Source organism: Amaranthus tricolor, chromosome 15, assembly GCF_026212465.1.
Source record: "Amaranthus tricolor cultivar Red isolate AtriRed21 chromosome 15, ASM2621246v1, whole genome shotgun sequence".
Classification (NCBI taxonomy): Eukaryota; Viridiplantae; Streptophyta; class Magnoliopsida; order Caryophyllales; family Amaranthaceae; genus Amaranthus; species Amaranthus tricolor.
Window position 1 is genome coordinate 2,683,610 of NC_080061.1, and position 120,869 is coordinate 2,804,478.

The following is a 120,869-nucleotide window of genomic DNA, read 5'->3' on the forward strand; positions in this document are numbered from 1 at the left end:
TAAATAGGTCATTTAAATAGAAAAATATGATGTATTGATATGTGGTGTTTGAGCTGGAACAAGCTCATCTGTGGGGCCATATAACCTTAATGGTTTTCTGAACATGATGCATGTCAAATTGTTAATTATTTATGGTCATGTCTATTTCATGAGGTGTTCTCTTATCAATGATCATGACTTATTTGGAAGTCCATGAACAAAGAGACAACACCAGTGAAACCTCTTATTGATCAATGCCCATCAAAATTAATGGTGTAGATGAGAAACATTGGAGTAATTTCCAATTTATGGGCAAACCTACCTCAATAAGGTTACTCTATAACATGTAAATTATCAATGGATTTTTAACATTGTTGTATAAAACAATATTGTATCATCATGAATATTGGTGTCATAATATATTATTTTTGTAAGAGCCATAAATTTGGCTAACAAATAAAATTTTATAATCCTTTGAGGAGATAGTCTTACAATAAGAAAATCTTTATTATGCTGACCTAATTTATCTTTATAATACTAAAATGATCATTTATTATTTTAAAAAGATAAATTATAATTTTAGAGTGATTACTCATAGTTTTACAATGATCACTTACAATTTTAAAGTGATTACGTTTTAAAGTGATTATATATAAATAATTAAAGTGATTGATTATATATACCCTTTTTCATGGTAAAACCCTAGTCTTATACAAGACTTGTTGTTGGAATATAAATTGGGTTTTTTCAAGTGATCAAATTGGGTTCACGTAATGATTTGACCCAAAATAGTTTGGATCCAAGTCATTTAACATTTGAATATCGATCAATATATTCACTAATGAGCAAACTTTGTTGAGAATTTGTCACAATGAGACAAGTTAAAATAAAAAGTTTATTTTTTTAAAAAAATACATGTTTTAAATGGTAAATTTAATTGTAATTTAAGTTAACAATATGGTAAATTTAAATCTTCTGGGTATGTGAGTCATTTTTTTTTAAAACTTCTTTTGAACTATAGGTTAGATGTAGACTTAGTTTAACTTTCCATTTTTTGGGGGGGTTTGTCTAATTTTATTGTATGTATTGGACAAGATGCATAGTTGGATTCAAGTTCTATGTAATCAGGTACGAGTTGTAGCATAGAAAAAAATAATGTTAATCTTGGCTTCGGTTACAGGTGACCATTTGTAGGTTAATTGTACGATTTTACGGTACCATTCGTCTATATGTCTGAGCGTAATGTCAGGTATGTTTGCTGTTAGTAACAGTGAACAAAGAAGCTGGTAAAAAAAAGTCAAAATCCTTTGTTTGTTATTACTAACATCGAACAAAAGGGAAACAATAACAACGAACAAACACGATTTCATGTTTTTGTCCTTTCAATGTTACGACATTGTCTCATTTTGATCGGTGTTAGTAACAGAAAACAAAGAATTTTGACTTTTTTTTACCAGCTTCTTTGTTCGTTATTAGTAGTAGCAACCAAGCCTTGACTTTACGTTTAGACTCAAAAACACTTATTTTGAGAATTAAAATTTTTTGAAACTTACTTTATTTTTTTTTTCAAAACAGCTTATTTTATTCAATTTTTCTAAATTTTGAGCCAAGGATGAGAAAGAGAAAATAGATTAAGTATGGACCTAGTTGGGTCAAAATCAAGGAAAATTTGAAACACGTAAGCAAAAAAATATAAAAAATTCATATAACAGCAAATTTTGCAAAATAATTCCCAAGATAAACAGTTTTTTCCCAAAGTTGTATTTTGGGGCTGTTCGCTGTTAGTAACATTGAACAAAGACTGGAGGTCAACAAAAGTCAAAGAGTTTATTCTCTGTTACTAATAGCGAACGAAGACTTTAACTATTTTTTACCTTCAGTCTTTGTTCGCTGTTAGTATCAGCGAACATATGCAAGCTAAAAACAGCATATCCCCTTGTTCGCTTTGCTTTTTTTGAACAGACCCTTTACTTTTTTTGAATCCTCCACCTTTGTTCGCTGTTACTATGTGCGAACAGTTCCAAACCTCAAATTTGGGAAAAAACTGCTTATCTTGAAAAATAGTTTTAAAAGTTGATTATAATATGATTTTTTTATATATATTTTTGTTTATTTGTTTCAAATTTTCAAAATCAAGAACAGTAAATACTCATATTAGGAAAATTTGAAAAAAGTAAGATAAATAAACAACTTAATTCCAAAAATAAGGTTCGTGAAAACTTATTTCCCAAAATTTGAAAACTTTTTTTTTAAGTCGCTGTTACTAACAGCGACTTTGGGGTTTTTATTTTTCTTTTTTTTTCCTCTTTCGCTGTTACTAACAGCGACTTATCCAAACCAGTGGTTTGGATGTACGGACGCTTATTTTGAGAAATAAGTTTTCACGGATCTTATTTTGGGACATAAGTTGTTAAAATGTCTTAATTTTTTCAAATCCTCTCATATTAGTGGGTCTAAAATACTACTTGATCCATTTGTTATTTTATAGAGACATAGGCCCAAGCCCTTTGACCCCAGCCCATTTCATTTTACATGGGGACATTATATATTTTTTAAAATATTGTAAGTAGGTATTAAGAATAATGTAAGTAAATATTTAAGATATTGAAAATAGACATTAAAGATACGATAAGTAGCCATTAAGAATAATATAAGTAGGCATAAAGAATACGGTAAGTAGGCATTAATATTTAATGGGTTGGGCTTGAGATACGTCTTTCAAAGAGACGGTCTCTCAAGAGACTAGCTGAATCTTAATAGCTCGTTTTGTATGAGACTGTCATACCATGACACGGACTCATATAATTAGTCAATTTCTCTAATTAATCATTTTAAAATTATAAGTGACACACTAAATTTACAACATTCGGCTCAACAAAAATAATCTCACCATAATATTGATTTTCTTAAGTGACACACGGACTGTCATACCATAATTTTTGATTAAGATTTACACAAATTTTTAAATAGGACGGTTTTATGATGGCACTATCTTTATGAGACCGAGTCATGCACATTTAATCTTTTAAAGTGAACAATTTAAGAATTAGATTAATTATATGAGCTCGTCTTATGGTAAGACGGTTTCATACAAAATGAACAGGGAAAATTAAGATGATGTTTTATGTCAAGCCCAATTCAAGTAAAGTATGCGAAGGCCACTTTCATCAGTCCACCACAAATCTCATAACCTCAGAAAATTTGAAATCAATAATCAAATTTAGATCAAAAGGTCAAAAAATAAGTTTGGAGTACATTTATTTTAAAAAATAAGCGCCTCTCAATCCGATGTTAAGATTTGGATATGTTCAACAACAAACCATTACTAAGGATGAGTAAAAAAAGTCAGCTAAAGAATCGTTCGCCGTTATTAACAATGAGTCATTACTTAAGCTGAGTTAACAAAATTCAATCAAGTAATTGGCCGCTCTTACTAACAGGGGCGATTAAGTTGACTTTTGTTGACTTTTTAACTATTGTTAAGTTTTAATGTTAATGGCCCGTGTTTAGTAACAGTGGGCGATTGCTGAGCTAACTTTCTTTGAATCAGCTTTAGTAATGGCCCGCTGTTAATAGTAACAAATAAAAACCAACCCTTAATGTTAGGCTGGAGGCGCTTATTTTTTAATCAAGCTTATTTACAAAAAATAGCTTATTTATTTCTAATTTTCCGTTCCTCACAAGAACCGATCACGTGCCACTCTTAAAAACTATACTAGCAGTCGCAGAGCAACCAATTCACTCCTTCATTAAATTTCTCCACGTGTCGAAGCACGTGATATACACCCTCCTTCTGCCGTGCCGGCTAATACTCTTCCCGTATCATCCTTTCTACTTTTCCTACTGGAAGCGAACATTTCAAACTTTTCTTGCTCAATAAACTGCCAGCCTTAACTCATAATCTTCGAATCTCTCTCTCGATTCTTTCTGTCTCCTCTCCCTTAAGATCCTCCATTTTCAAATTTCCAAGTTTTGGCTGTTTCTCTCCAATGATTACTTACGATATCGAATATTTTCGAAACTTTTGTGCGGAGTAGAGAGGTTTTGGTAGCGAATTTGTGTGAATGAGATATTGTTGGTTGTAGTGATCGAGGACGACGAAAATGTTGGAGGATCAAGTCGCTTACTTACTTCAAAGATATTTAGGGAATTATGTCAAAGGTCTTAGCAAAGAAGCTCTCAAAATTAGTGTTTGGAATGGTTTGATCATTTCTACTCCTTTTTTTTTTTATATTTTTATTTTTGTTAAAATTTTGATGATATTTGCACATTTGTTGAGATTAAAGTTTAATTACAGTGTTTATTGTTTAATTCTAATGGTTTTGGAAATTATGGAGGCCGCGATATTCTAATTTTTGTTTGTTTTTAGGTACTGAAATAATTTGATTGCGCATTGAATTAAAGTTTCAATTATGATGTTTATTGTTTAATTCTAATGGTTTTGGAAGTTTACGGAGTGTGATACTAATTATGGACTTGTTTTTGGGTACTGAAATGAATTCGCTTGTTTGCGTGAGTTTTGGACATTGTGTAAAGCTTCGGCAACACTAGAGGAGTTCGCATTGATTGATAGTTTGATGTTAAAGAGTGTTGCCTTATTTTCTGCGCAGTGCGCTTTTGTGAATTTCGAATTTGTCTAATGGCCTAAATTTAATCTGTTTTGGCTGGCAGCGGTTGTAGTAAATTAGGTGGTCCTTGGCTGTGCAATCAAATTTTCTCTGTTTTGATAATGGAAATTAATTTTGGGGAGGTTGGGATTATTTGTCCCAAATTGATGAAGTAAAGGTGTTTGCCATATTGTTTTGGATGATATTACATTGGCTTATGAAACGTGTGCACCTCATGTTTCTTCGTACGAGTAGCAATAAGTTTAACCCAATTTAACATGATATCAGAGCCGAAGGTTGTTAAATAAATGGTAATTCTATAAAGAATGACGTTCCTTCCCTAATTGATTACTCCTATAAGCAAACTTGACGAAGATTCACATGTGAGGGAGGTATTGAGATACTTTGTCCCAATCGATGAATTAAAAATAGAATGTACATTTTATAAGTCATTGAAATCCTTCCTCCCATTGCCATATGGTTTGGGATGATATTTCCTTAGCTTATGAAGTGTGCGTACCTCATGTTTTTCCGATTATATGCTAGCATTGGCAATAAGTCCAACTCAATTTAACAATTTGAGTATTGTTCAAGTTTTGGTGAGGAGGAGATAACTTTGAATTGTTAAATTGGTGTATCGATTGAAAACTTGCTGTGACAATTTAAGGGTGCTTTTGTTCTTGTTAATGATGACATTTTTCTATACAAATATATTGCTATTTGCTATCTGTATTTATGAAAAATTTAAACATAATGCTCTCAAAATTTATTTTCGTTATCATATTTGCAAGTAGATGAATTTTGACTGTATTTGTGAACTTAAATGATTTGGGTGTGGTTGTTATGGTTAGTTTCTCTTTCTAATATTAGGAATATGATTCTGTAACAACTTCAAACTCAAACACTATCAAACCTCTAATTTTGGTGTAGGCCTGTGTGTTCTGCGAAGGTTCGTTCCGTGAAGTAGGAATGTTATGTGGTGATAAACATCTCATGTAAGAGCATATTTTATAGTGAGATTCTTATGGTATACTTATTGTAGAACAACTTATCAAGAGTTAAGACTTGCAGAATTTCTCTTGTAGGATTAGCCGGTTTTTTGGGTTGATGATAAGTGGGAACCACGTTGGCTTGCGGTGATATATATATATATATATATATATATATATATATATTTATATATATATATATATATATTTTATATATATTTATATATATATATATATATATATATATATATATATATATATATATATATATATATATATATATATTCCGCCCCCAAAAATGATAGTTTTTCTGATCCCTTCCTAGCTTCCGCCTATACAAGGTAAAGGTCTAACAAAAAGCTTCTGCATCTGATGGATATCCCTTTACCGTAAATTTTCGAGAATGGAGATATTTTGGTGGATGTCATTGCAGCTTCTATGATGACTGATGAGAGTTGAGAGACATGAGTGGTGGTCAAGCATAGCCGATTTATCGAAAAATGTGATTCTATGTCGTATGGCTTAGAATAGTAGAATAGTAGCTTAGAGGACTTGAATTGTTAAAGGAGGAAAAAAATTTTCTTTTGGTTCGTACGATGATTTAAAGAAAATAGCAACATGAAAATTTCTTGTTGGGGTGGTGTATTTAAATGGAGACTTGTTGATTTTGTGGAGAAGAGTTGTACGTGGTGGCTTGAAGTCTTAATACTTATGTCTTTTTAATATAGATTGATGGCTCCACCTATAAATTTCAAAATACTCCGTTTGTTCGTTTACCTACTTTCACTTTTCATTGTCTCTAAATAAAGATATGCTTGAATATACTATGTAAGATTGAGTATGTCTGGATTAAATGAAGAGATGTGATAATGCCACTAAGGTTTAAAGGAAAATTTAACATCATAACTACACTACTATATGTGTAATAATGGGCTTTCAGTTTTCAGAAGAGGTTAACATATGTTTAAGGATGATTGTACATATTCTAAATGCTAAAATTCGAAATAAAGACATGAAAAGGTCAGACAAACATAGAGAAATTTGCTTATGTTAGCTCAGTCATGTGTAGAGAAGACCGAAAAATGTCACTTATAAAAGTGAAAAGTTGAGAGTTTTTAGGAATTTAGAAGGGAAAGAAGTAGATCAAAAATGATTTGGATAACAAGATTGAATAATGACATAAAGATTTGCTATTTTCCGGAGCATATGACAATATGTAAGAATGAACGAAGGAGAATAATATAAGAAGATGATCATTGATTTTTCTTAGTTGTAATTTAGCATAAGATAGGTCAAATGAAGTCTAATCTTTGTAAGTAACAATTGCTCACGTTGATTTGTTTTGGTTCATGTAAGCGGCTCCATATTGTTGGGATTCAGGTGTTGTTTGTTTGCACATAAATTCCACAAGAATTTTAAATTCGTAGGAAGCTGATAATTTGGATATTGTTTGTTTGACAAAATATACGATAACCTTGCGAATTTAGAATTCCTAAGATGTGTAACTTCCTATACTTCATAGGAATTAACTTACCATACCCACCCCATGGTTTTTTTGGAATTCCTATGGTATTGAAAATTCATTTTGTCAATCAAAAAAATTTCCCGAATTCCTAGGAACTTGACAAATTTTAGGTATTTAACAAAGGAAATTAATTCCTAGGAACTAACAATCCCCATGGGAGTTTACTTCATGTGTCAAACAAAAGACCTCTAAGACTTTCACATCGTTTTATTATTGCCTTTTTGCTTAATATTTGTTTACATAGTTTAGTTTGGCCATTTCCATTTATTTTAGGGATCTTGCCTTTGTCTATTATATCTTTTCTTGGATCAAGCTCATTTTTAGCTCTCTTATGTCTTTCTTTACTCGTCTTTTCACACTTTAAAATAAATCTAATAGGAGAGGGCTTCCACCATAATTCTTTCGGACTTACATTATGTTAACTGCTAAGCAAACAAACTACAAGGATTAAAGAGAATTTTAAACCTCATAACAAGGGAGACACTTTTTAGAATCTATATTGTAAACTCTTTGCATATGAAGTGTCACGAGCGAAGTGGCATTTGAAAGCAGGTCAATATGTGATACATAGCATTATCATATAAGGATTTGGAAATGCAACTTTGTGTTGTAAGAGCATGTGATATGTCATACATGCATTAGTATTGGTCATGTATATGGCGTGAATAGAGATGGTGGGACTCGGATTCGAGTCTCGAAAAAATATCCAAATTCAGATTTATGGATCCAGGAGACCCATTTTAATTTTAAAAAATATGAAAATATTATATATATTCCAAGACTTTCATAGTGAATGAATTTAAAGGGAAGAAATCACTAGTAATTTGGCACCTTAGCATGAGGAGATGATTACATGCTCTATTATATGTTTATGTAAGATTGGGCAACACATGATGCAAGGAATTTACAACGTTTAAGTCTTGGAATTGGCTTATGCACCATGATGCACTAGAAACAATTATTTACGGAATTTTCTGGTTTTATGCATCTAAATATCTCTTGGAAATGAAAATTTAACTTGCGTGATTTCTAAAATACACAGTCGATTGGCTAAGAGTTGGAGTAGATACCCACTACTGCCACATGAAATGTCCTACTAGGCGGCAACACTTCATGATTATTCGTTGCCTTTCATGAAGTTCTCTGCTCGGCATCACATACGTGCACTTATTGTGTAACTTCCCTTTTCTCTTCATAATGTCATCTTATCCTCATCTTTAGGGTCTAAGTTTGATATAATTAGGTTGTTTGGCTTAAAAAAGTCAGTAATGTGTACAAGGAGGTGAAAAGTTCTACTTGGATTGGCATGGTTTTGTGAGGATTAAACCTTGGGACTTCTAAAGTTGACTCACATGATTATTGTCTCTTTTCTTATCTCTTTCATGCTGAGATTTATTTCCAGCTCTCATTGGTTTAATGGGAGAGTTAATTATTGAGTTTTTATATTTTGAACTCTTGCTTTGCACTTGTGATTGTTTTGTGAATGTATGACCTTCATGATGGCTTCTTTGCATGCTGATTTTTTATTTGTATTGTCTGCTATGTCAATTGTCATTTTTTGTTAGGTCATGGGGTTTATGAATTTGTAAATTTTAACAGGTGATGTAGAGTTAACTAACATGCAACTAAAGCCTGAGGCACTCAATGCTTTAAAATTGCCAATCAAAGTAAAGGCTGGATTTCTTGGATCTGTCAAACTCAAGGTTGGTAATTTTTATATGCCACAGCTGTAGGATGGAAACATTCTGGTAAATTTTTAATTTTGAAGCTGAAGCGATGTTATATGAATCATTACAAAGTGTTTTTTCATTATTTCCCTGTTGGTATGCTTTGCTCCATTGGTTAGAATAGCCTGAGGCACTATAAGATCTTCCCTGTTAATTCAAAGGGATGGTTATTCTATTCATTTTCTAATTACAAGAAATTGAGAGATTCTTTCTACATGCTATATTATTAATTTAGAAGTTTCATACGGACCAACTCATCAGTGAGTTCATTTATGGGCCTGCTCAATATGCTGTCAAAGTTTAGTTAATGATGATTTTTTTAGTGAATTGGATGAATCGCAATGTTCTTATGTATAAGTTTTTGGCTAAAAGAAATTGTCAAGTGATGTGAGTTTATATTTTGGATGCATTTCCTTTTTAAGAGTCTAGAATGTTGTATCCTTACTTTATATTTTGTTTCATATTCAATATGCTTATTTTCCTTAAATTTATTTGAAATTCAATCAGTTGTGGTATAGATGGAGTTTTATTATTGCCTATGGACTATGGGGTTTTCAGGTAAAAATAGTCTGCTGCCTGCTGGTGAATAGGCCCATTAGATTCCCCAAAATCGGTTGCAATATCATATGATATACTATTCTGTGTTCTGTTATATTCGTCATAGAGAAGACAGAATGGGAGTAGTTCGTTTCTCTGGCGTGTTGTCTGAGGAGAAATCTGTATATAATTTGCTGCTTTCTTCATATGTTCCTTTTACTAAGTGTTGGAAATTTATTGAGGAGGTTCTTGTAAGTAGTCATTTCATGCAACTCATTCTTCTTTAATATCTTCATCCTTCCTTAGATTGTCTTAGTGAAGTATTTGTGAATAAGCTGAAACAACTATGACAATGTGAGAAATTTCAAGAAAAGAGATATGAGAAACCATATTTCTTGGGAATGCTCCTCAATTGGTATCTTGATTAAAAATCTTGGTGCATTGCTGGGAGATTGGTGTTGGTTTTGATAGACTTTTTACCTCGGCTCCCGCTTTTTTTTTTTGGAGGTTTTGAGGTCCTCAAATATGCAATCTGCTTAGTTATGTGGTAAAAACCTATGATTTTTTAGGTTCTTATATGTATGATTTATCCGACTTCTGGTCCTTCTTTTTCCTTTAGTACGATGTTACTGTTTTTTGGTCCCATCTAATAGCATATAGATGAAACTTCTGGATGAGGATGTTGGATTTACTTTATTTTTCTGTAACTTTTGCATGATGGATCTTAATCGCAGGTTCCTTGGAGTAGGCTTGGGCAAGATCCTGTGCTAGTTCACCTTGATCGAATATTTTTGTTAGCTGAACCTGCCACACACATTGAAGGAGGCAGTGAAGATGCTATTCAGGAGGCCAAAAGAAGTAGAATACGGGTATCCTATTCTTCCCTCTGATGGTTTTTAGTTGTTAAGCTTGAAATTTGAACTGTTTCTTTTGATTGCTGCAACAGGAAATGGAAATGAAGTTGTTGGAAAGAGCCGAACACTTAAAGACCGAAGAACTGGTATGTCATGATCTACTTTATTTTTTCTATTTTTAATCTCACTAGCATAAAGATAGTTCTTTTGTTTTCGATTATTATGGACTATGGTAAAAAGACTCATCAAATCACGTGCACTTCTTATTTATATGAAATTTCAGATAATGGACTAAGGGTCAACTTGAAACAACCTTTTTGTTATTACAAGGGCAAAGTTGCATATATCCAAACCCCCAAACCATGCCTTTGCGAGAGCATAGGTGGGAGCCACTTTATGGGATTGGGTTGATGGTATGTTGTTAGTATATTGATGAGTGACGAGTGAACTGCAAAACTAAAATGTCCTTTCTTTTATGTCTTTTGGGTTAGAGACTAGATGTGTGATCATCTTAGTAGCTTCCGAGATGTCCAGTTTTGCTTTCTCAGCTTGTAAAATAGGTTCAAATGTACATAACTTTGGCTTTTCCCTAATAATTGATTCTTGTGTTATGTTTTATACTATTGGTGCTAGTTTGGGGTGGAAAAATATCTTGTGGTTTCACCAGTTGTTTGTCTCATACATGATACTGTTACTGCATTTTTGAGAAAAGTGTACGTGAAAATTCTGTTGCTAAAGAATAATGGAAAATTGCATTCAGTCTTTTAGGCTTTAGCCATGGAATGACCTGTATAAACACATTTCAGATTGCCCTATATTTGCAGATGTAAATGTAACATTGCACTTGTTTTCTCTGTTCACTATTCTGCCCTAGGCTGGACCGTTGTTACAGAAATTGTGGACTTGGAGTGATGGAATAGTATACCTTGGTCCAGCTCTTTGTTTCTATGCATCTTTAAATATGCAAATATCTTTTTGGATTTTGTGTAATTGTTGAGCTTTTGTGTGATTGGGACCGGCCATCTCTTTATGTCCCCCTCCTCGTTTTTCTCTGTGTGTGTTTGTGTTCGTTATAAGCAGAAACACAGGCTATGCAATTCTATCATTCAAGATATGTCTACCCTTATGCTTTGTTGGTTTTCCGGATGTTTTGGTTATAGTTTGTGGTGACACTTGCCATTTTCCGTATTATGTCCAGAACAAATCTTGGTTAGGATCGTTAATTAGCACCATAGTTGGAAACCTGAAGCTTTCAATTTCAAATATCCATATCAGATATGAAGATGGTGAAAGGTATCTGCAACAACATACAATGTTCAAAACAGTTTCCTACTATAGTAGTATGCACTTCTTATTATTCTGATTTTCTTCAGCAACGTTGGCCACCCATTTGCTGCTGGTGTAACCTTGGGCAAACTTTCAGCTTTCACTGTGGATGACGCTGGAAATGAAACTTTTGTTACTGGGGGTGCATTAGACAATATCCAGAAGGTTTGTGTCTTCATTCTGAAGATTAAAACCCAATCAGAAGAACTATCAAGTTGCAGCCTCTTGCTTTCTTCAGATGATTGTGCTCATGCTTAATTTGTTCCTGTGATCTATATATTATTCATAATTTTAATTTCTAACAGTTGCTTTCTTTTTAAATAATATAGTCTGTGGAATTGGAGCATTTAGCTTTCTATTTCGATTCTGATGTTACACCTTGGCGTATCGACAAACCATGGGAGGATTTGCTTCCTTCTGAATGGTCTCAGGTCGGACACGACACATGTATTGATCATATTCTACTTGTTTATTTCTAGAATCGTGCAATTTACTGGCACAATGGTGATTATCAGGTTTTCAAGTTTGGGACAAAGGATGGCAAAGTGGCCGGAAGTTGTGTGGATAAACATAGCTATATCCTTGAACCAGTATCTGGAAAGGCAAAGTACCTAAAATTGCGGTCAGATGTTTCTCCTGTTACCAATCAACCCTTGCAGAAGGCAGTAATAAACTTGGATGATGTGACGATTTGTTTATCCAAGGTACAACTTTCTGAGTGGGATTTCTTGTGTTGTGGGATGATATATAAGATCTTAAGACCATACTGATGTTGGACTGTAGGATGGTTATGGAGATATGTTGAAGTTAGCAGATAATGTTGCTGCTTTTAATCAACGTTTGAAGTATGCACACTATCGGCCACTTGTCTCAGTTAAATCTGATCCTAGGTCCTGGTGGAAGTATGCGTACAAGGCTGTATTAGATCAAGTAAAGAGGGCTAGGTATGGTAACACACTTCATATTTTCTTTTTTTGTATGTTGCTCTTTGCTGTCATATTTTAGTTTTCCTGCCAGCCCTTTCTGTTTTGGATGTGTAATGTTTTCTATATATGTTTTTTTTGGTTCTGTCATTCATCTGAATTTTAGCAAATACCTGTTTTTCTATTTTATCTTTTTGTGAAAATTAAGATCTATCAGAATTCATAAGTGTGTGTGGGATGAAGCTGAGTGTTTACTGTATGGGTTTTGAGCTCAACAATGGGTAGTCCGGTAGTGTTCATTGTTTCTGAAAGTGAAAAATCCTGCACTGTTTTCTTTTTTATTCTGATCAACCTGCAAGTTGTCTTGAGTGAAGTTATTGTTTTTCTAAGTTTTGTATTAGGCAGTGATTGGCTTCTAATGTATTAGAATGTTTTATCTTATTGATATTTTGATTCAAGTGAGTTGTATGAAGTTGCTAATGCAGTGATCTAATTTAGACCTTTTAGTTCTTCAATATTTTAATCATTTTGTTATTTGTTATTCATGGTGTGTGTTTGTGATTATTGATAATGCTTTGTATCTCTCCTGAGAGGTATGGGGGTTAGTGTATGCATATACAATTGATTGTTTATATTCGATGTGAGTATGTGACATGCTACCTGCCCTTGATTTCCTGTTGCAGTGGGAGATTATCATGGGAGCAGGTGCTGAAGTTTGCAAGTCTAAGGAAGAAATATATTTCTGTATATGCTTTGCTACTAAAATCAAATCCAAGTCAGGCTGTGGTTGATGACAATGATGAAGTTCGTAAATTAGATCGTGAGCTTGATATTGATCTTGTTGTGCAGTGGAGGTGGGAATTTAATGCTTCAGTCTAAATTTTATAACCTGACAGTTTTCACTGCTAATTCAAGTTTGAGCTGACAGCATAATATAAGATTTCTTCATGCTGAATTTTTGTAGGACAAATAATATTGACATACGTTTAAAGTCACATGGTCTTGTCAGTTGTCACCTTGTAGTCAAGGAGGGCTATGATGAAAAATCTCATGTCTTAAAAGATTTCACGTGACATTTTCTGAAAACTTATGAAACGTTAAATTGTGCTTGGATGTTTCACCCTGAATCTTGAATCATGCAATATGCTAGTCTCTATATAGGGAACTCAAATTTTTGACGAGTTCCATTCTCAAAAATTCATCATAAGTGCAACATCAAAATACAAATAAAGCTGCATTATGTTCTTCCTGTTTTAGCCTTTCTCTATCCTCCTTCCCAAGGTTAATGACAAACATCTATGCACCCACCTTATTCCAAATAATTCATGTAATATGCTAGTCTCTATATATGGAACATGAAGCTTTGACAAGTTCCATCCTCAAAAATTCATTGGTAAGTGCACCACCAAAATACAAATATAAATGAATTCTATTCTTCCTCTTTTAGCCTTTCTTTATTTTGGTTCCCAAGCTTAAAGATAGACAACTATGCACCCACCTTATTCCAAATAATCCTAAATTGAGACCAAAGAGGAGACATATGGCAGAAGAGTGAAGAATGAGTCTACGACACTTCATTACTTATGCTACCTGGATATGCAGGAATGAACTTTTCTACAAGAGCATCCTGTTTAGGAGTTATCTTTTTTCCCGTCTTCCCATGGCAAAAGGGCTTTTATGAGCTTTTATTTTTCAAACATTACAGTATGGACTTTAGAATCTACGAAAAGGATCTCACCAGAAAGTTACTGAGTTTCGTGACTGAAAAGGATCCCTTGTGGAGAATTCAAAAAATTTTGTCATCTCCTATCTTTAAGAAGTCTTGTAAGGGAACCTTTTAAATTTTATTTTCCACATAATATGTTTCCAAAACAGGACGTCTGAGGGTTTAGGAATACCAGCATTTTTGTGAATTGGATTCCACTTGCCTTCTCTGAGAAGATAAAATTCTGTTTCTCTAGTTCCCTTGCTTCTCTACACCATTTTGTTCTTAAATCTCAAATGACTTTTTTTAAAATTCCGCATTTTGTATTTTGAGGATCAGAAATGGAGTAGCCTCTTGGTTCTTACCAAGTCATCCACTCATAGTAAGATCTTCTAACATTCTTGTGGCTCCAAATGTCTTTCCACCGAACTGAATCATTTCCTTATCAGATTCGTATTCAGTGTTATCCTACAGTAAGTTTTGTTCAATTTTCTCTATCGCTGACTTGGATATGGAACATGGACCTAATCAAAGTAACTGGGGAGACTGAATAGGGTGCTTCTTATCAATGCTGTGTTACCTTCTCTTGACAAAAGCCTTGATTTCTTTGCTGCAATTTAGTACATTAAAATTTCTCTAATTAGGAATTGAAGCTTTGTTAATTAACACTTCTATAAATTGATCTTAAGCTTGGTTTATGTGAGATAATGAGAGCACAGTAACATTGGAAAATAATATCAGTAAAGAGGAAGATGAGCTGTTGAGTCTGAGAGTTAAGACTTGAGAGAGATAATTACGTTGTATACACTTCATGTAGGGCTCATATCTGTTTACTAAATGGCTTCATTTCTAGAGTGGAACAAGATAGATTCTCTTGCCACACACGGATTGGTTAATTTTGACATACTATAACAATTTAATAAATTTTTATCATTTTATTTTATTTTATTAATAATTATGTACGATAAATGAACTGAAATTAATTTCGGCTAACATCAATTGATGAATCAATGATATTGTTCTATGTAAAATTTCATGTATTATTATCGCATATAAGCTCACTAATCACTACCATGTTTTATCTTATGAAATAATATAATATTATATATATATGCATGTGGTCAAAATTGGAAACATTTTAATAGCATATAGCATCAATACATATTGGAAACAATAGTATTTAAGTTGCTGATTGAACATTTAATATCATTTAAGTAAATGAAGTATTTATAGGGTATTAATATAAGAAAGACTGATGTTAAATATAGCAATAAGTAAAAGTCGTAAACATAGCAAGAAACAAAAGTATTTCTTCAGAGGATGACATGTGGCAGAAGCTGGTTTCTGTATTAGACTTTATTATAGATTATAGATTATAGATGGATAGATGATAAGGAGAAAGCTCCACAAGAGCTCAAAAAGAAATTGTGTCTTTAAAAGATACGGCTATAAGCATTCTCGAAATCTAGCTTACATATCAAACCTTCAACAATAAATCTACACATTCATTTCTAATGAATAGCGTATCAAATTTCTTTGATAAGCAACAAAAGCATGCTGATATGGTCGGACACCTTGTTTGCCTCTTGAGTCTTGGCAAGATTGACAATTGGCTCTTAGGGGAATTTATGTCTTTTCTGATTACTTTGCTCATATTAATGTGTTACCCTTAAGGGGTAACCCATTCTAAGATTCTTTCAAGCCAATGATGTATAAATTTGTAGTATTTTAGCATGAGCGCCCTTGGAAAAGAAGGCACTTCATGCTAGTGGAGGTAGTATTATTAATCCACATTTCACTTTTTTTTATCCCTCTCTTGGGAATTACATTTACATATCTTCCTTATGCCCCACCAATTTTACCTATTACACGATTCAATCATGAAACAAAGGTTGGTTCTTTGATGAAGCTTTAGCTGGAAGATGGATTTGTGATCTAAATGGAGATAGTATATTCTAAACTTTCCATGTAGCTTTTTGGTTAAGGATTTGTGGCTTAACATACTTGTTTTTTAGTTTGGGTGTTATAGGATTGGTTTGACTACTGTAATAGAATGGATTTGAGGCCATTGGCCCATTACAAGGTTATGGGACTTTGTCCCACATTGTTTGTATGGACAACTAATGTGGGGTTTATAGAGTAGATGAGCTTTCTCACCTATTAGGCTTGTCATTTGGGCGAGTTCTCTCGTTTGTTCTATAACAATGGTATCAGAGCCAACTCGGAGTGGTAACATACGGAGCATGACCAACATAGCCGTGACCATCGAGGATCCAACTCGGAGTGGCGATCTCGGTTAGGTCAGTCGTTACTAATGTGGACGTTGGAACTTATGGGGGTTCATATGTAATGGAATGGATTTGAGGCCATCACAAGGTTATGGGCTTTTCATTGGTTGCATGGCAACTAATGTGGGGTTTATAGAGTCAATGGATTCTCTCACCTACTAGGCTAGTCTTTTGGGTGAGTTCTCTCGTTTATTCCATAACAAGCACCTAGTTTTTTACTATTGTCAACCTTTACACTATTCCAGAGCTCTATCCTTTCCCCTCGTCATTAATGGCATAAACATTAACCACTAACGCACTATATGAAAAGCAGTTGCAATGAGGACATTTGTTAATATTTTCAATTTATTCTATAATCCATGGAGTATGTATGCCATGCTCTTACAATAGGTAGTCACTCCTATTTATCATTTGTTTTTTTTCCTTTGTTGTAATTGTGGATTACATACTTTACAGAGTACCATATAACTAGTTTTTATACGTTACACTTCTAAATTTGTTTTTCAATCATGTTTAATTGATTTTTTGAACAATTATCAATTTGGTCTGCTGTTGTCTAGGATGGTTGCTCACAGATTTGTGGGACAGTCAATAGAATCAGACTTGAGGAAACAGCGAGAGAAGAAGTCATGGTGGTCTTTTGGGTGGTAAATAATATAATTTTTTTTCTTTTGTTGTCTAAGATGCCTCAGAGAGCTTAAATTTGTAATTTGGCTTTGTTTCTCAGGGGCGCTGAATCACCCCAAACTGAGAATGAAACGTTACAGTTCACTGATGAGGACTGGGAACGCTTGAACAAAGTGATAAAATACAAGGAAGGTGATGCTGGACAATATCTTGAAGCCAGAAAAGATGTAATGCATACTGCATTTGAGCTTCACATGAAACGGAATGCGTCAAAGTTGATTGATGGGGATGAATGTGTTGCTGAATTGTCTTGTGAGAGCCTGAAGTGCTCAGGAAGTCTATATGCAGAGACAAAGATTTTAGACCTGAAGTTGGGCTCATATCATCTTAAATCACCACATGGGCTTTTAGCTGAGGTCTGATTTTCAAACCTTGAAATGCTGTGACTAGGTTTCTATTTCATGCTTATGAGCTTTTTCTTTTTTTTTCTCCGCTCTTGGAAGCAGAGTGCTACTGTCCATGATTCTCTTGCCGGTACCTTTGTTTATAAGCCTTTTGATGTGGAGGTTGACTGGAGTTTTGTTGCAAAAGCTTCTCCTTGTTATATAACCGTGAGAATGCCTCCCCATGTACTTTTTTGATTCATGTATTGTAGTATTAGTGATGTATTCTGGTCAGTAATATTTTTTCTCTTCATTACAGTATCTTAAAGAATCACTCGATCAGATTGTAAAGTTTTTTGAGAGCACTAATGTCAGCCAAACATTAGCTATAGAGACTGCAGCTGCTTTTCAGGTATTTTTGTATCACTATTTACAACTTAGTTGAAAATGCGGTAATGGTTTCGATCACAGTTATAACATGGTGATGTGGTTAGCGTAACGTAAAATATCAACCAAAAGTATAAGATATCCCAAAAAAACGAGATTTTTTCACACCTTTATTACGCGGTCGATTCGATGCGGTGCGACATTGTTTTTGCACTATGCTTAGTAGTGAAAATTTAACTGAATTGAAGGTTTATTTATCAGTAGAAGGCATGGTCACCACTTCTTTCATCTTCCCACTCCTCACTTTATTGTATGTTTCAAGAGAACAGAAAACCTTTTCCATATATCAGAAAGTGATTCTCTTATTGGGCTATGTTTGTCAACAAAAGTATTTCCATCATTGTGTGAAGTTTTCCTGTGATCATGAAACACATAACTCCATTTATATGAAAAGGAAATGTACAAATCTATTCTTGCAACAAAGGAAATAATAAACCCATTATTGCTTGTGTTCAATAACCATTTTCTGTGGTTATGTTTACTGTTTGCTGATTCTCATTTTGCTCATCCCAGACGACCATTGATGAAATGAAGCGGACAGCACAAGAGCAAATGTCTAGGGCTTTGAGGGATCAAAGCAGGTATGATTTGGTTTTGTTTTTAATGTATTGTAAGGATTCATAATGCATGGAAAAAGCTTTTTCTTCTAGGCTATATATGTTTCATTCTTAGAGCACGGTTATTGATAGGGATTCATCCGGCCTAATCACACACACTCCTGATTTGGATCTCCCCATCAATGGGAGATGTGTTCCCCGAATATTTGCCATCCTCTAGTTTTCAATATGTTTGTAGCTCCCCAAATAGTGGGACCACATGTGGGCATCAATTATTTAAATATGGGTAAGAGAGAAGTATGTTGGTGTCTGAAAAAGTAAGAGCTGGAAATTGGGAATATTTTGGAAGCCCTATTGACTATATAAATTTTGTTTTATATTGAATAATTTTTTTATATTTGTATGAATTTGCACATTTTAATTAAAAATTTCTTTGTGCTGCATTTTTAGGGCTTTGTGGAGATGTAATTTTTTTTCCCTCTGTATTAACTTATGAAAAGAAATAGAATTGAAGAACATTTATAAAGCTAACCAAGTATGTTCTAAGTTGTTGCTTCTGGTATGACCTGTGCAGTTGTGCTAGTAAAAATGATGAACAAAGTATCTACAAGTTTATAGTTTATCCATTTGATATGCAATTATATTATCCTTTTAATTGTATAGTGGTGTTTATATAAATTAACTGAAACATTGCCTAATAGTGCAAAATATTGCCTAAATCACCTTATTACTATAGTATTATAAAGGTTTTTAAGCTTACCGCGGCCCGGATGTAAACCAAAATAACCGCAGAACCATCTGCATCCGTTCCATGACCATTACTGCCACTGTGACAGCGACCTGAATAGCATTTTTGCACTATAGCCCTGTAGGTAACAGCTTGGTGATTCAGTTTTGACCAATACCTTGAAAGCGAGTCTAAATGAAAAGGAAGATCGGAGAATGACATAGAATTGGATCCATCCTTTCATTGATGAACAGTTCTGCCTCCTGGCCTTCCAATTTTTTAGCACATAGAAAGCTTCCCAAGCAAAGCTTTCCCTAGAAGCAAAGTTTGATACACAATTTCTAAATAAGTGAACGTTGATTATAATGTCTGCTGTTAGGTTTCTGCTCGACCTGGATATTGCAGCTCCCAAGATTACAATTCCTACAGAATTTTATCCAGATGGTCAACATGCTACAAAACTTTTGCTCGATTTGGGAAATCTTACAATCCGTACAAAGGTGGGAACTTTATTGTTTAGGAACTGTAAGAGGTCAGTGTTCAATGGAATCTAATATCTACTGCTATTGCAGGATGACCATGGATCAGAATCATCTGAAATCAAACATTTGTACTTGCAATTTGATATGGTACTCAGTGATGTATCTGCTTTCCTAGTGGACGGTGATTACTCCTGGGGAGAAGTGTCTTTGAGAGGGCAACCTAGTTCTTTGAAGGCATCAAGTGTGAATTTTTTGCCTGTTATGGACAAATGTGGTGTGGTTCTCAGGCTCCAACAGGTAAATGGGATTTACTAACATCACATATTCACCTGTTATCATTAAAATTTGTGAGCAGCTGATGTTTTTGATCCTGCTTACGCCAGCGGTACATGTTATTTGTTTTTAAATTATTTTATCTAAAGAAAATACGAGAACAGATGTGCTGTTCAGCGTCTAATGCTTTGCTATATACAGATAAGGGTGGACAATCCATCACATCCTCCCATGAGAGTGGCTGTTCGGGTGCCATCTTTGGGATTTTATCTTTCCCCAGCTCGCTATCATCGCTTGATGCAAGTAGTAAAGATATTTACGGATGATGACAAGGGAGCAGAACCTTTGCGTCCATGGAAGCAAGCTGATTTTGAGGGCTGGGTTTTCCTTTTAACTCGGAAGGTCGATACTCCTTAAATCTTCCTTCTTAAGTTGGTCTTCCTGTTCAAATTTTGCTGCTTCTGGTCCTTAGATAATCACAAAGAATCCGAAATAGAAAAAAAGAGAAATCTATACTGGTTTTGTTTCTGCAATTGTAGAACTTAATTTTTGGTTCCTTTTGTTCTATGCTATAGGGAGTAGGAAACAGGGATGCTGTTTGGCAGCGAAGATACTTCTGTTTAGTTGGGCCATTCCTTTACATACTAGAGAGCCCAGACTCCAGAACCTACAGACAATATCTAAGGTTGGGTCTATTGTTTTATTTTCTTTTTTTAGATTGCTTTTTATTGGACGGCATTTTAAAAATATGTTCTCAATCATGACATTAAAACTATTACACTAGTATATTTTATTATCATTTCACTTGGGTACTAGATGTGCCTTCAATTGTATACTAGTTGGTTGCTTTTGGGTTTATCTAAGAGTAATTTCTTGATGTAGTTCTGTAGTTCTGTGAAAATAGTTCTGTAGGGATGTAGAAGCTATCCTTGATTCCTAGTGGCTGTTTGGTGATGTTATCGGCACATATCTCTCAGTATTTACTGGCATTTATCATTAGCTTTGTCTGTGATGAGCTGGGTCTAGCCTTGCTACCCTTTAGGTGCTTTTATTCCTGGAAATGATGGGTTAATAAGGCTTCACTTGTTGAAGTGCGGGATAACGTTCCGTTGGAAATTTGGTGGTGTACTTGGAATGCAAAAAACCAACTGATTTTTGAGTATTTATTCTCCCCTTGTGAAGGTTTGAAATTCCAAGTTTTTTCGAATCTTTCATGGGACCATATTCCTCGTTGACTCTGTTTTTTGTCTAATCTTTTGTGAGACCATGTTCCTTGCTTGGTCTTCTCCACATAATGCTCATGCTATGTCTAGTGCTTGGGACTAGCTTATCCATAGATCCACTCATGAGGCATGGCAAAATATGAGGAGCACACTTCTTGAGTTGACTTATTGTCTATATAGTTAACTGAAGTTAAAGTGTGTATTTAGGATTTATTTTTTTTTTCTTGTATTCTTTTTTTGTTTAATTTGAATCTATAGGAATCTGCAGGTCCATTTTTCTATGGAACCCAATATTATAATTTTTTATTTTTAGATTATAATGGACTATAGTAAAATGAGTTACTAATCCTTTGCACTTTTCAATAGATCTTGTAAGATGTTTTGTTATCGGACTGGGATTTGTGTGGCCGCTAGTTTCCCAAGAAGGAAGTGATGATCTAGTTGCCCACTTACTTTTTGTGGGTTGTGAATGTATGGGTCACCTTTTTCGGGCTGTGAGCAACTACAAAAAATGTAAATTTATATGTGGGTATATCAAAAGTTACACTGCATTAGTTTCATCTCAGTGCTGTCTTCCCTTAGTATTTTGTTTGATAGCGCATTTTACTTCTTACAAACAAAAAGCCTATCAAAGATGAGGGATTTTTTAGCCATTTGTTTTGTTAAGTGTTAACTCATTGGTTTTTGCAGTTTGAGAGGCAAACAACTCTATAAGGTGCCTGCCGAAATCGTTGGTGATGAGGAACACGTACTTGCTATATGTGATGCTACACGTATCCAAGCCATGGGCAAGGTTCTTCTTTTCCTGTTTCTTTTGATAAATAACAGTATGACAACACTTTTTTCTAGTGTCTATTTTTTGAGGGTTCGATTAGTATTTGAATTTTCGTGCTTTCACCCTCGAAACCTATTGGATCAATTGCAGTTCTTTTTGTATTCTGACTTCTGCATATTTAGGTTGTTGAGCAAGCAAATGTATTGATCTTGCGCTTTGATTCAGACGACTCTCAGAGCGTGTGGCACACCCGCCTTCGGAGTGCTATATATCGTGCATCAGTATGTGGAAAAATGTTTTCTTGTTTTTTGTTCTAATATCTTTGCTCTTTTCTGGATGGTGACTAAAGTAAACTAACTCATTACATCCACTTCTCATTAAATCAAGTGTTAAATTAAAGTAACCTCTTGTTGTAACAAGAGTAAGGTTGCATACATTTTACCCCCCTAATCATGCCTAGGTGGGAGTCACTACATGACATTAGGGTAGTAGAATGTCGTATATCTTTATGCTTTTCTAAATTAGGTGGGAGATAGTTTAACTTGAAGCTGTTATATTTTTACGCTGTGATTGTGGGGAATATGTGATGAACTGGGTTTGCCATGGCTGTGGGTGGTAAGAATTACACTTAATGCGGATTGCAGAGATATTAAGACTGGAAATTGTAATGTAATGGCTGAATTGCATTAATGAAAATGGAATGATGTAAACTAAAAGATTACATAAATGAAATGTTTACAAGCTTTCGAGAGGCATGCACTCTCCAAATGAGTTAAGGAACTCGATACATATATTTGTAGATATCTTTTCTCTTTCCATCCTTCTCTATTTATTCTACTTTTCTCTACTAACTTATCTTCCATACTAACTAATGGACCTTATAGTTTTATAACACCCTCGTAGACACTTCATGTAGTACCCCCTAATTGCAGTGCATGTGCATTACACAATATTAGTAATATGTGATTTTTGAGCTGTTAGTGTTGAACTGTGGTTGCAAGTGGGCTTTTGCTTTATGGCCATTTGTGAATGTTTTTTGATAAGCGCCTTCTTTTATTTTTTGACACCTTAGAGCAATTGTTCAATAAGGAAGTTCACGGCCTACTAAGGAAATGGGGGTCCTAAAGCCTAGGCGCAAAGCGCATGTGTGAGGCTGATTGAAGCGAGGTTTATTTTTGTCTATGAAAATTGCAAATTGAGACAAGAAGATGATGGTTTTGTTTTGCTTTATTTTTGATTCATTTGGGAAAATTCATCATCATCATCATACCCAGTGTATCCCGCTCATAGAAAACTATGGTCAGGGTCTAGGGAGGGAAGAAAGACGATAGCTCATACCCATAAAAAAGAGTGCGGTCAAAGAGCCCCTTGGCTCGAGAATGGTCTTTAAAAATAGAGAAACTTGCAACTTACAAATAAAATAAATAGAATACGTACAAATAACTAAAAATAAAGATAAAAGTAAAGAAGGAGGTAAAGAGAAATAATCAAAGGCAACAAACAATAACAAACAATGGGTCAAAGGGATGGGTTTAGTAATCTAAGACGTGGATAAGGCGCCGCCAACTGCCCCTATCCCTAGGTAACACTAGGTTAGATGAACTAGAGAATCCATGGTTCTAATCTTTTGATATTTCCTAATTAGGTTTAATTCATGTAGGTTTGTTGAATTAGGTTTTGTTCTCCCTACTTGTGGAACCAAATTGAACTAAATTATATTTATTAAATTATTAGAATTTAGTAAATAATGAAATGTGAGAGAAGATATGATTGACAAACCTAAACTGAACTAAAAAGAAGTGCGGAGAAGTCCTTTGGAATGCTTTTGATAGGTTTGCATTGATAATATTGAGTTTATTTAAATAAAAAATATTGCAATAATTTTCTGCTCTCTTTTTAAGTATATGCTTTCTTTGGTGTTTTGGTATGTTATTCCCTCCGTCCAGTTGTGTTTCAACATTTGGTTTCCCTTGGTTTACTAAAAACACTTGTTACCAATAATACTTTGAAAATATAGATTGGAAGAAATCTTACAATATCTGACATAATAATTTTCTTATCTCCTTTTTCATCGATTCTTCCATTCTGTTTTCATTCAATTCTTTCATTTGTCCACGTCTTAGGTTTTCCTTTTGGGTGTAATTTTATCCCGACTTACTTATTTCGAAATTGGGATATTTTAATATCTGACCCTTCACTTTTTCTTGTCCTCCCTATTGCACATTGCATTGAAATTTTTTCCTTAATTTCATTTCCGTTACATCATTTTCCTTGGTTTCTTTTACACTTGAAGTTATTACATTTTACTCTAAGAAATAATGTTGACAAGTGTAGTGTTTCAATTAAGACTCAATATTAAATTGAAGTAGGTCTATCCTCAAATAACCTTGGTGTAGCATTTGAACATTTAATTGACTTGATTTAACTGAAGATGATGAAACATGAACTATTACACTCTGTTACTCGACTCAGGAACTCATATCCGACGCGGTACATGTCAGAGTGTCCAATATGGCTTAATTATGGAAAAATACAATATTTTTGGTCCAAAGTAAAGTAACTAAGTGTCGCACAAGATCCAACATGGATACTTGAGGTAAAATTAAGAGTTTGGGTAACAAAGCTATCATCAATTTATTTTATAAGACTTAAAAAAATAATGAGCTTGAAGTGGTGAAATCTTGGTTCTTCTTGCTCATATAAATGTGTTATATGTAGTATGTACATTGTACAAGTATAATCAGTCTGAATTTCAAGATATTTGTTTTTTTAAAGTGGATTTCGTTATTTAAAAGTGGACTACCCAAGAATTTTGCAGTTTATTTTTGTTGTAATTACTTTAAATAAAACAAAGAATTCACAAAGTAACACCAAAAAAGAAAAGACAAATGAATTAAAGAAATGGATTTTTAATTTAAATTTGTGGCTAATTATTTGGGCAAACTAAAAGATTCTTTTTATTTCCATCTTCCAGTGTTCTCATTCATTTCAGTTGGCCCTTGCTCCCCTAACTCAATTCATTCTGTAAATGAATACTTGTTCATAATATTATACAAATCCTGATCCACTAATTGTTCTCAAATAACTTTCTCCGGTGGTTTACTGTGTATGATTTGGTGGAAGTTTTAGTTCCAAGAGAAATTGCATCTTTTGCTTCCTCTAGTCCGGTTTTCATTATTCATTGACTGTTTTCCACAAATTCTTGGGTTGATGTTATCATGTAGATTTCTGCTCAAATTAGTACTTTGTCTGAATCGTCATCGGATGCTGAAAGCTCAGAATCTGATACTATGGAGCGTAATGGCGCTGTTGATGATATACACACAGAGAAAATATTTATAACTGGTGTGTTAGATGAGTTAAAAATCGCTTTCAACTATAATCAGGAGGTAAAAATTACATTTACTCGCTGTTGCAGCTGGTTACTTTGCTGCCAAATTACATTCTCATATTTATGCTGCCTTGACTTTAGCATGACCAAAGTTTTATGAAGATGCTGCTATCTGAAGAGAAGCACTTGTTTGAATTCCGAGCTGTTGGAGGTCTGGTATGTTTGCTGTTCCTATCAGTTTTCTTCTGTATATGGAATGTACTTGCTTCTGTCAGCATGATTACCTATTGATTTAATCAGGTGGAGATTGTGATCAAGGAAAAAGATATGTTCATCGGAACACTCTTGAAATCCTTGGAGATAGAAGATTTAGTATGTAGAGGAACATCTCAATGTCGTTATCTGGCTAGGTCATTCATTGGAGCCCCTGATGTGAGCATGATATCTGAAGAATCCAGACAGAGCAGTAATGGTGAATTCTCTACTGAAGGCGATGATAAGTTTTATGAGGCTCCAGAGAATCTCCCTGAGAGTGACTTTGTCATTCCTGAAGTATCATCATTTAAACCCCCCAGCTTTAGCAGGGTGCCTGGTCTTCTGCCAGATAGCTCCATTCATTCTACAGCACAGAAAAATGGGGATGTTGATGAATTTGGAAGTTTTGTTAAAGCTCAAATAATAATCTATGACCAGAATTCTCCTTTCTATAGTAAAATAGACAATATGGTGGGTTTCTATTTTTGTTCCAGGCAGTGAAATCTATTTGGTTTCTAGATGTCAAAGTTGTTGTTCCTGTTGTTACTGCAGGTTGTGGTGACCCTTGCCACCTTATCATTTTTCTGTCGTAGGCCTACAGTTGCTGCTGTTATGGATTTTGTGAGTGGAATCACTGTTGAAGATTCAAGTTGTGAATCTTTTAGTGATACCTCGTCAATAGCGAATCAGCAGCTTGAAATTCCTATTGAAGATACTGATCCACAAAATTCGAATGTTGTTGCTCATCCTGTTGTCAAGGGTCTCTTGGGAAAGGGGAAATCCAGAATAATCTTTTGCCTAGTCTTAAATATGGCTCGTGCCGAGATTGTTCTTGTGAAGGAAGATGAAAGGAAGCTCGCTACTTTGTCACAAGATAACTTTCTTACTGATATTAAGGTTCATTTAAGCTTATTTCTTTCCTTATTTTTGTACTATGATGTATACATTGCTTATTTATCATGAAATTGAGTTTTTATTATCTGAATTCTTTTGGCTAGGTTTTTCCTTCATCATTCAGTGTCAAAGCTGCCATAGGTAATCTGAGGATAAGCGATGACAGTCTCTCTCCTGAACACTTCTATTTTTGGGCCTGTGACATGAGGAACCCTGGGGGCAGTTCATTTGTGGAGGTACCCCCCATTTTTTTTTCTTATTTTCTTCTGTGTTTTGTACACTCTATAGATTGAATTTGTAGCTGCGAATTTTTTGATATTACTTATGTTGAGAGTATGCGTTTTCATGATAATCTTGCTGGCTTGGCTTTGTTTTGAACTTGTTTACTTTTAGTCTCTTGGATTTAACATGGTTAGTCATTGCCTATGTATTAACCTTTTTTTTCTGTCATTCCTTAATTTGAAACGCTACATCTAAGGATGCTTAGTATGGATTCTTGTGCTGGCAGGGTGTGATTTAAAGTGTTATGCCTATTACTTTGTGTACTAATTCAGGTTTTGCTTTGATAAGTGGATATGTGGAAGTGGAACATTGATTGTGGTTCATGTTTCTGTTTTGGCACATATCCTGGATTCCAGGTTATATGTGCAAATGGTGCTGGATAATGTGTTGTTCCTTTATGGTCAAATCGTTGAAATTAAGTTTACTTCTGGTGTAGGCGGCTTTAGACAACAACATCAATAACAATGCTAGAGCCTTAATCCTAAAAGATTGGGGTTGGCTATATGAACAAATATATTACTTTCAATGGTCGTCCATATGGATTCTTCTTTATTCATTTTGATTTTGTACTGTCTCAATTTGTAAGTAGAGATCCTTCATATCCCATTCTACTCCTGCCTTCCAAGACATTTTTGGTCTTTCTCATTCTTGCCCTCTTTTTGAGTCCCCCAGGCTCTAATTTTCTGTAATCCTTATCCGTTAGTTAATACCATCTCAAACAATTCTTTTTCATTTTTTCTTCAATACTTGTAACTCTTAAACCCTTTCTTATATCTTTGTTTCGAATTCTATTTCTTAAGGTATGCCCACTCATCCATCAAAGCAATTGGATTTCTGCTACTTCCATCTTCCTTCTATGATCCTTCATACAATCCCATCGTTTTGATTCATATAGTGGCACTGGTCTAATGGTCATACGATAAAACTTACCTTTTATCTTTAACGACACACCTTGATCACATAATATCCCAATAGCCGCTCTTCTTTTTTGCCACCCACACCTAATTCTATGAGTTACATCTTGTTGGATGTCCCTATTACTCTGAAATATAGACCTAAGGTATTTGAAGTATCCACTTGGAGTGATTCCTTTTTCTTCTAGCTTTATAGTGTCGCTCATTATCTCATTTAAATCCTCGTGATTCCATATACTTCATCTTACTCCTTAAGTTGAATCCTCGTGACTCCAACTCTTGTGTCTATCGTTTTAACCTAGCATTTACCCTCCCCCTGGTCTCAGTAACTGCTCCTGTAAGAAACTGACCAATTGACACACCTGGCAAAGATGCTAAGAATGTCTTTTAACTCCACAAAGGTTTATGAACTGCTGATAAGGTTTCGAGTTGCTACCTAGAACGCCTTGAACTTTATCCTGCACAAGTGAACAAACGAGGGCCGGAGATGGGTGTTCTGGGGGACCTCCTCCGATGATTAGTTCCGTAAGAGTGTAAGGAAGGTTGCTTAACCTTTCTCTTAAAGTGTGCAGAGGCCTTTAGCGTTAGAGAAGATATATTAGAGCTTGTTTGTGAACGTGAACAACTTGAAAATGCTTGAATGTTTAGGATTGCTTGAATGCTAAGAGTTAACGACTTAACGTACCTCAGGTAGTGCATGACACTGTGTATTTATAGTAATGGGCATGGAGAGAGGTTCAAAACCCTAATGGCATATCAAACATTTTACCTTCAGAGAATCTTTCTAGGGATCATCAAAAAGGTGTAGAATGTCTTCAGAATACATGTGGAGCTCATTGATTGGCTGATTCCCACTCTACAGCTTCCTTTTGTTTTTTAGTGGTGATTGCAACAGTATAATACGAGGTAGGTAGTGGCACCTTGCCTCATACAAGTATGTCAGTTATTATCACATGATTGCAACTGTCAATTTGTCACTTAACACGTCATCATAACCGTTTTAACCTTCTCAGGGTGCAAGTATCTTTACCGTCGTATGTTATCTTCCCCAGGCTGGTCTATCACTCCACCTTAGGGCCTTCATGTATGGTTGTCTTGGCCTTATAAAAGGTCATGGTGTCTCTCTTAGGGAGTTGGGACCTTTGAGGGAATCTTAATCGGTTTCTTCCTTTGTTCAGGGGAGCAGATAGGGCGATTCTAACCTGAGAGGGTCTCCGGAGTGAGTGTTGTGATTTTAGGATTGTTACCGCCATGTGTCAGGGTGTTGGGACCTTGGAGTAGTTCCTGGCACGTGCAGTGACCTAAACAATGTCATCCGCAAACAACATGCCCCAAGGCATGTCTCCTTATATCGATAGTGTTCTCTTGTCTAGAATCGTTGCAAAAAGAAAGGGACTTAGGACCGAGGCCCGATGAAGACCAATTGTGATCAAGAAATTCTCTATTGCCCCTCCACATGTCCTGATATTTATCTTACTTCTCAATACATAGTTTGCACTATATTAATGTGTTTCTTGGGAATACCCTTCTTTGTCATTGCCCACCAAAGTATTTCTCTTGTTACCTTGTCGTATGCTTTTCCCAAGTTAATAAAAACCATGCGCAAATCACTTTTTCTAACCATATAGTACTCCATCCTTCGTCTCATAAGATGAATTGCTTCCATTGCATATCTCTTTGGCATAAATTCAATTTGGTTATCGGATATGCTATGCTATGCTGTGCTGGTACATCTCCTCATATATATCTCTATCACTTTTTCCCATAAGTTCATTGTATGACTCATGAGTTTTATTTCTCTATAGTTGGAGCAATCTTGAACATATCTCACTTGTTCTTGTAAATAGGCACTAGAGTACTTCTTCTCCATAGGCTTTGATTGTTTAATAGAATATTGTTATAATCTGTTGGCTTTTCAAATCTTAATTTTTAACTTTAAAGTCACAATGCTCTTTCTCAGTGAGGATCATGAACTCTAGTAAACTAATAGATATTTAGTATTACTCAGTGTGTTCATTTCTGATTTGTTTCTCAATTTAAGCTCTTTACTTTTTCTGTAATTGTTTTACTGTAATTTTTGTTTCTTTGTAGATGTTTTTCTCTTCATATAGCTCGGATGATGATGATTATAAAGGGTTTGATTACAGCCTCTCTGGACAACTTTCTGAAGTGAGGATTGTGTTCTTGAATCGCTTTATTCAGGAGGTAAGCAACTTCCTGTTCACCAGTCTACTACTGAACTTTGTTTCGTATATTATTCTCATTGTTTGATTTATATCTAGGTAGTGAGTTACTTTGTGGGTCTTGCTCCCAACACTTCGAATAGTGTTGTCAAATTGAAAGATCAGGTCACTGATTCTGAGAAGTGGTTTACTACTAGTGAAATTGAGGGTTCGCCTGCTATGAAGCTGGACTTATCACTTACAAGGCCGATAATTTTAATGCCTCGTAGAACGGACAGTCTCGAGTATGTTTATGGACTGTTCTCTTTCTAATACCTAGTTAACATAGATTTCTTTAAATATTATTCCCTTGCAGAATGAATACAAATTTATCTTGACAGTAATTAATTCTATTCTGCAGTTTTCTGGAGCTTGATGTGTTGCATATAACTGTCCAGAATACCTTCCAGTGGTTTAATGGCACTAAACACGAAATGAATGCTGTTCACATTGAAACATTGACTATAATGGTAAAGCTTTCTGGCCATATTAAAATCTAGGGTTGTTAATTTTAGTTGATTTGTTTGTCAAGTTTTTCAGCTGAAGTAGTAGTCATACTGACTTTAGCTCCTTTAATCTTCTTTCTACCCATGAAAGTTAATTTCCAAAGTTTTATATCAACTAAGATATTTTGTACGCTTCCATAGCAAGCCAACTGAATCGACTTGATTTGTTGGAGGATCTTGATGAGCTGTCATGTTACACGGGCATAATTATCAAGCTAGAACTATATGGAACCATTTGAGGCAGTTTTCATGTCCGTGCTAGTTTTCATGCAGCTGCTTATAAATAATATATGCAACTACGTCAGGCATTGAAGTTGACTGTTTGTGATGAACCGAATTTTGATCTTGCACTTTATTAGACTACATTGATTTTCTCACTGGACATTTTTACCTTTTTTGTTGTAAAGTGATAGGACAATAGTTTCTTTTGAATGAGCATATGCAATGCACAGTGCACACAGCAATGCAGAAGCCTTAAATCCAACATTTGGGGTTGGCTACATGAACCAAATCAAATCAACATGAGAGATCGAGGGTAACAAAGATCATACTTTATCCTTTTCTATCTAATACCAATCTACTGTTAAGAAATCAATTCCAATGTTCGTCCGCTTCTCCTTCTTCATTCATTCCATTTACAGTCATGTCATTTGCTCCTGCAATTCTTAATTCATCATCTCATTTGTCATGGCCTACCTATTCTGTTTCCAAGCTCGTCAAAGTTCCAATCTTTCATTTATTCAATTGGTGCTTTTCAGGAAACTTCGCTCATGACTGAACCAACATAAACAGTTTTCTGTCTCCGCTGTCAGTTAGTTTATATACACCTGCACGGCTGCACCGTCTATTACCTTGCGAAAGTAGTGACAGTTTGTTGGAGGCATTTGGGTACTGACATTAATATGTGAAGCAGTAATAAATTGATTTCACTTGTGTAGGTTGAAGATATCAATTTGAATGTTGGAGCGGGAAAAAAATTGGGTGATAGCATAATTCAAGATGTCAATGGATTGTCAATTGTTCTTTGGCGCTCACTTCGAGACTTGTTACATCAAATTCCAAGTATAGAAGCGACAATAGAGGTTATGTTATGCATGTCCATACATGCCTTGTTCAAACAAAAAATCGTTTTCGTTCAAAATTTTTGCCGTCTTTTTGCAAGTTACTTGCGTTGTATAAGAAAAGTGCTTTCAACCTAACTTTGCTTCTTTGTGCTTGCAGATGAATGTACTGAAAGCTTCTTTGTCTAACAAAGAATACCAGATCATTACAGAATGTGCACAATCAAATTTTTCTGAGATTCCCAATACTGTGCCTCCACTACAATGGAATCACAAAACACCAACCATTGATTTGGTCGAGTCTGAAGCTACTTTGGATTTAGAACCAACTGAAATTGAATCTCATACTAGAGAAGTCTGGATCAACATGAAAGTCATTGTTGCTATTAACTTAATGGAATTAAGCTTGCATTCAGGTCCAGCAAGAGATTCACCCCTGGCTACGGTGCAGGTAAACATATTACGATATTTCTTGTGGTGCGCTCATTGTTGACTTTCTATTCTATAGCTGCTGAGTTGATGGATGAAGAAGAATTAAGTTTTGAAAGTTTATTTCTACATCTTTAACTTCATTAATATTGTGCTTTGATGCTATATTTTGTGCTTCTCGGAAGTTGCTTATTTTTTCCCTTTAAAGAACCTTCTCATTGGACTGTGACGTAAGATCTTGTACCTATTCTCATTCAAACTTCCTTTCTCATTTGATCCTAAAATTCCACCCCCCCTCTCCTTCTTGTAGCACATGCACATGCTCTGGGCATATCTACTCATAAATCGGTGGTGTTGAGATACTAAAACTCCAATATCAAGTCTGTCCACGACATCAATATATTAAGCTATAATTTCCCTTCGTTTTGTTGAGTGGATGTAGTTGTACCCGTTCGAGCCAAATTGAGGTAGATACAATTACTATCTCCCTTCTGACTTAAATTTCATGTATTTTATTCACTGGTTTAAAGGTGATATTAATAGTGTTAAAAACTGTGAACAGACTAGTAAGATTACGTTGGCATTTGGCTCACAAATTTTAGATTTGTAGTCAACGTAATAATACTTATTTTCACTTTAGTATCACACTAATAAGGACGCTTCATCACATCACCAATAAGATCAATTTAGTGTAACACTAATAATTGTTAATTCATTCGGTTCTGTTCATTGCTAATAAGTTAGGTTTCTTTGAGTTAATTAAATCTTCAATGTTTATAGAGGATTCAGGCCTTAAGGCATCTGGAATCCCAGAGCCTTGGCGCCAAGCCGCCAAGCTCTTGGCGTGAGGCGTTTGTCTCTTCAGAGTGAGGTGTTATCCTTTAAGATAAAGATCCTCTGTGAAAAAACAGGTTGGAGACACAAGAAATGCAGTTGATTCACTTTTTTGTGTACCTCAGTGCATTTTAATGCCTCATTGAAAAGGCCTGGCTCTGCCCAATTAAAAGCCAGGCACCTTGGCACGTTTTTTGAACACTTATAAGTATTCTAATTGTTTTAATATAATACTTTGTTGTGGGTTGTTGTTGTTGTTATCATTATAATTATTGTTATTATCTAAATATTGTTGTTACTTTTTACTTACTAATAAGTGCTATTCAAGACTAATACTCCTATGTACTATTAAGTTCTGTTTGATACTAGGAGTACTAATGAATTCAGTACAATTCACTTTAGTATTATATATGCTTATCATAGCTTTTTACTATTGAGTTATATTATGTCTGTTGATACCTGTTAGAGGGAATAAACTAAAAATTAATTTGTTTCAATATGACATGGGATCACTAATGGTTGCAGATGAACAATGCATGGCTTCTTTACAAGTCTACCACAATTGGAGATAGCTCTCTATCTGTCACACTCCAAAGTTTTAATGTACTAGATGACCGCGAGGGTACTCAGGAACAGTTTAAACTGGCAATTGGACAGCCAAAGAGTGTAAAGTATAGTTCTTTAGGCTTTGAGAATGAAATTGGGCAGATAGATGCTACAATGCTTATTGTCGATGCAACATTCAGTGAGGAGTCATCATTTATCTGTTTGTGTATACAAAGGCCTCAATTGCTTGTTGCACTTGATTTTCTACTGGCAGTGATTGAATTCTTTGTCCCAACAGTGCGGGGCATCATATCAAATGAGGAGGATGAAATACCAATGAATTTAGTTGATGCAATCATTTTGAATGAATCTGTGTACATCCAACCCACTGTCGAATGTACCATTTCTCCTCACAAACCTCTGATCATTGATTATGAAAAATTTGATCATTTTATCTATGATGGAAATGGTGGGACCTTATTGCTGAAAGATAGACAGGGCTCCATTATTTCATCTTGTAGTACAGAAGCAATAATCTACGTTGGAAATGGAAAAAGATTGCAATTCAAAAACATTGTCATCAAGGTAGTTGTCCTTTTTATCTTTCTGCTTATAAATTTGCATTCAAGATGTGAATGAATACTCAAATTGTTACTGTATACTGCAGGATGGTCGATTTTTGGACTCTTGTGTGGTATTAGGAGCCAACAGTAGCTATTCTGCTTCTGAGGATGATCATGTTGTCTTGAAGTATGAAGATGGACCTCCAGAAAATACTTTAAGGAATATTCAAGTTACAGAGCTCCAAAATACTGAAAATAGAAAACCTTCAGAATTCATAATTGAGTTGCAGGTTATGTTAGTTGCTTCATTCCACCCCGGCACCCCCTTTGTTTTATAATTGGTATAATTCTGTTCAGCTTTTACATAATTGCATAAACAAACTGAAGAGCATCCACTCGAAAACGTACTCGGGCATGTCTTGAAGAAATACATTTAATTCTATATATTGGATTCTAATTTAGAAATATGAGAATACATATAATATGTAGAATGACTTTTGTAAAGGAAATTAAGGTGTCTTTGGTGTCCAGATGCTAACAGGTGTCAACGTATATAATATAGCTTAATAATGTATTCCCTCTTAGTCAAATAATCCATTTCTAATTTATGAGAGATTTTACCGCAAAGTGGCTATTTTTACCGCAAAATAATTATGAGAGATTTTAATTATATTACTGTGTTTAAGTTTTAGAAGGATGTATCAAAGCAGAGGTAGAAATTTCGTGTCATGGGGTCAATTAAAATTTGGTTTGGTTCTAGGAATGTTGAGGATGTATTCTTATAATTTTGAGGTCAAGTTAGGGTCGTTTTGAGTCGGGTCATAAATGGTTCGAGTCAAATGCTGATGAATTATTGTGTAGGGTTGCTGTAAGTTTTAAGTTGGGTATAAGTTGAGTCAATTACAAATTGGGTTTGGTGAACTTTGGTTATAACAAGTAAGGTCAAATACAGGTTGAGGGCTTCAGATGAAATTTGATTTTGGGTAGTATCAGACGAAATTGGATTAATTAGAACTATATTCTCTTATATAATACCATTTTAGGTTGTATTGAACCAAGTTTAATGTAATGACACTAAGTTGAATAATTTTTAACTAGTTTTGATATGTTCAAACAAATTCGTTGAACTAAGTTTGGTCACACGAAATTAGATCATATCGCGTTAAACAAATTCATATTTTTTTTATTTAGTTCATTATTGTGTCGGGTCAGTTAGTTTTCGGAGTTGGTTTATAATTCTCTGTTACAATTCGGATTCGGGTCATGATTCTTCTAGTCAAATTGGGTTTTAGTCCTGCTACAGTCAGGTCCAGATTGGTTGTGCGTCAAATGTAGTAGGGTTTGGTTCAGTTTAAGGTCGCTGTGTCAGGTCCATCTGGTCAGCCCTGGTTAATTTTGGAAACATTAAGGAAGTTCAAATCAAGCTGGGTTATATCATCTTTAGGGTGTGTGCTGTTTTGTTTTTCTGATTGCTGCTATTTCAGTCCAACAATCAACTCTTTGATTTTTGATACACTTCAAATTAGCCGTTTTGACCGCAAAAGAATTAATGAAAATTTGATGAGTTTCTCTTCAAGAATTTTGTGTAATTTTTTCTGGTTTATAAAGGAAGGGAATGTGGTATTTTTCATTGATTGCCTCTTTTTCCTCTCTCTCTTATTTTATAGTTCTCTTTACGTTGGCATATTGTTTTTCTTTCTGTCTTTTCTACCTTAACCCCCATTTTATTACTTGTCTGAGTGTCATTGCCTTCTCCCCTCTCTGTTTTCCTCTCCCCTTTCCCAAGAGTAAGAAATTACATTATACCTTTTTACTTGATAGTTGACTCCCCTGCCAATTCCAAGTGGGATGAACAAAAACAATGAAGTGTAGAATTTGTTGTGCTGCATATACATCCAATTATTATAAAGTTTATTTCTTTTCACCACGTTTAATCAATAATTTTGTTGGATTGCAACTTTACTGGGAGAAAATCTTTCAGGTACCAATTACAAGTTCTAGGACTAAAATAGTATATGCGTAAATTATTGTGGCATTTGGCCTAAAAGGAAGGTGAACTGTCATTTTCTTAAGGCAAGGTTATATCGAGTCCGAGATTTATTAATTGTTTGTATTTAGAATTGTTGGATTCTTTTGTCTTTTGGCTTATGCAGTTCTGCTTTTAAATGCTCTTCTGATAGGAGTTTACTTGCAGGCAATAAGTCCAGAACTTACTTTTTATAGCTCATCAAAAGACATTGGTAATTCAGCAAGTTTGTCCAACAAACTTCTGTATGCTGAACTGGATGCATTTTCCAGGTTAGATTTCTCCTGGTCAATAAGACATAAAAGTTTAATAATCCTTGTTTATATGGATCTAAGAAAGACTATTCAATCTGTTGATTCTATGATAAGACTGAAATTGATTTTTGTTGTTGCCTTGTTGGGTTTGATATTGTAGATCTGTATTGGTTTAGTTTTTATATTGATCATCTTCTCTATTTTGTTTCAGTCATTCCTATGTCTTGTCCACAACTCCACGTAATTTCTCACAGTTTATAACTTTTTGTCCAACAAAGACCAAAAACTCTTCAATCCTTATCTATTGAATAGAGATCTTAGAAGCTTGTACATTGTTATCAATGAGGTTTTTTTTGTCTAACTTTGTGAATCCAGCTCATTGATCTCTAAATGAAAGTTGTTTTTTTCTTTTTTTTTTGGTCATTTCTTCATCTTTTATTTTCTTCCCTGTACTTAGCCATTTCCCAAAATGCCAAGTTGTGTGGAAAATTTGATTCTGCCTATCCTTGAGGAAAAGGATATTTACGGGCGTGTTATTGTAAGAGGTCATTTTCTTCATCTTTTGTTTTCTTCCTTGGATCGTTTTACTGGTTTGTGTTAGCATTAAAAGCCATTTTTTTATTCATATAATATCTTTCTAGTACATATATCTCTTTAGAATAGGAAATAATGACTAAATACATATCATTAGGTATTCTGAAGAAAAATACAGTTGTCCAAAAAAAATTTCATGTCCCCTGTACTTATGTCTAACTTGGAGTATTGTATTGCGTAACGGGGCAATGTGGCGATTTTTGGGAAAAGGAATTTGGATGCTTGAATAAAGTACACATGATCTTTTAGAGATTACCATTTCCGTTATTATATTTACATCAAACAAAAAAAAAACCCATATCATTAACATTTCCCTTAAGTAGTTCCATTCCATTTCTATTATCTATATCAAACGACTCCTTAATTTCTCCCAAATCTCAATTAATTGACCTGCAAACAGATGGCAGAAGGTGAGCAAGCCTGTTGAGAACCCCTGATAGCATAGGTTCGTAAGCGTACTAGTTAAGTCACATACATCCAAGAAATGCACCAAGGCCAAATGTTTGTTGGCTTCAAAAATCTGCAATTGTCTACTCTATCATGTTTGACATAATGCTTTTTGATAACTATGTGTTGAAATTTTCTTTCTATTTTGGAAAAATTACCGTGAATAATACAACCTTTCGTTAATTTCCTTACAATAATACTAATTATTGATTAACCATGAATAATACCAACTTAGTGGGTTTTTTTCCTAGAATAATATAATACCAACTTTAGTTTATTAACTAATTTACCAAATATTTTTGTTATATAATCTCCTATAGTTTGATTTTTAACATGTTAGGTATATTCTAGGGAAACACCCCTCAAAGTTGGTATTATTCATGGTTAATCAAAAGTTGGTATTATTATAGGGAAATAAGCAAAAGGTTGTATTATTCTTGGTAAATTTTCCTTCATTGTTTTTAAAAATAAATGTTTGTTGAAATGATCTTATGTAATGCGATTAGTATTTGATTTCAGAATTGTGTTGAAGGGTGAAACTATGGAAATGACAGCAAATGCACTTGGATTGACTATGGAGAGCAACGGAGTCAGAATTTTAGAGCCATTTGATACAAGCATCAACTTTTCGAGAGTTGCTGGAGAGACAAACATACATCTCTCAGCTTCTGATATATTCATGAATTTTTCCTTTAGCATCTTGCGCCTTTTTCTGGCTGTTCAAGAAGATATTTTGTCCTTTTTAAGAATGACTTCGAAGAAATTGACAGTCAGTTGTTCTGAGTTTGACAAAGTAGCTGTGGTGGAGTGTGAGCTTATATCTTCTTGGACATCTCTTTTTGCTCGTGTTACATATAATTAATGCTATTAATTTTTTATCTTGTTCCTATTTCATTTGATTTGACAGATCCCCAGAATGACCAAATTTTTGCCTTTTGGAGACCTCGCGCACCCCCTGGTTTTGTTGTTCTCGGTGACTATTTGACTCCGGTGTTAGTATAGTCTCTGTATACTTTTTCTGACATAAAACTTTCCATAATCTCTATTCTTTGACAACTTCACTTTTGTGTGACAGGGACAAGCCACCTTCCAAGGCAGTTCTTGCTGTAAACAAGAACCTTGTGAAACTCAAGAGACCTGAGTCTTACCGATTGATATGGCCAAGTAGTACGTTTAATGATGTTTCTGACTCAGAAGGCATCAACAGACTGGTCAATGTCATCCAGGAGGCAAATGTAAACTGTTCAATTTGGTATCCTGTGGCGCCAAAAGGTTATGTTGCTCTGGGATGTGTAGTTTCATCTGCAACAGTACCACCTCCATTGTCGTCTTCGTTTTGCATCTTGGCTTCTTTGGTTTCTCCTTCTCCATTGAGAGACTGTGTGATGATTGGAGCAGGCAATGAGTATGTGGATAGAATAACACCTTCCTCATGCTGTTAAAACATAAGAATTGAAGGAAATTGAAATAGATTTTTTTGTAAAGCTGAAATTATTTGTTTTGATTTTACCATGATGTGATTTTTAGTTACTAAGATGAGCTCAGGTTCCAAGGGGATTTCTATTAATTGTTATTTGTTGTGCTTTCATAAATAAATTAACTTTTTCAGGAACATGGAGAAGTTTTTATATGTTCTTTTTAGTCTTCTTGCATGTGATTTACCTGTGATTTGTAATGCAGACATTCGCTGACTTTGCCCCTCTGGCGTGTGGATAATTGTGCTGGGACATTCTTGCCAACAGATCTTAATTCAATGAAGCTAGTTGGTGGAGCATATGACTTGCGTCGTATATTCTTTGGGTTATCAGAGCTCTCACCAGATGTTCCCAGAAGTATTCCTAGTCAGATATCGCCACAAAATGGATCCTTATCTGCCGAGTCTGCAATCGCAAATTCTGGACGGCATTATGAAGTTGTTGCAAGCTTCCGTCTAATTTGGCGAAATCAAGGTTCGAGGTCAAAAAAGAAACTATCTATATGGCGCCCGGTGGTGCCACAGGGGATGGTGTACTTTGGTGATATTGCCGTCAAAGGGTATGACATATTCATCTTTATGCTTCAAATGATGTGTGTGTGTGTGGCTCTAATAAGTATATTGGCTAATAGAATTCATTGGTGATAGGCATGAACCTCCAAATGCCTGCATTGTTGCTGAAGATACTGGTGATGAACTGTTCAAAGAACCTTCAGACTTCCAGATGGTTGCGAGGATTAAGAAGCAATGGGGAACTGAGCCTGTTTCTTTTTGGTTGCCTCAAGCTCCGCCTGGCTATGTTCCTCTGGGCTGTATAGCCTGTAAAGGATCACCAAAGGAATATGACTGTAGCTCATTGAGATGCATACGGAGTGACATGATTACTAGCGATCATTTTTCTGAAGAAAGCTTGTGGGATACAAATGATGCTGGGCTTAGATCAGAACCATTTAGCATATGGACAATAGGTGGGGAATTAGGAACATTTCATGTCAGGAGTGGATACAAGAAACCCTCCAAAAGATTCGCAGTGAAGCTTGCACATAAATGTGCGACAGATGGCAAGGAGGATACATTCATTGATGCAGAAATTAAAACATTTTCTGCTGCATGTTTTGATGACTTTGGTGGATTGGTAAGTGGTATTTTTTTTTTCTATTGCTAATATGTTTTACAAAGCTGTTAAGTGTCTGACCTTGCTTTAGGCTCACCTTATGCATCCAATATTAATTGAGGAATCTCAGCTACTTTGCAGTTCTTATTTAATTAAAAAAAAGTTCTTTTCAGAATGGCTCCTATTCCTCCTAGTTTTCTTTCTTTTTTCCTTACCCATCATGTAAAAATTGATGTCTGATAAAAAAGATCAGACTATATAATTATGGGTTTTGCTATATACAGCCTCAAGTATTACATGTAACCATAAAGAATACACTTTTTAGATATAGAATTTATTTGAGAATTTTTGATAAAATCTTGCATCTATCCAACTAGATCAATGCACAATGTTTCTACTTTAGCTTATATGTAGTCTTTTGGCATGTGTATATCGTTTCTCTAGAATTATTGGTAGCTTGAATGGTTAAAGTCTTGGGAGTTGGGATTGTCATGTGTCTAAAAATTAGAGACTTATATTTCTTGGCATAATTATCTACACAAAAGTTTGCTGAAATTTACTGTTTTTATCCAGAAAACCTGACTATTACTGTCTGGTTGCAATGCGTAAAGTAGATTTCTTTTCCTCGCATTACATCTTAATGTTGATCTTGCTGTGTTGCAGATGGTCCCATTGTTTAATGTATCCTTAAGTGGTATAGGATTCTGTTTACATGGAAGGCCTGACTACTCAAATTCCAATGTCAACTTCTCTCTTGCAATAAGGTCATACAATGACAAGTATGAAGCTTGGGAGCCTGTGGTGGAGGCAGCTGATGGATTTTTGAGGTAAATCTTTTTTGATGTGCTTTTCTTGAACTCTTGATAGGTTGAACTGTTGAAGTACTTAACTGTTTAATCATTTATGTTAAAGTCAGCATGGTTAACATTTCCACGGTAACTTCAATGGAAAAAAGGTATAGTAGCATTAGCATGTGGGCGTGTTGACTTAGTAGTTTAAGTAGTTGCCTGTGGTTTGATGGGGTTAAAACACTTTATTTATAAAATATTGGGAAAATTAACTCTGAAGGTCTCACCTAAAGGTGAGTTATCTTTTAAAAATCTGACCTTTCATTTATCCTAGAATGGTCCGACCATTGCATTCCTTTATTGTACAGCGACACCCTTTACTTTAAAACTTAAATACTTGAAAAAATAGAAAAATAATTAGCTAGAAAAAACGCATGCCTCAATTGTACTTTTTTTATGTTGCTGAAATACGTTTCAATCTGATTATCATCACATAGCATATGTGCATTCACCAAGTGCAGCACTTCAGGAATTCATCTCCTCAAAGCAGCTCAGCTGGATTACCTTCATTAAAATATAAGTAGCTAGAATGATGACACCTGTTTAGATGTGATATTGTGGAAACCATTTCATATTTTGCTTATGTTGTTCCAGTAGATATTAGTTTAATTTTTCTGATATCAGCATGTAACCCTGGACAAGGAATGATTTGATATGAGGTACGGAAACAGGAATATGGAACGCTACCCTAAGTGAATCGAAAACAATTGGGTTCAGAATATATAATTCTGTAAATATTTTACTATTTCAAAAATAAAATTATGGTTTTAAATTTAAAGGGAGGAAAACTTGTCACAAACTACAAAGTTATGGATTCCATCCCTTAACCATTGTAGTAGAAGTTGACTATAAATTTTAATTTAAAAAGCTTTCAAAAATTTTAAAATTTTAAAAATAAAAGAAAAATATGACAATTTTACCGCCAACCACATTGTCTTCAACTTCCCATTCCCATTCCCTGATGTGCCCCCCTCTCTGCTCGTTCTCTTCCTCTTCCTCTTCTTCTTCCCGCCCTCTGTGTTATAAAGGTTGCAGAACTAGGCAAGATATGTGATATTGATTTTCTCTACTTCAATTGGGTTTGGCTTCACTGCAGCAACCTGCTCTAAACATTTCCAAACAGGTATGCTATTCTGAAGCAGTAACAAAACACACCAAGAGACAATTTAAACCATATCTTGAGACAATGGCTACTTGTACACGCTCATTCTTCGAAACCCATAATACTTTCCTTGCATTCGGGTCACTAAGCTTACACACCTTGAAATATAAAATAAGAACATGTCCACAAAGGCTCCATATACGAACACACAGTTGCTGAAAAACAAGTCAAGTTCCGTATTAGAGATGATAAGTTTTGTTCAATACATATTAGTTTTAGATTTTGAACAATAAAAACTCATTACTACTAAAAAGGAAACAACAAAGAATTAGTAAAATTTAATTTCAATAATCAGTAAAACTTGGTTTAATTGAAAAACTAGATTGGTTTGAGAGACTGGAGTATAATATTTTTGTGCCTAGAAAATCTTTCCTTTTGTATATTTCAACTTTCTTTGCACATACTTTTCAAGAGTTTGTTCCTTCTTAACTTGTGAACTATGGCTCTCAGACTTGCTAAGCACTCCAACCTTAGTTATGGGTCTCACTTGGGCAAAATAAAAAAGGACGCTTCTCTTGTCCTGCATAAAGTTCTACCAATAACAATATTAAAGCTTGCTTAGAAGCTCTTACAAAATCCATATGCAACAACATAATTATGCTTGGTCTCCCTTGGTGATGTTGAGGCTTGGTCTTTTTTGATATATATATCTTTCCCACTTTGAAATTGTAAATAGGTCTTTAAATTGGTCTTCAATTATAACTTGGACAATGTTTATTCTTCTGAAAATGTTTGACTTTTGCAAGACAGCTCTATACATTTATTATGTTTTTTTCCTATACCAGAAAACTTTACTTTCTTACGAATTATTTTATGATACATTCTGAAGTTTATTTTTTTTAAATGAAATTCCTTGGTCCTTTTGGCTTCTTTGGTGTATGGGTTGGTAGTCCTTTTCCTAGTTATTAAGTTAGATAATAATTCTTCATTAAATGTATTTGCATATATATTGAAAACAAAAGCACCTTAAAAAATTTCATCAGTACAGCCTTTTTCTTATCTTGCCCTCTCTGCCACAGCAGCCACTTCAGACTTCCTTGCTAATATTGTTGACCTGTCATCTTGTTTTGTTATGATTTTATGTGTTAAGCTTTATCACTTTCATGACTTGGTGTATTTATGACTGAAGGTTTTGTTTCCTGATAGTAATTAGGGCGTGTGAGTGGTATTTCTGCTTTTTCTGTTGTGCTGTTGAAATGTTAGTGGATGGTTAGTTAGTACCACCGTTATTGTAGTTTTTGTAACTTACATCTAGATTTTTGTTTGTGTGGTGGTTGACGAGTTTCTGAATTTCTTATGTCTTTGAGAAATGCACAATATATGCTGGTTGTTTCATCTTTCTTGTAGTATTTGGCATCAATCACTGTTTAATGGTGGCAATATCCAGGTATCAGTATGACTTAAATTCCCCTAGTGCTGCTTCACAGTTACGTCTCACTTCCACAAAAGATTTGAATGTGAATCTTTCTAGTTCCAATATCAATATGATTCTCCAGGCTTATGCAAGCTGGAGCAGCCTCAGTGAAGTCCAAGAGTCCTACATCAGAAGAGTAAGTTTATTTCTTTTCCGGTTATGGATGTATGCTACTTTGTGATATATAAATTTGAATATGGATCTCTAGACTTTTTCTTAATAATCTGTTGTGCTATAATTATCTCTTATGATACAACTACTTCTACAGGAAATATTTTCTCCAACTCAGAAAGATATCTCTGCTGACAGTGTGCATCATAAAAGAAATTATTTCATTATTCCATGTAACAAGCTCGGTCAAGACATTTTTATTCGGGCCACTGAAATCAGGGAGCTTTCAAGTGTGGTAATGATGCCATCTGGGGATATGAAGCCTCTAAAAGTTCCTGTATCAAAAAATATGTTGAACTCCCACTTAAGAGGGAATATTGACCAAAAGATTTATACAATGGTGACATTGATAATTGCTGAAGCACATGTATGTTCATTGTACCATCCTGTGCATATGATTCAAAACTTTACGATTTATTTATCATGTTTTGTTAAAGTTGCTCTACTTTCCTTTTACTTAGGCTCTATGCTAACTGTATAGTGGTTTATTTCTCATACGATTCTAGAAACTCGTGTCTTAATCTTTTTTGTTAGTCCTGCTTTTCTTGTGTGTGTGTGTAGGGGGGGGGGGGGGGGGGAGGAGGGGGGGCTGTTCTAACATATAGTTTGATATGTTAGAGCTCATTCCATTGTTGAAGCTGTGAATACTTGCTGCCTAGATTTCCATCCAGATTTCATCAACCACCACCATTATGGATTATGGTATTGTTGAGACATTCATTTTGGTGTGCTCCCAGTTGATCATGTGCTACTCACAGGTGATGAAATATATAGAAAATTGGAAGGAACAATATCATTTTGTCTTGTTATGAAATAGTTTTCACAGTGCAAATCTGAATTTTCTCATACATGATTCTTATTGTTTGACACCTGATTTTCACATGTTAAATAAATGGCATTAATGACCTGTATCCCAGTTTTGATATTAGTTCATCTCATAATTTTTTGGAGTTATGTTTTACTTGAAATGTGTGTATACATGTATAGGAGCAGGGATAGCTATTCTCGTAAAAGATTAAATGAATAGTAAAGAATTGAATTATCTCTGTTTTTGTTAGGACATGCTCACTCTCATTTTCATGGGAAAACATACATAACCATTGTGTATTTGTTTTGTAGTTGTTAGATAATTAACTATGCAACTTGAGTATTTTTTCTTTCCAAACATGAAGTCATGAACCAGATGATCCGGAAACCAGATTTGTGAATTATCTCATAATTTCTATTAGAATACAATGGATATAAATGGAAGTCCCATGTCTATGCTTGTTATTGTGTGTCTCTAGATTCTTTACCTTTTGTTATCTGTTGAGGATTTTACTTAATGAAGTTATTGTGTTGAAAATGCAGTTCAAAAAGGTGGATGGTCTGTCTTCTAGTCAGTATGCTGTAGCAGTGCGCCTTAGTTCTGAACCGATGCTATCAGATGTCAAAGTACTCGATCAGCAACAAAGTGTGCGTACATGTGGCCGGCGCGCTGAGGCATGCAGTTCTTCTGAGCTTGATAGTGTTAAATGGAGTGAAGTTTTTTTCTTTAAAGTTGACTCTCCGGTATGTCAAAATTGATTTCAAAATCTAATTTTAGTACTTGGTTTGTTATGTACTTATGTTGCAATCTCGTTTTTCCCTATACCTCAAGCTCCTTAGTGACCGTTCTTGATTTCTCTGAGTGAGTCACTTACTCACTCTTATATATTTGTTTATCTGTATTCCTGCGTATGCAACCTCTGAGTATTTGTTCATCTATGTTGAGGCAAAGCTTAGCTGAAAGTATATGTACTTCCAAGGAGGAAAAGTAGATTAGTGGTGTGCTCGTTTGAGTGATCAGTTTGGTGGATCTATTAATGTTGGGAATTCAGCTAAAACAAGCTATAAATCATGAGGCTCCTTGTAGTTCTGCATAGCACAATGCTTGTCACTACCCACTTTTCTCCTAACTCAATACCCCTCTCCTTGCCAACAATAACTGGAGAAGAGAAGAGAGGGTTATGAGCACAACTTTCTGGTTTTTAGCTTTAGCTTAAAATAACCTAGAGGTTGATGACTCTGTTTTTATTGTAAAAGTCACCAAAACCTGCCTTTTATCCCTTAGACATCTGTATTCTTTTTTTTGGATTGTGTCATGAGTCATGAGTATTCATGGATATCAATTCTCTTGGTTCTTCTATTGTGGTCATATATTTAATATTTGTGGCCATCTCTTCAAATTGAAAGCTGAAGGGCCGGTAACAAATATTTGTGCTTTTATTATCTTTCTTTCTATAATATCACATGCACTTTTTTCATGTGAGCAGGATAATTACCAGTTGGAGCTTATCATGACTGACATCGGAAAAGGTATAAATGTGTTTAAAAATCATATTACCCCCTCTCCCTCTCCCAGTTGACTCTGAATTTGGGTTCATGTTGCAGGTAAAATTGTGTTTGCTAATTACTAGTTTTTCTGTTTGCCTCTATTACAGTAGGATGAATGATTGACCTTAAAAATAAAGAAAAATATCTGAATTTATTTGGTTGTTAGGATTATGGCTTTGGCATTGTGGTGAACGAGTTTTACCGGGGAAATCCATTTCCTTTTATGTAATAATGTAGTAGCATGCAACATGATGAACATATTATCGAAGGATGATATTCTGTTGTTTTTTCAATCTTATTTTCTAACTGTTTGCAAGAAATACATAAAGCCACATAGGTAGTGCCGTCTATGAACAAAAGTAAACATAAAGCGCCAAAAAATTTGCTTTCCTAAAACTAACAAGGGCCCTTCCGTGTACAAAATCCAGAAAAGTGAAGTATCACTTAGGGCCAGGTACTTGACTCTCGTTATACATATTTATTATAAAAATGTCCATAAAAATTTTACAAAAGGACACTATTGTGCTACACCCTCAGCAATCCTTGTTAGTCATCAAGAGCACTACCAAGGCACCAATTCACCATCTCCGCACTACAACATGAAAACTTGTTTTGCATGTTACAAATTGATTTGCCTGATCATGAACATACCTACACCTGTCAAAACGGCCCCTTGGACAAGTTTTGGGTGGGTGATTTTTGGCCAGCTTGTTTTTATTTTGACCAGGTTTGAGTTGACTGAATGGGTTTATGGTTTTATAATTATTAAAAATTTTCCAAAAAACTACACACACACACACATATATATATATATATATATATATATATATATATATATATATATATGTATGTATGTATGTATGTATGTATGTGTATGTATATATATGTATGTGTATATAAAAATAGATCAATATACAGCTTTTTAAGGCTTCAACAATGAAATTTTGATTTAATATATCAAATTGACTTAACATATAGTGGGTCCAATCGAAAAATGTTGATTTTGAATTGAAAAAATTGATAAATTTTGGAAAAGGATAAGAAAAACGGTCATTACGGTCAGATTTTTCTAGGTCGGGTCATTTTCGGGTTACGGGTCAAAATTTTCGAATCATGACTTAATTATTTCCGTTTAGGTTTCACGTTAGTCTCGAGTCGGATTAAAAATTGACAAGTCTAAACATACTTAATGATAAGCATCAAAGGGTAAAGAATTTAAGGACGAAAGAGCAAGTGATAATCAATTGACTCTTTCTTAAAACAATATTAGCTGTCAATCAATTATATCAAACGCTTAATATTAATGAACTTCAAGAATTGGATATCATGCCTGTTATACTGAGAAGCATCACTTAAGTGATAATTGTGTTCATGATTTAACTCTTAACGGCATCTGCAAGCCACTTTGTTTTGTATTGAATTACTGGGCAGGTAATCCAATTATCTTAAATTATAATGATATGTAATTTCCTTTATACATCATCGAATTACTGAACTTCCATCATATGAAGCTCAAAAGCAACATTTAATGTAGTTCTTCTAATCTATCTGCATATTTGTTGCTTATTTGTTATGTATTTCCTCTCCTATAATTTATGTCCATTCGTCTTCTGTAAATTTATGGTCTTTCATGTCCTGTGAACTTATGATCTGTATGTTCTTGCAGGAGATCTAGTTGGATCGTTTTCCATCCCCTTGAAACAAATAGCAGCTTTTGAAGGTTCATATTCCCATGATGATGGCAATAAATGGAAATGGGTTGATCTATTTCCTCCGGAACCTAAGGTGCTTTTCAATTTGTTTTTAGCTTTTTTCTTGGCCAATATTTTCTGTTCCCAAGGTTTGCTAATAACCGGACCTGACTTTAACCAGCCTATAGTTCCTGACCTGGTGTCAAATTATACTTTGCAGTGATGTAACTGCCTTTGTGAACACGAGAACTGACATTTTCTGACCCAAACCTGAAAATATACTAGATGCACACCTCTAGGTAGACCTCATGCAAAACTGAACCATTGTCTATAATTTTCAGATGTTGTCCAAGGGAGAGACTTCAAACAAATCACATGGAAGATTAAAGCTCTCTGTTCTTTTCTCATCAAATTCAAAATTCGAAGCGGAAACCAGGAAGGATCCGTTTGCTGATGGTAAAAAGTCTGGGTTTATCCAGATTAGTCCCAGCAGGGAAGGGCCATGGACTACAGTAAGGTTGAATTATGCTGCTCCTGCTGCTTGTTGGAGATTAGGCGATGACGTTGTTGCAAGTGAAGTTAGTGTTCGAGATGGCAATAGATATGTGAACATCAGATCCCTTGTTTCAGTTCGTAATGATACTGATTTCACACTTGATTTGTGCCTGAGGGCCAAGGAACAATCTGAATCAATGAGGGGACTGAATGATCCACGGGCACATGACAAGTTAAATTTGAATAATGAAAGGATAGAAACCGTAGATTTTTTTGAAGTAGAAAAGTATGTACCTGATGTTGGTTGGGTTTGTTGCTCTGGAAAGCCTTGTACAGATCAATCAGCTGGTGGTGTAATTGACAAGGTGAGTGTAATTACCATTGTGTTTGTTCACTTGTTTCTCATTGGGTCTATCAGTGTACTTTGCTTCTTTTGTTGATGATACTATATTTTGGTTTTTGAGTGCACACATCCTAATTGTCAAATATGGGTTTCTTGTATTCATTGATTGGAGGAATCCAGCTTTTTGAAATTTGCTAACCTTCAGCATAGTGTGGTTCATTGATTTGGAGATAGAGCTCTTAAATTCAAGAATTAGACTTTCTTTTATTATAGGTTTTTATGTCAGTTAAAGTCCAAATTTGGAACTGAAAATATTCCAAAGTGACCGCTGGCCTCCTTTTCGGTGTGCGGGTAAGACATTGATGCAACCCAGGCATTAGTCTATAACTCTATATCTGCAGGGTTTTTATTTGATACTGAGGCTTTTATTTGTTACTGTGTTGAATATTATTTCATCTACTTATCTCAGAAAATATTGAAATCAAATCTGCAAATACCTTTTAAGCCTTTAGTAATAGTGATTCTTTGTTGAGTCAAGTTCCAAATTTTGAAGTGACGTGAGAAAGCTCAACCAGGCTTGTGTTGCGCCGACAAGCAAGTGCGAGGTAGGCTAATTGTTAGACGAGCACCCTTGATGAGCACACTACGCGTGAAGATCCTGCTTAGATTTGTTGATTGTACTCAGAAGAGCATATGAGATGCTCGTCCGAGCACGTGTGGTTAGTGGAATTAATTATGCAGATTTTTTTAAGATATCAGATTTTCGGGGAGAAAACTGCCTCTGAGAGCGTTCTAGAGAGAGAACAAGAAGGGAATCACCACTGGATAGGGAATAATCTACAAGAGTTCTTGTGAGAACTTAAAGGAAGATTTCTCTATTGAGAGTTTGAGAATGAACCCGTAAAAGAGCTCGAGAGCCAAGTTGGGGTCTTCGTAGAGGGAGAGAGTGCTACATAGAGAGAGCTAAGAGTGTGCTAATTTCATTGTTTTTCTATGTAAGTCTTGATTTCTTTAATTGAGAATCTTTTGATTGTTGAGGAGGAAGAAATTAGCTACCTATAATTTTTGTATTTGTGTTGAAATTTGGTAAAATTATTGATTGTTGTGTTAGATAGTGCAACAATTATGTATACCGGATTGAAATTTTTCTATGTAAATTATAGTAGGGTAGGGTAGGCCTATTAGATATATAGTTCTTTAGTTTGAATTATGACGGAATAAAGTAAGATGACTCATTAAATCATGCGTTGTTCTTATTTATGTGAAGCTGCACATGATGTTTGCTACTAAGGGTCAATCGGAAACAACCTCTTTGTTAGTTTTATCATCAACAAGGGTAAGGGTGTACATGTGATCCTTTTAAACCCCACCCAAGGTGGGAGTCACATAATGGCATTGGGGTAATGGAATGTTGTTGTGTGTACAAGTTTTATATAAACACCAAGTTAGCAACCTTCTCTCCTTTATAATTTTTATCTTTGTGAGAGTAAGAGTATTAGAAAGAGTGAAAAAAACAAGGAGGGCTCACCTGATTATAAATAGAGTGTAGGATAGAAAAAAAATCATTTCTCATCCTCAAAGGTTTACCAAGAATAGAGGACAATGAGAGATTCACCTGTTAATCGTTAATCGATTCTTTTACTTATGAGGCAAGAAGGCTTTTCATTTCTTATTATATGGCCGAAAGTGGTGGTTTTAAAGACTAAAAGTCTGAAATCATATTGGGCATAATTTTTTGGTTTTGGCTTATATATGCCTTTTGTATTGTAAAAAAGGTTGATCTGGAATCGTGGCGAGAATGGTGATGAAAATTTAGTGTAATTTTGATGGAAGAATCTCTTGACAAGTTTAATAGTCATGCTTGTTCTACTTCAATCATCTTATTTTTTTAACTAAATTCTTTCCAGTCCATTACCATTTGGAGATGTGGTTAGGTGGAAATGAAAAACTATGAGCAAAAAAATTTCTTTATGATCAACTTTTCATTACCATCGGAATGACATGGTACATTTCATGAAAATTCACACCACAACTCGTTCCTATCACCAGTTATTACCGACAACCAAAGGGGCCGTAGGAGTAGTTATATTCCCTCAATCCTCAAATCTTTATTTCTATGGACTATGAATTTTAACAATCTGATTACCTATGAAGTATAAATTCAATGTCTGAAAAGCTCTGCTACTGAATTATTCAACAAGAATAAAGAAGTTAAAAAGCTTTTATTAGTCTGTCATATTTTTTCAGCTAGCAGTAACACATTGATTCACTGTATTCTGAACTCACTTTTTCAATTCTTTCGGCTTCTGTCCTTGTGTTTTCCAAGTGATGTTTGATGTTGAGTTGTCCCTCCAAGCCTAGACAGTAGACACTAGTAGGTCTGTTTTGTATCTTTTTTTGGTAAGAGGCTAAGAGCTGCTACTAAGCTTCCTTAACATGCAGATAATCTCAGGAGAAGGATCACCGTTGGGATGGGTATGGGATGATGATTGGCATCTTGATAAGGCATCATCTTGTAGCTCTGGTGGATGGGCTTATGCTCCGGATCAGGAAAGACTAAGGTGGCCAGAGTCTTATGATGCCGGAAATTATGTGTTACATGCAAGGCAACGCAGATGGATCAGAAATAGGAAACGGATCTCGAGTGATGCACAACAACTTGTATCCATTGGGATCCTTAAGCCTGGTGAATCTACTCCACTTCCTCTTGCGTGTGTGACGCAAGCTGGATCTTATGTTTTGTTGTTACGACCGTTAAATTTTGGTATTTCAGATGAATATGCTTGGAGTAAAGTAGTAGAAAAGCCTGCTGAAATACAGAGTTCTGGTGAACCTCAAGAAGATGATGTGATTTGCGTATCCGATCTGGTGGAATCTGAGAAACTTTTGTACTGTGAACAGAATAGTGGAACTTCTTCTCGTGGCTCCCATGGAATGTGGTTCTGCTTGAGTGTGCAGGCTACCGAAATTGCAAAAGATATTCGCTCAGATCCCATCCAGGATTGGTGTCTTGTGGTTAAGTCCCCTTTAAATATTGCCAATTATCTTCCCTTGATAGTTGAGTATTCAATTCTGGAAAAGCAAGCAAGTGGTCACTTTGTTGCACATTCTAGAGGCATTTTTTCCCCTGGGAAAGCTGTGAATGTATATGCTGCTGATGTTACAAAATCTTTATTCTTGTCTCTGCTTCCACAAAAAGGGTGGCTTCCATTGCATGTAAGATTCCAAAAACAAAAACACACTTATTCTCTTATCTTGATGGGTTCTGATTCTGAAATCTGGTGTCACATCTATCATAATCATTCTTCACGTCTGTCATTGTTTTATGCAGGAAGCTGTTCCCATATCTCATCCTGGTGGAGTGTCATCCACAACTCTGAGTTTAAAAAGTTCAATTTCTGGAAGGTCACCCTCATGCACAATATACTTTCTTGATATCTTCAAAACGAAATTGTTATTTGATATGTTCTCTCCTGTATGTGTCTCGTCCCTTTGTAATACTGAAAGCTCTAAATTTTCTATTGGTGTAGGAATGTTCAAGTTGTTCTTGAGCAATTTCATGGCAAAGAACAACCATCAATGCCGAAGGTCGTCAGAATTTACGCCCCCTATTGGTGTGCTGTTGCCAGATGCCCTCCTCTTACATTTAGGCTAGTCGATTTGGCTGACAGAAAGGCAGAAAAAATTACCTCTCCATTGAAATCACGAAATAGCAATTCAGAAACAAGTGGAAAAATTACTGAAGATGAATTTCAGGAAGGTTGCACAATTGCTTCATCTCTGAGCTTCAAATCAGTGGGACTACAAGCATCTATTGCCAATGATGGTGAAGATTCATTTGGACCCGTTAAGGATCTTTCTCCACTTTGTGATATGGTACATTGCATTTTATAACTGATCACTTTCTATTGCAGCCTGCTTACGTGTGGTTTATTGACACATGGCTGTGTCTGATTTATAGGATGGATCACTGGATTTGTCTGCTTATGATTCTGCTGGTAATTATATTCGAATGTTCATAACCATCAAACCTTGCCCTTATCAATCGATTCCTACAAAGGTATTCCTAAAAGCTCAACTTTGTGACGATAGAGAGGACAGTGAAAATGATGAAGCTCTTTTTTTGTTAGGTAATCTCCATCAGACCATACATGACTTTCACAAACAGAACAGGTCAGGATGTCTTTATTAAGCTGAGCAGCAACAATGAACAAAAGGTCTTAAGGAAATCAGATTCAAGAGTGTGCTTTCTTTTTCAGGAAACAAATGAATGTAATAAACTTCAGGTGATTAAACTTCATACCAAAATTCTTAGGTGATTAAATTTCAGGATGTATTTATTGTAGAAGTGAGGTTTGAATAAGATGGTGAACTCATTTCTTTCTAACAAAAGATCTTGTTTGAAAATTTATGTCACTTGTTTAAGTTTGTAAGAGTTATGTTAACGTTTGAAAGAAATGTTGTAGATTCGCTTGGGGGATACCAACTGGTCATTTCCTATTGAGATCCATAAGGAAGACACACTCTCTCTTGTTTTAAGGAAGGAAAATGGCAAACGTTTATTTGTGACGATGGAAGTTCGAGGCTATGAGGAAGGATCACGGTTCATTGTAGTTTTCCGTCAAGGCTCAAAATGTCCCTTCAGGTATATTTCATTGTTTATTTGAAACATGCTTGTCAAATATTCTACAGGACTGATTTTTGAACATTATGTACATATAATGCTTTGCACTCCTGTATGTAGTATGTATATTTGCAGTCTCCATAGGAGCCCATGAATTGACTTGTAGTTGTTGTAGGATGTATAATTATGGGTCTGTCTGTTCAAGTTATTTGTACTTGTAATAAGTCCAGTTTAATGCTAATCTATTCAGAACTTATTCTCGCATTTTCACTTCAGTTCAGTTTTGTTCAGCACTAATAAGTTCAGTTCAGTTTAATTCAACATTATTAAGGAGTTCAGTTCAGCTTAGTTCACTAACAAGTCCAGTTCATTTTAGTACTTTTAAGTATTTATCATCCTCTCAGATTTTAAGTTTGGTTTTGTTTAGTTAAAGAGGAGAAGCCCTATGTTTGTGCTTGTGAACTTGTGCTGTTAAAATATTGTGTTTGGAAAATTACAATTCCAATTGTGAGAAATACTTGGATCTTAAATTTTGAATTTAAAATTTTAGCTTAGTTCACTAACAAGTCCAGTTCATTTTAGTACTTTTAAGTATTTATTATCCTCTCAGATTTAAGTTTGGTTTTGTTTAGTTAAAGAGGAGAAGCCCTATGTTTGTGCTTGTGAACTTGTGCTGTTAAAATATTGTGTTTGGAAAATTACAATTCCAATTGTGAGAAATACTTGGATCTTAAATTTTGATTTTAAAATTTTATTTCATACAGGATTGAAAATAGAACGAGTAAGGCAATTAATCTCAGTCAGAGTGGATTTGGTGATGATCACTTAATCCACTTGATACCTCTGTCTACAACAAACTTTTCTTGGGATGATCCGTACGGTGACAAAACTATCAATGTTAGTGTCTATAGTGATAATAGAGTGAGTACATCAACACTCAATTTGGAAACTGCAGTAATGTGTATACTCGAAGGAACAGGAGTACAGTTTCAACTTGTGGACACTGGCAATATCACTGTTGCTCGATTCACGGAGGAACAACCGTTCAGGTATACTGATGGCCACCGAAGGCTTGAAACTGGGGAGAGTCTTCCGATGCAGAGAGCAGTGCGAAGTACTGTTTCACCCTTTGAAGTTACTGTAGAACTTGGTGTGCTTGGTATCTCTGTGATAGACCACAGACCTAGAGAGCTTTCTTATTTATACTTGGAGAAGGTCTATATAGCATATTCAACTGGCTATGATGGCGGGACTACGAGCAGGTGAAGCTATTTGACTTCATTTAACTATACCCTGTTTTTTCGTCTTAACTTTAATTAGGCTTAAGACGACCAATTTGAATTTACTTTGGCAGAAATTCAGCAAGACCTATGATTTAATAAGAAGCTACTCTGGGATAAATAGTACACTATTATCTCATTGTTTAATATAGATGACAGAACCTTTAATAAAATTGAAAATATTCCTCTTTGATAATATGGGTATTGGTCTACTGTGTACTGGAGGAGGATAGATTTTTTTTTGATGTATTTAAAGCTTAAATCATGTCATTTTAAGTGGAGTTTCTGAAATTTTATGTTACTAAGAGGATTACTTAGGTACACTGCTTGAAGTGAACTAATTGAACATAAAATCTTTTGACATTTGAATTTTAAAAAACAAACTAAATGCAAAACGAGTATTTACTCTTAAGTCATGCTGCTGTCATGTCACATGTGCTCCTCTGTAGCTTTTAGATCAGGCATCATTCGACTGCCATTCATTTGATCATTTATGAATAAGCTGACTGATTAACCTTCATGTAATCCAGGTTCAAACTCACTATAGATCAGTTACAGATGGATAATCAGCTTCCCTTGACGGCGATGCCGGTTTTACTTGCACCTGAGCAAACTGATATGCTACATTCAGTATTGAAAATGAAACTAACAATTCGAAATGAGAACACTGATGGCATCCAAGTGTATCCATATGTGTTTATACGAGTAATGTTTCTATGTTTTTTCTTGTTCTTGTTTATTTCTTTTGGTTCATGACTTCATGTAGACGACCCGACCCCAAACTTTGGGATTAATGTTTTAGCATTGTTGTGGTGATTCCTTACTTCACTGTTCAATTAAAGGATCTATAGCTGTGTCTTACATTTGTTGCCTCTTCAGGTGACTGATAAATGGTGGAGGCTCAATATTCATGAACCAATTATTTGGGCTGCAATGGATTTTTACAATAACCTACAGCTTGATCGTCTTCCACAAAACCCAAATGTTACACAAGTTGATCCAGAGATACGTATCGAGTAAGAATTCATTTTGTGAGCATCCTCATATGTGCTAGGTTTTAGGCCTACCGCTTATCTATGTTTGTTTGAAGAAAATATAACTTTTGGGACTTGCATTTTGAACTGAATGTTCATTCTTCTTTTAATTGTTGTCATCTTTTAGCTGCCTGTTGATTTACTTTCATATGCCGTTCAATTAGCTTCTCCTGTGATTCGAAGCTTCATAAATGTCATCTATATTTTTCAGCCATGTAGATGTATCTGAAGTAAGATTGAAAGTTGCTCTGGAAACAGCACCAGCTCAAAGACCGCATGGGGTTTTGGGAGTTTGGAGTCCTTTATTATCAGCCATCGGCAGTGCATTTAAAATTCAAGTGAGCTTTCGAGTAACTCTAATAAGTGTGATGAAGTTTATTTTCTCCGTCTTCTATTGACAAGTGATTTTTTCTATATGAATATTACTTTCAACTTCCCAACCGATAAAATTTGTCAAGGTTGTTATATTATTCCCAAATAGCCTAGTTGGGGTATCAGAATGTCATTCACTTTGAGAAGTGACAGTACTCTTGGATATAAGTACATAATTTACAGTAATCCTAATTTCCTTGAAAAGTTTGATTTTAGAATTTAGACCCTAGCTTTTTATTAATTTTTTACTTGAGAAATGCAATCAATGAAGAGACAGAGAGTATGGGAGTTGTTTATAGTGGTTGAAGAAGGTGGGGGTCATTGGTGCAGTAGAATTTGTTTCTGGTTGACGGTCAATGATGGTCAAGCATTGTCATGTGTTAGTTAATTGGGGAGTTCAAGTCCTTAGGTATGGGGGAATCAGGAAGAGAGGGTATTTGGGGTGTTTCTATTCTTCAAAAGTGGCTTAAGGAAATGGAAAAAAGTGAACCAGAACCTCAACGAAAGGAACTTAGTACGACCATTTCATTTCCCTTTCCTAATTACCCAATACCAAATGCTAACGTATAGCTCGCAAGTGTAAGGGGATGGGCAGAGGGCTAACTTCTACCATCGTTCAATTGGTGAAATTCAAAGAAACCAAGTTATTTTGTAATCTTTGTTTATTTTCTTAGGATTGCTGTCCCCTTCTTTATACTCTAGATAATATAAAAATAAGTTATCTGATTAAAATTTTGCTTAAACAGGTTTTTGACCAAAAAATTATGGAGTGTTACACTCTCTTTTTCTTATTTAGTCGGAACATATATATATATATATATATATAGAGGAAGAAGTTCAAGTGAGAACCATCCTTATATGAGAACCGTGAGAACCAATCTGCTTGACAAAAAATTGTTACTTTTTTACTAAAATGGTGTTACTTTTTGGCATAAAAGTGTTATTTTTTTTTTTGAAAACAAAGATGATACTTTTAGGCAAAAATGTGTTACTTTAAGAAAAAAAATTCTATAAAAACTCTCAATAAGGTGTTACTTTTCGAAAAAAATGTGTTAAAAGTAACATTTTTCAACATTTTTGTTACTTTTTGCTAAAAAGTACCAAACTTTTTTAAAAACAAAAGTAACATTATTTTGTCCACAAGTAACACCTTTTCTGTGAAAAAGTAGCACATTTTTATCGATGAGATTGATTCTCACGGTTCTCATATAAGCTTGGTTCTCACTGGAACTTATATTATATATATATATATATATATATATATATATATATATATATATATATATATATATATATATATATATATATGAGTAGAAGTTCAAGTGATAACCATCCTTATATGAGAACCGTGAGAACCAATCTGTCTGACAATAAAGTGTTACTTTTTTACTGAAAGGGTGTTACTTTTAGGAAAAAGTGTTATTTTTTTTTTGAAAAAAAAAGATGATACTTTTAAGCAAATAAGTGTTACTTTAAAGAAAAAAATTCTGAAAAAAAAATCACAAAAGAGTGTTACTTTTACATAAAAAGGTATTACTTTTTGAAAAAAACATGTTACTTTGTATTTATATTTTTTTCTGAAAGTAACACTTTTTTTCTTTAAACTACCAGATTTTTTTAAAAACAATAGTAACATTTTTTTTTTGCAAAAGTAACGCCTAAATTAACACATTTTTATCGGAGAGATTGGTTCTCATGGTTCTCATATAAGCTTGGTTCTCACTAGAACATGACTTTATATATAAGAAGTTCCAGTGAGAATCAAGCTTATATGAGAACTGTGAGAACCAATCTACTTGTTAAAAAGTGTTACTTTTTTACAGATAAGGTGTTACTTTTGGATAAAAAAAGTGTTACTTTTAGAAAAAAAATATATATTTTTCAAATGGATCAAGTTCTAGTGAGAACCAAGCTTATATGAGAACCGTAAGAACCAATCTGTCTAATAAAAAAGTGTTACTTTTTTGTAGAAAATGTGTTAATTTTGGACAAAAAAATATTACTTTTCAAAATGAAAAGTTGGTACTTTTAGCAAAAAAGTGTTATATTCAGAAAAAAATATATTTTTGAAAAAGAAAAAACATAATACAAAGTAACACGTATTTTCTGAAAAGTAACCCTTTTTATACACCTTTTTGTGAATTTTGTTTAGAATTTTTTTCGTAAAGTAATACTTTGTTGCCAAAAAGTATCATCTTTTTTTTTCAAAAAAAGTAACACTTTTTTGTTTAAAAGTAACACCTTTTTAAATGTAACATTTTTTTGTCAGGCAGATTGTTTCTCATATAAGAATGGTTCTCACTTGAACTTTAGCATGTATAGGGTTAAGTTCCAGTGAGAGCCAAGCTTATATGAGAACCGTGAGAACCAATCTCTTCGATAATAGTGTGTTATTTTTTACAGAAAAGATGTTACTTTTGGACAAAAAAATGTTACTTTTGTTTTTAAAAAAATCTGGTACTTTTTAGCCTAAAAAGTGTTATTTTCAAAAAAAATATAAATACAAAGTAACACATTTTTTTCGAAGTAACATCGTTTTATGTTAAAAGTAACACCTTATTGTGAGTTTTTTTTCAGAATTTTTTGTTAAAGTAACACTTTTTTGCCTAAAGTATTATCTTTGTTGTCAGAAAAAAGTAACACTTTTTTGTCTAAAAGTAACATCTTTTTAGTAAGAAAGTAACACTTTTTTGTCAGATTGATTCTCATGATTCTCATATAAGGATGGTTCCCACTTGAACTTCTTCCTTTATATATATATATATATATATATATATATAGGAAGAAGTTTAAGTGAAAACCATCCTTATATGAGAACCATCAGAAGCAATCTGTTTGACAAAAAAGTGTTACTCTTTTAATAAATAGGTGTTACTTTTTAGCAAAGAAAGTGTTATTTTTTTGAAAAAAAAAGATGATACTTTTAGGCAAATAAGTATTACTTTAAAAGAAAAATTCTGAAAAAAAAGTGTTACTTTTCGAAAAAAATACGTTACTTTGTATTTATATTTTTTTATTGAAAGTAACACTTTTTTGCTAAAAAGTACCAAATTTTGTTAAAAACAAAAGGAACAATTTTTTGTGCAAAAGTAACACCTTTTCTATGAAAAAGTAACATATTTTTATCGGAGAGATTGGTTTTCACGGTTCTCATATAAGCTTGGTTCTTACTGGAACTTGACACACACACACATATATAGGTGTGTGTGTATATATATATATGCATTCAAATTGAATTAATAGAAAGAATGTATAGATAAATTTATATTCACTTATATATATATATATATATATATATATATATATATATATATATATAGGGGAGGGATGCATTGAAAAGGGGTTGAAAATGAGAAGGGTAAGAAGGACTTTACACCCTTAATTTCACTAAAATAAAAAAAAATCTATGGTCATGATTGAGCCAAAAACTCATAATTGTTTAAGTAACTATGTTACACAGAAAGGTAACTATGAAATAATTTTTAAAATGTTCTTAATTTATAACATAGTATCTTTTTTGTATATATAGTAACCAAACAAAATCAAACAAAAATCCTTCTCACCCTTCTCATTTTAAAATTCTTCTTATTTGATCCTACATCTATATATATATATATATATATATATATATATATATATATATATATATATATATATATATATATATATATATATATTTGTGTGTGTATATATATATATGCATTCAAATTGAATTAATAGAAAGAATGTATAGATAAATTTACATTCACTTACAATAGTAAATAATTCAAAAGTTCTTTTGGGCTGACTAACCTGGAGAGCCTATCTGGGGGTTCTTTGGAAACTATGACATTTCAGGTGTGTAATTGCAGTTTTAACACATTCATTTGGAGTTTAAGCATCATGGATTTTTTCCTTGATTCTTACAAATTTCGCTAAAATGATCATATGTGGTAGTAACTCTGTAACATCTATCATATGCAGATTCACTTACGAAAGGTTATGCACAGAGACAGATTCATGCGAAAGAGCGCTGTGGTTCCTGCCATTACAAATCGAATCTGGAGGGATTTAATACACAATCCTCTGCATCTCATACTTTCAGTTGATGTACTAGGCATGACAAGATCTACTTTAGCTTCGCTTAGCAAAGGTTTTGCTGAGCTTTCTACTGATGGACATTTCCTACAATTACGTTCAAAGCAGGTTCTGCCATTTTCCTTAATATGAAAATTTTATTCCATGAATATGTTGAAAATAATTGAATATTACTTCAGGTATGGTCTAGAAAAATTACAAGTGTAGGTGATGGCTTTATCCAAGGAACTGAAGCTCTGGCACAAGGTGTTGCATTTGGCGTGTCGGGAGTTGTTAGGAAGCCTGTTGAGAGTGCTAGGCAGAATGGTGTTCTAGGACTTGCTCATGGATTGGGGAGAGCTTTCGTGGGGTTCATTGTGCAACCCATGAGTGGAGCACTAGATTTTCTTTCGTTAACTGTTGATGGCATTGGTGCAAGTTGTGCCAGATGCTTTGAAGTGTTGAACAACAGGAGCTCGCTGCAAAGAATCAGAAATCCGCGAGCCATACATTCAGATAGTATTCTTCGGGAATACGATGAAAAAGAAGCTCTCGGACAGGTAACCTAAAACCTCATATTTCTTTTGGCTTGAACGTGACTAGCCATTGTTTGACAAATGTCAAGGAAATCAGGAAAATATAGATGTCTCAATTTTGATGCTGTTGAGATTCTACTATTGAACCCATAGTGCAAAACCACGCACGCATTACTGCATCATGATTGTACTGTAAAGTTCTTTGAGCTTGTTGAGAGTCTTAAGACAGGCCAAGACAACCGCAAACCAATTGCAAAAGTCTCTCTGTGGCTTTATCGCGACCATGGCTGAGAATGAAACTAATTAAACCTTACATCTCAAAATCATTGATTCAATAGACATGGCTTTTTGGTTTGATCTTCCTCCAGAAAATTTATTACCAAAAAGGCCTAAGAGTATAGAGCTACCAACACAAGAAGGGACGATGATCCAAATTCTCACCCTACTAGGCATAAAACACAACATTTGAAAGCTTCTAAATGAGTTGTACCCTTGTACTGCTTCAGTCCTTCAAAAGGTTTTAGTATTCACTCTATTTAGGGAACAATCTAAGGGAGAGCCTTCACCTTAAAGGTTCTTTCTCCCTTATTCTTGATAGAGTAATATAGTAGAAAGTCATGAAATGGCTACTCGTGCATAAATAGGTTTGTAAGAAACAACAACAGTAATCCCAAAGCCTTGATCCCAGCTGTACAGGCTGGCTCCATGAACCAAAACAATTCAACGAGAAAGATCGTTCTTAACAAAGTGTATAGTTTATTAGCCTGTTATTTTTAATACTAACCAAGAACATCGATTCGAGTGATTGTTAAATGTATTCTCTATTTGTTTGTTGGGTTTGGTATCAATGTTAACCGAATCCATTTGTGTAGATTTTATTGAAAGTTTGTCACCTCTGCTAATATTGCAGTGGGATTGATAACTCTTAACCTGACCTATCATCTGAAAGGGTATCCTATCTTATTATCTGGTTCATTAAATTATGAACCTTATAAGATTCATGTTTCCTTCACTACTATGAGTCATTCTAATTTGGAGTCTAATCTCTTGTTTTGATACAGATGACACTTTGGCTTGCGGAAGCTAGTCATAACTTAGGATGCACAAAAATCTTTAAAGAACCCTCCAAATATGCTTGGTCCGACTACTATGAAGATCATTTCATGTTGCCTCAATTAAGGATATTATTGGTTACGAACAAAAGGGTTATGCTTCTTCAGGTAAAGACGAGAAATTGGTTCTTATAGGTTTAGTTTACTATCCATAATTTTCTTGGTTGATTTATTCTCTACTTGGATCTAGATCAAAGATTTGGAGAATATGGACAAAAAACCTAGCAAGATCATGTGGGATGTACCTTGGGAAGACCTGTTAGCACTTGAGTTAGCAAAAGCAGGAAGACCTCAACCGTCTCATCTGATTCTTCATCTTAAGACTTTCAATAGATCTGAGCCGTTTGCTCGGATCATCAAGTGCAAGTCTGTTGAAGGATCTGAAGGTGGAGAACCGCTAGCAGTTAAAATCTGCATGACTGTACGAAAAATGTGGAAAGCCTATCAATCTGATACAAGAAGCTTAATTTTAAAGGTCAAAAAACAATAATTTATCCCTTGGGTCACTAATTCCCGGATACATTCTTTCCTCATTAGTTTATCCACAAACAGGTACCTTCAAGTCAGAGACGTGTGCACTTCTCTTGGAGTGAAGCTGATAGGAGAGATCTTCAAAGCCAAAATAAAGCTACTGTTATTTCAAGGGAAGCGTCATCATCTAGTTCAGTGTCGCATGAGAGGAGGTTTGTAGAACACAGTTTCAACTTTGTTAAGATTTGGAGTAGCAATATGGAATCTAAAGGCAGGTGCACGTTGTGTAGAAAGAAGGTGAGAAATTTGGTTCTTGACCTGTATGCCCTCTTAACATTGAAGGAATTTTTCCTAAATTAAATTTCTTTTCAGGCTGTTGGGGATGATATCATATGTAGCATCTGGAGACCAGCTTGTCCTTCTGGGTAAATCTGGCACTCTTTGTTGGCCTTATTCCTTTCATTGTCTCCATCCGTTTAATGCTAAATCATGCCTGCATTTCCTGAAATTATAGTGCTATGATCATGTCCTTTTTTTTAATCTAATTTTTCAATTGACACTTAAATTAATGAATGATTTTCTTATAACTTTTTGGTATACAATTGAATATATTTGCATCTCACCCCCCCACCCCTTCCCCCCCCCTCCCTCTCCATGTTGTCCTTGAAAAGGGTTTAAAGGAAAAAAAAGAAATAACCTTAATACTGTGGGGTGATGCCGTGATGGAATAGAGAAAGGAAAATAATGGATGGTAGAAGAGAAGGAAATGTCCTTGTAGTGTACAATGGTAAGTATATTAGTGCACGAAAGTGACGAAACTTCTTGCTGCAAATTTTTACAAACTCGATATTGGAATTTATTTTTCTGGACTGCATTTTAACTGAAAGTAAACACAGTTGATCATTTTTTATTTCCTGTCACTAAAAAATCTTGCAGCTATGCATATCCTCTCTGTTTCAGGCTCCTGATATGAACTTAAATTATGATTACCTTTCCATTGTTGCTCAAGTGGCCACACTTACTTTCTATATTTTATCCATACTCAGGTGCTTAATTAAGCAGTGTAATTTGTATCTAATCCTGTTTTCTTAATCCTAGTCTATTGTCTTGTTATCAAATTTCCCTTGCATGTATTTAGAAACCTCTGCATGTACCTTCTCATGTATTGAGATGGGGTAGAAAAAATCACACATTCTTTTATTCTTTAGGTATGTGTCTATTGGTGACGTAGCTCATATTGGTGGTCATTCGCCAAGCATTGCTGCTGTCTATCATTACAATGATCAGATGTTTGCACTTCCAGTGGGCTTTGACTTGGTACGAACTCTAATATTCCTTTTTCTTGCTTTTTATATTCTAGAAAATAACTTGTGTTCTAGGACGTTTAGAAACATCGTAGGCAGCAGATTTTAGTGTAGGCTATACTGAAGAGCATTTGGAGAATAGCAGTTTAAAGTTTAAACTAGTTGCCACTTAATTATGTATTCAGTAATACGTCAGAACTGCTTCTTTAACCACTTCTATCCAACATGACTAGTATCACGGTTTGGGGAACCAGGGAACATTCTTTCTGATATGTTTTTTTTTAGATCATTGTTCCTCCGAATTCCTTCTTTTGTAATACAAGTGCCAATTAACCATATTTGTAAAATAGATGACATGAAACGAAAAATTATAGTTAACAAAAAGACAGAAGAGAGAAATAGGTAAAAAAAAAGTAGCATTAAGCCACAAATAGGAACAAATGATTAAAGAATAGTGAGTAGTGATAACAAATGACAATGGGACGTGATATTGAGAAGTTGGTTCATATTAGTATCAATATGCTCGGGCTGTGGACACAAGCCTCGAAGTGACCCTGAACTGAGTTTTTGAGTTAAAAAATATTACTATTGGGAGAACAGACCCATATATTCCCCTTGAAGGATGCAAATTTAAAAACCCGGTCAAAACAAGTACTAAATACGTCTACTTTTTGGGCATAATCCTAGATGCAACCTTGACGATTAATTTGACTTTGAAACAGCATTTAAAGAGAAACAGACCCTGCCGAGTGCCTTTAATGTTCTTTAATTTCGTAAAGCCAGCCGAAAAGGTACCATCACGCCTCGAGGTGTTGGTACTTATTTTGATAAGCTTCTCAAAATTTGCAGCCCTTAGATGCTTGAGAAGTCCTAATTTCCTAGTCAAAAACTCTATTTCTAGAAAATTGGTGTCGGTGTTAAAATGGACTGGTTTCTCATAATTCAGCCATTAAGAATTCTTGGTGGTGAATAACTGTTTTCCCAAAAAAACGCATTATTTAACCACAAGCCCATTTCGAATAATTTTATATGGCTGAAGTGTTGCCTTGTGGTTGTTTCTTTCTTTTGTTTTGGAAGTTAAGGGATGTTTTTTTCCTTATTTTGGAAGTTAAGGGATGTTTTTTTCCTTATTGTTGCTTGATATCACTTACCCACCTATTTGTCACCTGTGTTATTAATGAATGCAAAATAGACATTAATAATCTCAACTGTTGATTATTCTATAATAATCCCAAGTTTGGGGTGTAGTTTCTCAAAATAATCCCAACTATTGATTTTCTCTTATAATGCATCCAATTTGGGTTTATTATGAGCATGAATCAATAGTTGGGGTTATTTTGAGAAATTACACCCATACCGGGATTATTATAGAATAACTAATAGGTAAGATTATTTTGAGTGAATGGACAATAAGTGGATTATTATTGTCTATTTTTCCTTTGGAAAAATTGATCTTAATAATCCTACCTTTTACCCAAATGCTATGAATAGTCCCAACTTTGGATATATTTTTTAATACACCAACTTTTGCCCTTAGTTTGTCGTCAGCATACTAAAAGGGTATGCTGATAGCAAACTAAGGGCAAAGGTTTAGTTATTAAAAAATAATCCAAATGTGGGATTATTCACCGTAAATGGGTGAAAAGTTTGGATTATTATATCAATTTTTCCTTTTCCGTTTTAATTACTCATTTTGCCTCTTGATTTCACTATTTTTTTACCTGTTTGTCGCATGTTTTTTTTACAAATTTGTGACTTCGTGCCATTATTTTTACCAATTAGCTGATTGGCGGTAATACAAGCACCTGTTATTAGTCGTCTTACTGAATCTCTTGTGATTGATGTAGGTATGGAGGAATTGTGCAGACGATTATATAACTCCAGCATCTATATGGCTTCCACGAGCTCCAGAAGGATTTGTCACCCTAGGATGTGTGGCTGTACCAGGATTCAAGGAGCCCGAACCCAATGTAGTCTATTGTGTGGCAGAATCATTAGTTGAGGATGCAGAATTTGAGGGAGAAATGATCTGGTCTTCACCAGATTCATATCCATGGCCCTGTTACTTTTATCAGGTTCAGAGTCCTGCTCTTCATTTTGTAGCTTTAAGACAGTCCAGGGAAGGTTCTGAGTGGACTCCAAAGAAGGTGCGTGAGGATGTGCTTTCTTCATCGGTCTCATTTGAGACTCACTGAGCCGTGCTCCTTTTATTGGAAATATTGTTTTCTTTTAAACATCCTGTGTTTATACCATACATAGGGTCTTGCTATTGATGTACATATATTAAATACTTTTCTGGAGCGATGTTCTCGTCTGCATAGAAAATACAGTTTTGGGCCTTTTGACTGCTAGATGTCTGAGAACATTTTTTTGAATATGTAGTATAATACTGTAATTCATGATTGTAAAATCCTCAAAGAAAATAAGACATCAATTTACAGGGAAAAGGATGGAATTTTCTTGACCTATTATAGTAGATAATTCACTAAAATGGTAAACTGAAAATTGATTTATCTTTTTAATATTTTTTCGATATTTTATTTTAATTTATCTTTTTTTAGAAAAATAAAACTTGATATAGTAAGTCATCCGGTTATAGGGTTTACTCTTGGAAAATATCTCTCAAAGTTGAGATTATTCATGGTTAATCAATAGGTGGGATTATTGTAGAAAAATCATGAATAAGTTGGATAATTCTAGGTAATTTTTTCCTTTCTTTTTGATAGAATTGGGGTTTATACAATGTTTATTTTTTTTCATGTAATTGAGCGACAATATGATGCAAAAGTCAAAGTGGTTCGTAGTCATAATAGTACTGAATTTAAATGTATGTGTGACTATTTTGAGCAAAAGGGCATTTTATTTCAAACATCATGTGTTGATACGTCTTAACAAAATGGAAGAGTTGAGCGTAAACATCGTCATATTTTGGGGTGATTGTGTTTTGGCCGCTAGTTATATCAATAATAAAACTCCTTCCCTCCTTATGAGGTCCGATTTGGCCTATTTTCTTATTTTGATACATTACAAGTCTTTTAAGTGTTTGTGTTATGCTCATAATCATCGATCCAGGATAAGTTTGCAAGTAGGAGTGAAAATGCTTTTTTATTGAGTATCCAAATAGCAAGAAAAGAGTCAAAATGATTAATTGACATTTTGGTCCCTTTTGCTCATTTTGCATCATTTTTTTTTTAAAAAATGGTTCACTACTTTTTTTTAATCTCATCTATACATTTTACTGTTTATTATTTTTTTAATTTCATTTATACAATCTATTCATTCTCTTTATTTATTATCAATATCTATTTTTACTTAAATAAGACTCTACTTCTCTTTGATTCTTGAGACGAGGAAAGTATAATGCAGGGTAATTGATTAGTTGGTCGCTTATCGGAATCCACTATCCAGGGTGTGTCGGCAAAACGTACGTGTATGATGAGCATTTCCCGGCATTGACTAAAATGCACCAAGGAAAAATAAATACTCCAACTAAATACTACTAGTCCTTTCTTGTTCGGTAAATTAACTTGTTTATTTATGGGAAATTATTGTAATAAGTTTGAAGGGATGAAGAGTCTATTAAATTAAGACAACACACTGACTGACTTTTTACCTTCCCATTTAATTTCTTGGTATATTTTCTTGTCTCTTTAAAACTCTGCCTTTTCAACTGTCTCTCCCTCCACAAACACCCCCAAAAAATCTAATCACTCTCTTAAATTACCACAATTCACAAAGCTTCAATCAATTATCAATGGAGGGCTTGATCAAGGGTCTCATCGATGTAGCGATCGGCCACCATGATAGAGACAACGTCCACGTTGACAACAACAACGACAACAATGAGAATTCTGAATCCATTGAAGAACGTTCTAGATCTTCCTGGGCGCAGGTTAGCATCTTCAATCCCGTTAGGGTTAATGTTGTCGTATTTTTGAGTGATTGTATATGTGATCTTGAATTTGGGTAAAATGCGCAGGTTGTTTCTGGAGATCAAGATGATCATCAACAAAGTTCTTATGATTCTCACCAGAATTATCAAACTCATAATAATTCTCCTTGGAATGCTCCTCAAGTTTGTCCTGTTCACTTTTTTCTTTTATTTTAAGAGAAATTAAGGGTTTTTTTTGGGGGGGTATTTTAATTATTGCACTCTTATTCTGGAATAAAGGATTAAATTTACTTGTCTGTTTAGAATTAAATGTTTTTGAAAGGATAATTTGGATTAAGGATTAATTTTACTTGCTTGTTTAGAGAGATGATTACAGAAGAGATGATCGTCAATTGAGACCTCAGCAGGATTTTTTTTTCTTTTTATGCTTTGCAATTTGATTATCAAACTTAAATACTTAATCATCAAGTTTAGGGACATTAATTTATAGATGTACTAAAAAAATGAGTTAAATGACCATCTAAATTTTTTATTATTAAATTGTTGATCTTTATATATATATATATATATATATATATATATATATATATATATATATATATATATATATATATATATATAGGACTTTCGACTTGCAATTTATATTGTTCATCATAGTTTTCAGGAGCGAAATACAATGGGTATGATGATAATAACAGTTAAAGGAGTCATGTTTATCATTCTGAGTATAATGTCAAGCATGATGCTATGCTGTGGTGACTGTTCCGTTGTTTTTAAATTCTGTGCCTTGCATTGTATTTGAATTTTTCATTAACATTTGGGCTTCTGTGTTTGAAATGGAGAATTGTACTACAAACCGGATCTTTAAGCATTTAAAAAAAATTACTTGTTTAGAGTAATCTATGGTTCTTTCAACTTATCTGCTATATGGGTTTCAGATGTGATTAAATTATCTTGCTTATTATACTAGCAAGTCATTTTGAGATCATAATCGAGGTTTTTCATAAATAAAAAAATATACATTTCTTACCCCAACGATATCATGTAGCTTCCATCTAGGCGGGTTTTAGGGTTAAATGTATGCAACCTTATCTCTATTAGAGATAACTAAGAGAAGTTGTTTCTGATTGACACTTGGTAGCAAACATCATCAACATTATGTAATATTGATGCATGCGTGTAGTCCTGACTTGGGTAATCCTACTTTTTTTAAGGTTGAGTTTTCAACATTTTACTTTTACTTAACATTTTTTGGCTTTCTTTTACTAGACTGGGCTTGACAGATATCAATTAGATGAAAGTCATGAGAGACCTAACTATAACCGAAATGAACAGGTTAGTTGTGTCTGCTGATTCATTTTTCTCACTTTAACGAGTCATTCATTTTAATGGTATTTGAGTTTTCTTCCCTGTTAATGGTAGGTCGAGCAAGAGGAAAATGCAGATGGTTGGCAAACTGCCCACAAGAAGCATCATAAGAAGACTCAGAGGGTATCAGACTATCTTATTTATCTTTAAACAACCTCGATTCTGGTTTTAACTGAGTTTACGTTGGTGTTTATGTTTCATTGTGAGGAGGGAGCGTATTGAATGATTTGATTCGCTTAACACAAGCACATTGGTGATAATTTCTGGTAAAAGTATCTGTGAATGGCAACGATCAAGCAATGCGTGGTAGAAAACAAATTAAAGAACATCAAGGGATGGAAAGGGAAATGTCTGTAGTATATAAAGAACATGTGTCTGCAATGTATGCTATGTGTATCGTTCTGGCTTGAAGAAACGATGAGGTCGTTCTATTCTTGTCTCTAACGTTAAAGCTCTTCGTTTTCTGTCCAACTTTTTTGTCGATGAACAGATACATATGGACCATTGGGGTGCGTATAAAAGCCCTCCAAGCGAACAGGAATACTCTCAGGAAGTTCAGGATGATGCTGAAATGGACCCATCTGAAGCAGAGCTATCTGACTACAAAAGAGCCTGTGCAAAGCTTTGGAAACTTGATTTTAATCGTTTGACTCCTGGAAAGGACTATGAACTTGATGTTGGTGAGGGAAAAAGAGTCCGTGACAGGGAAGACATGGCCGAAGCCAGTCTCTTTACATGGGTTAGTGAAGATGTTCTCCGCAAACCTACCTTCTCTCGTTTCTGTGCGCTGCTTGACAACTACAACCCAAATGAAGGATGTAAGGAAAAAGTAACGGAAGAAGAAAGACGAGAACAAGCTGCATTCATTGAAGAGATAAGTAGAACTGCTCCAATCAAGTACCTTCATAAGTACCTTTCAAGTAACAGAATCTTCAATGGGGATCGTCATGAATTTAAGGAAATGCTAATAGATCTCTGGTTTACTCTCTATGGTCGGGGTGGTACTTCTGGATGTTCGTCTTCTTTCGAACATGTTTTTGTCGGTGAAATTAAGGATCGCGGGGAACAGCAAGTCTCGGGTTTTCACAACTGGCTTCAGGTACATGCTTGTATTGTAGAAGTTCTTACGGCCCATTTGGTCAGTGGTACTAAATGGTGGTAATGGGAATGATTGTGTAAAATTTCATCAAAATTTTCATGTCATTCCCATGGTAATGAAACTTTGATCATAAAAAAGTTTTTTGTGTTCAAATTTCCATTACCACCTAATACCACCTCTCCTAATGGTAATGCATTGGAATAAAATTTGAAGAAAATGAGATAATTGAAGTTGGACAAGAATGACCATCAAGGCAGCAAGAGATTTTTCAACCAAAACTACACTAATTTTCATCTCCATTACCATCGTTTAATACCACCTACCAAACGGGCCGTTAATGTTATTCATAATGATTGAACATGAAAACTTCAACATCTAGCATTTTAACTGATTATTTGCATCTTTCTCAAGTTTTTTTCATCTCTAATAAGTATTATTTGTCTGTGCCCAATGGTATCTGGAGGCTGGACATACTTTTTGGACTAACAAAAAATTTTATCCTCCTGCAGTTCTACCTTGAGGAAGCTAAGGGGAATGCGGACTATCAAGGTTATATCTTACCTCGCAGAAACGGGCAGTTTGTAAGTACTATATCAACACCGTTCTCTTTTAACTTTGGAGCAGAAAGCATAATACTCCCTGCGTCCCAAATATATGTTTTTATTTTGAACTCGTACACTAATACTACTCCTACTCAAGCATAAACAAACGACGAAATTATGAGCATTTTATTTTGTATTTCCGGGGGGATAATCTAGATCATTTCATTAAAATTTATGTTACTATAACATATAATACAAAACAACAATAGCTACTAAGCACATGCAAGAGCTGTGTTTGTCTCATCTTATACTAATCTAATATCATGAATTCATCACTATGTATCTCCCATATCACAACTTGAGCAATAGAGTGAGCTTTTCACTTTATTTCCATTACATTGAAACATTGTGTGTATGGATCCAATGTATAAATCGGAGCTCATAATGTGTTCTTCCTAGCTCCATGTTGATATCAATCTTTGTCAGAGAAAATCTTGATTGACAAAGTTAAAGATCCTGTACCATGAATTTCATAAATAAATTAATTAACTTCGAACCTTCCTACATCGAACACGAAAAAGAACAGACTACACATTTTATTCTCTTTCACAACTCTCCGATAATTTAAGGCTGAGTACAAATTCTTTACTCGACTGATCAAAATTGGATTTTTTTTTGTTTCCTGCAGCCGGATGCTGAGACGCAGCTGCTCACAGTTCAGTTTGAATGGAACGGAGTCCTAAAATCTCTCTCGAGCATGTTCATAGGAGTAAGCCCCGAGTTTGAACTAGCTCTTTACACACTCTGCTTCTTTGCAGGTGGAGAGGACAATCACATAGAAGTCGGTCCATACCCTGTTAATATCAAGTGCTATCGTATGGGAAACAAAATTGGTTCTGCATTCCCCATAGCCGAGGAATAAGGGCTGAATCAGGACTGCTTCACCTTGTGCCCTTTACGTAGTTGGGAAAGTCTTGTGTGTTTAAACTATGATTAAATTTTCGATGTATTTTTAACGGTTATAATATACTATTTCCGTTTTTTATTAATAGCTATACGCCACCCTTTTATGCAAGAGTTTTTTAATTGAAGTGTAGCTATTAATAAATAACGAAGATAGTATGTAACTCTAATGATTATATATTAGTATTTATTACATTATTTAAAATTACTAACTTAAAGATTTACAATACTATTAAAATCTGCTCAAAATGTATGCCAAAAAAGTATGTGTATTAAACTTTTAGACGGTGAATAATATTGTTACGTTGTTAGAGAATATACTTATTTTCAATGTGATAGTACGATTGATAAAATTTTTGATAAAATCATTAATTTATAGTAGAAATTTATTCTATTAAATATTTAATAATATTACAAGAAATATAATCTATGCCTAAAACATTAATAATAACAAGTACATTGAATAGTAATCCAAATTCAACTAACTTTGAACAATGGCCAAAACATAAATAATATTATCTAGGAAAAATTGATTTTTAAAAGATAATCTTTTTGTGGCTTGCATCTAAAAGATTAACCTTTTGATTATTCATTAAAAATACAATCTTTGCACTTCGTTCATGACTTTGTGACCTGATAAATAGGTAATTATTCAAATTTTAATTTTATTTTTATTTTAAAAAATATTAAAATAAACAAAAACAAAACCCAAATCTTTATCCCCCAGGCCACTGATCCATCTCAACCACCCATAGGCCAACCTCAACCATCCACCGCCCAACCTTTACAAACCACCCTTATCGCCGCCGCACTTCCCACCCAGTGCTCCGAAAAACAGCGTGAACTCGTATCCCCCTCCCCATTATTTGCAAACCCTATTCGATTACCTACAGGATTCCCAGCCACGACTTAACCCTAACCCGTTTCTCAGCCATCATCCTAACACTTTTCTTAACCAACTCGATTCCCATCCACCACCAAACTTAACGTGTTTACCAACAACCACCAACTCCTCACCTGATTGACGAACAAGTGAACCCTATTCAACCACCATTAAACCCTAACCGGATACCAACCAGACCCTAACCTGATTTCAATCTGCGAAATGAAAGAGAAGAGGGGAAGGGGATCGCAATTGTTTGCGGAAAGAGAGGTGTTGGTCGCTGGTGATTGGGAAGGGGGAGAAGCGGCCGCCGTGAAGTAGGGGAGGGGATGGAAACTGTCGGGGCAGGGGCTCCGGTGGTAGGGTTGTTCATGGGGAGGGTAAAGGATTGGAAGGTTTTTTATTTTTAATATAATCAATTATTGCATGACACGTGTAAATTATTTTTTATTTTTTTTCTGAACTTACCTTCTATTACAGGTAAAGGAAACCTAATAGCTCTTTGTTTGCAGACGAAGGGCAAAAGTTTTTTTTTTTTTTTTTTTATAAATAATCGAAAGGTGTAAATTATTTTAGATGCAGGCCATGAAAAGATTGTCTTTTTTAAAATATTTTTTTCTATAATCTATACTTAAAACATTAATAATTTAATAATAAAACAAAAATAAAAGGCATCAAGCAACTTCGAAACATAATCAAATTTCGAATAATTAAGGGATATAAAGGCGCATACAATGTATAATTAAGTTGGTGCATATAAAATAAGATATCTATCTTTGAATATAATTTATAAGTAAAAAGAACTGCTAAATACCTCTGACTAAATTATCTTAAAATCTAGCATGCATCAAAAGCACATTATTATTGTTATTACCTATTTATCAAATATGACATTAATAAATAAAAAAATATTTTTGCAATAAAAAATGACTACTTCAAAAGAACTACTCGATCAATTGGTGGTAACATGTAGAAATCTCAAATGGAAATACGTCATTCAAGTATTAATAAATGAGGTTACTATAAAAAATAAACTTGAACGCTAGTAAATTATATCCATCGCATGCGTAGTAATTACTCTCTTCTATTCTTCATAGTAGTCTCATTCGCTTTTTGATTGATATTCACTTATCACTTTTATTTTGTATTTTATTCTTAATCTATAAGTAAAAGTATATTTACGTAAGATCTTGCTTGATTTATCTCAATACAGGAATTATTAATAACAATTTTTCATAATTTTTAATAATTTACAATTAGAGATATTAAGAAGTAAAATATTATATCAACAAGTGTCAAAAAGGTAGATTATTGTCTAATAAAATACAAATCTTTCTGATATGGCGCCTACGTGGCACCATAAGTGACATTGCCATGTGGATGCAAATGAGGAACCAATCAATCTCCACCATTGTTTCAGACAAAATGATTCAGCAATGATCTGGATTCTGAATGAATCTAAACAAAAGTTCAAGAGTCAAGATAGGTAAATCATGTGCATATAGAAGGATCTCAAAAGACTAGACATTATCCAAATCATATTGGAGACATGCCCCTAATAATCTGAATTTAATATGAACAATTGTCTCCTAACTACTCTTACAATTATACATTTAAACTTATTTTCTTGGGTAGAGTTTAGATTCATAAAATTTTGAAAGCTTAAAAGTCTAAATAAATCTTATATTCCTATGTTCTCTTGAGATTACTTCTTAAAAAATGGTATAAAATTAATAAAATTCAAAAAATGAGTTTTTAGTGGGATATTACATGTAAATCATATCCTTTAGTAACATGTATATCAGTTTTAACGTTGCAAAGAGAAATAAATTGTAATAATATATGAGGCAAAATCAAGGAGACAAAGGAACTTAGTGATAATTTTTCCAAGCATATTTTTTTGTATTAATGGCTTAGTTCAATTTTATTCACTTAAATAAACAATGCAAGAAATAGACAAGCTTACCAATCTTCAAACATCCTCATTCTCACATTTTCTATCAAACATAGAATTTTACCGTCTGTTATTATTTAATCTTTTTATTCCTTGATACTTCTATCTAATTAAGAGATTGTTCCATCAACTACAAATCTAATAAAAGATAAGCATAGCATATTTTTGGTTAATAGAGCTATCTTCAAGTAAAGAAGAGAGTACACAAACACCAATAGTACTCCAAAATATTTACATTTAAAAACTGACCAAAATTAGATAGCTAAAGTAGTGCTTTAGGAGAAAAAATATATAAAATAATAGTGATAGAATTAAGAATTGAAACAGATTCATTAAAATAAAAAATAAATCAAATTCACTACAACAAAAAAGATATCCACAATACATAGCCGTTTTAAGTATTTTCAATGACAAATTGACAATGACATAATAAAGAAAGATATTTGCCTGATGAGGCAGGTAATGGATGGTGGACTTAGATATTTGCTTCATCAAAGGGAAACAAATTAAGAGTATTATACTTTGTCACCTTCCCTTCAACAAGGGAACTCGACCAAAAAGTAAAATTTATCAACAAAAAGTTGATATCCTACTCTCCTTTACCATTAAACTCCTTTATGCCCTAGTACTTCATAAAAAATCAAGCATCATAAATACTTACTCTATATATTCCATTAAATTTACAATATTATCAGATATTTCAACTTAAATTTTAACCGTAAGGTATTCTATTCGCCTTAAAATTGTCTAACTAAGCAACACCATCAACACCGTACATGATTTCTATAATAACAAACTTGTTTGAGACTATGTTACTCCTCCACTCCTTCTCATCGTATGGAGTAATAAATCCTCCAACACAACACTAAAACACTATAATAACCAACAAAAAACAAAATGTTTAATTGTATTATTGTGTGTGAGTCCTCCATTCCCTACTCATTAAACACGATCACGTTTGAATAATATGGGTAAATCTATATCAGATTTAGGGTAAGTAAAATACTTCAATCACATTTTGCACACGATTAGTCCCTCCTCTCTTCCAAAGAAAAAGAAAAAGGCTTACTACAACACCTAAAGCTAGAAGAAAACAAAACAATGGAGCCCTGCCTAGTAATAGTGACAAAAGAAAGCAACCCTAATACACTAAACCAAAACAACAAAAAAAAGAGCTCAAGATGACAGCTATTTTCTATGTCTTATTGCAGAATTTAGTTGGATTTAATTTGCTACATCACTGTCTCCTCAGAAAAACAAATTCAGTGCTTCATTTCCTTAGGATAGAAACGAAGCTAATGTAAGAGCTGACTCATCAAACAGACAAAGTTTCGATATCATCCATTAAAATGTGCAACCAACAAGATCCACATTAGATTCATGATTCTCCGTCCTTATGAACTTGCTACAGATGACTTTGATTAATTTATTAAGATCTGGTTGAAAGAAGGGGAGGAAGAGACAAAGGATAATTAAGGAGAAGAAATTTGTGATGAGATAACGACAGGTCAGGATACATTTGTGTATGAGATGAAGAGATAAAATGTTCACGTTTACTAGTTTTAAGAACGCAACAAGATAAATGGTACATTTTAGAAAAATAGTATAGCAAATTTACAGCGACGGGGGTGTATAAGACAGAGGATCAAATCAATATTGGTTTTCAATCACTAAAGGCAAAAAATGGCATCATTCAACTTAGAACTAACATACCCAACATCATCCTAGACATTGCGAACTTGTTCTAAATTTCTTGGTTAACAACCTTGACAAAATCGAGAGAATAAGTTGTAAACAATCTAAGCCCATCTAACCAGAATCCAAAATAAATTGCTATATTACATAACGTGTGAACCTATTTGGAATGAGGCTCATAATGGAACATTGTCAAAGTATGTGGTTGTTAGTTGCTTCTGAGAGTTAAAAACATAATAGTGTTCCACAAACCTAGTTTGGGATAGGATGTTACATACGGATTACGGATTTCCATTAGTCTCGAAGCCTTAATTCCAAAAGATTAAAATCGGCTCATAAATCAATAGATCAAATCCAATAGTGATCATATATTTGAATTCTTATTCTCTATGCATTAAGATTATCTACCATCTCAATATGTATGTCTAAAGTTTTCATATATTTTTCCACTCCTATCTTCAAAGTCATCTGCGATTATTTGATCCTCTTTGTAAGTCCCCTGAGTTCCAATCACCCATCATCCTTACCGGTTTACTAATACCAAGTCTTTTCAAAAGAGATGATAATGACTAATATTAATATCATTTTCTTAGAGAATGGTTGAATACCTTCTGGATTCCATTGTGCCTTTCAACACCATGTGAATAGAAAAACTGTGCAGCAGACTTTAACGAAGAATCCACAAAACTAATCGAGGTAGGATCTCTAATGGAGCCCATACAAATGACTTCAACAATGAAAACCAAAAGTGTTTTGGTAGAACCACATACTTTTCCCCATGAGCGAAAGCACCAGTCCCTCCTTATCCAAACATAACAATCACCAAAGAAATAAGACAGTTGCCAGAGATTTTGCTTCCACATAAATGTATAAAATAAAGATGCACACAAATACTCAAATAGTCTAATGTAATGTCTTACTAATCTTCTATGATGATGGGATTTTTATTTGAAAAATAAGACAAAAATTAAGTTCATGAAAGAAATGTATGAAATAGAAGTATGAGATGAAAAAGATATTGAATTTATAGATGGGATTAGGATAGATAATGTGAAATTGTAGACAAATAATAAATTGTAGCAAAATCAATGGAACAATCAATAAAAAAAGTAACAAATTGATTGGCACTAAAGAGTACGATAGAACAAAAGGTGGTCGCTTTTGTAGGGATAGAAAGATTGTTTTGTAGCAAAATAGAGCCAACCAATCTCTTATCACATAGAGGAGATAGAAGTAATAGGGATGAAAAGATTTAGAGTATAAAGTCAATCATCGTCTTCAAATGAATAAATCTTTTACCTATTTGCTGTGAATAATCCTATTTGAATTATTTTTTAATAATCCAATCTTTGTCCTTAGTTTTCTATCAACACACCCTTTTGTTTTATAATAATCCAACCTTTACCCTTAGTTTGCTGTCAGCATACTAATAAGGTTTGCTGATAGCAAACTAAAGACGAAGGTTGAATTATTAAAAAATAATTCAAAGTTTGAGATTATTTAAATCAGATGGATAAAAGATTGGATTATTAATTTCAAATTTTCCTAAAAGATATGTGAATAAGTTCGAAAAATTGTTGAGTTGAGATTTGATTTTGTGCTTGAATTCTACAACGGTTCACTCTAACGTTACTTAATCTTCTCCAACCGCCGACCGACTGCGGCCGCCCCTCTACCAGATCACCAAGGTCTTCGGCTGACCACCACTAGATTTTGTGAATAAGTTAGATATTTTTTGCTCTAATATATTCGTATTATTATTTATCACTCTACGCACCATTAGATTTCCCGATCACCGACACCGAAGGTCTGCAAGTCGGTTTAAAGGAGGTAGCTTTCTCCTGCTTGGCTCTCTTTTTTGAAGAGTTGGAAGGTAAATTCAGTCTGTTGGACTTTCTTTTGCATATTGAGAAACTCGCTAGATGGGTTTAGTTTGTTCTGACTCTTTTATGAAATTAGGAAACTTGTTCTTTGTTCTTTGTTCTGTTTTTATGAATTAAGAAACTTGCTGGCTGGTTATATTTCTACATTAATAAATTTTTTTTCTTCTACTTTTTCTCCTTTTAATTCAGTTTGGTCATTTGCTTTTAAATATCTCTTTGGTGTAGACTCAAACTAAGGTTTATGATTTATTATTTTTGAATTTAACTTTTTTGATCTGTTATCATGTCTTAGAGTGTTCTTATACTTTTGAAAGGATTGTTTTCATACTTAGTAATGTTTTATCTTTCTTTCATTTAATTAATTATTTATTTACTTATTTATTTATTGTATCTATTTGTTTATTTTGTGTTGATCTCTGTTAGTGATCTGATTGTAACCTTTTACCTTAGTCCGTAGTAGCTGTATGTTAGGAAGCAATTATAATCACCTGAGGTCAGGTCCAAGGAGAGGGGGTCAAGGGGGGCAACGTAAGCAGGATCTAGAAATAAGAGTGGGGACTTGGAACATAGGTACCCTAGAAGCCAAGTCGTTGGAGTTGGCCAATGAGCTTTCTAAATATAGGATTCGTGTAGCATATGTTCAAGAGACTAGGTGGAAGGGGCAAAAAGCAAAAGGTATGAAGGGATATAAGTTGTGGTATGCAAGTCTGGACGGCAGACATAATGGGGTTGGCATCCTAATGTCTAATGATATCCTAAAGCAATTGGTTGAAGTAAGGAGATGTAATGACATGATTATGCTAGTTAGGATAGTAGTGGGGGAAGAGATCATATTTATTGTCAACGCGTACGAGTCGCAAGTTGGGCTCGATGAGCAGGTGAAGTGCGAGTTCTGGGATAACCTAGGAAACCTCATGAAAACTATCCCGGAAGATGAGAAAGTTTTCTTAAGAGGAGACTTTAACGGACATATAAGCAGAGATGCAGGCAACTATAACTCGGTACATGGAGGGTTTGGTTTGGGGGCAAGGAATGAGAGTGGGGAGAATTTGCTGGAGTTTGCGCTAGCAAAAGAATAGGTTATAGCAAACTCGATCTTTAGAAAGAAAGAAGAGCATTTGATCACATATAAAAGCGGCGAGCATGCAACCCAAGTTGACTATTTCTTAGTGCGCAAAGGAGATCGGCCCTCATGCTTGGAATCTAAGGTGGTGTTGGGTACAGAAATGCCCACCCAACACAGGCTTTTAGTACTGATTTTCAGGATAAGGAAGAAAATCGTAGAGAAGAAGGTCGAGTCCCGGGGAAAGATCATGTGGGGGAAACTCAAAGGGAACATGGTCACAACCCTGTCAAGCAAGATAAGTTTATTGGGGTTCCCAAGTCAGTCAGAGAATGTGAATGAAATATGGTTGAACATGGCAAAAACAACAAGAAAAGTGGCAAAAGAAACCTTAGAGAAGTGTTCAAAGAGTCGTGGTGTTGGAACGATGAGGTGGAAAAGAAGATAAAGGATAAAAACAAGAGATTTAAGGAACTTATGGCATGCACAGAAGAGGTAGATAGGATGGAAAAGAGAGTAAACTTCAAAGAAGCAAAGCGGGCGGCAAAGAAAGCGATAACGGAGGCAAAAAACCGTGGTTATGAGGACTTGTATCGGAAGCTTGACACCAAAAAAGAGGAGAAGCAAATTTTTAAGTTGGCAAGGACTAGGTCCACGCAGCAGCAAGATTTAGAGGCAGTGAAATACATCAAGAATGAGGGAGGACGAGTTCTCCTGAGACAAGAGGAAATCAGAACCAGATGGCTCTAGTATTTCTCTCAGCTAGTCAATGACTCTAGGGAGCCAAAGGAGACGGATAATCAAATTTCAAGCGTCCAAAGACCACTGGAATATGGGCCAACGAGTGATATTACCACAAAAGAAGTAGGAAAAGCTCTCAAAAAGATAGGGAAAACAAAGGCAGTCGGGCCAGATAACATCCCGATTGAGGTGTAGAAGGGTTTGGGAGAAGAGGGCATTAGTTGGCTGACTAACCTCTTTAATATTATTTTGAGGAGACATAAGATGCCAGAAGAATAGAAGAATAGCACACTAATACCTCTATTTAAAAAAAAGCGATGCACAAGTATACGGGAACTATAAAGGTATCAAACTTCTAAGCCACACAATGAAATTGTGGGAAAGAGTGATAGAGAGGAGAATTAAACAGGAAACGGTGATTAGAGAAAACCAATTCGATTTTATGCCAGGATGGTCAACCAGTGAGGCAATTCATTTTTTAAGGAGACTGATGGAGAAATATAGGGAGCGAAAGAAAGATCTGCATATGGTGTTCATTGACTTGAAGAAAGCGTATGATAGCATACCACGACGTGTCATCTGGGATAGCCTCAAGGCTAGAGGTATTTCTTTAGTGTACATTGAGGCTATAGGGGATATGTATGATAGAGTTTCCACTAACATCCAAACACCAATGGGGATAACAGTGTCTTTTCCCGTTAAAGTTGGACTACATCAGGGATCGACTCTAAGCCCTTTCATTTTTACTGTCATTATGGAAGGGATTTCTAAATCTATTTGGGAAACGATACCGTGGTGCATGCTATTCGCTGACGACATAGTGCTGGTAGCAGAAACTAGAGAGGAGGTTAGTAATAAATTGGATGAATAGAGGAAAGCTTTAGAAGGTAAAGGGTTGCGCATTAGTCGTGCGAAGACCGAGTATTTGCATTGTGACTTTAGTGGGACAGCACCGGCAGGTGAACCAGAGGTGTCCATTGATGAAGCAATTAAAAGTACGACCAAGTACAAGTATTTGGGATTGATAATTCAAAGGGATGGGGAGATTGACGGAGATGTAAATCATCGTATACAAGCGGGTTGGCTCAAGTGACGAGCAGCCACCGCGGTGCTATGTGATAGGAAATTCCCAAGCAAGTTAAAAAGAAAATTCTACCGGGCGGCAATTAGACCTGCTCTGCTATATGGGACCGAATGTTGGCCTGTAAAGAAGATTTTTGAACATAAGATGAAAGTTACAGAAATGCGTATGCTGAGGTGGATGTGTGGGCACACATTGATGGATCGATTAAGAACCAAGAGTTTAGGGACAAACTAGGGCTAGCCCCTATTTCTAGAAAAATGCGCGAAAATAGATTGAGGTGGTTTGAACATGTTCAGAGAAAGACTTTCGCCGCCCCAATGAGGAAGGTAGAAAGCATTATAGTAAAAGGTAAGAAGAGTCGAGGAAAACCTAGGAGAATTTGGGATGAGCAAATAAAAGTTGACTTACATGAGCTAAACCTCTCTGGGGGCCCGACTAGGGATAGGGGTAGTTGGAGGTGTCATATCCATGTTTTTGACTACTGATGTCCTCTTAGATTACCTTTTGGTGTTCTTGCCATCCTGCTTCTCTCGTTTTTTTTATTATTAGTTTTTTGTTTTCTTTTATTTTGTAGTTGGTTCAACTTATTTATTTTATTTATATGCATTTAATTTATCTTTCTTGTGTAGCTACGTCTCCTTATCTTTCTCGAGTCGGGGTACTCCTTTGGCTGCGCTCTCCTTTATGGGTATGAGTTGCCACCGTCCTTCCCTTCCCAGATCCAATCCATAGTTTTTCTATGAGAGGGATACACCAGGTAGAATAACGATGATGATATGTGAATAAAAATTTAAGAGGATGATAGAACATTATCCAAAATGAAAACATTGTATAATAAAAAAAAATACACCAAAATAGAAATATTGGTAAGCCAATGAGAATAAAGGGAATTACATTTCACAAAAAAATCTTTTAAATGGTAAAGAAAATTGTGGCAATTTAACCAAAACAAAAGAATAATCACTATGAGATTGATTGAAATTTAACCAAAAATTGAGCCAATTTAATCGGAAAACATGTAAATTTAACCTTAAAATAATCTAAAAGTTCCAAAAAAAATAAAAAAGGATAATATGTAGAGTAGATTCCACTTTCCCATACTTTTATGATACTCCAATAAATTCACATGATCCACAATCAATTGGCAGTATGTAAAGATGCAACACGTTACACGTAGGATATACGTGTACTAAACAGCTTCACATGACAAATATCTTAACACTAATTTACTATGCCATAAAAGTAAATTAACACATAAATTAACAAATTCTAAATATAGCTGGAGAATATTCAAAATTAAAATATGCCTACACAGATTAACCCAACTGGATAAGTCCTGTAATTAAAATTTGTGGCAAAGATCCAATCAGCAATATTAGCCATTAAATTTTGTAAAAGGCAACTGATTAAACATGTAATAATTTTGGTTCTCACGAATTATGATAAGGTTGAATAGTGGATCTGTGTTGTGTGTATACAAGGTGACTTGGGAAACTTTAAATAAGGGTGGGCTCCACCTTACACATAATTCTATATGTAGTATAAAAAATACTGGTTTGACCTTATAAATAACACACTCAAACCTTAGTTTTCCAGCATATATTTCATCTTCTCTTCTCTTCCTTCCTATTCAGTATTCACAACCCAGAACATGACTTTAACATTACGTTCTACAAATCTGTTCCTTAAAGATCTCAGAAGCCTAAAAGCTTGTGAAGATATCCCAAGTCTCATATGTATTAAGCCTTCTTCATATCGTGTTCGTGCCATAGGTTCCATACAAGCATCACATTTTGCAACCCAAAAGCTCTCAGTTTTAGAAAGCAGCAGAAATAATGAAGAAAAACTACACTGGTTAACAGCGGCTCATCATCATACAAATGACACACGAGTGCCTGTGTACGTGATGTTGCCCTTAGACACCATTTCTGTTGGTGGGAGCTTAAATAAAGCGAGGGCGATGAATGCGAGTCTTATGGCACTAAAAACTGCAGGTGTTGAAGGAGTAATGGTGGATGTATGGTGGGGTTTGGTTGAGAAAGACGGACCTTTGAAGTATAACTGGGATGGCTATGTTGAGCTAGTACAGATGGTACAAAAACATGGTCTAAAACTTCAAGCAGTTATGTCTTTCCATCAATGTGGAGGAAATGTGGGAGACTCTTGCAGGTACAATACAGGAACAAATGATTATGCATATATTAGTATGTTTTTATTATGTTTTACAGGAATTCTACCACAATATATCTATTTCAATCAACTTCAAACAAAACTAAATGTTACCGAATCAAATTCAAACTTGCAGTATTCCTTTACCGCCATGGGTGCTCGAAGAAATTCACAGCAACCCTGACCTTGTCTACACGGACAGATCAGGAAGGAGGAATCCTGAGTATATTTCATTAGGCTGCGATTCATTGCCAGTTCTCAGAGGAAGAACGCCGATTCAAGTCTACTCTGATTATATGAGGAGCTTCCGCAACAAATTTAAAGATTATCTGGGCACATGTATTGTGGTAAGATTTCTATACAACAATAACTTCCCCTAACCTTGTTTTTATGTAACCAAAAGTACCAATACACATGCTCATAAAATAAAATAGGCACCAATTAACTAGAAACAAACTCCTGGGTTGTATTTTAATGTCCGAATCTACATATTTAAAAGATGGGTTATAATATATGTAGCCTTGAGGACGATGTAGAAGAAGGATTGTCTAAATTTGACTCGATTAACCTAAAATGGCATTCAAATGAAAATCTATCAGCTAATCACGTATTAATTAGTTTATTAATGTTTTATATTTCTATTTTTAGCTCATTATAGAAGCATGTGTGTTCTTTTCTCCACCCAAGAAATAAAATAAATTAAAATTTAAAATATAAAAATACAAACTTTAAAAACGAAATACGACCCGTGCCAAATATGACAATTTATTTATTAGTTGAGAAAAAGAGAGAGAGAGAGACAGGATAGCAAGTTACAAATAAAATCCCAAAACATTATAATTTAGAAGTAGAAAAATATCTTTAATAACAATAAGAAAATATCTTCTAATTTCTATTAATATTGCAGGAAATTCAAGTAGGGATGGGTCCTTGTGGAGAGCTAAGATATCCATCTTACCCTGAAAGCAATGGCACTTGGAGATTTCCAGGGATTGGAGAGTTTCAGTGCTATGACAAGGTAAAAAGTGACCAGATCCAAGAATTATTGTATTATGTAAAATAAATTAAATTTGTGTTTGTCAATTAGCCTTGTTCAACAACATAAATGTCAAAAAACTTAATCCCAATATGGGTTCAGCTACAAGAACTAAAATAAGAGAAGGTGTGAAATCATCAATGAAAAAGATTTTACTTATTCGCCTGATCGCCTCTATCAGATATGAATTTACAATTATGAAAATTGATTCCAATGTAATCAACCTTGTACGAATAATTTAAATTGTATAAGATTATAACGATATAAATGCAATCAACAATAACGCAAAAGCCTCAATCCCATCAAGATGGAGCCGGCTGAAAGGAAAACCAGACAGTAGACCCAGTCTAGCTTATTTTCTTCATTTTTCTTTCCTACTAACTCATTTTCATTCAAAAACAGTATATGAAAGCATCATTGCAAGCATCAGCCGAGGCAATTGGACAGCCAGAATGGGGAAGGAGTGGGCCACATGATTCAGGCCAATACAAACAATTTCCAGAAGACACTGGATTCTTTCAAAGAGATGGAACTTGGAATACACCATATGGACAGTTCTTCCTAAAGTGGTACAGCGGGAAACTAATTGAGCATGGAGAGATCATTCTTGCATCTGCTAAAGAAATATTTGATGCAACTGGGGCCAAACTATCCGGGAAAGTTGCAGGAATTCACTGGCATTTCAAAACCAGATCACATGCAGCTGAATTGACAGCAGGATATTATAATACAAGAGACCGTAATGGCTACCTACCAATAGCTAGAATGTTCGCTAAGTATGGAGTTGTGTTCAACTTCACATGCATGGAAATGAAGGATTGCGAACAACCTGATCACTGTTCTCCTGAAGGTTTAGTGCAGCAAGTGAAAATGGCAACTCAAACAGCAGGCGTAGAACTCGCTGGAGAAAATGCTTTAGAAAGATACGATGCAGGTGCATATGGACAGGTTTTAGCAACCAGCATGTCCCACTCGGGAAGTGCATTGAGTGCATTCACATATTTGAGGATGAACAAAAGATTATTTGAAGGAGATAACTGGAGACATTTGGTAGAGTTTGTAAAGAGCATGTCTGAAGGTGGTCGCAATCATAGACTCTCACCAAGTGACTCAAGCGGAACAGATCTTTATGTAGGCTTCATAAAAGAGAAGAGCAATCAGGAGAAGGACATTGCTCTTGTATAGAATGTGCATACACTGCCATATATTTGGTGCAAACCAGCATAATCTAATACGATGAAAGGATAAATACAAAATCTGGTAGTATAGAGCACGATTTAAAAATATGTATGCCTGTTTCAAGGCAATTCTGTAAAAAAATAAGAAAAAAGCAACATTCATTTATCCCTATTGGCTTTTATGCATATGAGAGGAAACTTCTATTGGAAAATGGAAACACAAGACTAAGAACATTCATACTCAAAGGTAGCAGACATTAAAAATTTTAATTGCCTACCAAGAAAACCTTTGCTAAACTACGCACTTAGAGATCATATTAGACTAGCTTCAAACCCATCTTTTCCTAGAGAGCTTGTCCCTTTCTCCCTCCATAATTACTACAATGACTGCTGCTTTCCAAGTATTTTGAAAATCAAACAGATTTATTCAACAAGGCATTTTACAACAAGATTATCATTTTTTTACAACACATAAGAATCTGGGGGAATACTCAAAAAGATTTCATACAGAAATTACTCTCCTTCAAACAGATTTCATATAAAAATTACACTGCATCAATAGTTGACGCTTGCTAACAAAACTGGAAGAACAAACCTTATTGATAAATCAAGAAAAGAGAAATCAAGAGAAAAACCTATTACATTAAAATCCTTGCCCCCTACATAAATCTGGGAATAAAATCTAGAAAGGTAAACTGCCATCATAGTGAGTATAGACAGAACCATATAACATTATAATCTTACATGAGCATCAACTGCCAGCCAAAGTCACAGCTTAGGGACGTTAGCTATGTTCCAGGCATCCAGCAGACTAACACCCTAGATCACATAAACCCTTAAAGAATGGTAGCAGAAAACTCCTATGGGATTGATCAACACCATGGTTACAAACTACTCGTCATTTTCAATACCTTCGAAATCAAATTTCTTTTAACACTGCCGTGTCCGCTGCTATTTTTTTTTTTTTTTTGTAAATCTTGTTTAGAAGACCTCCCAAAATTACAATTCACCCGAAAACTTTGAAAATTAAAGTTAAAAAAAAAAAAAGGAGCAGATCTTAGAAGTCATGGCCTCATCAACAATACCAATAATGTAAACATAATAAGCTTTCAGTAAAAATAAGGGAGAATCCAAAGCCAATCATCAGTACGAAATGACTCAAATAATGAACTTCTCACAATCAGAAGACTGCAAGAACTTCCATCCATGCAAGTACTTAGGATATGGAGTAGGAACTTGGCAGTTTGGCATTCTCTTCCCTGGTTTAATATAGCACGTAGTTAATTATTCAAAAACTTGACTACTTTGTGATAGTAAAAAAGAATATTCTCCCAAATGGAGGGTCAAAATATCTATATTCTTCAATGGTATCACACAAATATTGAGGTAAAAAAAAATCCTATTAAGAAAAGAGGAGCACCATTGCAAGAAGTGATACTAATTTGGTGTGCTGAGAAGGTTGTCAAAACATAAAAAACACCCACAATAAAAGCAGGAAAGTAAAGCAATCTCGGGCTGCTTGCAAGTAGAGCTTCAAAGCAGCTATAAACATATACATATGAACACCAATGAAGCACATTGTACCATTGTTCAAGGCTCAAGACAATTACTCCTTGGATGATTTAAGAATATATAGGAGGAAAAATGAATCAGCAATATTTGAATGGAACCAAATATCCACAAAAGTTATGGCATTTAATTTCAGCTCCCACCATTTTAGTTTACTCACATTTAAATAACTTCACCTAGAATGCAAGATTCAAAGGATGCATCAAAGCATCACATTCAAATTAAAACAGAAGCTCAAGCTTGTGAAGTGTTTGACCACCACCAGCGGCAACCATGGTCCAAGAAGGATTCTAAAAGGCAATGGGAACCAAGCTAATACAAAATCAAAAAAAGGAAAGCAAAAAACAAAAAAAGCAGAGATTTTCTTTGTTTAGAATCCTTTGATGTTCATTTGATTGCTAAAGCCAGTTTAATCATTACTGGGACCTTCACAAAAAAACAAGCATCTATAATAACCCCTAATTATTAAAACTTAGAATCACCAGAAAATCTTATCATATCCTTTCAAAACTTAATCATAAGAACAAAAATCAGAATCATGAAAGTCTGCCAAACAGAGGGAAAAAAGAACTGTCATTATGCAAAAATAAAGCACTTTTCACCTTAATCACGGCTAGACCAAACATTACAAGTCAAATAGGAAAAACTAGATGATCCCAACTCTCAACGGTCTCCCTTCATCCATTGATACATATCAGAAAGCCGTTTACTTGAAGGTTTCATTATAAAAACCTCAAGTATATGCTCTAATGTAGTTGTGATTTGGAAACTCTCCATTCTCGATGGAGCAAATACTAATAACTCTTTGGTTCCAAATTATGATGGAATGTATCAAAATGGCTCATTTAATCACATGCAAAACCCAATCTCGGTGGGAGCCACAATTGGCATAGGGGTATTGGAATGTAATTGTAATTTGTAGCTCATGACAAAATCACCCATTAATTGGTCTTATAAATATGCGACAAACACGAAAGTTTTCACTTTTAGCTTATTAAGAGCATAGCATTAGCTACATTGATATTGCAAATATTTTCATTTCCAACATTTTAGTACCAAAAAAACATCAAAGAGGGGAAAGAAAGTACATAATCAAGAGTGAGAAGGAGGATTGGAATCCGATTTGGAGTTGCGAAGATCGTCAATGAGACTAGAAAGTTCCTTCCGAGCTGATTCTCTTCCAAACATGAACCCGTACCTTGTTCACATTATCAGAAAATTGAAATTGAAATTGAAATTGAAATTGAAACTGAAATTTATCAGAATTTGATTAACAAAGAATTGACGAGATTTGTGCATAGACAAAGGAGAAAAAAGAGGGAATACCAGCAGGATACAGCGGAGAAGACACCGGCTATGGCAACGGTATGAAGAAGAGTGAATTTTTTGTCCATAATTCCCTTAACTTCAGATTTCAATGTATCAAACAACGAAGAATTGGGGGATTTGCTAGGGTTTTAGGATGTCGGAATTTGGGATGCCTCGGGGATATTTTATTTTATTTATTTTATTTGTTTTTAGATTTTGGATTATAAGTGAGGCATAGAGGAGTTGAAGATTAGATACAAATTGAATTTAGGAAAAATTATTGTGAATAGTATAAATTTTTGTTAATTTTCTTATAATAATACTAATTTTTTATTATTTATGAATAATGTCATACTAATTTATGGGCGTGTATTTCTAGAATAATACCAGCTTTTATTTAATTATTTATAGTTAATTAAATGTTAGTATTATTATAGAAAAATCAATAAAATTTTGTATTATTCTCGATAATTTTACCTTAAATTTATGATCTTATTTGAGAAATGTGGTACTTGCTCTAATAATCCTATAGAAATATTTGTGAATTTTGAAAAGGTAAAGAAAAAAGTTAGTGAACCTAAAAAGAGGAAAAGAACAAGAAATTTCAAAATATAAACCGATTAATTTTTTTTTTAATGAATTAAATAGAGCCTCGATATAAACTACATACTATCCTTTTATCGTAAATTTAATTTAATAAGAGTAATACTCTTGTAAACTACTTCTAATACTTAAAACCTCATGGTCAAAAAAACCTTAAAACCTCAATTTGTGAGGTTTTATGAGGCCAAAATTATTACTTTTCTAAAATCATGTCATTTATGTAGAAGATCTGAAATCTGTATCATATCATGTCGTGTCATTGTAGATTATATCAATATGGGCCACGGGTCGGACAAATCATGTATAGTAATTAACCGTGTTGTGTCAGCAAGCCTAAATCAATAGATCGTGACACGACATGAGCTCATGTGTAATGTGGATCGAGTCGCGAGTCACAACACAATTTTTTTTTTTTTTCCAAAATCAATTATAATGGCAGGTAAGATGGGCAATTTTTTGGGCCACATGCTGTGTAATGCCCAGCATGGAGGTTGGGGAGCAGTTTCGTGTCTAGCTGTGAACCGCCCTCATGCCCATTAGTATGTATGTCTGCCTATATAAAACCTCAAAAAAATATGGAACATAAGAAAATGTTTTGAAGTTAGAACTGCTGTGTATTATGGGGGTGTGATCAGCGATGTGCATGAATATGATATGCATTGATTGTTGATATTGGCACTCAGACACTCGACAGCAAAGCAGATAAATTACGATGAATGGATGATGCCATGATCATTGGTCACTATCCACTGCTCTCGAATGCTTCACAATTATCATATCATTATTAGTAGCAATTTCAAACTATTAACAGTATTTTTGATTGTTGGTACTAAAAAGTGCTAATAATAATAATTCATAGTGTAAATTTTAAGAAATGTATTATAATGATTCTTTAATTATATATAAAAAAAATGCTCACAATTTCATTACCACCTAATAGCATTGTTAAAGGTGGCCTCTTTAAAAGGCCATATGACCAAATTAGGGTAAAAACATTATTAATGACATAGAATTAGGTTGGTCATGGAATAGGTCGAAGAAATGGGTCACTTGATGACCTAATCTCTCAAACGGTTATCTTTTTTCTAAAGCAAATACCAAGAGTCGCCACAACATACAATTGGTCCGTTTGTTTCAATTGTACAAGGTTTCTGACGCTTGCAGCTCTTCTTTTTCACACGTCTCCTTACGTCTCCTTTCGCTTGGTTGTAAAAAATAGCCATTTTTTCTTAAATTATTATTTTCTCATTAAAATAAATTTCAAAAAATAAAAAATACCATCAGTATATTTTTTCTACATCTATAAAATGAGATTAATTTTACTAATTTTTGTAACATTTTAAAAAATCATTATTTTCTTTGCTTATTTTCTACCTCTTTCTTTTGTAAAATTATCACTAGCAATGATTATAAACAATTTAAAATTCAATACTAATTAAAAAAAGTTACAAGACTTTCATCAATGTTGCAAAGTTAAATTAGACGGAATATGAATTATAACACTTAGTTTACAATATCTTTGGATGCCAACTTTGACTAATTACTTGGTCTCCTTAATTAAGCATAATTATGCAATAATGCATGTGAAAGAATACCTGTTAATCCAAAACAACAAGTTTGAATTATCTTCATTAAGAAAAAAGTCGGTCAAACTTATTATAAGATACTCTTTCCATTCTTTTATATTTGGCCACCTTATTATAACGGATATTTTTAAATATTTGTCTACTTTAAAGTACTTTTCATTTTTGAAAATTTTTTTTCCCCTAATATACCCTCATAATCCCTCCCATTTTCCCCAATATACCTGGTATATTACTCTCCCTTATTTCTCTCATATGAACGCTCTCTCATTATTACTCTCTCAATTCTCGTGTCTCTCTGATCTCTCTTGTCCTCACTCTCTATTAAAATACTCCATTTTCATGACTTCTTTAAACCTTTGCCCCTGCTCTTGGTTTACCTTTAGTTCATTTTTTTGAACTAAAATAAAGATTGGTATTTTCTCTACATTTTGAGGTAAGTTTCGTATGTTTTGGCCCAACACTGCAAAATCACCCCCCTTCTTCATCCGCCATTAACGTATGTTCAAAGCTCTGTGTTTTTTTTTTATCTTTCTTCCTTCTTTTTTCGGGTTTAAACCAAAAAAAGAACTGAATTAATACGTGCTTAGAATTTTGAGTATAGAAAACAAGAGATCTACTAGTTCTTCAACAATTCCTAGTTCTCTTTATGATGGGCTTTGTGATTATGGGGATTTATGTTCGTGTTCCTTGTATGCGCGGCCACACTCATACTCAAATGAGATTTTAAGGTGGTCTAAGAAAGAACTTGAGGCCTATCAAAAGTCTATTGAAAATGACGTCTCTTCAATGTATCGTGAGACTAGTTCTTCTCCTTCTTCTTATTCATACCTTAATGAAAAAGAACCCCCTCTGAAGATTGTTAAGTGGGTGTATGATTCTCCTACTAAAATGAGTCCTTCAAGTCCTCCTGTTGAAAAACACCAAAATTTGGTGGTTCCTAATACTCCTAAAGAAGAACTTGCTGCTAATATGTTCATGCCTTTTTATTTCATAGCTGAGAACAATCGGATATTTAGGCTGTAGGATGTCATTTGCATTTTGGGAGAATTTTGAAAATTGTTTGTTACTGTATGACTTTGGGATTTCTGATTTATAACTTGATATTGTTTGCTGTTGATATTTGTTTTCTATTTTCTGTTCGATGTTGGAACGACATGACTTATGGGCTTGATTTTTGTTTGTTGTTGATCTTTGTTTTTGTTTTCTGTTTGCTGTTGAACATTCTGTATAATTTTTTTGTTGTTCAAGCCCCAATGATGATATTTGTTCATGGGTTCCTGTAAATTTCAAAATCTTAAAAAGTGACTTTAAATTCTTGGTTGAGTAGCTTTTGTTAAACGTCTAAATTCATTGTGTTATATGCATGTTCAGTGGCATTCTTTCTTATGTGATGATTTTTTATAATCTGAGAGGTTTAAGAACCTCTATGATGAAACAGGAAGCTTTTTTTTGTTACTAATAACACTAATTAAATGAAGCCACTAACAAACATGTACATTAACCATTGATTTCAGAATGTTTATGCAAAATTGTTGCTCCTAAGATTCTTAAAGAAACATTTTTAATGATGATTAATCATAATACAAATTGAGGGGCTTTATTCACACAATGATTCACCCTTGTGTCTCCTCAATTGCTTAATCATAGGCTTCTTGCATCGCATTAGATGTTTGTGCCACATCTATTCTCTACCTATGTTTGTGATGCTTGTTGATTTCTGTTTGGATTCACAAAAGCAACGGCTTCCTTAACTAGCTGTGTCGGAATTCTTACTTTAATTCTGATTCTCCCATTATCTTCTTGAACCTTTTTACCAAAATGTGGTTGGACGTAGTCATTATATCCCTTAGCCTTCAATATCTCATTCAAGTGGTGCTGCAATAAAATCCAAACATTTGTTAATGTCTTTGGATGAAGTTCCGCATATACATCTTCAACTGCACTTATCAACTTTGTCATATTTTTTGGCATTTTCTTATGCATCAATGATTGAATGCTTCTAAAGAATCCCAAGTCCAAGATGTTACAATCTGGACTATTAAGGGGTTGTTGTGTAAGAATGAAAGTTAGCCCACCTTGCTTGTTGTGTTGTTGTCATATTGGATCATCATTTGTAATGTGCACTTTTGCATTGTCTAGTTGAATGAAAATGATTGAAGGCCCTTCACTTGGCCACTTTCTTAATATTACTGGAATGAGATTTTGTATGAGCATGTTCCTATAAACATCTTGAATGACTGATTCTGTTGGCTTAATTTCAATTGACCCCCTTGGTCTATTCTTTGAGTCCCTCATGGCTGCCACCTTGTTAATGAAGGGAAAGATACCTATTTTTCCATCAAAAGTGCATTGACCATGTGGACTCCATCTTGACCTAGCAAATGCCCCTAGGAACATGGTCTTTGGTATGAACTTAGATGACTTTGCTGCCCTATATGAGATCTTCTCTTTGAGTGCAAGGTAAACTTGTTGAGTTTTTTTGGTTAGATAAAACCATTTCTCATCTATGTGAATGAAATCAAACATTTCCTTGTATATTGAATGTCTGTAAATGCTATTTTCTTGGATAAGACCCAAAATTCACTCCACCCTTCTCACTTTAATTGCATCGGTTAAAGTCGGGTGAAGTGGATTTGAATGTGCCTTTATTTCTCCTCTTTTGATCAACCTCCAAATTGTCGATTGTGTCAAGTCTAAACAACTTGCAACATCTTTTATACATGTACGGTCGTCCATTGGTTTGGACTCTAGAATGTTTGGAGGCACCATAAATCTCTTCCTTCCACAGTTTTTGTATTTTGAATCAACGATGTATGGTTTGTTTGCTTCTTTTGATTGCATTTCCCTTTTCCATAAGTTTCTTATGGTCCTATGATGATAACCATATTTTTTAGCAATCCTTTTGTAAGTCCCATGATGTAGTGAGTCACTTGTTCAATTAGAGCATCTCTTGAAAGATTAAATGCCTCATCTCATTGTTGAGTCTTGGCTTATGATGATTGAATTGTTGTTCTCCCTGCTGCTCTGCCATTTCTGTCGATTCTTGTTCTGATTCTGAGCTTGATTGAGGATCATATTGCTTGATCCAAAGTACCATGTCCCCTCGATTTCTTCTTCACTGCTTGAAGCCATGATTAAGGCATTGATGCAGTCTTACTTGAAGTTACTGATTTTTTGAAGCTCATGAAATGTTGAGGTACTTTGATGAAGCTACTGTGTTTATATGTACAGTCAGTTGGTTTTTGCTTGGTAATCCATCATTAGCTTCAATTAAATTGTTAATCCATGTGTAATTGCCCAATAAGCGTCTGGGTTTTTTTTTTTTAGATTTGATGTAGTTCCCTCCCTGATTTGGAATTACCCTCCAAAACTTTCCAAAAATGGAAAGCCCCCTTTAAAACCAAAACAGAAATTATGTTTTGTTAATGTTGTTGTACGTTTCTCTCTCCAAATTAATGATAATGATTATTTTCTTTTTTTTATCTTTATTTAAACTTTAACTCAAATGTCTTTTCTCTCTCATAATTTCAATACAATCATTACTTCACACTACCATTTAATTGAAATAATACCTACTTACTATAAAGATTTTACTTTCCTTAATATGTTTAAAAAACTCATAGTAGATAATCTTTTAAGAACGAAGGGAGTATATAAATATTCATCCATCATTCTTTAATCAAATTAATTAATTAACTTTCGTTGCACATCTCTCATAAAAAAATTAATATTTCCAACATAAAAAATAATTATATACAAACACGTATGCTCTTATAATGCATGAAACATGGTGAATCATTACAAAATCCCACGAAATAAGCATAAAGAATCACTAATTAGTAATTATCTACCTAATCATCATCCTAAAATTTATTTTTTTAAACCCCCCATTGGAAAATGACTAATAAAATACATAAATCTTCATAGTTGCATACTACCCCCAATAATATGGCCATATGGGGTTTCTAATTTGTAGGAAAATATTTTTTGGAGCAAAAAAATTTTATAAAAACTAATTTTTCATGGAAAATTAAAATGTTTTGTTTGGTTCGATCGATAAACTATTAAAAACCGAAAAGAGGAAAAAACTAATTTCCTTTCAAGTTCGGAAGAAAATGTTTATAATCCCACCTTAATTTTCCATTTTAAATCGCTTGTTAAACCAGACAACGAAAAATAGATCTCGAAAAAAATATTCAGCTCTCAAGCCAAACATTTGCAACATAAAAAACAGACTGCAAAACCATTCATTCATTCGCTATAACTCTTAACTAATATACTTGGGAGTAATTTACATCATTAAGCTCCAGTTGATTGTGGGTTGTTTACCCTAGAAGCGTTTTCCTCCGATTCGAGTATAGCTCCCTTCAACACCTCGATTATCTCGCTCATATCGGGTCGTTCTCTTTCGTTTTTCATCAGACATCGATCTGCTAACTTGGCTAGTTTTCTTGCAGTATTTAACGGGTACTGATTTCGAAGGCGCAAGTCCATGATCATGTTGAACATCCTGCTGTCAGCCGGGAATTGCTTCACCCATTCTATTAGTTTCTGTTCTGCAGGTGGACGATTTCTCTCTATTGACCGTCTGCCTGTCAAGATCTCGTAAAGTACCACACCAAAGGTGTAAATGTCGCTCTTTTCCTTGAGATGGCCCGACTCGACGTATTCTGGGGCGGCATATCCATAAGTTCCCACTGGCTGAAATTTTAGCAACCAAATATGCATGTCAGTAAGAATGTGATCAGAGATCTGCCCAAAATTTCTAGAAGTTTCTTTGAGCGATCGAGTGAATAGAATGTGGCGGGTTTATCGAGGGATTAGATGATAGAACTCACAGCTGTTGATACATGAGTATTATCCCCTGTCGGACCTTCTCTAGCCATCCCGAAATCAGATAACTTGGCATTCATATTCTCGTCCAATAGAATGTTAGAAGACTTGAAGTCTCTAAATATCACCTGAGCAAAACCGCACACAATGGCTCAACATCAGTGAAATCACAAATGGTAATACACGCCTCTGTTTGTATGTGCACACTCGAATTACATACAACAGGTAGCTTAAAATTTGGCTACTCGTTGCGATTACGCAAAATCTGTGATAACTTAACCTGAATTAGTACAACATTACATTATCCGAAAGTCATTACGTAGCTCCCAGAACCACCTAAGTGGAGCTTGCGAGGGTCGGATATACGCAAACTTGCTTTGTTATGTTAGTGATATCAAAGAGGTTAGTTCCGACTGGAGTAAACATTCCTTATCTTTGGATTACACACCAATATTCATGATAATACACTTTATCAAGTGATAAAAAACTAAACTCATACTAAGCCACATTTCCAAAACCTTTAATCATCAAACGATTGATCGAGAGTTTGAATTCAAATGAGATGCGAGAGCAAAAGCCCTCACAATGCTTCTTTTCATTATTCATCAGTTTTAGTTTTTTCATTCTCGGAATTGTGAACTAATAATTTTGGGCTTGTACACAAACTCACACAAGAGGAGAGTTGACTGCACACAAACCCGATAAGGTTCCATCTAAGTGTTGGAATCAGGACATACAATCAGTTGAATGATGTGCTTCAAGACGAGCAATAACATCATAACACTAACAGAACGAAGGAAACCTAACCTGAACTTCCATTCCTGTGTGCAGATAATCCAATCCTTCAGCTGCATCCAACATAATCTTTAATCTTGTTATCCAAGGTAGAGGAGCCATATTTCGCCCGAAAAGATGGTGTTCTAAACTCTTATTTCGCATGTATTCATACACCAACAGCCTCTGAATTCCTCTTTCTCCATCTACAGCACAGTATCCCAAAAGCTTAACCAGTTTTTGATGATCAACAACACCAAGGAATTGAACTTCTGTAAGGAATTCTTTGTGACCCTATATTGGATTCAGGAATAGATTAGAATCTATGCTACACCGCCAGATAAATTCAAGGGGGCTACTCTTATCAGTTTGATTCAAGAACACAGATCTCAGCACAAGATCACATCATTCATACACAAAACTTGTGTGACAACCTAACATAGAAGATCAAAATTCATTATTAACAATGTTGCTTGTACACTTCACTTCATGTCAAGTACCCGTGTTATCATCATCATCGTACTCAGTATATCCCGCTCATAGGATCGATGATCAGGGTCTGGGGAGGGATAGAAGATGGCAACCCATACCCATAAAGGAGGATGCGACCAAAGATTCCCTCGTCTCGAGAAAGACCTTCAGATAGAGAGATTTCCTGCTCAAACACTTGTCAAATACCCGTGTTAGACCCTCGATGATTCTGCATAACAATGGTACATCACTTTAGAACAAAAAAACACATTAACTTTTTTCATTGAGATTCAAATAAAGGTGGATGGGCCTAGTGGCTGAAGGCTTTCCATTCCATGCTACTGACAAAGGGTTCGATTCTCACCACCTAGAAGAACAATTAATTTCACTTGTCCTCGCTCAGTGTTACGTGATTCATTAAATCTCCTCGCAAATCGCGAATTGAAAAAGCGAATTATAGTGAGTTTTGGATATTCTTGGACAAATTTGAACGAATCGCAAATGCAAAAAGCGAATTAGATAACGAATTATGTTACACTGCCCTCGCCTTAAGGATTCTCCAGCCTTAGCCCAATCAGATGCAACACAAGTACTCAAGTCCGAATAACATAGATCACAAAAATAGTGCATATATAAATAAACTAGCATTTAAATCATTTCAGGGATCACATGCTTATTAAGATCAACAATGTAGAGATAATCATACATCAAAAAACAAAAACACAACAGGATTAAGAAAAAGGATAATTAGCCAATACCTGCATGCCATATCTATTAAGCTTCTTAATAGCAACCACAGTAGGATTACCCTTTCCTTTTAGAGGCTTAAGTGTACCTTTATAAACACTCCCAAAACCACCCTCTCCAATCTTTAACAGCTTATTGAATCCATTAGTAGCTTCTGCAAGCTCCTCATAAGTAAAAACCCTCAAATTATGCTGCCTTTCCTTGTACAATTCTGGAATACTTCTTGATGATGAAGCTGAATTTGCAGATTTTGATACCCTATTTTCTGGAGTATTTGCTGTAGTTTGTTTCCTCAATTCAGGGGCTGAATTTGCTTTATTTTGTTTGTAACTCTTTTTCTTGAAAGAAAAACAGTTCATTTTTGATATTTCTATAAGAAACCTCTCCAAGAAAACAACTTTCATACAATACTATTGATAAATTGATAATCCCATAAACAAAATTGAAAATTTGAATAAACCCAATTGAGATTTTGTCAATAAAATGCAAGAAAAATAGGAATCAGTAAGACCCAGATCAAAAAAATATAGTATTTCCTAAATTTGCTATGTTCTAAGATCAAAGATGCAACAAAATCAAATTATGAGCACCAAGAAAGAAACTTTTGAATGCAAAATACCCACTAAAAATCAAACTTTATATTACATAAAAATAAGATATTGAGGACAAACAACAATCTCAGGAACTATATACAAAAAATTGAAGAATACCCAATTGAGAATTTGGTTAAAAAACAGACAACAAATTATGTTTTTTCTAAATATAAATAAATGGAAGAAATTTTGGATAACTTTATAAGGAAAGAAGCTGGAAGGCTCTGAGAGAAGAAAGAGTAAGAAGAGAGAATTTTCTTGTCAAACAAATACTTCTAAGGTCACACCTTTAGATTATAGAAGAAAGACCTTTAAGGTATGAACATGTATAAAAACACATATCTTATTAAATAATAAAAGTAATAATATTTAATAGCAACCAAATGTGAATGTACCTGAAATTCTATGATGAAAAATTGAGAAAAAAGAGTGTTGTTTGAAATTAATAAATAAAGAATAGACCATTGATGATAATGTTTGTTAGATGTGTTGAATATAGAGGATGAAAAGACCAGAAAGAGGAGACCAAATTTTCTTAGTTAACCTTTTCTTTTGTGTCTTTTTCACAAGAGTTAAAATTATCTATAGCTGTTCACCTTTATGTTGCTCCTATAACCACCCAAAAGGCTTAAACAAAGCATAAAAGGGTGATTTTAATATGATTTCATGGTGAAAGTTGAGGTTTTATATAAGACTTAATTCTCAATGGTTCTACTTATCCATGTGGTTGGTTAATTTATTTCACACAAAGAAATGAAATTCTAATATACTAGTAATATTTTTGTTTTTTTGCTACAAGTACATGTCATGGAAATATTAGAAAAAAAAAGAAAATATGATATTTTTTGGTAAGACTAGAGAAATAATTAGATGGGATGAGAAAATAAATTTAAATGTGCATCACGGACAAAAATAAAATGTAGCAAAATTCGTGTAACAAATAGAATACTCCCTTTATCTTTATGAAAATGCACTATTTTTTTCATTTTAGTCAATCTCGGTTACTGTATACTTTATTTTAAGCAATGAATTCACTATTTTTTTCTTTTAATATCTAATCTTACAAAAAAGCATCTTATTTTTCTTTTTAGTTGGTTCAATCAAATTTGTTTCAATTTTATTTTTGATCATGACCTATATTTTTCATTTGATTTAATTCTCATCCACGCATTTAATTTTTATTTTCATCTTAATCACGTATTTCTCTCACTTTCCCATAAAATATCACTTTATTTTTTTTTAACTCGCCAATTATGAATGATGGAATACATGTTTAGAAAAAGTTGCTTTGTTGTATCAACCTTAGTAGAATATATATACTTTTATTATGATCCCTCTTGTTATTAGGGTTCCATACTTCATCTAATTTATCCGTATTAGCACTATGAGTAATTAATCTCCATGACCATGACCAAAAGCAAGGAGTAGACTGTAGTCCGATATTGAATATTTGACAAAATTACACTTCACGCGTGGACCCCTCACATGGGGGGAGTTATGCGTGTGTACCTCATTGCCTAAATCTTTTATGTTATTAAAGTCTTAATAAAGATATTTCATAAATCAATTCCACATAAGTTATAAAATAGGTAAATTTTAGTAAAAAGAAAAATGAGATTAGAGAATAAGAAAAAAAAATTAAGTGAATGATAGAAATAATTTGTTAAAATAGAGAGATTCAGAGAGATTATAAGTTTGTGAATGATATTAAAAGAAGAATGATAAAACCTTTATTAAGAAAAGATAGATGCAATATCAATAAAACAAATTTAAATAAAAACAAATCGATTTTTTTTTCACAATTTTGATTAATTTTGCTTTGATTTGAAAATTTGATCCAAATTGATTATAGAAGTTCGACTGTTCGAGTTTACCTAACGTAAATAAAAAGTTATTTGTATTTCGGAGTGAATTTAGGATTGATTGAACTTTGAATTTGGCTTCTTTATTACATCACTATAATTTGTGTTCTTATATTTACTAGTAAGGGTTAACATTTGGTTAGACTTCAATTACGAAGATAAATAATACAATCAAAATTTAAGTAAATTTTATCTAATTACGTCATTTGAGGATCAAGTCTAATATGGTCAAATTAATTTTCAAGTTACTTCGAGTTAAGTTTTACGAGATATCTAACTTGTTAAAGTAAGATTTGAATCAATAATAGGCTTGATGCAGCTCGAACTTGTTTATTGATATTTTTGAATTAAGATATCAGGTGTAGGTTTATTTCAAAATAAGATATCGATTGATTTTGACCTAAGTATGCGGATATGTGATAGTCAAGACTCATGAGTCAGTTCAAGTTAGACATTATGAGTTATAACACCTTCGAAGTTAGTTTATTTCCAACTTGCTATTCTACAATTTTTAGGTTATATTAACTTTTTACAGCCTACTAAATTAGTTAATTAGTAAGAATTCTATCTAGTGGCTCATATTCAATCCATATATAATTATCACCCCACAAAGTCATATTTAGGTTAAATTCAAATAGATCAATAACAAAAACTATATTTTATTTGTCTATTAGTAGTTGTTATTTTACCTACAAATCAGGTCAACTAAGTTTTTTCACAAGAATAAATAACGATTATTTAAAAAAGTAGTAATCATCCATATATGTCCTCATTTTATAGAAGTGCTTTTTTGAGATTTTTTTTTAATCTTTTTTCTTATTGTGTTTATTTTAATATTATGTGTTTATTTGCAAATAACCATTATTCTTTAGAATTTTCTATTTTTTAATGTGAGAATAATAATGAAAACTCCATCCGTCTCATCAAATTGCAACATTTACTTTTAAAAGCTCTCATATAAATTTAGGTAATGCTACAATCTCGATGGCATAGATGCAGCAAAAGATCCTAATGGAGGTGGACTTTCCCGAAACACATGATGCAATATGAACTACATCACCATTACGTTCATTAGGATTGGGACAAGTGGACAACTATCCAGATGTATTTGTAGTCCAATAACAACAAAAGCGCTAATGGGGCAAATAGCCAATTGCACTTTTGATACCTTTTCCACTTGTATCTTTTCAATTGCCATATAGTTGCTATATTTTTTTATTTAATTAATAATCCCTCCTATTCATCTTATGTGTCTCATTTCCTTCTATGGTCAAGTCACCTTAATTGTCCTATTTCTATTTTTGGTATGGGTTTTTGACTTTTATGCCCTTAGTAGCTTTATCTTGTTTTCAATTATACCCTTCATTACTCATACTAATTTTGCTCCCTTACATTAAAAAACTTATAATACCACTCTTTTTCCTACCTTTAGGATCCCACTTTTGACTCTTCTTAAAATCCGTAAAAATTCAAATGGGACTCCTAAGGTGAATAGGAGGGAGTAATTAATAAATCCCTAATACAAAAAAATAGTTGACATTGTCAAAAAGACTACATTTCATAAAGCTTAATTATAAGTTTATTAAGTTGATTGAGGTTATTAAGTAAGTTAATTCGAGTAATAATATTATTATTTTGATTACATTGACTCAAGTATTTCATTTGTTAACATTTTCAAGAAAGAGGTATATTTTATTTAATGTATAAAATTTATATTAAAGAATACTTCGATAAAAGTGTATTTTGATTATATTTTATTAATTGATTACTATCTTATCTTTATAAAAATAAATTTAAATAAAGTATTGAAAAATAAATTCCTAAATGCATTCCTTATTCATACTACCAATTACTTGTTTTATAAATCGCCTATTATACTCTTACAGCATGTCTTATATAAAACTGTCTTATAATAAGACGACTTTAATAAAATTTAATGGGTCAAAGCTAAAAATAAAACCCATTCTTTCCCATCTAACCGACATACCCTTACTCCCTCATACAAAACCCACGGCTCCCAATCCCTCTCTTCCCTCTTTTCTCACGTCTCGCTCCCCTCACCCACAGTTGGCGGTACAACCAAGCCTAGCCACGAGTTTCACCACCAACAGCAACCACTTCTCCCTCCCCCACGAGCAACCACAGTGGGCCAGCCTTTCCACATGCTGCCGCCTGCAGCAAGGCTGCAGACCACTCCAGCCGCCAGCATCAGAGGCTGGGACAGCCGGTTTTTGCCCCTTCTTCCAGCCAGTTTTGGTCCTTTGCACCACTACGAGGACCCCCTATCTCTTGGCCCACTTCTTAGTCTCACTCTTTGTAAGCCATCTTTTCTTTTCTCTAATAAATTTTCTAGTTTTAATTGTAATTTTATTAAGTTTATGAGTTTGTTGTTGGTTTTGAGTTACTTTCATTGAATCTTTTGTGGGTAAGAGTTTAGTTGGTGAATTGAAAATATTTATGATTTAGGGTTTGAAGTGTGATTAGAAATTATGGGTTGTGTGTTGATTGTGTATTAATTTGGTTTAATCTTATCATGAGTAATTGATGGAAGGTGGTATGGAAATACTAATGGTGTTGATTATGTTGCAAAGCATCATTTTGGACTTGAAGCAATTGCAAGCTTAGTGTCGATTGAATTGGTTTGTTATGAATGGATGTACATAAGTCGTTTGTCAAAATTAACTAAAATGTATATGGTAATTGCAAATTAGAGATTAAATAAGGATTATGAATTAGTTATTATAACTTAGTATATTTGCTATTGAGGTTTAACTTGAAATAGAAAATATGAATATGAATTCGAATATGAGATTGCCATAGATGAATTAAGTGTGATTATGATAACGAGCTTGGGATTTTGGTTACTTGGATGATGACGTATTTTGTTGGATTGGATTATAAGTTGATCTTGTATGTTATGGTAAATGATTTGTATTGATTTGGGGCTATTCTATTTAAAAGTTTTATTTGAAGTTTAATCTTTACTATATTTAATAGTATGATTTAAGATTGATTTATGTTACTTGTTTGAATGTTAAAGTTATGCATGTTGATTACTGTTGGGTTTAAATTGGGGATTTTGTGATCTAAATTAAAGTTCAAGATTGAAAGTTGTAAGGTCCTTCAATGGTAATTAAGGTAATCCACAAGCTACTTTATTTAAGTATAAATTGAATGTTTTAAAGTAGTTTTATGTTCTTAAGTATAAACAATGATTGTTGAATTTTGGTAGTAGTTTAGTATTCATGGTTTAATTTGAGTCTTTAGTTCAAATTTAAGCATCAACTTGAGTGTAATTGGAGTATACGAGTTCAATTGGTAATTGGGTTCTTGTTTAATGTTGATTAGTGATGATTATTTGGGTTTAATTTCTACATCAATTAGGTAATTAATTCAAGTGTTGATGTTGGATTCATTTTGGTTCTCTTTAAGTTCTAATTCATGTGGTAGTATTTGATTAGTGGTTACGATTTGGTGTTTTGATTCATCTTCAAATTTTAAGAGCAAAGTTCATTTAGAGTTCTTTAAAAAAATCAGATTCTGTCCTCACTGTTCTTGGCTGATTTGGAGCCTCTTCTAGCCATTTCTGGGTTCTGTTTTGTGCATATGATTTGTAGAGCTCCGAGTCGCAGTCGCGGTCGCGTGGGCACTTGAATCGCCCCAAAATGAGTTCGTATGAGAGAGTTATGCCCAAAATACTAACATGGTGTCCTGAAAATCCGAAAATAGCATTTTGGATTTGCTTGTTCATAATTAAAGTTGGGATTCAAATTGAGTACTCCAAGTGTTTAAGGTTATTATTTATCATCCGATTGAGTTTTATTGATTGATATTGTTGAGTTATAGGTTCTTATTTGATTAGTATGGGTAATTGGTTCTATTATCAAATTTGGGAACATAAGTATCGATTGAGTATTTGATTAGTTGTTATTAGGTGGATATGATATAAGTTGGGTATTTGGGATTTAAAATTGAGTAAACGCCATTGATAGTAACTCAAGTTTTTACATATTGATGGTTGATGATGAATTGATTGGTATTTTAATTATTGATTATTATTCATGGCATAGAAAGGTAACTTACAAGCAAACTACTATCTTATCTTTTAAATTTAATTTAAGTATTTCAAAGTTTAAGTTATATTTTATAAGGTGTGGTATTACTGCTACTGATGTTTGAGCAAAATCGTATATTTATTGTGTTCGAAAATTGGGATTTTGACTTTGTTTGACCTTGCTCCTAGTCCTTGATTAAATTATGTTTTGAATGTTCATATGTTTTTATATATGAGCTTTTAAATATTGTATTTATTTAAAGAGATTACAAAAGCATGTTTTATATGTTACTAACTTATAAAATACGAGTCTTGAAATATTGTATTATGAAAATGAGGTATGATTGTTGATTTCAAAGAAAATCAATTGAATTATTGTTTCGTTTTATATTAAAATGTTCGACATTGAAAAATGTCTGTTTTTGGGAGTTGGCAACGGATATTTATATCCGAGTTATTGTGAAATCCAATAGCTTGATAATAGATAATGGTTATTCGGATCGGTCTCGAGCCCCCGATCCCGTTTCGTTCTTGCAAGAACTGTATTTTCGGTGATGATGATCACTCGTGTTCTTAGGATTTAGATTAAGCCTACTTCCTAATGGTCCATATATTCCCACATTTTAAAGTGTTGTTAAATTATTGATTTAATATGAGATTTGAATAAATACGTTTGATACATAAAGTTATAAAGTTTTGTTTGTTTCGCAAATGATATCATATTTTTCATTTGCGGTATTTTTTCGCTATCAACTGGTAAAGTAATAGCCGCATTTTGATTTTTGCTATTAGCTTGCAAAGTTATAGCCGTATTTTGATTCTTTATGAACTAAAGGTTCATAGCTGTATTTATGTCAATACTAAACGGTCTTTTAAAAAAGTTTGAATTTGGATAAAATAATGTTTATAAATGGTTACCAAGTGAACAAGGAATTTGATTGGAGATGTTTGTTAATTACTTGTATATAAATGTAATAGTTTGTTGGTTTACTCAACAATTCAATTGTTTACAGTTTTGGCATATCTCTTACGGGGGATAAATTCACTTTCATGTTGTCAACTTTAATGCGGATGGATGTACTGTTCATTTATGTGTCATGTGTAGGTGTAGCAATAGCAAGGACATCGTTTTTGGAAAGTTAACTTATAATGATATTTTGACAAATCATGTCTTTTAAAAAAATTTAGATATTTTATAATGTATTAACTTAGTTTATAATTGGGTTGTAAGTAATTGTATTACAGTTATATAAAGTTTTTAAATGCTCTGATATTGGTTGCTGTGGCTATCGAGCCACATGTCGAATTCAGCCCAGACTTCTATAAGTCTTTCGCTGTGCTTTGTAGACAATATTATTATATTATTTACGCTGGTTTCGACTGTTTCACATTGTTAGCAAATTTCTATTTCTAAAACATGTTGACATTTTATGATGAAAAAAAATTAGCTTTTCTAAAAATGTAATTGACTAATTGTAAACCCCTAATAATAAATTTTTAACACAAATGAAAAAAATGTTACACAAATCCTATGTGAACAATACTTGAGAAATCAATATTACTATATTCTTTTTAGTCTTACTTAGAGAAAGAATTTCACTTATTTCTTCTTGATTTCCAAAGAATCCATGGGTTCGGGATAAACATAATAATCAGTCTATAAAGAACCCATATATTATACAGCAATATTTCATTACATAGCTTGCACCTACAAAAGGATAAATTAAAAACGTCAAAGATAAAATAACTAATTAAATATACTAATAATTGCCTATTTCTCAAAGGTACAAAAGGTCCAAACTCCGAACAAAAGTATTCCCTGTGCGTACCAAATCTGCCCCATTCTTGAAGGGAAAACCAAAAAAAGCAGATGAAGCAGGAACAGTAGAAGAAATAGAAAAGAGTAAGACTGTAAGAGTCAAGGCCAAAAGCAAAAAGGGGAAAATTTTAGAGACAAATTTGATAGGGCAAGGGGAGTACAAGCAAGGGGAGTACAAATTTCAAAAGTACAAGTGGAAAAAGAAAAAGATATCATTCAAGCATTGATTTACAAAACTTGATATCACATGTGATTATGTGAATATGCGGAATTTGTCACGGGAAAATGACATTAAAGAATAATTGCTGTAACACGGAAATACCAAATGAATATGACAGCATCTCTCTGTTGAATCCTTCCAAAAAAAGGACACTGCTGGAGTGCTAGTCGCTGGTTTTGTATTGGTATGATGGATGGGATATATTCTTGGCAAGTTCTATGAATGGTTATAATGGAATATCGTACAGAAAGCCAGACTTTTCAACCAGTTTGAATATTAACTTGACGTAGGACTCCAGCACCAAAAACTTCAATGCAGTCGAAAGTCATCAGCATTAACACACGTTCACGTAAATAAGAGACCAAAATTAAGAAACCTGGAAAGGAGTTTGAGAGCAATGCAGCATCATATTGGTTGTGAGAAGCTTCAGTTAAGGATATGAAAGCAATCTTCGTGATTGAGCTGGAGGCGCCAATCCAGGGATGTCTCGGATGTCTTTATTGTGTGGGTTTAAAATCTGGAAACATATCATGCGCAACAAAGTTATTATACATAAGTAATAATTCAAGGTGAGCATATGTTATGTGTATGATTGTATGATCATGTGTTAACATGGATTGTTGACGAAGAATTGGGTCTTCTAATGAATATAAAAGCAGGAACAGGACATAAATTGAAGTGTTGCCATTCACAGATAGGTGCTGATGAATATATCTATATTCCTTGACACAGCACGGAAGTAAGTCAAGGAAGCAAAATAACTTTTTCTGTCAATTTCGCAGACCTTAACATTTGTTTTTGATTTTTCCCGAAAAGAAAGTGTGGAGAAGGACAGAAAGAAAAATGTTAGAGCCCATTTCATTAGAAAAAGAACGTATTCCTAATACAGTAGTTACTAGTTACTAGGTGTAAAATTAGTGCAAACTGTGAATGTCCAGATTAGTGGGTGTTAAGGTCACTGATAAATACACAGGGAATCATCTATATTAATATTTTGGAGAAAACACACAAATGTTCACATGAGACACCTGTCCCTGAGATGTGTAAAATAACCACTTATGGATATGTCGAGCTCATCTTGGCCCTATTTGAGAATTAAGACCATAATTTGGCCAATGTAAGCCAGGGTCCAGTGCGCACGTATACCACTTAAAACTGTTTTTACTTCTTAGAAAACAATCTGGGAGTGAGTCGCAGGGCAGCTCTTGTCACACTTTTTGACCATTATATCTCATCTTCGATCTCCAAATTCTCTGAATTTGACCAAGAAGAGCTATTGTAAGCTTTCTTTCAATAACTATTTTGCCCAATCTCTCAATATCTCAATTTGAATGCTTTGATATCCTTAGATATTTTCAGACTAGTACTCCTATCACTCATTTAAAAGGCCCAAGTGGCTTGGGCGCTAATTAATGCACAACGCCACTACAGAATGGTTAAAAGTTTGATTAGACAAATGAATTAGTCGGTAAACTTGCCAATGCCCAGAACGTCAGAGTGAGAAAATGTGCACATGACAAAGAAAGACAATCTGCAGTTCCAACTTGTAGCCTATGCTATGTATTCTCAGGTCTAAAGAATCCATTAACTTCAAGATTACTTTATAATGAACTTCCACAATCCCTACTCCCTAGTTACTGCTCCAAAAATCAAAACATAATTTTTATCTAGAAGAAAATAGTCAAACAGCAGCATAAAAAAGCAACCATAATAACAAGAATTATAAAGAAATTTGAAGCCAACCTTCACAATAATGATGGCTATGACTCCAATAACTATAAGGAAAAGAAGGGCCATGATGCATTTATCTGTAGCAACCTGTAGAAAGTTCGGAAGGTAAGTACCAACAAGACACTCAACATTAGAGAAAGAAGCTAGGTGTTGAAGAGACCTGTCGACCGATTTCCTTGACTAGCTTGGAAGCCTTTTTTATAGAGAAATTTATGGAGTCCAATTCGTTAACAATCCTACTCATTTGTTCAGTCTGCACACTCCCAGAGGTATATAGAGTTATACTTTATGCTAGTTAATTTATCAGAGGCATTTTAGAATGGAGAGAGATTAAGGCACAAATATAACTTCTACCAAATGTCTCACCTGGGCTTTAAGAGCTGCTGCAGTTTCTTGTCCAACTCCAATTGTCTCATGAACAATCTGCCTCAAGCAGATGAACATTATTAAAGATTTTACATGGTTGGCTTAAAATATTCAGGAAGTTAAAAAATTGTGTGCATTGGAGATCTATCACCAACGTATGAAATGTACATAATCTATAACACGATATGGCAAAGAGAGACAAGATATGGTAAAAGGCATGTCTTTTTTCGCATTGAGATCCGCTATATTAAGATAATTGATCAATCAAGGACCAATTAATATACACTGCATTTGCAGTATATCATTAATTTACAGGAATCACAGCCTAACTATGCGTGACAATCCCACACTTTAAGCTATATCGATATTCAGAAACAGGAGTGAATTGTCGTGGCATAAGGACTCAAGGTAGCAAACAGGCCAGGACGATCAGGCTCAATATGGGTCACTTTGGTGTGCATCACATTCTGGTGATAAGCCATTAAGTTTTGTCAGAGGCAACGTAACTTCAGGTTGGTTGGAGTAATCAAACATGGGTCCACTTCACCAGGTCTAATACGGAACATAAAGAACTACCTTGTCTACAAAAAAAGTAATAGCAGGTAAAATCGTTTCTAATTCCTCACAGACAGTTGGACATCATATAATTAGTCATAGGACGCCATTTTCTTTTGAATTCAACAAAATTGCCAAAATAACAAACCTTCTTCCCTCTGTCAATGGCTTCATCAGTTTCATCCATCATTCTGTTTCCACGATCAACCAGCTGTTCATTTGTCATGGCTGTAGAATACAGAACACATATTACAAGTAAACAAAAAGATGCACGTACTTCTAGCAAAAAATACTTTGCATGTGATGAGTAGTATCCGTAACAATATGCAACGACAATTTCCCACTATAAAGCATTTCAAAATCGAAAAATGTGGAATATCATGGGTTGGCCTACAGGAAGATCAGTAACCCTTCTCCCTCCCCCTTTGCCTGTACACGATTATCCTTACCCTAGAATCAAAAAATAAAGGTTAAATTGCTTGTGCACATATGTAACTAAACATAAGAAGTTTTACTTGTAAACTTGTACTCAAACTTAAATGTTTTGAAATTCAAGATGTGCTTAAGAGATCTCAGAAAAGGAAGCAGTCAAAAGTCTGTTGCATTCATGCAGCTCTAATATGGAACTCTAGCAAATACAATAAAAATTAAACTACTAAAAGCCACTTACCAACAATAGTAGTAGATTATATTATATACTTACCCGATGCTAATAAAACATTATCTTCGCCAACTTTTTCACTACTCCCTTCAAATAGATCAACTCGTTTAGTTTCCAGATTGGTTGCATATCTGTTCAAATTCAAGCCAGTGTAAATCCAAGATGGAAACTGATGAGCCACGAGCATAATAATAGAGAACTTTAAGGCATTTGGACTTTGGAGACGTATCATACAAGAGGACACCATTTGGAATATAGAATTATTAAAGCAGTTCATTTGTTATTTCATGCCCACCAAAACTATTTTTGAAATTAATACCACTTTTTTCTTTAGCAAACTTGTACTCCCTCCGTCATGGTCAATTAGGAGCAAAGAGAATAATTGTGATTTTTAAGAAAAAAGTCGATATTGGTAATAATTGTGTTGATGAAAATAAAAGAGATTTAAAATGTATGGATGAGATCAAAATTAAGTGGTGGGCCATTATTTAAAAATAGAAATGACGCAAAATGATTAGGACGAACCAAAATGGCAATTGATGCAAAATGAGTGGGACGGAGGAAGTAGGACGGACCAAATATCTTATCAAGAAAGGACATAATAATGCATGTAGCCTAACTTACTGCTTTTTCAAAGCAACATATGAATTCAACTCTTTGATCTGCAGAGAAAAATTAAAGACAAATCAGTGCTAAGCATAATATTTAGGAAAATTAACACAGCACAACTTAAAGGAAAAACAAATTAGTACTAGATAGTGAAGAAACTATCTTCCGCATCAATATATGTTTTCATCATAGCATTAGGCACTCCTCCTATTCTAACGTGAAGAAATTTCACTTTATCAATCCAGGGTCAACAGGCAACACTCTTTGTTAACACAAGGGTGGATTGTGTACATTTGAACCCCTCATGCGATCATGCCTTACCCTGCCTAGGTGGGAGCTATTAGTGGCATTGGAGCAATGTGATGCAATCATGCAATGTTGTTGAAACTTGAAACGATGAAATCTAGAAGACTAGTACTTTATTTTTGAAACTTCTAAGACCAATAAGCACCTAAGCTTAAAATAGAAGAAGCAAAAGTAACAAAGTAAACCATTGATTGCTTTCTCTCATTCATCGTCTTGTTTGTGTCTGGATCATTCCTGCCTTCCAATTTCTTCACCTCTCGATCAAATTCTTTAATAAGCCTGCGGAAAAACAAGAATAATGGTGATGCTTAAATATAAGTATATAACTCAGCAATTCCAGTAATAAGTGAATGGGTAAGGATGAGAGAAAGCCCATTAGATCAGGCTTTACTACCCTAAAGTGTTCTTCAACAGAGAAGAAAGCATAAGATAGCACAATTTTCATATATTGGACTAATTATACATGTAACCCCATATTGTTGGGATCAAGGCTTTGTTGTTGTTCGGCTATCTATACAAGTCAATTCAATAAATATCAATGCATTTCCACATAACTGGAATGTGAAGAAGTTAAATCTTCTTACAGAAGAAAATTCAGGACAGCTAAGAAAAATGAGAATGAGGATCAAGTGGAAGTTTTAATCTATGACATGCAGTCCCCATTCAAATCTGCAGAGCCATTGCAGGATGCAGGTGCAGAGAAGGTTGTCATATAAGTAGTTGCATATACCAACTATAACTTGTAAAGATAAAAATTGAATTAGAATCAGGAATTTGATAGTCATCCACAAAATTCCTAGTAGAAAGCGTGTGTACAGAATATCATGAAATATCAATTTAACATCAATCAGTGCAAGTTAGTCAACTTCAGCACCAGGCACATTAGGCACGAATATTTCTCCTCAACAAGACCAACATATTTGGCATAAATCTATAGTGAAAGAAGGTAGCATTATATGCATAGTTCAGAAAATGTTGTGCTAGTGCTATTTAAAGCTATGAACATAGACAGAGCATACACATAGGAGTGCAAATAGCTACCTCTTACATTCCCGCATCTTATCAGTGAGCTCTTCAAGTTGCCTGCTTTGTCTAGTTGAATCCTTGATTTTCTCCAACTTCTGAAACCCATTTCTGTTTAAGAATAAAAAGAAAATAACTTAACCAAAACCCATGGCACATTTATGACCTGATAATAAAATTCACGAATCATATTCAAACATACTTATCAAACTTTTAGAAAATGAACATTAATGTTGTACCAAAAATAAAAGAAATACAATTATATAGCAGTATAGCACACAAGAATTATACCAACTATTTTCCCCTTTTGTGCGTATTTGAATTGCCACATGCATAAGCAATTAATCACTTTCTAAAACGTCAATGCAGTCACATGACACATTGAATATGGAAGAACAAACTCTTACATGCAGTTGTGTGATCTATCTCACACTATTCATGGGAAAGGGAAGACCAAAAGTGTACTTTTAAAACACTGAAGACTACCCTGTAGCAAAGTGTGCAAAATACATGTATAAATCTTTGGCAAAACAATATGCCCCCAATTACAGAGGAGCCAAAAGTATCCATTGATAAGGCCAACAGAACATTTCTGGACAAAAAAGCGTATGTTGTTCACAAGACTGAATTACCATTTTCGACGAGGCAAGATCACAGATTGCAGTTCTTTGGTTTGGATTATAGTAGACTGTTAAAGCAAGTACCAATACTCGTGACAATGACAATAACTTTAATCATATTATCAAACATGCTTTATCATGCACATTGGAGGAGAGTGATGAGGATGTGTCGAGCGTGAGTGGATTAAGGTTTGAAACGATTAACGAGATGGTTAACATAGAACGTTTGAGGTTCAAATGAAGTGAGGAACCGTGCCTTGAACGAGTCAAGGCATGGGGAGTGAAGTGCTCGATCGAGGCATGTGAGAAGAACAAGTCAGTGAGCAGCAGGTGGGCATGCTCGTTCGAGCATTAAAGAGCTTGTTCGAACAGCATGAACAGAAAGCAGGCAACAGGCGCAGGTAAGCCTGCTCGTTCGAGCATCTTGCTGGCTCGTTCGAGCAGGGTAGTCAGAGGCAGTCGAGCAGTTTATTCCTCGGATTCTTTTGCTGTTTCTGGTTCATTATGGCATTGATGTGGGCACTTTATTCTTATGTTTGATGTGTTGTTTATTGAGTTGTTTATTATCATGCATTATTGTAGATTTAATTGGCATGTTAATTGGGGTGTAATTGTGCTTTATGGTGATAAATGTGTGACTCTAAGAATGATACTCACCTTCATCTATAAAAGGGAGTATCATTCATAGAGAAAAGATCACCACAAACACACTTTGAGAGAGAGCTATTACTTTGATTGAAACTTGAGAGTGTTCATTATCGTTTTAGCATTTTGTGATCTTGAGAGAATTGTTCTCAAGATAAGGGAAGGTTTATTACATTGTAATTGTTGAATTTCAATCTAATAAAACTATATTTGAGGGGGAGGTATTCAAGATACCTCATAATCACTTGTGTTCATCTTTTGCTTTATTTTTCATTTTGTTTTTCATTGTTAAACCTCTTTAAGGCTTTCGTTTCATAGACTACAAAAAAAGACTCAGTATTCTAGTGCACTTGTTTATATAAAATAGTTGATTGTGATCAACAGTTTTTCAATCAGAAGCAGCCTCTTTAGTGTTACAAGGGTGCGGATGCAACATACGAGCTACTTTAGTGATATTGGGGCAATGTACCATTGAAGTTGATGGTAGATAGACTCAATGTGACTGATATAATGTTGTTCCAATATACTCCTTTTTGCTCAGAACATAATCAAAAGCTCTCACATAAGGAAACATGAAGGAGCAAACTTAAGGAGATAGGGAACACTTCTCTATGATGCATTGTCATTACTCATTACCACAATCACAATCCGGAAACTTGGTATAATCTTTAATGTTCTTAATCCTACTTTATTGATTAAAGCAGACGGCACACGCATGATTGTTAGTCTCTATAAGGTTCTCTTAAAGGTGAATATAAGATCCAACCAAACTACGACATAGAAAATAAAACAAGCATACCTCAGATTCTTCGAAGAGACAACTCACTTCATTTGCAATCACTTTTTCCTAGAAAATTGCCACTACTATTCCCTCAACACCACCACCCTCTTTCCAATAAAGGAGACTACAACTCTCATTGTCAATTGCTCTAAGAAAAACGTATACAATTTACACAAAATTGACAAAGACCTTATCATAATTCAAGATATAAAGCTTAATTCCCCACTAAAACATTCATTGCACCACCCTAAGAATGTTTCTTCAAAAAATGAAACTTCTTTTTGAAAGAAACATAAAGGAACCAACATCCCTAACTAATACTCAATTTAAGTTGATATCATATATTGATTCGCAAATTAATAACACCATTCATAATTCATAAATAGTGCAAACACCAATATTGATTTCTATTCGAGTGTCTTGCTAATAGTTCTAATTTCTAGTCCTGGGTAATTACAGTATAGTATCAAGCTACAGTGATAAAAATATACTGCTTGTAAATTATCAAACATCACATCAAAAAATTCTAACTTGCGAGCATCAAATAAACATCGATTAAATCTCGAAAGCTCTAATAAGCTGAACTAAGGATTATTAAGCTAAATGCATTATCAACATTTCGAAACACCACATTTATCCCTTAAATTAGTAACAGGAAAAAACTAAACTTGGCAACATCATAAAAGATTAGATCTTACGATAATGCACGAAAAATATCATTGATTTGTCCATCAATCTCGCCGAGTTCTTCGCTAATCGCCGATAACGACGACATTGTCAATTTCCGAAAAATGTCAACGCGTCTTTGCTCTTTCTCCTACTCCCTTACTTGATTTTCGATTCGATAAAATGCAAACTACCGCACCATCAAAGATCCGAAAATGATCATTTAAGAATGAAAATCTTTGCTCAAAAAAACCAAAATTGATACTTTCAGATAATGACACTCAGTTGAAGAGATAATGGAACTTTTCCCCTTTCTTCAGATGAATTGAAAGTAATTTAGAAATCTGACAACTTCGAGAGATCAAAATCTAGGGTTGTAAAAGATCTAAATTTTCAAGCGGAAAGACCACAGATAATTTGAAATTGAAAATGGTGTTTTTCTCTCTCCTTCTGCCGTGTTTGTGTTGGTTTAACATCCATTGATTTACAGTTGACATATATTTTGCCTTTTTAAGGGGTGGCTGTAATTGAGGCAAATATTTAAGTATAAATTAAAATTAAACTAGAAAAATAAAGTTAGTTAAATAGATTATTAAAGAAATTTAATTGTTTGAAAAGTGAAAGAATTAATTAAAAGATAAAGAAAAATGGAGAAAATAGGAATTAGTTCTCTTAGTTTGGATATAAATTTACGTTAGAGAAGGGTAGAGGAATTCTTTACCTCCGAATAAGGAACATCAACCTTTCTTTTTTTCATCTTTTTTATTACTTCTATTCTACTATCACAATTATTTCAATAATTTCATTTGCTTCTCTAAATACCTTTGTTATATTAATTTGACTTTTTTTACCCCTTAAATATTTATTATCAATCCTAGCGACCCCTTAAAAATAAAAATTATCCAGAATAATCACACTTATTGTCATCTATTATGAATAATTCCTACTATTGATTATCTTTAAATACTTTAACATTTGTATATTATTTGCTGATAGCACTATTTCCACTTATGTATATAATAAATTCAAATAAAAATAAAAAATTGTAAAATATTTTTCGCAATCAATTCCTATAATTATTCGACCCAGACCGACCTTTTACACCAAGACCCGTTAATGACCCGACCCGTTTGTCACCCGATTTATTAATAACCCGTTAAAATGTGATCTAACCCTTAACCCGTTAGGTTGACCCGCCCCGTTGAACACCGCTAGTGCCTACCAGAGAGAGGAGTAGGGTAAGATTAACGAAGAAGCATAAGGGGAAAAAGAAGTGAGTATAACGCCTAGAAGGTACTTACAATAACCGGCTAAAATGTGTAAAGTGTAAAGGGGTGTTGTGAGCAAATAATATACGAAGGTTGGATTATTTAGAAATATTTAATAGTATGGATTATTTACAACTAATGTTTCTTTTTTTGTCACATCAATTGTTTTTAGTGACTCCCTCCATTTCTTAAAAAAAGTTTTCGCTTTTCATTTTTGAATGTTTTAATTGTTGTTCATATAAAAATTTCTATTTATAGCACAAATTTGGGACAAAAATAATCTTACCCATCTCATTTTAATATTTTAATAATGATTATGTCTCTACATATGTTCCACTAACTTCATTTTAACATTTTTATATATCTTATGGTTCCCACATATTTTCCACTAACTTTATAAAAATATTTTTTAATTAGTTATGGTCCTCATATTTTTTTCCACTAACTTTCTTTTAACACTTTTTAATATTTGTGGTTCCCACTTTTTCTCCATCAAATTTATAATTCAATAAAATAATATTTTCACCATCTAAAAGATTTTATTTTTCCTAATTCCTGTGAACATTCGTTCTGGAAACTTCATTAAGGTACGGATGGAGTAATTTTTTTTCAAACTATAAATTAATATTTAAATGCAATTTGTTTAATTGGTATTATATCAACTTATTATAATTTTTCACCAAATTAAAAATTATCATAATTAAAATAGTAAATCAACAAATGTGCAAATTAAATGGATATATAATAGGAATTATTCCATAAAATTGTAAACGGAACCAATTTGAATTAATCAGGAATGTAAAATGAAATCAAAAAATAAATTTGTATTTGTATTAATTTTAAGCCAGTTATAAATTTAAAAATTTAAATTTTATTCTAGAATTTTTTTCCAAACTTGTGTTGAATCTCTAGTTAAGTAAACTAAGCATCAAATATAAAACCCAACAAATCAAATCACAAATTAATAATCATGTTTTAAACTAAACAAAGTTGGTTTAGTGACCTTAAATATAGCTACTCGATAAGTAGTATTAAGATACCTGGATAAATAAAGTTACAAAACAAAGTAAATGGATACTTATATTGTAGGAGGTCGACCCGGTTAGTAATAAGTACTATTAAATTAGATAGTGCCCGTGGACCGTGTGATGCACGATTTTATTATATTTTTTGACATAAATTATATTAATTTATATAAAGTATTATAACTATTAATAACACATTTCAAAATCAAATTTAACACAAAAATATGTAAATTTATATTTTATAAAAGTTCAAACCAAAAAAAAAAGTTTTTAGCATGAAAAATATAATTGACTTACATAAAAATAGTCGCAACCTCAATCATATTAGAATCAAACATTGCATTTAAGAAATAAATTGTATAAATAAAAAAAAATATCTTAATAAAAGTATATTATGTTTTATCCATCTCAAAATATCCATTACACTAAATAATACTCATTTAATAAATAAAATAAAATAAAATAAAATTATAAATAATTGAAAAAAGAAATAATACTCCATATATAATTTTCTAATACATTAAAAGATAGTGAGTTATAAAGTCAAAAAAAAAATTAGTCATAAAAACAAGGGAAAGCAACAGAAAGTATCTAATAAATTTTTTTTTCCAAAAGGTACCTAATAAAAAAAATTTTGACAAAAAATACCTAACAAAATTTTTTCTTATCCAAAGAGTACCAAGTAACGTTTTCCTTCAGTTAACCGTCAAATATAACGGTTGACTAGTCAAATCAGAAATTCTTCTTCCTCGTCTTCAATTTCTTTTCTAATTTAATTTCGATTTTGAGTAAAAAGTAGAGGAAGAAGATGGTGAGGAAATTGAATTGGAAACGAAATTGAAGATGAGGAACAAGAACTTCGATTTTGACTAGTCAACCGTTATATTTGACGGTCAACTGAAGAAAAATGTTACTTGGTACTCTTTGAAAAAGAAAAAATTTTGTTAGGTATTGTTTGGCAAAATATTTTTTATTAGATATTTTTTGGAAAAAAAACTTTTATTAGATACTTTTTGGCATTTTTCCCTAAAAACAATGACATCATCATTCAATGTTGTAAGGAAAATTTTTATTGAAGTTGTGACACATAAACAATTTTAAATAATGATTATGTTAACAATGTTTTGTGTTAGTATTAGTTATAGATGATGAAAATGGTAATATAAAGTAAAGTATAATTTTGATTGGAAAAATCTCTTGTCAAGTTTGATAGTGATACTTGTCCCTCGTCAAGGTTGATAGTGATACTTGTCACACTTTAATCGTCTCATTTTATTTACAAAATTCAATTCATTACATTTGAAGAGGTAATATTAAGTGATAATGAAAATTTATAAATAAAAAACATTTTTATTATCAAAATTTCATTTTCATTGAAATAACATTTACATTTTATAAAAAATTACACTATAAATTTATTTTTATTATAACTATTTAATACCAACAATAGAACAATCAAACAAGTGTACCGGAGTATGTCATGGTATGTGATTACTCACTCAACATAGTCAACAGTAAAACTGTAAAAGTACTTGGGGATTTGGTCTGAATTGGTGATTCTCTACATAAGAAGATTTTCTTCCATTAAAGAAGCATCACACCTTTAGACTTTAGTATTTCCTTCACTCTAAAATACAACTCCAAAATACTTGCTACATTACCTATCGTCAAATTTATTTTATGAAGTTCTTTAATATATAAAAAGTGAGATTTTATAAATCGTAATTTCATAATATTAGTTTTTATAATTTTTAAATGTATATAATTTAATATATAAATGATAAAAATAACATACTCCCTCCATACCAATATAAATGTCTCATTTGTTTGGGCACGAATATTAAGAGTGGTATGAGATCCATTAAAAAGGTTGTAGTTAGGTAAGTACTGAAGAGTAATTAGTAAAGGTAACTAGTAAAGGGTAATTGGGTAAGTAAGGTATATGGGGGTATATTCGTAATTACTTGTGTGAACTAAGTATATTTAGGTAAAAAAAATTGACTAAAATTGAAATGTGACAATTAATATGATTTTGCCAAATAAAAAAATGTGACAATTATATTGGTGTGGAGGGAGTATTAAATTGCGTGAAACAAGGACCTAAAAGGATTCTTACGAATCAAGAATTCGTATCAAGTACTCTTACTATAAATGTCATGCTCTTTACTTGTAGTTTTCACATAAGCCATTAATAAACAAATGGATCTTTTATCCGAAAAAGTAAATGAAAAGATTATTTTTTGAAGGAAACAAATGAACTAATGTGATTATTATTTCTTTAAATATATTTTCTTTGTTTAATTATATTTTTTATGTTTTACTTTTTACATAATTTAATAATTAATTATATTATTTATACTTTAAACTATACATAATAAAAAATTACAAAAATTTAATATTAACAAAATATGGAACTAGACGATTCAAAAAAATCTAATCACTTTACTATATTTCTTTTTACGCATAATTGCAATATATAAAATAAATTTAAAAGATTAATAATACTAATAAATTAAACGTAAAAGTATTATAAGTACCAGTATGATAATTACTTCTATGTGATTGTCCCTCTAACATCTTCTAGGAAATAGGAGGTAGACAATTAGACATGATCTTGCAAAAAAAAAAAAAAAAAGCATTTACAATATCTCCAACTTCCAACACTACAAAATATAGGGTAATAAAAATGATGTGAAAATTTTTTTAGTTTATGTGTGACAAACGAGAATTCATATTTCATTTTAAAATATTACTTCTAGAATTTAATTATATTGAAATTTAAAATTGTGAATTTTTATTCTAAGTGTGGTGTTTGACAAAAAAAATAACAATTCAAATTTAAAAATTCAAATACCGTTTTTATTTGACCGGTAATTAATAGATTATAATTATTATAAAAATAAGGTGACTTCTATCAAATTTCAAATAATTCAAACTTGAAACTTATAAGTGTATTTCAAATTGTAGAAAAATAAAAACAAAGCTTAAGTTGATTATTATGTATCTTCAAAAAAGAATTTTGATTATATATTTTAAACTTAAATGCTTGGACGTTTACTTATTAAGTAAACAAAGTTTTTTGGGTCAATGCCTATAAACAAGAAGTACTAGTAAATTTCTGGTCACAATTAAATAACAATGATTCCAAAGATCAGTGTAAAGCCAAAAATGACAACATAAAGTTAGAGTTTGACTGTTATACTGTACTTGTGTGATTATTAGTAATAATGTCTCATTTTCTTTATGCACACTATATTTATTCAATTTACAATATTTTTATTTGTATATAATTAAAAATTATGAAAAGTTGATATAAATAATCCTTGCATTGTGACGAATCAAATATAATTTCACTTGACTATGTTTTAACTTATAGATTAATAATAAAATACAAATTAAAAATAAGAAATAAATAGTATAAAATAAGCAAAGAGGACATTATTAGTGAATTGGAGGGAGTATTATGGTGTCAAAAACTTGGTATTGATTACTTTCCACAACCGTGGAAATTTGGTGATTTTAAAATTTTTGGCAATTTCATAAATATTTTTAAATTTGCATGGCATTCTTGAGTTTTCAACTTTTCTATGTGGTAAATAAAATGTTTAATTTTTGGTTAAATTAAATACTTATTTTAACTAGATTTCGAAATGTGTAGTCAATTAAGGTGAACACGACATTTTTTTTGAAAAAATGCCGTTACATTGGGTAAAAATAACGTATAGTAAAAAAAACTTTTCTTTTGTCTATCACGTAGAAAAATTGAAAGGTTAAGGTATTACGTAGAAAAGCCAAAAATATAGAATTACCACAGTGTTTCTCAAATTATAAATATATTTATGAAAGATATAAATATATATAAAAAATAAAAAAACATATAATAATATTCTAGACGGACCATTTTAATATGTTATTTTTAATTCGTAAAAATCAATAAAGATCATTTATTTATTTCTTTATTTTCAAATAAAATACTCATGAGAATATGAATAGGCAACGAATACAGTTATGACTTTAAAACATCAACAATCAGAATGTTACACCAAAATGTCCTTACCAATTAACTCAGCGTCTCAAATACTCCACAACACAGTAAAAGACTCGATCGTGAAACTGCAAAACTTATTAATTGGTAGATGCTCTCAACTATGAAGTCAATTCCATTTTAGGGCTAGCCATAGCGTAAAAGTACACTAATGGTCGCAATTGCAGTAGCGGTTATTGTAGTGCTAAATTTTTACGTAAAACATGAGATACCTTTTGAAACGGCAAAAAACATAGTTTTTACATTTTTACATATTTAAAATGTGAGAAAAATCGCTTCACATCTTTTGAAACTCTTTGTCGCTTTTTCTGATGTAATGTGATGCAGCCTAACTTATCATATATCACTACTTAGTACTTACTATTCAGTTCTATTTCTTTATATTGTTGGAAATATTTTATATGTGAGAAAAATTTCACATTGCTAAAATAATTAATTAAACCTGTGTATAATACTTAATGGGTAATCCTCCAATACCATATGGTTTGAAAATAGTGAACATAACTTTGGTTTTGTGGACCCGAGGCCACAGATACTTCATGAGTGCATTCACATGAGTAGGCTTATGTAATAATTATGTGACAAATTGACCTGCCCTAACATATATATAAATTTTTAAATTTCTTAAAGTTTCAAATTTTAATTAGTGAAACATGAAAATTCTGACTTGCATCTAAATGTTTACTCAAGACTCAAGAGGCTAATGACTGATAAAACTTCATCTTAAAAAGTTAAATTTTTCCAAATAATATCTCATGCGCTATGTTACAAGACTTGCAACTTACTATTGCAACCAAGCAAAATTTCTAATTATTCATGGATATCCGTATTAAGCAAATAAGCATTTACTGGTCGGAATTTAGATTAATTGGTTGAAATTCTATATTTTTAATTTAAACTTGTAAATTTTAATAGTTATAATATGTACAAAGGAAATATTAAGGTTATAATTTGCAAGATATTTTTAAAAAAAATCTAAACTAGTGAAATCCAACTCACCAAAATCAAACAATAATAATTTTAATGTTCCATTTCTATTAATAAAAATAATATAAAATAAATTTCAACTTGGCTGTGTACAAATAACATAACATAATTATCAAATATATGATAAAGTTTTATCTTAATATTATTTTAGAATTTTCACCTATAATATATATCATAAGAATATATATAAGATCATTTGCCTAAAAAACCACTCCATAATGTAAATATTCTTCTGAATTGCAATAACTACTATACTAATTTTTTGTTCTTTATTTATATGTATATTTACTATTATATTCATTGGTCCGAAAGTTTTGAGATAGTCAAATTTGATCCAAAAGATCATAAATTTATTATTATTATTATATCATGATTACTTGTTAATAAAAATAAGGAAAAATAATCTCATATATTAATCAACCATAAATAATCTCAATTTTAGATTATATTTTCCTAGGATAAATTTGGTAACTGAATGACTTGTTAAAGCAAATTTTATTTTTTAAAAAAAAAGATTAATTAAAAAAAAGAAAAATTTTTTTAAAAAAATGTTGAAAAGATTTATGCTTATTCAGAATATTTTTTTTTTAAGTTTTCAAAAATTTTCTCTAATATTAGATTAAT

The 120,869-nt window shown here is 33.6% G+C and overlaps 7 protein-coding genes across 9 annotated transcripts; 4 read left to right on the top strand and 3 right to left on the bottom strand.

The window, feature by feature from the left end:
- Positions 1-3,787: 3,787 nt before the first annotated feature.
- On the top strand, positions 3,788-65,415 carry LOC130801280 (uncharacterized). The gene is made up of 64 exons (XM_057665092.1): positions 3,788-4,179; positions 8,700-8,803; positions 10,099-10,233; positions 10,311-10,364; positions 11,417-11,511; positions 11,592-11,709; positions 11,874-11,975; positions 12,060-12,248; positions 12,328-12,488; positions 13,151-13,321; positions 17,021-17,107; positions 17,188-17,503; positions 17,594-17,698; positions 17,790-17,882; positions 18,431-18,498; positions 19,581-19,701; positions 19,774-19,980; positions 20,158-20,358; positions 20,532-20,641; positions 21,870-21,972; positions 22,137-22,235; positions 25,179-25,343; positions 25,427-25,501; positions 25,586-26,011; positions 26,093-26,437; positions 26,539-26,670; positions 29,722-29,835; positions 29,913-30,097; positions 30,214-30,322; positions 31,297-31,440; positions 31,580-31,870; positions 33,208-33,813; positions 33,896-34,081; positions 35,986-36,089; positions 37,632-37,921; positions 38,020-38,104; positions 38,188-38,517; positions 38,793-39,146; positions 39,235-39,721; positions 40,364-40,527; positions 43,098-43,260; positions 43,393-43,662; positions 44,646-44,846; positions 45,590-45,632; positions 47,317-47,435; positions 47,683-48,201; positions 50,622-51,395; positions 51,511-51,584; positions 51,710-52,055; positions 52,141-52,239; positions 52,310-52,465; positions 52,646-52,824; positions 53,568-54,065; positions 54,614-54,788; positions 54,963-55,099; positions 55,329-55,455; positions 59,453-59,674; positions 59,746-60,105; positions 61,143-61,301; positions 61,384-61,668; positions 61,746-61,961; positions 62,037-62,089; positions 62,873-62,981; positions 64,816-65,415. Exons 1-64 carry the CDS (start codon positions 4,083-4,085, stop codon positions 65,161-65,163), a joined length of 12,960 nt encoding a protein of 4,319 aa, XP_057521075.1. The 5' UTR covers positions 3,788-4,082; the 3' UTR covers positions 65,164-65,415.
- A 772-nt stretch (positions 65,416-66,187) lies between these two features.
- LOC130801282 (uncharacterized) lies at positions 66,188-71,200 on the top strand. Its single transcript, XM_057665094.1, has 7 exons — positions 66,188-66,860; positions 66,948-67,043; positions 68,130-68,195; positions 68,283-68,351; positions 68,719-69,327; positions 69,837-69,908; positions 70,558-71,200. The coding sequence occupies exons 1-7, from the start codon at positions 66,723-66,725 to the stop codon at positions 70,789-70,791; spliced, it is 1,284 nt and encodes a 427-aa protein (XP_057521077.1). The 5' UTR covers positions 66,188-66,722; the 3' UTR covers positions 70,792-71,200.
- Positions 71,201-72,884: 1,684 nt separating this feature from the next.
- LOC130801283 (uncharacterized) lies at positions 72,885-87,639 on the bottom strand. Of its 3 annotated transcripts, none has more exons than XM_057665097.1 (3): positions 87,414-87,639; positions 87,176-87,285; positions 72,885-73,173 (listed from the first exon to the last, which is right to left on the bottom strand). In XM_057665097.1, the coding sequence occupies exons 1-2, from the start codon at positions 87,479-87,481 to the stop codon at positions 87,180-87,182; spliced, it is 174 nt and encodes a 57-aa protein (XP_057521080.1). In that variant the 5' UTR covers positions 87,482-87,639; the 3' UTR covers positions 72,885-73,173; positions 87,176-87,179. The 3 variants fall into 3 exon arrangements, with proteins under 3 accessions (XP_057521080.1, XP_057521078.1, XP_057521079.1); XM_057665095.1 differs by lacking the exon at positions 72,885-73,173 and adding an exon at positions 82,311-82,633; XM_057665096.1 differs by lacking the exon at positions 72,885-73,173 and adding an exon at positions 85,101-85,777.
- Positions 77,712-78,652, top strand: LOC130801766 (uncharacterized). Its single transcript, XM_057665646.1, has 2 exons — positions 77,712-78,304; positions 78,472-78,652. Exons 1-2 carry the CDS (start codon positions 77,712-77,714, stop codon positions 78,650-78,652), a joined length of 774 nt encoding a protein of 257 aa, XP_057521629.1.
- On the top strand, positions 80,750-84,690 carry LOC130801281 (beta-amylase 3, chloroplastic). The gene is made up of 4 exons (XM_057665093.1): positions 80,750-82,304; positions 82,441-82,651; positions 83,212-83,322; positions 83,743-84,690. The coding sequence occupies exons 1-4, from the start codon at positions 81,787-81,789 to the stop codon at positions 84,523-84,525; spliced, it is 1,623 nt and encodes a 540-aa protein (XP_057521076.1). The 5' UTR covers positions 80,750-81,786; the 3' UTR covers positions 84,526-84,690.
- Positions 87,640-93,700: 6,061 nt separating the features above from the next.
- Positions 93,701-97,664, bottom strand: LOC130801382 (probable serine/threonine-protein kinase PBL19). Its single transcript, XM_057665224.1, has 4 exons — positions 96,421-97,664; positions 95,225-95,485; positions 94,423-94,545; positions 93,701-94,285 (listed from the first exon to the last, which is right to left on the bottom strand). Exons 1-4 carry the CDS (start codon positions 96,811-96,813, stop codon positions 93,884-93,886), a joined length of 1,179 nt encoding a protein of 392 aa, XP_057521207.1. The 5' UTR covers positions 96,814-97,664; the 3' UTR covers positions 93,701-93,883.
- Positions 97,665-104,131: 6,467 nt separating this feature from the next.
- Positions 104,132-113,413, bottom strand: LOC130801662 (novel plant SNARE 11-like). The gene is made up of 10 exons (XM_057665548.1): positions 112,953-113,413; positions 110,227-110,319; positions 109,371-109,464; positions 108,895-108,932; positions 108,313-108,401; positions 107,758-107,837; positions 107,055-107,111; positions 106,849-106,941; positions 106,701-106,775; positions 104,132-105,474 (listed from the first exon to the last, which is right to left on the bottom strand). Exons 1-10 carry the CDS (start codon positions 113,027-113,029, stop codon positions 105,388-105,390), a joined length of 783 nt encoding a protein of 260 aa, XP_057521531.1. The 5' UTR covers positions 113,030-113,413; the 3' UTR covers positions 104,132-105,387.
- Positions 113,414-120,869: the final 7,456 nt, after the last annotated feature.

What these genes read in the sequence shown, in the direction of transcription:
- LOC130801280 (XM_057665092.1), top strand. Translation starts at nt 4,083, where the DNA reads ATGTTGGAGGATCAAGTCGCTTACTTACTTCAAAGATATTTAGGGAAT. An exon ending in CCAAAAGAAGTAGAATACGG is followed by an intron (nt 10,234 to 10,310) that starts GTATCCTATTCT and finishes TTGCTGCAACAG; the next exon opens with GAAATGGAAATGAAGTTGTT. An exon ending in TCAAAAACATTGTCATCAAG is followed by an intron (nt 33,814 to 33,895) that starts GTAGTTGTCCTT and finishes TGTATACTGCAG; the next exon opens with GATGGTCGATTTTTGGACTC.
- LOC130801282 (XM_057665094.1), top strand. Translation starts at nt 66,723, where the DNA reads ATGGAGGGCTTGATCAAGGGTCTCATCGATGTAGCGATCGGCCACCAT. An exon ending in ACTATAACCGAAATGAACAG is followed by an intron (nt 68,196 to 68,282) that starts GTTAGTTGTGTC and finishes TGTTAATGGTAG; the next exon opens with GTCGAGCAAGAGGAAAATGC. An exon ending in CTCGCAGAAACGGGCAGTTT is followed by an intron (nt 69,909 to 70,557) that starts GTAAGTACTATA and finishes TGTTTCCTGCAG; the next exon opens with CCGGATGCTGAGACGCAGCT.
- LOC130801766 (XM_057665646.1), top strand. Translation starts at nt 77,712, where the DNA reads ATGTTAGGAAGCAATTATAATCACCTGAGGTCAGGTCCAAGGAGAGGG. An exon ending in AGTGGGGAGAATTTGCTGGA is followed by an intron (nt 78,305 to 78,471) that starts GTTTGCGCTAGC and finishes TGTTGGGTACAG; the next exon opens with AAATGCCCACCCAACACAGG.
- LOC130801281 (XM_057665093.1), top strand. Translation starts at nt 81,787, where the DNA reads ATGACTTTAACATTACGTTCTACAAATCTGTTCCTTAAAGATCTCAGA. An exon ending in AATGTGGGAGACTCTTGCAG is followed by an intron (nt 82,305 to 82,440) that starts GTACAATACAGG and finishes TCAAACTTGCAG; the next exon opens with TATTCCTTTACCGCCATGGG. An exon ending in ATCTGGGCACATGTATTGTG is followed by an intron (nt 82,652 to 83,211) that starts GTAAGATTTCTA and finishes TTAATATTGCAG; the next exon opens with GAAATTCAAGTAGGGATGGG.
- LOC130801283 (XM_057665097.1), bottom strand. Translation starts at nt 87,481, where the DNA reads ATGGACAAAAAATTCACTCTTCTTCATACCGTTGCCATAGCCGGTGTC. An exon ending in TTCTCCGCTGTATCCTGCTG is followed by an intron (nt 87,286 to 87,413) that starts GTATTCCCTCTT and finishes AATGTGAACAAG; the next exon opens with GTACGGGTTCATGTTTGGAA.
- LOC130801382 (XM_057665224.1), bottom strand. Translation starts at nt 96,813, where the DNA reads ATGAAAGTTGTTTTCTTGGAGAGGTTTCTTATAGAAATATCAAAAATG. An exon ending in TTAATAGATATGGCATGCAG is followed by an intron (nt 95,486 to 96,420) that starts GTATTGGCTAAT and finishes AATCCAATATAG; the next exon opens with GGTCACAAAGAATTCCTTAC. An exon ending in ACACAGGAATGGAAGTTCAG is followed by an intron (nt 94,546 to 95,224) that starts GTTAGGTTTCCT and finishes GGTTTTGCTCAG; the next exon opens with GTGATATTTAGAGACTTCAA.
- LOC130801662 (XM_057665548.1), bottom strand. Translation starts at nt 113,029, where the DNA reads ATGTCGTCGTTATCGGCGATTAGCGAAGAACTCGGCGAGATTGATGGA. An exon ending in CCATTGACAGAGGGAAGAAG is followed by an intron (nt 107,112 to 107,757) that starts GTTTGTTATTTT and finishes TGCTTGAGGCAG; the next exon opens with ATTGTTCATGAGACAATTGG. An exon ending in TAGCCATCATTATTGTGAAG is followed by an intron (nt 105,475 to 106,700) that starts GTTGGCTTCAAA and finishes ATATGTTTCCAG; the next exon opens with ATTTTAAACCCACACAATAA.